The sequence below is a fragment of the Oryzias latipes genome, chromosome 3 (assembly GCF_053564925.1).
Source record: "Oryzias latipes strain Hd-rR chromosome 3, Olatipes_Hd-rR_3.1".
Lineage (NCBI taxonomy): Eukaryota > Metazoa > Chordata > Actinopteri > Beloniformes > Adrianichthyidae > Oryzias > Oryzias latipes.
Window position 1 is genome coordinate 39,870,409 of NC_136239.1, and position 144,179 is coordinate 40,014,587.

Genomic DNA, 144,179 nt, shown 5'->3' on the forward strand with positions numbered 1-144,179 from the left:
ACATTTAGGCACTATATTGCCATTGAGCAAACACTCTCAGTGCGTCGTCACGTATGTGTGCTGGACCTGGTGGGGGTCGTGGCGGTTGGGGAGGGGGGTGTAGCCGCTGATATACACGGTGTGCCCTTAAGGAGATGACGGTTCTTGTCACTAGCAAGAGGGCCCCGCGACACTGCAGGATATAAATCTACACCAGAGATAAAGAAAGTACATGATAAATGGAGGCGGCGCATATAAATTCTTAAGAGCCTCCTTTTTAATGCCGGTCATTATTCAACAAATTTTTTTAAGAAATGCCACATGGGCAGGAACAAGTAATTAGTGGGAGAAAAGTGAAACTGTCACCCGTAATGGTTTACTCTGCCGCCCTACCTTATCAGGGAGGGGAGCGACGGAGTGAATGAGGGACGGAGGGGAGACCTCTGCGGGGTCCTGCCACAGCCTCCAAACTGCCAATTCTGGAGACAGAGTGTTACAAAGCTGCAAATCTGCACACCGTCCACATCTCGCCTTCCAAAGCACACTTCAGGGGCCGGTTGTTTTCCTTTATCAGTTATTCTTCCTCCCTCTTGCCTTTTTTCTCTCTCCCTCAAATCAGCCAAGACCTCAATAAATCTGTGGTCACTGGGGATATTGTTAGTGTTGGCTAAAGAACTATTAAAATGAAGGGAAATATATGGATGACAGTTTGTAACAATTAATCAGGATATGTTGATTAATAAAGTTGGTCAGTTATTCTCCAGAAACCCAGGGAGGCTTCACCACCGTGTCAGGCTGATCATTTTATTCATTATTTTTGATTAATGTACCCAGATATCCTGACTCTAAGAGAAGAAGGAAACAGCTTTTGTGTATATATATATATATATATGGAGGGGGGGGGGCACTTTTTCTCTGCTTCTGCTCCATGCAAAATCATAAATAGTGAATGAGTGTGTGTACGGCCGCAACCTTGGCCACGGCAGAGGGGTTTGAGGGGATGGTGGGTGGGATGTAAGAGGAACGGAGCGAGTGAATGTGCACATTCAGCAAGTAAACCATGAGAGGGGATTAGGTGGACAAAATGGGGGGGAGTGAACATCACCTCTTTGGACCTGTCTGTCTTCGCTGGACACCCATGATTAATTAGTTTGTTTAGACACTCAATTAGCCCAGCCATGCAAAGAAATGCACAACGGAGGCGCACGTGTATGTGTGGAGAGATGAAAGGTCAAGGGGGTGGGGGTGGGGGGGTGGGGGTTAATGGAACGGAGAAGAAAATAAAACGCAGCGGAGGTGACTGAAAGAAGGAGAAGGAATTTCTACAAAAAGTTCATCCATGGGACTCAAAGGTGACGGACGAAGACCTTTTAGTACATCAAACGAGGCATTTGACACGTTCTACCACAAAATAAGTGAGACCAAAGAAATAAGTTTTGAAAACTAAAAATGGATTAAAAAATACTGTACTAAACTAGTTTAACCCTCAGTTTTGATGACAGATTGTAAATTCCTTTGCTGGGTTCATAAAGCAGACAAAAATTAACGGCAGGTTCTTCAAGGCTTGTGGGTCTAAAATGCTAAATATTTTCAAGACCCACTTCAATCATCTTGATTTTCAAAGCAATCCCAGTGCGCCTTTAATTATGATTGTGCCATTTTTAGTCAAAATCAAAAAGCGTAGTTTTCTTGAACATAGTTTTTCTGCAGAGCAGCAGGAGTTCATTAGAAAATCACCTCTGAGTTGTGGGCGGGACCATTGGCACAGAGCACCCCTCCCCATTGCTGAGAGCTCTTTGTTTACACGCTCTAGTTTACAGCCCCGACTTAACATTAGCGGCACCACACTTATGCATCCCAGTGAACCGTCTGCACATCCTATGTGAACACAGATATGGGGTAACCCATGCTAACTGATGCTACAAATCAATTTTCTCTCATTTTTTCACAAATGCTTCATATTTAGAGCTTTTCAATCACAGCCCAACAAGTTTTTTGGGGGGTATTTCTCAGTTATTGCCCTTTGTTTTGTTGTATTGGACACATTTTTCCTCCTCTTCAGTGGAAGCCGTATGACCAAAGGGGAGGTTCCCCTTCCTTTGATGCTGAGTTTGGGTTCCTGTCCTTCGTTATGCTGAGACTGCTACACCTTGGCGTTTGTAGACAGTCTGATCTTCATCCCATTTTGTGTGGGAAGCTTTCCCTTTATGACAGCCCGGATAATGAATTTGGACTTGGAAAAAGTGGTTCAAGAGGTTCTCCGGGGGCTTTGGTAAGGAAAGGGGTTGTTTCAAATCTCCAAATAGCTTATTTCTTTTTATTTAGGATCCTGATGTCCGAATCAGTCCAAGAGTTCCTGATGCTGAATCCATTTTATTAAAAAGAAAAAAATGCTGATTTCTAATTAGATAGCATTTTAAATGATTACCTATTACATCAATTTATTTTACGTCCTTTTTCCCCCAAACCCTAACACAGTCTTGATTTTCCTAACCCATTTTACCAGATAATTGAGCTTCCATGGCGCTCAGTCAGAGGCAGGGTTGTTCCAAGAAGCCTTCTCTTCATGTTGTCACATCAGATTTGCTAAAACAACTATAAAAACACAACTGTTCTCTCTGTCTGTCTCTTTCCCTTTGTTCTCACTGCTCCCCCCCCCCCCCCACACACACTTTATGGGACTAACGGCTGCTCTGGGACAGTGTGTGTGTGTGTGTGTGTTTTTGCAGGATGGCATCAGGTTGTGTTACGTGTGATAAACTGCTGTGACAGCAGAAATGTTTGTGTGACAAGCACTCCGCAGTTGGAATCCATTAGCCGCCTCTTTTGAGGCCCCTTGGCATGTTCTCACTCTGATGCACAGACAGGCATACACACTCACACAAAACCAACAGACGCGCACACAAATTCATATACATTGACATCCTCACACACTTTTGATTCCTGTGTCCTAGCAACTACAGCATATGTCCTAGATCTGTGTGTGTGTGTGTGTGTGTGTGTGTGTGTGTGTGTGTGTGTGCGTGGGGGTGGGGCATGTTGAGCAATTTAAAGTGTATTTAAAGGACATACTGTGTTATGTACTAACGTGGGAAATGCAATTGTTGGTAACATGTTATCCAGGTCCTAAAAGAGCTCCATACCATCATACTGCCATTACCGTGTTTGACAGTTGCTTAATTACTTTATTTTTTAGAAGGTTCCTGTTCTGTCTGGTCATAATATTTGTTCAGGGATGATCCTGATGTTCCTTTGTATTCCTGTTCCTCAGCAGTGTCTTACTTCCCTAATTCTCTCTTGGATTCATTTTCATCTAAAAGTCTCTTTCTAGCTGTTGAATCAAGGACCAGTCAGGAGAAGGTTTTCCAATGCCTCGTTTCCACTGAGCGGCACAGTATGGTCCGGTTCAGTACGGTATTTTAAGTGTTTCCATTGTAAAATGGACCTTTTTAACTGTACAGAATCGTACAACTTTGAACTCCTGTTGGTTGTAGGTCCATAGTAAACTAGAACAGACTGGTTAGGGCAGAGCTACAGCTGAAACCCAGTGATCGGTCCAACTTTGAGTGGAAACTCTCACCTGAATTGACTGGACCATTCTAAACTGGACGGTACCAGATCAGTCCAGACCGCATGGGTATGGACTGTCCTGCTCACTATAGTTCTCAGGAGACCTGAAGCATTTTGGCTCAGGCAAACTGGGATGAACAGATTTGGTTTCATTAACTGGTAAAATGGTAAAACGGCCTCGTTAATTGGTTTGCTTCAGCATTGCATGTGCACCATTTTCTCAGTGATGTATCATTGAGAAAATAATGACAGATAAAAAAGTTCCTCGACAATTTCTGTTTTTTACTGCAGAGTATTTACATCACTTTGTTCTCTGCTAGTCTTTGGTCCACTGGACGACCTCAACTCCCCTGTTTGGTCCACATGGAAGCCCCCACAACCTTTCAATATTTGCCAAAAGACCCAGACTGAGGTAAAAGTCAAATCAGCCTCGATTCCTGTCTGACTTTTCTTTTTTAGGCTTTTTGGTTTTAACACTTATAGAAAAATATTAGGTTTTTGAAATAATTTTCAATTTTTCTTTATTTTTTTTATTTATATAGCCCAATATTACAACAACACTCGTCTCAATTGGCTTCAAACTGGTAGTTTGTGTAATAAAAATTCATCATAAATAACATAAAGTCATAAAGTTCAATAATTAATGGCTAAACTAAACTAAACAGACTATTTTAATTCAGTTTTATTCATATAACCCAAATTCACAACAACAGTCGTCTCAATGGGCTTCGTACCAGTACTTGTAAAGTGAACATCCAATCAAAAGGATCATAAATGCATAGAATTTAATGGAAGAAGACTAAACTTTAACTAAACAGACTAAAGTAAACTTAAACCCTCCTTCGCAGTAAAGAAAAAACAAAGAAAAACAAAAAACAAAAGAAGAAACCTCAGGGGTGCCCACATGAAGGAGGGATCCTCCCCCAGGACGGACAGGCGATGGACCAGAACTTTGAGAGAGAAATAGCAAATGTAACTCTGCAACTACATGTTTTAATTTTTGGATTGAGCAACTGATAAACTTTTCTGCAACTCATTGGACGTAACCCTTCTGTCACTTCTACTTCTAATGTGACGGCCTGCTCACAAAAGTTTAAGGGTTTCCAGAGAAAAGCATATCTTCTGTGGAGCTGATGTAGTTTTCATGGTAGCTTTTGATGCATTGGCAGCAGCATCATGGATTTTCAAAGATAAAAGATAATAAGAGTCTTCATCCCGTATGCTTTAAAAAAAAAAATAAAAATCCCACAATGCATTAGCATACGAAATGTATTTTTAAACATCACCACATGCAATTAAATTTCCATTGTCTGGATACATAGCATCTGTGTAAAAATAGCTCTGGAAATGTGCTGGATTTGTCTTTCATGTGCTCCCATGGTGCAGGATTGGGAATAAGCCTCTGCAACTGTGCCCCCCCCCTGGTAAATTTGGTGAAAATCGCTTCATTCCTTTAGTCCTTATTCCCCTCAGACCACTGCTGCACTTGTTTAGCGGCTACCTAGCGTTTAGCCCAACTTACTTTCCAAATGGGGCTAACCTTGAGGGACTTGTTTGACCCTCCCTTTGTGTGTGCACAAACACACAAAACACACTTTTCCAAACGGGCTGGATTGAATAATTGATGTCCATCTTTTCTGATGCATTTGTTAGGCCGCACAAGTGAGACAGGCACTGACAGCATGTGTGTCTCTGCTGGCCCTTTGTGTGTGCATGTGTCATCTTCAGTATGTCTCCAAATTCCTGCCCTCCCTCCCCCCCTTCTATCAACACAAAAACATGCACTGTCCCCGCTGACATTCATCATAAATGTTGTCTTTCCCTTTTTGTCCTTCTTCACCGTCTTTGTGTCTCTGGCTTGGCTCTCTGCCGCAGACGCAGACCTGACAAACACACAAGCCAACCCCGATGCAAAAGTGCAACCAACAAGCTTTTAGACTGCTAGACCTGACAGATGAGGGAATTGACTGAAGTCAGAGTGTGTGTGCGTGTGTGTGATGCAAGTTTAAACACAGGCTGTAATGAAAGTGCGGCGAGGACTGGAGGGAGGGGTTTGTTTCTAAAGAAGGATACAGAGAAAGTGACAGAAACAACAGGAAAAGAAACAAAAATAGAAGCTGAGATGGCAAAAAAAATACACTTTTTCCATGTCAAACATCTTCAGTATTTTTTACCTCTGTGGTTGCGAAGGTGTTACGATGTCTTTTAGAATAAAGTCTGCAGCAGAAAAGTGATGTCTTGGTTCCTAAAAGTCTCGTCCACTTTAAAGAAAACGGCAGAAAGTCATTGAAAATGTGCTTTCCCCCCCTCCTCCTGAACTAAAGTCTAATTTAAACTGATGTCCAGTTAGGCAGCCTGATCAGTGATTATATTCCATCAGTTGTGTTATTGCTTTTGTGAAGCGCCCTCTGAGCGAGCAGCTGGTGAAAATGACAAAAGAAAGACAACAAGAGAGGAAGGCAACAACAAACATTCATCAAAACTACAGATAGGATGAGGCCATTCATCCTGGGGGCAGGGAAGAGAAATATCGTCAATATTTGACATTGTTTTATGGAGAAGCCACTTGATTTCGTCCGGGGTCCTGTGCGGGTGACCAGCAGTGATCAATTACCATCGACAAGATTTGTGTCCACGGAAGGGCCTGGTACTTTGTTTCGCCCGGCCCTGCCTCTCTGAAGTTGCCTCCTCAGAGATCACAGCCGCGTCCTCGGCGAGTACTCCATCTTCCTCCTGACGTCCCCGCGTTGTTGCCGCGAGCCCGCCTGCATATAGATAATACGTACTAATTACTTGGTTTGTTAGTGTAATCCAGACCAACGGTGAGCTTTCAGGAGCCTTTTGTGATGTTGGAGTCAATCCTCTGGACAAACATTTGCTTTTGTGAACAGGAAAAAGGATTCGTCGACTGCAGCCGTCAAAGAAGCTTGAACACTTCCAGATCAATCCTTAATTCTGATTGATTAAAAAGTAATAATGGACAACTTTAAGTCATTCCTGTCAAATAGCCTGAATGTTCAATGATATGGCGCTGGCCTGAACTCAATTAAATAAGGAAAAAACACTAACTCAGAAAGTCAACGTGTACCCCTTCCCTTTACCTTATTGCTAGATACAAAGAGAATGTTTGTTTATAAATAATTGTATTTCTAATTCATAAAAGGAACTTGATTATTAATCCACATGTATTGATTTAGGAAACAACTTGTAAACTTTGTTTCATTGAAAACAAGCACTAAGAGGTGAACTTTGCCTCTGAAATGATGCTTCTGGATCACTTAACGTGACATTTAGTGTATGCCGTGTTCCCCCCCACATTCGCGTTTCACTCTGCGTGAAGTTTTTCTGAAGTGTCCTGTTTCCAAAAGGCGAATCTTTCATCACAAATACAATTTGTCCCATTTCATAGCCAATGGAAATGCAGCTATTGTCACTGGTCAAATAAAATGTAAACAGTGTTCTTTGTTCAGTGTATCATTCATGCATTAAAACAGATATTTACTGTGACAAATTTTACAAAAAAAAAATATAAAAAGTGCAGCATTGAGTGAAAACGAGGAATTATAACTAATTTGTCACTAAATATAAACGACCATCGGTCATTAAAAATAAAAATACACAAATAGGAGGATTAGTGTTGATAATGATTTATTGAATAAAAACAAACTTGTGACATTCAGACATAGAATTAACAGACCTTACAGATCACATAAACGACAACTAGAATAACAAACCTACATTTTCCCCCAAAAAGCTGAGGAGCCAATTCAATTCAATTCAATTCAATTCAATTTTATTTGTATAGCCCAAAATCACAACAACAGTTGTCTCGATGGGCTTCGAAGTAAAACATGAACTCAAAAGGATCGTGAATACAAAGAGTTCAATAGGAAAATACTAAAATGAACTAACAAACTGACTAAGCTATACTGGCATCCCTGCCCTTAGACCCCCCTTCGCGGTAAGGAAAAACTCCCAAAAAAAACGGATTCCGGAAAAAACGAAGAAACCTCAGGGGTGCCCACATGAAGGAGGGATCCTCCCCCAGGACGGACAGGCGATTTACCAGAACTCTTAGAGAAGAATTAACTTATCTAAATCTACAACTACATATATAAAAGTCCAGCAGACGAGCTTCATCCAGCCGTGGTTGTGGGGACAGTCAAAGGCGCGAGTCGAGCCGGAGACAGGATCCACAGCCAGGTGTAGGAGCAGGAGCAGAGGCGAGGTAAACGGTCAGGAACTGGAGCACGGATGAGCCAACTGGAGTCTGGAAGCACTCCCACTCCCCAGGAGAGGAGAGGGAAAGAGGGACAATACATGAATCGCACTGCACCAAACAGAGGCATGGAGAACTAAATGATAAATTATGATCAAGAATAGAGGAGAGGAAGGGTAGAAGTAAAAAAGGAAAGAGGACAGAACCCCAGTGCACCATAGTTACCCCAGCTTCAACTTCTAGCATCCTTTTAAAAGAAATAGTTATTAAGTTTAATTTAAACAAATTAACATTAAGTTAAATAATCTCTGAATACTAACTAGTCTGACAATAAGCCTGTCCAAAGAGGAATGTTTTCAGTCTAGCTTTGAATGTAGAAACTGAGTCGGCCTCTCTTACATGAGCTGGGAGTTTATTCCATAAGACAGGGGCTTGGTGGCTAAACGCTCTACCTCCAACCGGACTTTTACTAATTCTAGGAACCACAAGCAGTCCTGCATTTTGCGAGCGAAGTGTTCTCATTGGATGGTAAGGGACTATGAGGTCCTTAATATAGGACGGGGCCAGTCCATGTAAGGCCTTATAGGTTAACAGGAGGATCTTGAACTTGATTCTGGAATCAACTGGGAGCCAATGGAGCGAAACTAACACAGGAGTGATGTGATCTCTTCTGCTAGTTCCTGCTAACAATCTAGCTGCTGCGTTCTGAACAAGCTGGAGACTTCTTAAGGAACTCTTAGGACATGCTGCTAACAAGGAGTTACAGTAATCCAGCCTCGACGTAACAAATGCATGGATGAGTTTTTCAGCATCACTCTTAGAAAGTATATTTCTGATCTTAGCAATATTCCGCAAGTGAAAAAAGGCAGTTCTACACGCCTGAGATATGTGAGCCTTAAATGATAAATCCTGGTCAAGTAAGTAAAACCCCAAGGTTTCTAACTGTGGAATTGGGGGCTATACTTATGCCATCCAGGGAGACTATCTGAGCAGACAGAGTATCTCTGATTCCAAAAGACTTCCAGAACAAACCTGACAAATGTCTGCCAGAGACAACAATGAGAGGCTTCTGCATCCCGCCCCATTGTTACCTTTATATACAACACTTGAAATGTCTGTGGTTGAGTTAAACGTATCACCATCATGAGCCAAAGTAATAAACAAAGTACTTTTAGGGAATATTCAACAACTAACAAAAGACCACACATCTGTGTGGGGTAAAATGAAAGGCGGTATGAAACAAATTACTTTTTCCGTTACCACAATCCCCGATAATCCAGATTAAAAAAATATTCAGAGCCGTTTTCTGTTTCTTCTGTGTGAGCAGGAAAGGCCTGTGAGGACATTTGAGAGCCTTTTAGGTTTCCTCTAATGCAGCACCTCTGACCCACATTAACTAATCAGGCAATGACTTTCCTCTTTGAAAGCTTAAGTGCTTGTTTTCGTTCATCTTGGAATAAAACTCCGTCTGGTGTTTGTTCGGCTGACCCAGGTGTTGCCGCTGAACTGTGGTGCTGCCGCATTCTGACTGAATACACTTGTTTGTTGGCTTTTTATCACGCCAGCTGTGATGGAGCTTTTTATTTACCAAACTGCTGCAGAATGCTAATTATGGGATGAGGAATCTGTCAATAGGAAACATATTTATAAAGACAAAGTTGTGGGCAAATTAAAAATTTGTTAGAGTCACAGGCATAAAGACGGAGTCCCGAAACATTGATTGTTAAAATTTGACGTTCATTGATTAAACTAAAAGTAAAATGGAACTTCTTAGAAAGTTATTGACGTAGGCATCAACAGCTGATCGTGTAAACAATGCAGCAGAGGATAATGTCAGACCCGCAAGTTGTGGAAAACAGTCCAGAAAGGAGCAACAGATATTCCACTCTGTTCATTGGGTGTAAAAAAATAAAAAGAAATAGGTGCATGTCTGTCAAAATTGGTTGATAATAAGAGTTGATAATAAGAGGACAACGAAACAAAAACAGTTAAGCTAAATCTGAGCTAAAGTAGGCTAACTGGCAGCTGACTGTTGCTGCAATTAAAAAGAATGTATTAAAAGAAAACAGAAAAATTCCATTTTTTCACTATGGCGCCAGTTAGCCTTCCATAGGTCAGAGTTATCTTTCTGATTGTTATTTTCCATCCATTTTCTCAAGCCACTGTATCCCTTTGAGGGGCACGGTGCTGCCTTAGCCTCCCGGCTATGACCCTCCGCTGCCTGCACTGCTGTTTTTTTATTTTGTTTAAGCATTCTCTTATCTTCTCTTTTTTTCCACCGAAGATGGAAAAATGTTTAATTTGTGCCCAATGTTTTCTTTCAAATACCTTACTTTTCGATAGATTCCTCACCCCATCCTTACGTTGACCTCGTCTTGATATACTCCTGTCTGTACAGCAGTTTTAACTCTAAGAAAGGATTCTCAAACTAGAAATACATCTATTTGAGCATGATGTGCTTTTTTTGATAGTTTTCTGGGATTTAGGCGATCAGTAGTGATGTGACGCGCCGTGTCAAGGTTTTAAAGCATGTTGGGGCGTTTCCATGATAGATGTATCAAAGAATGCTTCCTTTAGGGGAGGAGCTAAAAATTTTGACATCTAAAGCTTTGCTGTCCAGCTGGAACAGACAACAACTTAGTACTAGTTACAAGTTGTACAACTAGTACAACTTAGATACCAACAAAGTATCAACTCTTATTGGGCATGAAGACGCAGGGATAGGGGCACAGACAACGATCTATCAAGAAGCAACTGAGCCAAAGCTGAAAATAAACCTTGAGAGTGATTGACTGACTGGAAGCAGCTGCAGTAATTAACTCAAAGCAGGTGAGAGAAGATAGACAGGAAGAGAATCTACCGAGACCACACAGGTTTAAGACACTCAATGTAAGAAAGCCGAACAGATTTCATGGACAAAAGAGAACTTTGTAGACTTCAGAGAAACATGAACAAAGGAAGAGCAGCGTGTCTGTGGGTTTGTGGGAGAAGGCGTTTGTTTGGCAGCTGGAAACATGCAGACCGCTTGTCATACATGAATTAAAAAAGAAACGGAATCCCTCTGCTAAAACAAATCCAAAAACAAGTTTTCCCTCTCGAGTTTTGTTGAAACCTTTACAGCCTACAGTATAATTTATACCGGTAAATTTGATGATTGGCTGAGCGGTCGGCATTTGCTGGCAAATATACCAACCAAAACAATCTGGAATTCGGAGAATATTGTTAAAAAACGGTAAATAGAACCAGAATTTACAAGTTTAGACATGAACATTAATACACAGTCACACAAATGTTGTTCCTTTGTTTAAAATTTGTATAAAAAGGTTCAAATAAAATGCATTAACTGCTACCTCACTCTTTATGACTCAGAAAAACAAAATATACGAGTGACTGTATATTTTAACCCACATCTTTGTCTAAAAGAGAGACATCTGCTCATTCTGTATGTCCATTTCAAAGCCAGAAGGACTTCCTCCTCTCCATCTGTGGTTTGGTCACAACAGCCACTGCGGATGTGAGGGTCCAGGCAGGTATCCGGGGTCTTCAGGTGGGACTCTTCTCCACATCAGGCTTCATTGACATGAACCAGAAGAATCAGCAGTGTGATTCAGTGCACCCAATACCGGACTTTTATATCCCCAACACAAAGCATTTGACACAACTCCAAGTACATGTCCCTAAACGACAAATCTTTAAAAACACAAACATTTGGGAGAAGAAACAGAGAGAAAAAATATAAGGAAGAAAGACGGACCAACGAAAGGCATCTGAGTGGACTAAACAGCTAATAGTTAGCTTTCAGCACAACTGTCTACAATACTTAACCAAAGCCCAACAAGAGGAAACAGTGGGATGATACGCAAACTCCTCAGTGATGCAGGCAGAAAAAAGAAACTTTGAGCGGTCGGTGGTCCTCAAAGTTTCTAAAGGCTACTAGACACCTTTCTAGTTTTCATTAATGGGTCACTGAAAGGAAATGCAACAACAGTGTAAGTGTGATGCTGCGTTCACACCGGGCTCCTCAGAAACGCATGAACAATGTGCATGTATACATATATGTATGTATGTATGTATGTGGTATGTATGTATGTGTTATGTATGTATGTATGTATGTATGTATGTATGTATATATGTATATATATATATATATATATATATATATGTATGTACACTGACCAAAAATATGAACGCAACACTTTTGTTATTGCTCCCATTTTTTATGGTATGAACTCAAAGATGTGAAACATTTTCCACATACACAAAATAACCAGTTCTCTGAAATATTGTTCACAAATCTGTCTAAATCTGTGATAGTGAGCACTACTCCTTTGCCAAGACAATCCATCCCACCTCACAGGTGTGCCATATCAAGATGCTGATTAGACAGCATGATTATTGCACAGGTGTGCCTTTTGACTGGCCACAAGAAAAGGCCACTCTGAAATCTTCAGTTGTTTCACACAGCACAATGCCACAGATGTCCCAAGTTTTGAGGGAGCGTGCAATTGGCATGCTGATATCAGGAATGTCCACCAGAGCTGTTGCTAGAGAATTGAATGTCCATTTCTCCACCATAAGCCGTCTCCAAAGGCGTTTCAGAGAATTTGGCAGCACATCCAACCGGCCTCACAACCGCAGACCACATGTAACCACACCAGCCCAAGACCTCCACATCCAGCATGTCCACCTCCAAGATCGTCTGAGACCAGCCACTCGGACAATTGCTGAAACAATCGGTTTGCACAACCACAGAATTTCTGCACAAACTGTCAGAAACCGTCTCAGGGAAGCTCATCTGCATGCTCGTCCTCCTCATTGAGGTCTCGATCTCACTCCAGTTTGTCGTCGTAACCGACTTGAGTGGGCAAATGCTCACATGCGATGGCGTCTGGCACGTTGGAGAGGTGTTCTCTTCACGGATGAATCCCGGTTTACACTGTTCAGGGCAGATGGCAGACAGCGTGTTTGGCGTCGTGTGGGTGAGCGGTTTTCTGCTGTCAATGTTGTGGATCGAGTCGCCCATGGTGGTGGTGGGGTTATGGTATGGGCAGGCATATGTTATGGGCGAAGAACACAGGTGCATTTCATTGATGGCATTTTGAATGCACAGAGATACCGTGACGAGATCCTGGGGCCCATTGTTGTGCCGTACATCCAACAACATCACCTCATGTTGCAGCATGATGATGCACGGCCCCATGTTGCAAGGATCTGTACACAATTCTTGGAAGCTGAAAACATCCCAGTTCTTGCATGGCCAGCATACTCACCGGACATGTCACCCATTGAGCATGTTTGGGATGCTCTGGATCGGCGAATACGACAGCGTGTTCCAGTTCCTGCCAATATCCAGCAACTTTGCACAGCCATTGAAGAAGAGTGGACCAACATTCCACAGGCCGAAATAGACAACCTGATCAACTCTATGCCAAGGAGATGTGTCGCACTTCATGAGGCAAATGGTGGTCACACTAGATACTGACTGGTTGTCTGAGTCCCCTGACCCCCTCAATAAAACAAAACTGAAGATTTCAGAGTGGCCTTTTCTTGTGGCCAGTCTAAGGCACACCTGTGCAATAATCATGCTGTCTAATCAGCATCTTGATATGGCACACCTGTGAGGTGGGATGGATTGTCTTGGCAAAGGAGAAGTGCTCACTATCACAAATTTAGAAAGATTTGTGAACAATATTTCAGAGAACTGGTTATTTTGTGTGTGTGGAAAATGTTTCACATCTTTGAGTTCATACCATAAAAAATGGGAGCAATAACAAAAGTGTTGCGTTTATATTTTTGGTCAGTGCATGTATGTATGTATTATATATATGTTTATATATATATATATATATATATATATATATATATATATATATATATATATATATATATTTGATGGAATGTGGATGATTTTCGCCTCGGTGCTGGTGCCTGCGGGAGAGGCTGAAGCCTCCAATTGTGTCGCAAAAGCTGCTAAAATTGTTAATTTTCTGAATTTTTATTTTACTGTAAGATCTGAGAAGTTTTTAAATTAGCATAAAGTTGTCAAGAGAATGAATCCTAACTGTAACCACTCAGTTAGGAAATCAGTTAAAATCACAGAGTTGGTTCCTCAGCTGGTTATCTGGTTGGTTAAAGGCAAACCAACAAACCATAAAATGGCCAACCTGCCCAAATAATTTCTACTACTTTCACAAAATCTAGTAACACTCCCTTTTTTTGGGGGGCTATTTAAATAATAAAATCCAACCCAAATCCTTTATTTTAGCAGAGAAATACTCCATCCCTGACTGCAAAAATGAATACAATTTAATTTTCTTGAGCATCCTCGTCCGAGTTGCGTAACCCGACAGAGCAAACGGGCTTTCTGTTGAAGTTTCCATCAGGCAGCTGTGACCCACCGATGTGCTTTTCCATGGCTGCATAACTCACTCATAATGGCGGCCTGAATGGCCGGTCACTTCAGGCCGCCGAGGTTGTAGAGCGGTAATACGGTGTGGTAACAGCGGCCCCTGTGAGTGCTGCAGCGCCGGCCTGTGATTTGTAGCTCGGAGAGACTAATGAAGTGGTCGCTCTGCCATCCTGCTTCTTTTGCAAGATCAATTCGGCGTCAGAGCGCGTACAGCCGCCGTGCTTTATGAATGATGGAAACCTCCTTAGGCCATCCATATACCTGGATTCACTATGCAGCCCCTGCTCCCCCCCACCCCACCCCATGCTCCAGGAGGCAGGGACTCAGCAATCTTTCTTGTTTGGAGAAAAATGCATTACCATGGGCCTCCTCTGCACACAGACACACCTATAAACTGTACACACTCCTCCACAGCGCTCGGCTCCCAGGCTGTGTTAAAAAAGTAATAGCCCCCCGTGTTTGGTTTGTGCTCACGTGTAACACCTTTTTTTTTTTTTAGCTGCCATGCTGAGTGCAGATGAACTGATGGAGTTGATACGAGGCTTTTTGCCGCTTCGACCACGATGACATGCTCTTTTTCACAGGAAGGGCGAGGAAAAGAGCAGCTTTTAAAGTGGTAATGCATAATGTGCTGAGCGTTTTAGTCAGTGGTGATCATGAAAATGAGCTGCCGGTGGTTCTCCGCCTCGGTGGCCTCTGATCCCGTCCAGTCTGGCTTTTAAAGCATCAGCAAATGCAGATTCAGGGAAGAAATTCCAAATTCAACCTTTCCTTCTTTTTTTTTTTAGGTGAAACTAAAAAAGCTTAAAAAAAAACAATTAAAATCTATCTTAATTGCTCTGTATTCATGTTGTCTTTGTTAAACTCAACTAATGCAATGTAAATATTCTTTGCAGATGGCAGGTTTTGCATTGTGGCCGTCGCTATGACTTCTCAAAACACTTCAGTCAAAAATGGAAATTCAGGTTCAAAATTAAACAAAAAAAGACAAAAAAATATTGCTTTATAAGAGTTTTATAGGAGCATTGAAATCTCACTATCTGATATTTTTATTTTTATTGAAGGCGCAGAGCGAGACTCGTGGACGGCAAAACAAAGCGGGGCGGCAGCTCAGAGTCTTTCATCTCAACTTTTGAGATTGATGAGTTCAGGCTTCCTCTACATCAGCATCTGCACGGCCATCATCCTATTTCATAACAACACGTGTGTCAGCACACAAAGTGCAGCAGCACAATAGGTGGTGGAGTCATTCAGTCGAACCTGATAGCCCTCCACCCATCTTCCCGGGAGATCTTTCATCCGTCCGCCATTCTTCACGTTGTGTAGACAGAAGAGGAGCAGCCACAGTGTGACGGAGAGAAAAAGCTTAAAGCCCCCCCCCCCTGTTAAAATCACGTTGTTTTTTTATGTTTTTGACAGGTACGTTTGGCATTTTTCTTATGAAAGAGAACAAATAAAATCGTTTCATTTTTGCATTTCTGAGTATTTCTCCTTTTAAATCACAGTAAATCAAATTGTTTTGAATTATTGAGCCGTTGTGTTGTCACAGTAGCGCATGAGCGTTGCACAAGCTCCCTGGTCTGCCCCGCCCCGCCCCGCGAGCACATATTTCTAATGACCTGCCGCTCTGCAGCAACTATGTCCCAGAAAACAAGACAGGTTTTGTTTTCTTTATATTTTGGCCACAAACTGCATCATCATCATTAAAAGACCATTTGGAACTCTTTGAAAATAGATCAAAAGATGATCAGAGCGGGACTTTAACGTTCTGGAGACCAGCCGTCACTGATTGGTTGTTTTTCGTTGCTGTCAGAATAAACCTTTTGATGAAATCAAGGTATTCCCGCGCTTGAACACAACGCAGAGCAATAGGTGAGGCATGAACAGGCTGGTTAACAGGACATGCCTGTTAAATTTATATTTAAAAAAAACAACAAATTTGTTCAGAGTTTCTTAATTTAATTGCACTTACACTACGTTTCTGTTTAGCGTCGGTTGTAAAATTCCAGGTTTTTTTTGGTCGAATTTGCTTTGAAGGCTCATTTAGGACTAAAATCCAGTCGTCAGTCACGAATAAAAACACAATTCTGGAGCTTTTTTAGCATCACTAAAAATCCCATCATAATGAGAAACGTGAGACAACCAATCCTAGCTGCACCTCGCCCTGTTTCCTGAGAACTGATGACATCAGAGGAACCGAACCGCCTCCAGGAAGAAACATGACAACCAAGACAAGAACAAACCCGAGAAGAGTCTGGGTTCAACTTTTAATGTTTGAATCTGGTTTAATGTCCAATATTAAAATATTGAAATCAAAATTTGAGCCGGCAACTTTCAGCCTCTTATCCATGAACCGTCTGTTTCACCACGTTTTTTTTCCTGCCCTCACTGCTCTCTGTAGATTTTGGACAAAGACTCTTTAAAGACAGATATACATGTATATGCTGCAAACTCTCACTGTGTTTAACCTATACAGAGTTATTAGTTAGAGTTTTTAATTTGGTTCATCCTCAACTCCATGAGGAAAGTTGACATAATCTGGTTTATTTTGGCTTTTAAACTGCGCTTTGCTAACAGATGAAACAGCATTGACAAAATATTTTAAATAGAGCATCTTTTTATCAAAAAACAAGGAAATACAGATACTTACTTACATACTCACTTCATAAATTCTTGACTTCTTTTCTTTCTGCAGCCTGAATACCAGAACGCCGTGGGTTCTATTGGTGAAAAGGTCTTGTTTTTTGTGTTTTTTGGAGGAAATGCGTGTGAAAAGAAAAGTTGTGTGTGTGTTTTTTTTGTTGTTGTTGACAGACACATGGGTTCACCTCAGATGTTGCAGCACAGCCAGCTCTCACCAGACCTGCTCACATTCCTCCAGAGTAATTGGGGATAAGATGGAGCAGGAGATGCAGCGTTTACTGGGCAGCTGCAGCACCGAAGGGCTCCCCTCCTTTCCCCCTGAGTGTTCTGCATTTATTTTTCCTTTATATATTATTCATCTTCAAGTAATTAATTCAGGATATCAAATCAAGATGTAGGAAATCAATCAAGAGCCTCTTTGAGTCTGCCTTTCATTACGCAGAACCCCGGGTCTTGGCCGAGCCCGCAGCGGCGCTGGCCCGGACTTCTATGAGGACAGACTGAAACACTTACGTGGCATCCCGTCTGCTGGAGACGACGGCCGCTCTGCCTCTCAGGGCCATGTTGAAGCAGTTAGGCTGCATCCGATTAGGCGGTTGGAATTATTTTTGTTGTTTAGGGCTGATATAAAAATGAACCACATGGCAGGATCTCGTGGTGTGGTGCGATCCTGACACTTCATCGTGCGTCTGCTAGGCGGTAAGTCAACGTTTTTGATTTTTTTTTTCTACAATCTGCTGCAGGACACGAGAACGTGCGACACGGTTTGGGTTACGGGACAACCGTCTGGGGTGCGAGGGAAGTGGATTTGTCTGAGTCGCTCAAACTGCAACCTGGAAAAAATGAGGGGGAAAACGAGTATGGCCCACTACCCACCACCGCCCTCGCTGCCCCCAACCCCGTTACCCCCATTTTACCTGCTGCTTCGGTCAGAGCCGCACAAGACAAATTCATGAAGAAGAAGAAAACACGTTTTGCAAACTGGATGCTTTTTGGTTGGTTTTATCTCCATAGCAACCATCTTAGTCTTTGGTCGCCTGGTGGTGATGCAGACGTCTACGAAATTTTAGGAAGAATCTGCTAAAGTCAACTCTTGGACTGAGGTTTTCTGTTAGCCACGCCCACATTCCAAATATGTTCATACTGTATGTCACATCGTTTTCTTCAGGATGAGCTGGTATCATCAGCTGGTACCAAACATGGGGGAAAATTGAAGGTCAAAGGTCAACTTAACTTCAGTTGTGGTAGTAGATTTGGTGGCATGTTGGCAAAATTTCGTGAACAAAAGTTTTTGTTTCCAAAATTGCGGGAAAATGGGAAAACTGCAAAATGTCACTTTGCCACAAAATGGCTGTAGGTCATGTGGCCATCCCATAATAATGTACTTTGGATATCTACAATATGTGTGTTTTGGTTTTTTTAGTAAGGTTTGGATTTTTTTTCTTTGTTTGTTTCTTGCCCCTTAAGACGTTTTTGCCTCATTCCTTTTTTTTGATGTTTTCGCCCGCTGTGATGTCATCCGTTTTTTTCGGGGGGAGGGGTCGTTCACTACGCTCAAAATTCAATTTAATCGGATATTTTGATGCGTTTTTTGGTTATGTGGCTGGGGTGAAATCATCGCTCAAAGTCCAGGACGGCTAAATGCAGGATTTTAGTTTCTACCGTCAGCACAACTTTTCCCGCCTTTTCTTCCACGACTGGTCCGGCGATACAAAGGGTTACATCCACCTCACCCTCTTTCAGGCAGACGCTCCTTCATCCTCGGAAAGACCCAATAATGTTGTGGTAAAAGCGTCAGTCAAAGCCGAGAGAGGAGGGCAGCGGACAGGTAATGAGTGTGTGTGTCGCTGTAATTTATGGAGGGAAATGTATCTATATTCTGGCTGAGCCACAGTGAAGCCCGAGATCCCCATGGCGGTGATAATTTGCGGTTGTTAAAGTGACACAGTGTTGGTCGGCTGTTCGGGGCGAAGAATGTGGGGGCCAGACCTGACAATTAGAGCTCTGTATATCACAGCGACTCTCACAGGAGGGGTGGCAGAGAGGGGCCGGCAGAGGTCAGGACATGTGCGGGGCCCGAATGCACACACACCAGCACACACTTCCAGTGGCAGGCGCACTGTAAATACGCTGCTTTATGGGATGAGGTCAGCGCTCACGCACAAAAACACCGCAACGACCGACCAGAACATGCTGGACCCGAAATCAGAAGATAAAGGGAAATTCAGCCCAGAGAAGAAAAACTAAAAATAAAGTCAATGAAAAAAATCCAGGAGGCGAATTTTTTTTTTTAAATAAAGCGAATTAAAAAAAATCCTGAGGAGAAAAAACAAACAAAAATAAAGTGAATAAAAAAAATACAAAGGATAAAAACAAAACAAAAAATAAAGTCAATAAAAAAATCCAAAGGAGAAAAAAAAACAAAAAATAAAGTCAATAAAAAGCCTTGACCTTTTTCAAACACGCAACAGTGCGTCTTAATCTGGAGCACTTCAATTCTGGATTAATCTTGGTTGTCCTTACTGATGTCGAAGCGATTTTGAGAGGTACTCTCTTTCGACACATCAGTCTGTTTTTTTGTACCAGTTGCACACAAGGTTGTGTGTTATTGTGAATATGCTAAAGTGACTAACATGTAACGTGTCAGACTATAGTTTTTACATGTAACTAACAACTTTAGGAGTTAGCGTAGCCACAGGGATGTTTGTTTTAGCAATAAGAGTCATTGTTTTTGCATATTGGGTGTTAAAGATATTGTAAATATGCTAACACGACTAATGTGGATGGATGGATGGATGGATGGATGGATGGATAAAATGTATTCCAATCAATAAAATAGAGGTACGCAAACCCACTACATTAAAAATGCACAATTTCAAGAATACTCAAGTTAAGATTACAATAGTTAAAAATAAATGAATTATAAAAAATAAAAAAAAACAATGACTCAACATGTGGTAGGAATATTGGAAGTAGGCATGACGCCTGATTTTCACTGCCTCCTTTTGATCCCAGTGACATCAGACCCTGGTCTCCAGGAGGCCCCTGCTTCAGTTCATTTCCTTTAAAAAAAGTCATTCCGTGTTGGAAAATGTTGTGTAACATGTATGTGTAACATGTTATGAACCAGTCCTACAAAGTCTTTCTGAACGCAGTTAGTCATAGTCCGACTGACTGATCGAGTTATATTTGACTCTGTTGTCTTGTTTATCCCTTGTGCTATCCTATGGGGTCCAGATGACCCGATCCTTCCATTGACGTGTTCTCCTACCATGACAAAGGTGGACAAAGGTGGAAAGATTTCATGTAATCCATGGACACCAGTGAAGATCACAAATCATTGAAGAACTCTGTCTAGTGGGTCTAGATGACCCCACTCCCAACCTTAAAGTGCCTAGGATAGCACAAGGGTTACAGCGCTTTAGAGTTCGTCACGCCTCATCTACAACATCATTTTAAAGATGGACCATTCATTGAAAGTCTGTCTTATAATCCGGAGTCATTATTGTGCACTATAAGCGTTCCCAGAGGACTTTCAATGATGACTCTGCTGTTCTAAGACAACGTTGAAAATTCACCTCTGAGATGTCAGCGGGCCCCTTTTCCTGTGCCTGTTGTTGAGGGCTCTCTGTTAACACATTCTCCTGCTGGCTTACAGCCCCTCCCACCCCCAACCTATCACTGCCGATGCAACAAAAAGGGTGGGGCAATCCCAGAGCTGTCCAGCCACACAGTTCTGATCCAGATTCCAGCTCGGACGAGGAAAACAAAGGCGTTTATGGATCTATTTGTCTGCAGGTGGATCTATCAGAATGGAGCAGAACAGGCCGCCCAGAGTACTTTCTGTCACAACTGCTCCTGATTCACATCCATTTAAGTAGAGAAATGCTCAGAAAGGCAAGTTTAAGCTTAAATTTACATTTTTTGTTTCATTACATCACATGAAAAATGCCACAAGAGCGTGTTAAAAACACCCAAAACACATTTTTGTCATCAGAGGGGGTCTTTAGGTAAAAAAGCATCAAGGTTTCAAACAATACAAGCAGCATTGTAGAGGAACAAATTCATTTGGATCCATTTAGCCCAACGCAACACCTTCAAGATATCAAATGGCTTCACAATAAAAGAAAGACAGAAGAAAGTTTAAAATGAGCAAAATTTAAAAAATCAACATAAAAATACAAAGAGCGATAAGATTAATAATAATGTAATTGAATAAAAGATTATTAAAATGCCACCTACAGCATTAAAAGCCATTCTAAAAAGGTTTTTGGTTGACATTTAAAACTAAAGGAAGTGGATTTTGAACCTCTGAAAGGATGCAGATGATTTTAAAACCAAAAATAAAAAATAAAAAAATGCACAAATGAAACTTATTTATACCAAACCTGATTTTTATCATTACCATTAAAATTCAACCCTCCAGAACCCTCCAGCTACTCTGCAATAGATGATTAATGAACTTAAAAAAGCAATAAATGATAAAACTTGATTCTGTTTATGGTCAAATTTTTCCAAAAATTTGTCCCTGCATTTGTTAATTTCTTCCTCTTTTTTATTAAATGAGCGTGTTTTTAAATTCAAGTCATGTTTGTGACTTGCAGCCTGACAGAGAAGCTTCACCTCTGTGTGTGTTTGCGTCAGGCTGATGAGTGACATCCCACATAATTAGCCGTCACTTTGCCCGACGCAGCTTCATAGTAATGGGATCTAATTGGACAACAGAGGGACGGCCGCTGTGCACGGTCGCCTGCGTACTGTAATAAACAGCTTATGATTCAAATGCAGAGAAAAATCCATTTCCATTCCCCAGTCCAGTCACAGGAGCGCACACATGCTTAACATACACACTTCCTATTAGGCCTTAAGGGGCTTCATCAGAAAAGTAGAAGCCCAAAGAAAAAAGAAAAATAGAAACAGAAGTCAATACGTGTCTGTGATATGAGTTTGAATAATTGTTGTAATTAATGACCTGTGGGTATTAACTACACCGTCTGATGGACCTCTGAGGCTAATTTTGCCGCCGAATCTTTCTGCTATTGAGCCCCTCCATCACTGTCTGAAAGCGTCAAATTAAAAGCGTTTTGTTGGTGCAGAATGCAGCGGTTTTTACACGCTCGTGTACGTTTTTGCACGCTCACCAGCCCGGCTGAGGAGAGGAAGAGCCGTTGGCTCCCGGTGACCTTTACCACTCCTGCAAAAAAACAAAAAAAAAACTGCATTCTGATACTCCAGATATTACAGCCAAACACGGGCGTCCATACACAATCATTTTCCTTTTGTTTGCCCTTAATTGGAAAATAATTCAGGCGACGTCGGGGAAAAAAATCGATAAAGAATTAATGAAAAGAGAGAAGGAGTCATTAAAGGCAATAAAAAGGGAGAGGTTATGATGAAGATGGCATCATGGAGAGACTCCGAGGAGACAGGCGCTGGAGGCGAAGGGGGAGCGCGGGCTGGGACGTTTACCCGTGTCGCCAAATATTCCGCCATATTTCCGGTGTTCAGTGTCAAAACGTGACGCGGGCTAAAGGAAGGTGTTCATGTGAGGCTTCCAAAGCAGGAACATCCTTTAGCTCCAAAGTACACAAGAGAAACTCGATTATTTTACTTTCCTGCCCATTGGAGAGCACGCCGAGTGTCCCAGTCAATCACTCGGAGGGGCGATTACGTGACAGCGCCAAGCTCAAATACCTGCAGTCCCTTAATAGGATGGCAGCCATCAAGATCTGGGCTTAGGCTCCTCACCGGCCTACCACTCATCGGAGCGCCATAAAGCTGCCAGAGGAAACAATACTGCCTCTCTCCTCGCCACAGAGGTTAATGGCGAATGGGGCTGTGGCTGCCGGGGATACTGTTGGATAAATGATTATTGATTAGGTAAAGGTTGAGCTAATCATTAGGCTTCATCCATTTTACGGACTCTCTGCGTGACCTTTCTGCCGGAATCGGATCCGCAGGATTTCTCCGTACGATGATTTGATCGCAGACGGGCACTGGGGAGGAGGAGGAAGGAGCAGGAGAAAGGGGGAGGCTGGAGGATGAGGTCAGTGTCTCCACCTTCCTTCTACGTCCTGCAAACTTCTGAAATGAGATAATAAATTAGGTGGCATTCTTCTGGTTTTTCCCTTCACCCAAAAAAGTGAGACTTCCTCGGCAAACGCCTGGCGTGCTGACGGGGGAAACGCCTGGCTCCTAACGGCTCTATTTATTGAATTGCGGCAAATATTCGGAGCAGTGGGACATTAACCGAAGCCAGACATCTGCACCCAATCACGGCCGAAAGCCCCCCCCCCCCCCCCCCCCTTCCCGCCTCGTTCGCTCACGCAGAGCGCCACCAGGAAACTCCATGTTTATTTGGAGTAATACTTTCCTCTCAACTACTGGGAGGAAAACAAACGACGACCCACAAATATGACCCTGAAAGTGTTAATTTGGATGTAAGCATCTTTTTTCTGCGCCCTGCTTCTGTAAAGGTCGCTCAAACGAGAACCGGAGTCGTTCCTCCAAACCAAAATGTTGGTTCAACAAATTCAGTAAAAGAGAGGAAAGCTCAGCTGAAAAACCGTAACATGGAATGATACAGACGACATCACGCTAGCTAGCCTATTCAGTCTTACTTTTTATTCATCATCATGTAATGAAGAACTGATAGGAAGCCTTTTTCTCACACATGAACAGACTGTCAGCAGAAAACAGAAAGTGCTATTCTCCTCCTTTACTCCTAAAATAATGACCAGAGAAAAATAAAACAGAGAATTTTTTCCCCTCAGTTTATGAAGTTTCCTGCAAACAAAACAAAAGTGGGAACCATGACGACATCCTTCATAGCTTCGCTAATTTTAAGCGATAAAATTCCAAATATAAAACACATTCTGCACATTTTTAGTTTTTATAAATTTGGAAATTATTTGTGCAAAATAACGAAATAACCTAAATTAATTTATTTAATTCTGAGTAAGATTTACGAAAAATGAACCCGGATTTTTACTTTTCTTTTTTCCCTTTAAAATGTCTTTTTTTTTTTTTTACATTTTGTAAAGATCGTTATTTATAAATATATATAAATATATATATATATATATAGATAGATATAGATATAGATTTTTTTTTTTTTACAAAACTAAATATTTTAAAGAAAAATGTGTAAATTGTAATGTTATGATGTTAACCCCTTGACGCCTGAATTTATTTCCAGGAAAGAAAAAAACTGTTTTCATGAATTATAAATTAAGGCAATTTTGGAGCCAAAGTGGTTGGATGCATATTTGCATCAATAGGCATAGAGGGGTTAAATTAATAAATAAAAATTTATAAAGAAACATTTTTTTCCTGATCTGCTGAGAGGAGAAAAGACATTTTTATTTCTAATCATCAGATGATGTGTAAGAACCCAAAAGGTCCTATTAGTCTGATTTTATTATCATAGAGTCATAAATAAAACCTTTATTTTGTTGCATTTTTTTTTCAAAATATTTCCAAGCATTCCAACTATCCTTGAAGAAAAGTGGCATCGCAGGAACGATAAAAGGCAAACTAAAATCTTATTGCTGTTGGTTGAAATAGCAGAAAAGTGAGCTGCCATGAGGTAAATGTCGTTTTTGTCTTCACGAACCCGTGAAGTGCTGTGAGTGTCGCTCTGGGCTGAACTTTGGTGCTTTCATTGCCTCGTCTGAACACTGTCACTCCTCTGGTGCTCCTCCACGCTGCCACTTTTCATTTAAATATTTCATCTGGCAGCGTCTCCATCCCTGGCGCTGTGTGTTCGGAGCATCGTCCGGGCTCTGACATGAGGAGGTGGTGAAGACTCAGGAGTGAAATCTAATGTAGTTCCTGTGTAGTCGCCCTGCTCTCCTGTCAAGGCTTTCACGCCAGCAGGATCCCCCCTTCGGCTTCAAAGGTGTAACGGATGCGCAGCGACCACCTGCGCCTTTGTGTGTGAATCTGGGTTAATCTGATGTGAGACCTGAAGGTTCAGTCAGAGAACCAAGAGGTGCATTTCGGTGTTCGTCAGACAAAGCCTCGGCTGATGTGGCGGGGGGGGGCAAACGCGCACTGGGTGGGCCGCTTCCAGTCGAGGTCGAGCGTTCCGGGTCGCCGGTTCCCCGCCCTTCTTCAGGTGAACCTGGAAGAAGCAGGAGATGAAGGTGTGACCCAAACTGAGACCAAAGAAACGCCGACCGTGTTTCCATGGAGATGGCAAAATCAGGTACACACACACACAAACACACACACACATACATGTATTTAACTGGATTAACCATGACGGATATCGGGTCCAAAAAGGTTGTTCTGGCCAACAATCTTCCAGGTTGTTTTAGTTTTTAGGTTCTCATCTATACATGAGTTTAACGCTTTAAGCGTTGTATTATGCAACACTTACAGTATTGGCTCCATTCCTTGCTATACTGTTTGATATCGCAACACTTTACAGTAGTAAAATACTTTACTATGCTGTAGTAAAGTCTTGCGATACCATCATCACGTTTATTTATAAGGCGCTTTAACACAAATAAGAAAGCGCTGTACGTTAAAAGCTCAACATAATAAAAACAAATGCAACTGCTGTAAACCTTTTTCAACTTTTTACTACTGTAAAGTGTAGTATTTTACTAGTGCTGCAATATAAAACACTTTACTAATCCGAAGTGAAGTAATTTACAATTGTAAAGTGTTGCAATTCACAAAGCTTTTGCTAATTTTAAGTGACGTGTTTATATTGCAGCACTTTACACTAGTAAAATACTACACTTTACAGTAGTAAAAAGTTCATTATCGCACACTATACCATAATAAATTACTGCGGTAATTATTATTGCATTTATAACACTTTACAATAGTAAAACACTTCACTAATGTGCAGTGTTGTACATTACTATTGTAAAGTGTTGCATTATGGATTGCCTTACTGCCATACTGTGGTACTTCACTAGTGGAATTTGAAACAATTTACTACCGTAAAGTGTTGAACAATACAACATTTTTACTATAGCAAATTGTAGTAATTTCTTATGGTAAAGTGTGCAACACTTTACTACCCTGAAGTGTTGTATAATATCTCCAAGCTGCTTTTCCTAGAATCCGTTGGAGTTTCATTAATTGTGTAAAAGGTTTTAGTAATTTAAAGGACATCAGCAGCAAAATCTCTGGGGTGAAAGGTCAAAGAGTGTCACAAATCTAAAATGTAGGTCAGATCGGGTTGGACGGGTTCTGCTTCAGCAGGACCGGGATCTACTTTGGATCTCAGCTGTCAGAGACTGTCCTGCCGCTCCGTAACGCGTGACTGGTGTGGATTTTGAAACCCACCTGAGCTGAGGCGTGCGCCTTGATTTCTAAGTAGTGGATAACCAAAATGAGAATGGGCACTTCAGAGAAGATAACACAGGTGGAAGGTTTGAACCCCTTCACTAGCCCCCACATGTGCAGGCTCGCTCAGACATACACAAACGCACACAGACAGTGTGTTTCTTTGTGGATGTTCCGCTTGCAAGGCTGCTCACTGAACCCCCTCCCCTGGTGTATTTGACCTTTCAACTCTTTGCTCACACCTCTGGACGTCTCAGCACACACTAACGCCCCCCCCTCTCCCCTCCAGAGTGTGGATTTAGCTCCGGTCAGGCTCGTGGTCGTCCCCAGCAACAGATAAAAGGAAGCATCACTTCCCCGTCCCTGCACCACCACACGGCAGACGCTGAGCCTCTGATTCCCGGCTTAGCACTTGATCCTCTCTCTGGGAGGCTGACGCTTCAGAGGGAAAGCCTCTACAAACTCCCTCGGACTTCACACACATAAACCCGGTGTGAGTCCGAGACCTCGGGGCGTGATCAAGCTGATCCGCTGGTCAGCATCTGCTAGCTGTCAGGAAAACCGCTTCCAATTTCCTGCAGCATCACTCATCTCCAGCTCACAGGAGACACCTCAAAGATTTGAGGAGCAGCAGACATATTGAGAAAATCGCGCAGGCAAACCGTCATTTGTGTCACTAAACATCCTAAAGCTACAAGCGCCCGGCGCTCTGCAGAAGTGGAAAATCATGTGAGCATATTGACCCCCCCCCCCCCTCTGCCAGGCAGGGCCGGCTGTTGGCCGCTGCAGCCCGGCAGCGGAGCGCTAATTCAGACAGGCGTGGAGCAGACATGATTCCAGCGAGGATGTCAGCTCGCTTAGCGTCTGAGCACGGCTTAAGGGCGCCGAGCTGCCAGTCGGTAAGGGAGATACTCGGGCCGCTGCGTTTAACAGGCGTCTCATCCGTTCTGAGCGCAGAGGCATATGGAGATCGGTTCAGCGTCGAGTCAGAATAAATATACGTTAGGCTTTATGCACGACTTATATGTTTGAGAGTGAGATCCCTCAAGAGGAAATCAATCCTGATCAAATGTAGTTTAACAGATTAAAAATCTGTAGATTACGTCAAAAGTTCACGTCAAACGCAAAGGAACACATATGGAGACTAAAGATTTGAGAATGTCCACAAAGTTCTCTCACAGTTGCCCTAACTGAAAAATGTTGCAGCCATGCATCAAATATGGGTAAAAAAGATGATTATTTTTTATATTCAGAGTTTGAGTGGGTGTATATTTCCAAAGTTTTCTCCATGCCCATCCTTACTGGTGGCGTTAAATCATCCTGTCGTTCCTAAACTCAACTAGCTCCAGTCATGTGATCACAACCCGAAGAACCGATTCTGTTGGCTGCAAACCCCAGCAGAACCCTTTTTTCACTTTGTCCATCATCGATGCAGACGTGCAGAGGCTCTGAGGATCTGTTGGTGTTTGGGGACGATCCGTTTCAAATAAGATCGCGGACCCACTTGACTGAGAGGCACAAACAGAGTGCGACAGAGCTAAAATTAGATCCTGAGCAGCTGAAATCTGTCTCTGCAGACTAATGCTGGAAGAAAAGACTGACAGACGGGAAACGAACGATTCCGTTTAGTTTCTCGGTGGGACCTGGTGCCGAAAAGCTGCGTCTTGAGGCGAAGACAGCGGCGCCTCGTTTCATGTGGAGCAGCTCAGCGGGACAAACGGAGGCGGAGCAGAGAGGCTGACGGAAAGAGGCTGGTTTCACCGAGCCTGAGGTGAAGCGTGGCAGCTTCTGGAGCCTCTCCACCTGATCTGGAACAAAGGAGGGGTCTCTTTATGTTTGGATCGCTTTACAACTGGGTTTTAACAAAAATACGAATAGGATTTACACACGAAAAAGTGAAGCAACCCAAAATATGCTGAATTTCCCACCTTCTGTCTGTGAAAACGCATGAGGGGAAGGGAGACAATTTGATTTCAATTAAAAAAAAACATTTCAAAGAGGATGTGGCGACATAAAACGCCAACACAAAGGTGAGACTTCATGTGATTCAGCTTTCATGTTCAGTTTTTTTACCTTAAAAGTCAAATATCAAGTTTTTGGGGATTCTTAATGCAGAATATTTGTTTCCCAAACATTTCCACATGCACACAGTGATGTTTTTGGAACATTTTTATGTGCGTCCTTCTAACTAAGCTTTTTAGTAATCAAGACTTTAAAGATATATATATATATATTCTATATTTTGTAATGAAATTTGACCAAATAACGGGTTTTCAGAGGAGAAAGCAGCTTCAGACGCTGCAGAAAGAAGAAGTGACCGAATAATCTGGAAGCCGAGGCGCAGAACCAGAACCAGACCAAAGCTGAGAACCGTGGAGAACACAGAAAAGGTGGAGAAGACGGACTCATGTTCGGACAGCAGAGACAGAAACAGCTGTGAGCGTCAGAAAAAGGAAATGAGGAGAATCCAGACCAAATAGGATGCAGAAAAGACGGACTCTGAGAAGTTTAGAGGAGGAGGAAGACGATGAGGAAGCAGAAAAACACACACAAACATCTCGTCTGTGTGTGGTTTTTTTTCTATGTCTTGTCATGTCACGCGTGTTGCGCGTCTGAGTTTTATGCAGGAACCTGCAGAAAAACAGCTTTTTAAAAAATATATATATTTACCTGTTTCATAAATCAAATCAAATCAAACTCTTTTTTTTTTATATCCTGGTATGTCCAGCCGGGATTTTGGCTTTGCTTAATATTTTCTTATGTTCTCTAATTGGCACAGTTGCCATGGCAACTTTGTACTAGAACCGGAACCTTAACTTTTGGTCATTAGGGAGGGGGAGAAAAAGAAAAGATTAAAATAGTTGTGACCTAAATGGATCTAAATAAATTAACTGAAATGTAAATGATAAAGAATAAAGCCAGACGTGAATACAAAGAAGTTGTTTTTCAGATTGGCATTGCTGTCAAAAGTCTGCAGTCTGACGGCTGAAATGAAATATTTTTCACTTGCCGTTAAAGCCCCCGGTGGTCTCTTAACTTTGACGAACTTCTATTTTGGGAAGTGAAGTCAGGGCGGTGCAGCCATGGAGTCCTCTCTAATGACTCCAGCACATGTGCGTCTGCTCCCCGCCGGACACTGTGCGGCTGTGTGAAGGTGTGTGTCTGCAGCAGAGCTCCCACTGCTCCGGTGATCTCATCTCCTGTGAAGAGCGCTCCCCCCGTGGCTGTGCTCACAACCCCCCCGCAGGACCTTTGTGAAAGAACACACAGGGGAAGCTTCCCCTTTTCCCAGCAGGGCTCCTCAGCGCCTGAACTGCCCCCCTCCAGGCCTCTCACCTGCACAGAGGGTGCGGGACCAACGTTCGCTCCCCCTTTGCTTTGTTTCAGGTGCCGATGTGGCGACGGTGCGTTTGTGTGGCGTAAACAGGATGGTTCTCTCTGAGGAAGAAGGAATTTCCCCCAGCACTCCACATCAGTAATCGTGCTTGTAATGAGCTGCAGCTGTCAGTGTGGTTTCCACACACACACACACACACACACACACACACACACAGCCATGGAGGAAGCAGTGACTCACTCTGCAGAGTGCCGTCATACTGTACGCAGATAAACACAGCCACTCGTCAGGCTCTTCATCAGCGCTTCCTCAGAAAGAGCCGCTCCAAAACATGTCTGTGAGGTTAGTTTAGGGGGTTTGTGGTCGAGGAAAACTTCAGCCGAGTTTACGCCTCTTTCTCACCTTCCTCCTCGTCTTCCTCCTCCTCTAAATCTCTCAGACTCCATCTTTGCTTAAGCCACCATCTTTAAAATCGTTGCTGTCCTGCAGAAGGCTCGGACCGCTGAACAGGACTTAAAACCATCTGCTAACCATCAGAAATTTGAATTTCTACTTGTTTGGACATGAAATCTGCTTAAATCTGAGACTTGTCGGCTAAAACGGTTTGTCACTGCTCATTTAGAGAAGAAGTCCTTCTTTTTCACAAACGTTTGGTTATTCTGACCAATTTTTAGATTCGTTTGTCACTCAGATCTGCTCAGAAAAACAAGATCAGATATTAATATCATAATGCATTTCAGGCTCACTGATCAAAAAGTCCAGAAAACTCCCAGCGATCGATCTGTGGTTTCCAAATACAGACCACCTTTACCTGCAGTTTACAGAGACAGTATGTTCTGCAGAATCTGGAAACTGGATTTAAAAGATCGGAACCAGTTTAGTTTAAGTTAATCTGAAAGGAAAAGAGGAAGTTTATTTATTGCAAACTGTTAGGTAGGGAAATCCTCTATTTTATTGGTAAAACTCAAAGTCCTGACTGACCGTTTATTTAGATTTAACAGACTAATTTGTGACCCATTTATGACTACACCGTCAGAAAAACAGTCCCCTACAGGAAAGTAATGAACCTTTTCTTGTAAAAAAGCAGCAGAACATCACACCACTGAGGTGTCCGGTCCTCTGGGTACCGAAGCTGCAGGTTTGTCAGGTTCAGAACCGCTCCTCAAAGGAAAGACCTGCTGATCATTTAAGCTGGGATTCATTTTCTGCAGAAACGCAAACATTTGCTGAACTTAAAAAAACCTACAGCGGATCCCACATGTTTGATGGATTTGCACCTTTTAAACTCTGAGTTTTAAATTCCAGGTTAAAACTGAAATCATCATTTCTTCTTAGATATTACTTGTCATGAAAATGAGCAAACATTTGATGCCTTTCAGAGCCTCACCTACCCTTCTTTTGGCTTTCAAATCAGGAAAACTGTTAGTTTGTGAGTTCAGATAGTTTTTTAAAGTTTATTAATAATGTGTGAAAGATTCCTGAGAAAATATCTGAGAAAGCATTTGTATTTTCACGGTTTTTTCAGCTGTTTAGTGAGGAGGAGTCTGGCTGGCAGCTGCATTTCTCTATGATGCAGCGTCTCCCCAAGACCTCTGACAAACAGGGGGAGGAGTTGGGAGAGCGCCGCTGCAGGCGCAGACAGAAGTGGGACAGCAAAGACGAAGAGCGTGCAGCCGCTGACGCTCACCTGTGTTCGCTGCAGCCGCTGGGGCGAGTGTGGCTCCTTTTCGCCAGAAAACCAAACAAAAACGTTCCAAACGGATTAAAACGTATCCCGTTTCTGGGAGCCTTTTTGCTTCTTTTTTTACAGGATTTTTGATTTTTGTTGTCACAGTCATCCTCGTAGAGTTGTTAGGATATTTTATTGCAGAGCAGAGGAAGGGCTTGTTCCTTAAAAACTCGAAACAAGTACACTTTTAATGATAGCACTTGGAAATCTGCATCAGTTTCAGTAAATCTCAAACCAAAGTTCGGCTCACTGTTGAGCTCCACATCTGTCCGAGTTCTGTGTCACTGATCCTTCTACTCCTTAAAGAATGTCAAATTCAAAGCAATAATGCGAAAAATGTAAACAGAAATCAACCCCCCCACCACCACCACCCCTCACCGTGACCCAGCTGTGTGTTTTTGAGTGGGCCGGCCCTCGGTGACCTCTGCCAATTTTTATCTCATTTCAGTCCAACTTTGTAGATCGCACTTTAATTTTGAAGCGCGGCGGCGGGACAGTGATGAATAGGCTACATCAAGGAGGGCTTAAATTACCCCTGTCCCTGGTGGCCACGCTGACCACAAGGAGAAGTGCGTGCACGAGTAGTGTGTGTGTGTGCATGTGTGTGTGTGTGCTGTGACCTAGTAACAGCAGACAAGGGAAGAAAGAGGGCTGGTCAGCACTTGGCCTCTCAACCCTGCTTGCTCCGCAGCACATCCAGCCAGGGAGGACAGTGGGGAGGGATGGAGGCTGCTGGTGGAGGGGTGTGTGTGTGTGTGTGTGTGTGGGGGGGGGGGGGGGGTCTGTCCTCTGTCTGTTTCATGCCTCTTATGCCAGCGCCTTGTTTTGGGTGGAAGTTGCACTGATTTCTTATGAGTCTTGCTGCATCCCTTTATCATTTGTGCTGAAATAATCCGTTTGGGGGGGGGGGGGGGGGGGGCGGTCAGACCTGAGCCGCACTTTAACAGCAACACCTTTTTTCAGGTAAAACAGAAGTAGATGTGCCAAGCAGCCAAAGGAGGCCTTCGCAAAGGCAGAAAGGCAGTCAGGATTAAAGGGGTTTGGAGTCTTTTTTTCATTCAGGATAATCCCACTCCTCTATAACTTGCTAAATTGTTAAATGTTTACTTATTTGACACTTTTAAACTCCAGATGAATGCATCTGCTTTATTTATTCTATTTTAATTTTAGCCATGGAAGAATTTGCATTAACTACGTAATCTTTTGCAGCAAATATAACTAATAATTTTAACATTTTACGTTTATAATCTGCTCGTTGTTTTTCTCTTAATTTCTATTTTTTGTTTTATTTCTGGCCTTTTTTCTGCGCCTCATTCCTGGTGTTCAGCAAGTTTTGGCGCAAACATCTTCGGGATCCAGTCACGCGCCTCTTAGAAGTCATTACGATTAAAAAATAAAAAGTAAAATATTAAAAAAACGAAAGTGATGCATCAGAAGACAACGACGGAGAATCTTTCCATCCTCCGCTAAATCTAAGTAAAGGTGGTTAGTTTCGTTCATGTGAGACAATGGGGATTCTTTGTGGCGCACAGTTGCTCTTGTGTGTTTGCGCACGCCGCACCTGTGCGTCATTTTGCGCTTTTGCTTCAGCAGAACTGCGTGTCCGCAGATGCGCCGCTCGTGCGTAAAGCAGCAGCGGGAGGAAGAGGAGGCGAGGCTCCCCTGCTGCAGGCTTCCTCTGTGCACACGCAGACGCGCACCCCTACGGAGTGTGGGTGCGCGTGCGTGTTGTCTGATGTGTTCAAGCTCTGTTCGCGCTAACTTTTACAGCGTTCCTACTGCTTTCATGAAACAAATCTTCGTGCGCGCGCGGACTCGCCTCTCAGAAAAGAGAGAAACAAACACAGGAATCTCTCGCGAAACGAACACATTTAAAGGAAACAAGAAAGTTCAAAAGGAGACTCTCATTCACTCTCGCTACGTTTGTCAATTTGTTATGTTATTGCAAGAGAAGAAAACCTGAAATGGAACAAAAGTGACCACAAAACAATCCCGGAAAAACAAAAGACGAGACGTTTCGCAGGGAAACATTTCCAAACTTGAGCTTTTTTCAAAACTCAAAATTTTGGAACATGAATCAATTGTTTTAACTGTTTTTTTTCTTTTTTTGTCTCTCGAAAAAAAAATTTGAGCTGAAGAATTTCTAAAAGAGAAAAGTTTAAGGCATGATAGAGTCTAAATAAATCTCATCTCCTTCATCACGCGCGCGCGCGCTGCACTGTTTCAATAAACACTGCGGCTTTCTGTGAATCATACAAAATGGGAAGAGGATTTTCTTGTAAATGCTGCCAACTTCTCCAGACTGACGCTTCTGCAGGGAATCCGCGGCGCACAGATGCGCAAACATCTGCTGCACATTTTACCTGCTACTCACGCACGCGCAAGAGGATTCTTAGCCACTTCAGCAGATAAAACATTAGTTTGTTTTAGTTTCTAACCTTTGTGGATAAGAATCCCCACACACCTCCTTCTACTGGGAACTCCTCACTGACCAACGCACGCGGGTTTGTGAACAAAGTCATAAAATGTTTTCTGAAAAGCTGCAGAAATGTCAGTGTGGTGCGTTTTTGCCACAATTGATGACAAAAATCTGGTATTTCACTTCTTTAAATTGTGTTTTTGATGGTATATAAGTTGTCATAATTTATAAATTTTCTTTCCGCGAGAGCGGATAAAACAATGAAATAGTTTGAATGAAAAGTTGGGCGCGCGCCTTCCTTCTGCTTTGTGGCTCAGGAGCGCAACCGTTTGATGTGAAGGATTCGAACCTGAGGGAGGTGTGCGTCAGTCACACGCGGAGTGGGTGAGAAACCTGTACGGCCAGCGTGCACGCGCGTGTGGCTGAACACTGTGTGGGAGGGGTGCTGTAGTAGCGCGCGCGTTTGTGTGTGTGACACTGATGGATGCACCAATGGAAAGACGGACAGATGTTTGGGCGGATCTAACGGCGGCGCGGCGGAGCGGCGCGCACAGACGCGGCGAGTTTCGGGCGAAAACACCCGCAGAGGAGCCACGCACGGAGACACGCGGCGAGCGGCGGACACGAAACCCGGTGCGTCCGGGACGAACGGAAACCCGGTCAGATCCGAGTCCAAAGTGACAGACGCGCCTCCACGGCGGCACATCTGGCTCAGAGCAGAGAACGGAGGAGAGCCTCTGATGACTTACCCCGCCATCCTCTGATCCTTCACCGGAAGAGCTCATCCACCGTTTCCACGCTGCGAGGATTTCCTGAAAAAACGCGAGACACGAGGCTTTTTTTTTTCAAACTCAACTCAAAGTTTGGTCCTAGCAGAGGAGCTCCTCCACATCCAGCTGAAGTCTCCAAATCTGGCCCGAGGAGGTTTTGGGGCTTACCTCGAAAGAAACCAGAACTTGGTTGAGTTCAAAGTCGAGCAGGGAGGGCGCGCCTGCATGTGCGCGGAGCTGGGAGTTCTGTTAGCTGCACGCGCGAGTTAAATAGCTCCGCGTTAAGAAGAGAAAAAAGGAAAAGAAAAAGAGGAGTTGGTGTTTTCGGTGGTCTGCTCTGGGTTTGGAAGCGGGAAGGAACTGTGCCGATCCGCGCGCTCCTGCAGCCCGCTCCAGCACCTCCTCCTCCTCCTCCGCCTCCTCCTCCTAGTCTGCATTATTACAACAAGGGGGACCCAATCAAGCGCGCATCTCATCGATTTGCGCACGCACAGAGATGATATAGCACTGCGTGCACGCGCTTGCGCGCATACACCCTGAACGAAGGACTTGCGGATCTTTCAAGGCTTTCGGAGGAAAACCCGCCGCCGCCTGCAGGGCAGCGCAATCAGTCACCTCCTCGTCTTCCTCCTTCTCCTCCTCCCAAGAAAGAAAGTGTTTTTATTTTTTCATGTCTGACTCCACAATGGCTTTTCTCCTGCTTGGCTGCTGGCTCTGAAGTGCGCGTGAGCACCGGGAGGAAGAGGCAAGGATCCCTCGGATGTGGACGATCAGCGCGTGAAGTGAGTGCGTGTTTGTCTCTGCGTGTTTTTGTTTTGGAGGGGGGGGGGGGGGGGGGTTATGCCTTGTTGCCAGACCCGCATGTTTGCGCGTGTTTCCCGGAGCTGCGCGCGACATTACGCACGCGCTTGAAGCGGTCGAGGCTGGAGGAAGCGCGTGGATGTCAGGAAGAGAGTGAGAGGGGCACTAAAGACAGGAGGGGGCGGCGGAGGGAGTGAGAGGGGGAGCTACGTGACGCCTATCAGCGGCGGAGAGGTTGAGCCGTAGAAGAGGCGCAGGCTTCAGTCGTGTCAGCTCTGATGTGTGTCCCTCGTTTGCGGGCTTTTGACTGACGCAATCATTTGCTCTGATCCCGCAGCTCGCCTGTTGCCGCCTCCGACACCAAGAAGTAGCCCCGAGGAACACGAGAAGACGCGCGGTGGCTTTTCTCCAGACCGGTTTTCCGCCTCGGATCCTCCTCCTCCCGCCTGGTCCAGCTCCCATCCGAGCCGAGGCGACCGCGGGAGGCGCACCGCTCCGAGCCGCGCGCCGCTGGCTTCCCTCTGATTTTTCTGTCTTTATTTTCATTTTTCTCCGTTCTAACGGCGTGCCCCCTCCTCACACACTCCCACGTCGATCTATGTGGGAGCCCTGAGAGCGCACCCAGGGGGGGGAAACTGTATCAAAGCCCCGCGGATCCCCCACGCAGCCTCGGATCACCGTGGCCACAGACAAACTCCCTGCCGGGCCCCAGAAGCCGTCATGCCGCGGAGGAAGCAGCAAGCGCCGCGGCGCGCCGCAGGTACTCTTCCTTTTTTACCCCCGACTCCCCCTCCTCTCTTCCACTGTTTGCCCCCCTCCCACTCCCGTCACTCACTTACTTTTAATTCCTATTTTTCCGACCCGAAAGCAAATTTTGTGGATCCGGTTCTGCTGGAGCAGAACTGCGTCGCAGCTTCTTTCAGGCAGCAGAACATTCCTCTCAGCTGCAACTCTTTTCATCCACATTTAGGAAAAACCTTTATTTGTATCGTTTTATTTCTGTAGGAAGTTGTCAGAAATTCAAAGTGAGTGGCTTTCACTTTGGGGGGGTTGTTGTTTGCTGGGACCTGGATCAGATTTCCTCAAACCAGTGCAGATGTCAGACCGGATCTGGAAACAAGCCACCAACATTTTCAATAATAAAAAAAAACATATGTTTTAAACAATAGAGCTTTTGTTTTTTAAGGATCTTTAAGGTCGCCCTGCTCCTCTGTAAGGTCAAAGGTCAGACACGAGCTGAGTGTTTCTGGGTTTTTTTTGTCTTTTCATACTTTCCTCCTGCGTCGCTTTTCTTCTGCCGGTAAATTTGGTTGAAGTGGGACATCAGTTCATCCGACTCTCTCCATTCCTTGAGGATTTGTTGTTTCCGGGAAAAACAGATTTTTCTCTCCGCTTTACCAGGCTGCCCTGGAAGGGAGGGCTTTAATGTACTATTGCCATCTTTGATTTGACGCCTGATTGATCGCCTGTCATCCGGCCGAGCCTTTGATCTGTTCTATTCCCAATGAGCGCCAATAAATCAAGGCTCCCGCCCGCCTGCCCTCCACGGCGGACTGGCCTGACCCTGAGCCTGTTCAGACGCATCTTTGTGGCACATTTCAGTCCTCTGTGCCGAGAGGATCCTGCACCTCGGCGGTAGAAAATGTAACTATTAGCTTTGTTGGGAGGCCGGTCGGGTCCGTCAGAGAGACTTTGTTTCAGATCTGATTTAATTGTCTGCCCTCTGACAGCCACATTCATCAGTGGCTCTAATGGCCGGTCAGAGGCTGGCAGGGAGACACTCACAGCCCGACTGAACGTTTTAGCTCTAATGGACACGATGGATGGATGGATGGATGGATGGATGGATGGATGGATGGATGGATGGATGGATGGATGGGTGGATGGATGGATTCTCATCCAGCTGAAATGAGCAGAGTGATGTGCGCAGAGGAAGAGGATCTTCACCTTCTTCTCCCTCGCTGCAGTTCTTAGAGAATGCTTGAAGATGATTGGTCAAGATGAGGAATCAGAGGTGGAGATGAAGAGCTTTGGGGGTGGGGGTGGGGGTAACTACACCCATGTCTTCATGCAGCACTGATCAGGTTTCTGGCCACACGTCGGTCCTCTCGATCTGATGGAAAATTCTGGAATTTCCTTTTACCAAAAAAAAACCTCCACCTTTCCAAGGTGGCTTCCTCGTTCTCCATCTCCTCCTCCCCCTTCTCCTCCTTGTCTCCTCCCACTCTGGTGTCAGCACGCACTCAGCCAACTGGAAAAAAGGACTTGTTTTGCCAGCTTCATTAGCGTTCTGCTAATTAGCCGAGCATCTGATGGATCTCTGACAGGGTTAATGATTGGAGATGACAAGCTCCGCACACTGCCACGCTCGCCAATTAGGCCTGGAGCGCCGCTCCATGTAATCAACCTGATCTAACATCGTCCTCATTTGGCCCTTGCAACCCCCCCCTCGTACAGGTGAGGGTTGGGCCCAGCAGGGAAGTGCAGGAAGGAAACCAGTGTTGGTGCGTAGTTTTCAGGGTTTGATCTGCATGGGTTAAATAAGCAGTCAGTGTTTATGATGGGGGGGTTATTTGCTCAGTGGTCCTGACAGAAAGAGACAAAGACTGGGGCAGCTGCTGGGCTTTTGTCTGAGTTCTTCAAAGCTGAAGTCCTGAGCAAACACGATTGTTTCTGGACAGGAAGGTGGAACTTCTGACAACCAGGACGTTTGCTTTCACCTGTGCAAAGTTTTTCTAAAGCCCCCAGCCGCACTGTTACCCCCGTAACCCCCGTAGAGATGTTCCCCCCGTCGGTCAAAGGGGCCGTCTTTTGATCAGGTCGTCCTGCACGACCTCTTCATCTGGACGTTCTGGGTTGTTGTTTTTTTGTCCGACCTGGATCAGCTTCACACCTCTAAAAGGTGAGGTCACATGACGGAGTCCTGCTTTTATGACAGAATTATTTCGTCAACCTGCCGTCTCAAACCATACACTGATGGGGGGGTGGGGGGGGGGGGTCATCTCTTGCTGTTCCTCTCTCTCACTACAGTAAACCTTCTGCATTTATTGTCTGAATGCTTCCATCATAACATGTTTTCACCAAGAAAAGCTAAATGTCTTGAACTGCATCTGTAATTTAATGCTCTGCAGTACTGCCCCCCCCCCACTTTATTCTTCTCATTATTACGTCATTAGTTTAGTTTTCCTTCATATTTTAAGAAAAAGTTTGTAGTTTCGACATTTTTAGTTTAAAACAAACATAACAAGACAAATAATTGTGATTCCTCGTGGAAAAACTCATTGAGACATTTTGGTGGAGCTGCAGTTTGTTTACATTGTTTTGACTTGATCGTTGCTTTTTTTTTTAGATTTATACATTTTTGTCTGCCTCTACATGTTTTGCCTTTCTTTATAAAATAGAAAAACTGTTTGAGCTCTTTTTTATGATTTGTTGTAGACATTCTTTTTTTTCAAATGATCAGAGCAAATTATGAAAATGCTCCCAAAAAAAAGCCCGGACTTTGTAGAACAAACGATTAGCTTTATTTTGAAATCAGGCTGAGACGAGCGTTCAGGTGTGGCATTAAAGGTGGAGGTGGAGCTCAGGTAGACGTTCCGGGTCTGGGCCGTCCTGCAGTCGGAAGGAGTTTTTTCTGAGGAGCGCCTTTCAGGAGCTCGCCGTCCAGAGAGGCTAAGCAGGATGTATGTAAATATTAACATCAGGACGGATCTGCTTCTGTCCAGCAGGAGATGGATGGCCGCAGGGGGGGGGGGGGGGGGGGGGCAGTAGCTGATTTCTGGGATTCCTCTGCATCTGTGTGCATGTGCATGCGCATGTAAGTGTGCGCATGTGAGATGGATTGCAGACGAGAGTGGGAGATTAATCACACTTGATGTGTGTTAACGTTGCTCTCGCGGTGGATCTAAGTGGAGATGCAGTGTCCCATTTAAATGAACCGGCTCTCAGATTCAGAGGAGGTGGGGGTGCATGTCCTGCACACATGTTGGTGGTGGTGGGGGGGTATAATTTCACCTAGTTAGACTCTCAGTAGGACAAAGTCCCGACCTGCTGGAGGACACTTTCATCTGTCAGAAGTTTGTGCAGGAACTCAAAAACGAACATTTTCACGTTGAGTGTTTTTGTTTTTTTTTTAGATATAAAATGAAAAATGTTTGTTTTGGCTTTCTCTGTGTTTTTTTTTTAATATCATGGGTCTCAGAGGCCGTTTGTGGTGCGTTTTTGCTCCACAAGCGGCCGTTCGGAAAAAGAGGAGGACGCCGAGGATGCTGGTCATCTTCTGCGGCGACATTTGACGGGCCTCAACAGAAAAGCTGCAGCGGAACCAGACAGACAAAGGTCACTTTCTGTGTTCAGTCCAGCTGCAGGAGAACGTTTAGACGTTTGTTTAGACGCTTTTTTTTATCTATTTTCACGCCGTTTTCTGAAAATAGCAACTGTCAATAGAAATTCGTTGTTATTTTTTAGCGTCTTTTGCATCTTTAGTCTTTTTGCACCTTGCATCACCCAGGTGGGGGACATTTGTTCTTCACATCTGACCCCTCCCCTGGGGGAGCGTTGAGCTGTGGTTTAAACCCCCCAATCCAACCCCTTAATGCTGAGTGCCTTCCAGTCACAGGTCGGACACTCTACCACAATGCCACTGAGCTGCTAAGATCCTGAACAGGAAGGATGTGAGCGCTCTTCACGCAGCTCCAAACCTCCAGCTCCCACTTTTATCTAGTCCAGTTTTACTCTTTTTAAAAAAATATTACAGTCATTCAAATTGTTAACGTTCTGTTTTTTGGAAGCAAAGAACTTCAGCAGAGCTTCTCACTGCTCAGCAGAACCTTCATGGAAACAGAACATTTACATGTTTGACAAAACATTTTACTCGTCTTTTTGTACTTGTAATGTGGACATTTTCACCTTTTTGCTCACTTCTGATCTTTTAAAACAACATTGTCGTGTTTTCATCACATTTTGCGTTTCTCTGATCATTTCTTGTGGGATTGTTGCTAATTATCCCATCTAGTTTGGACATAACCTTTACTTTGGAGCAAAGTCCTCTCCTCATTGTTTTAGTTTAGCATCTTTAGCTCGTGTAGCATGAAGAAAAGAGTTGACTGATTTTCCTTCTTAACCTGTCAGCATTCAAACACACGTTATCTGCTCGTTTGAGTTTTTCTGCAGCATCACAGAGTCAAAGTGCATCAAGACTTTAGACGTAAACACACGTTTTAAGCTCAGCTTGAGCCCATCTTTTGCTCGTTTTCTTCGTTTTTGTGTTTTGGCCTCCATGAGCAGAGAGCATGTCTTCTGCTCAGGTGTTTGGCTCATATTTACGGTTTGCAAGGACTTTCCGTCATTTATAGGATGCGAGACACAGATAAAACCTTTTATTTTTCAGGGATGTAACCAGTTCTGCAGGTAAACGGCGTGTGCTTCTATAGCGCTTTACTACCTTCCTTGAAAGCGTCATCCTATACTCACCATGTGGTTCAGCGTCTTGCTCTAGGACACTTTGACACATGGGGGTGCAGAGTGGGACTTAAACCTGTGATCGGTCAACCAGAGGCCGGCGGCTCTACCGCCGTCCGTGGTCTTTTTCCGCTCGTGTGGCGGTGAGCAGTTGGAATTTAAAGTCACCGTCGTCACTTTAGAGCCTGCGTGGCCAGTAAATGTGGAAGCAGATCCAACCCCCCCCTCTTTAGGAGCCTCCTCCCCCGCCCGGAGAGGTGCCACATTTGACACGACCTCTGCAGACGGCCAGCCTCCAAACTCCTGGCTCTCCCTCCTCCAGGGTCCTCCTTCCTTCCTCCCTACCGCCTCCTCGCTGAGCGGAGTGAGTTTTTTCCCAGGCAGCCAACTGACATCATGATTTGTTATGGCCCTCCTCTGCCTGTTCTGGCCCACTGTGCCACAATGAAACCTGGTGGGGGGGTGGATGGGGGGGGGGCACTGGCATGGTTAAATATTCTATCATAGGAAAAGACAGAAAGGGAATGAGATTGTAAAAAAGATTATGTGCACGGCTAAGAGGAGTGAATGAAAAAGCAAGCAAGTAGACAAACGGCAATCATGGAGGAGGAGGAGGAGGAGGCAGCCCCCCCCACCCCCTCCATTCCTGGAGGATAAGTGGCTGATGCTTTCTAAACAGTGTTTCTTTTCCTCCCTCTCCCAGAATCTTCCGTCATGGCTCCCATTAGGTTGACAGCTGTCAATTAGGGCTCCCTTGGTCTGGCGCGCTGCACTTTATTGCAGGCAGTTGATGCTGTCATTTCGCTCCCAGTTTCGCCTTGAGCGTTATCACGAGCGCTCAAACAGTCAATAGCTGATGCATCAGCAGTTATTTCTTAAATTGGCTCACAAGGCTGCCCCCCCCCCCCCCCCACACACACACACACACTCTTCCCTCTCCTCTGTCTGTCTCCTCACTTTCCTCCCAAAGATAATTTTTTGATTTTTTTTCTTCCTTTTTTTGAAGACAGAGCCACGCATGTGCCTGTGGAGGTGGAGGGGGGGGGGGGGGAGCACGTGTGCCGTACGTTGGGAAAAACATGGAAGCAACAGACTGTCTGAATGGCTGAAGAACCGTCATCACGCGGGAGGTTGTGGGTTTGAAGACGGTGCTTCCTGCCCGACTTTAACGACCCCCTACGATTAAAAAAAAAAGGTGTTTTTTATGTTCTTGTGGCATTTTTCTGATGATGGAGGACAATTTTTTCAGAAATTGAAGCCTACAAAATAACTTGTGATCCGTTGTGAATCTGAAGCAGAAAAAAAACAAAACCATTTTGAGTATTTCTGACAAAAATTCAAAAAACACTAGCTCCCTGCTCCTGGCTCTCAATGGCCCACGGCCCCGCCCACAACTCAGAGGCGAATTTCTAATGAACTCCTGCCGCTCTGCAGAAACTATGTCCAAAAAGGCGGGACACGTCTTGTTTCATTTTTGGCTAAAACAGCCAAATCGTAATGTAAAGACCACTGGGAATGCTATGAAATGGATCAAAAGTTGATTGGACTGGGTCTCTAACCATCACAGCTTCGATTGGAGGGGTAATGTTTGACACCCAGGTGTGTGGAAGTGGGTGGAGTTTGACGTTTCAGGTGGTGTTGCATGCGAGAAGGTTGGACTTTGCCTGACGAAAGTTGGATCTGTGACTGACAGCGGCGTCAGACTCTGATTAGCGGCAAAGAAAGCAGGAGGTTGAAATGTCAGACTTGGTGTCACACTCACAGGCTCTAGGCATTATGGGAATTTGACAGTGACAACATCAAACAGACTTTTTCTGTCTTTTTTTATGGTTGGAGTGTTCTTCAGACTGATATTTTTTCTACATCATTTAAGCTACGAACCAATCAGTGGACACAACCAGAGACAGGAAGTGACATCAGCTGTCGCTGTGCAGTAAGTGGTCACTCTTCCAGTGGAGCGTGGACCTGCCGTCAGCCTCAGTGTTGTCCTCCCACGGATCTCCATCCTGAGTGTCTCCCGTGCACGCCTCCACACGGAGAAGCTCCATAGTCTCTGTTCTGATAAAGAAAGAAGGACTAAACTCACTGTTTTTCTGATCTTATTCTAAAGGAAGTTTTATTTTGGAAAACCCTCCACCACCTCCAAGCGTGGCTCCCTTGTCGCCTCGATCACGTGTCGTAAAAACATTTGCTACTTTCTTGAAGCAGCCGCTCCCATAGCAACTCTAAAATGCCACGTTGCTAATAAAGATGCATGTTTAATGGAAAATGTTGATTATTTTACTTAGAGAAAACAGTTTTTGTGATGGTTTCATCTGTTTTTTTCTGGATTTATCCGCCACAGCGGAAGTCGGCGACCGATTATTAGCTTACGCTTTAACCATTAAAGGAAAATCTAATTCATATTTCAATCTAGAGTTCAAATAAAGTTGATGTTTTATAGAAAATGAACAAAACAAATTTTCTGATTGGTGAAAATTGGTGAAAGTTAAGAATTAATAAAACAGAAAAGCTAAATTCTAAAACATTCGCACAGAAAATTCTCCTCTGGCTTAAAGATAAAAAACAAACAAAAAAAACAAACTATGAATAATTCTTTTACCCTGAACGTTAGTCTAAACCTGAATTAAGGTGTCAAAATGCTGGAATGACACTAAATGACAACAACAAACAAACACATTTTCACAAATCCAAAAACAACTTTTGCAAATCAACAACTTTGCTTAATTAAATCAGCATTTTCTATAAAATATCTTATGACACTCGACTTCATGTTGGAGCATGAAAAACAGATTTCCTGGAATCTGGAAGCCAAAAAAAATGGTTAGGGAAAATATTGGTTGATATTTAACCGGTCAGTCGCCAATAAAAGGTTAGGGACCGCCGCTTTAGAACATTTCCCTCCGTCAGCTTTAAATGTAGGTTATAAATGGGCAGGTTCTCCAGCTACAGTCTGGATGCCTGGTGCAGTTAGAATCTGCCCGTATTTTAGTTTTTACTGTAAAAGCAAAACAAGAGTTTAACGGAAAAGCTAAAAATATCTTTGATGAAGACCTAAATGTGGAGATGCATGTGTCAAAGCTCTGCACTGAATCCATGTCTGCAACTCTGGCATCTGATTGGGCGATGGGTTCACCCAGGGGCACCCTGGGAAAGAAGCAGGACCAGGAAAAACACAGGCACTGCAGACGTGCAGGTGTTTGTGACCTTCGGGAGTCCTGTGGTGCAGCGGGACGCCTTTTTCTCAGTTAGTTTCCAGCGTTCGTGCAGCTGCGCCTGCACGTCTGAGTTCTGCACGTCTGCGTTCAGCACGTCTGCGTTCTGCACGTCTGCGTTCAGCACGTCTGCGTTCTGCACGTCTGCGTTCTGCACGTCTGCGTTCTGCACGTCTGTGTTCAGCACGTCTGCGTTCTGCATGTCCGAGTGCTGAAGGAGCGCACTGTGACGCTGCACACCAGTGTGCGTCGAGCGCTCGAGCGCGTGCATCTCTGAGTGTCATCTGGGCTGGGCCCCAGATCCGGGTCTCTTCTTACCCTCCCGGTGGGGGTTTCCTTTGTGTGTGCAGAGAAATGCGCATTTGGGAGGTTTGTGCACGCGCTCAGACAATCAGACGAGCCTCCGCCCGCCATTCCCACGGCGGCTTTGGCTGAGCCCAGACCAGACTGGCAGCCATCAGTCCTGTGTGTGTGTGTGTGTGTGTGTGTGTGTGTGGGTGTGGGTGTGGGTGTGTGTGTGTGTGTGCGTGTGCGTGTGTGTGTGTGTGTGTGTGTGTGCAGCTGTGATGAAAGGCAGGGGACCTGGCTGAGGTCCTGGTAATCAGGGCAGGCCTCGACTGACATCCTTCTCAAGCTGACAGATTCAACATTAACACACATGCGCATGCTTGTACACACACACACACACACACACATGTTTGTGTAGATTCACACAAATGGACATAAGCTGCAGTAAATGGATCTTCCAGCCTCTCTCTGCTCTCGGAGAGTCCCGGTTCCGGTCCGGTTGTGGCAGAATTAGTGCGTTTGAACCAGCAAACGTTCCCTTTCCGTCTGGTTTGTGTTCTCAAAGAGCTTTAGGAGCGAGGAGGCAGGTGACGGGGAGGGGGAGTCGCCCGTGCTGAAAAGCAGGAGGAGGGAAAGAAAAAAAAGATGTGAGAGATGAGAGGAGAGGGGAAGAAGGCTGTTTTATTTTATACTGTGAGGGCCTGTTGCTAATTAATGTTTCTTGGTCGGTTTCTGTCGGAGCTGAGTAATGTTTTTGATCTTTATGCCTGATAACTGCATACCTAATGAGATTTCAAAGCTGGTGGAGATGGGAGTTGCTGCTCCCTGCAATTATTGACAGATGCCTTTTCTCCGCCACTGGCTGCCGCGCCATAAATCCTTCCTCGGTAATGAGCTTGAGAAGTGCCACCCTGCCAGTGAGCTAATGAAACCGAGCAAGGGGGGGTGCGTGTGTGTGTGTGTGTGGGGGGGGGGGGTGTTTGTGTGTGCATGCGTGCAAAAGAGTGCATCACACTCCTCTGACACATTTTTTTCCCCCCGTAAATGCACTCTGCAGATGTCAGCCACCTCGCCTGGTAGCGACAAAGAGAGAAAAAGAGGCAGATGGGAGGAAAAAAGAAAAAAAAGGAGGAAATAGAAAGGCGGCTTCACTCCGTCTCTCCACCGTATGAGAAGTTTGAGTGGTGGTGGTGGTGGTGGGGAGGGGAGGGGCTCAAGTTACAGCCCCATGCTAAAGCTATTTGTCTAGGTTTGGCTGTTTTATTTGAAATACTAGCATCAGTGTTGCCAAACGGGACTGTGATGGATACCGCCGCACTCCCCTCGCCGATTGCCTGCCTGCCCACACCGAGCAGCAGCAGCAGCAGAAGCTTCTGCCTTTTTTTTTTTCTTCTCATCAGTGAACTTTATGAAACCAGGAGCTTCACAGCTCCCCACACAAACAATTGTTTTTGCACCAAAAGGGTTTTATTGTCGGAGAATCAAACCATCTGCGGCACGATGAATGTTTGGATCTTTACTCCACCAGGTTTCTGGGTCGTAACCGTTAAGGACGGTAACGATTCTTTGGTTTTAGCAACGAGGAAGTTTAACTGAAAGAAAGTTTTATTCCATTTTTATAACCCTGAACTAACAGTCGACTAAAGACCTCACAATTCTGGGTTCAAATCCGCACCGTACGTTACCAAATTGTGGGTAAAGTGTGTGCATGTGTCTGCATATGTCTTCTTAAGTGTTTTTAAATATATTTCATTGTTTTTAGTTGTTTTTTTTTACGTTACACGAGCCTTAGTAAGCCAGCCGAAAGTTTTTTTTTCATTGTTAATTTGAAAACAAAGAATCTTCTCCCTTTTTACTCCTTTGTTGTTTTGTTTTTGTCAAACACAAATCAAATATCGAACCGAAAGAAAACTGCATGGAGGGGAAAGTGTATCGTTGCGTCGTCGCTACTGTCGGCTGTACCCGAAAAATTTCCAGCCTTTGCTGTTTCCAAGCATGGACAGCAGGGGGAGCAGTCGAGCCTCTCAAGGTGTCAGAAAGTGATTTCTACCAATGTTTCAGTGTTTTCTGGCACGGCTCATGTGTGCCAAATCCAGAGGGACCTGGATGCGGAAAAGAAGGCCAACCAATGAAAATTATACAATTTATCCTAAGCCTAAATAGGGAAAAAAGTAACTGTTAGAGTTGCTACTTAAAATACACGTTTTTCCGAGCAACTTGAGGAAATTCCAGTTCCGGTCGAGGACTTCTGGTTCCGCACAGCCGGGTCCTCGTGGACAAATCGCTCAGAACTGCTCTGCAGATTCCTTTTCAAATATTCGCCTTTCTGGACTGGGCTGAACCAGAACCTGATTGGCTGCTTTAATCATGGGACGGTCCTGTTTTCCTGCAGAAGCGTAAAAGTGTTGCCCAGTGGGGGTCAAGGTATCTAGCCCCCTCCCCCGTCCCCAAATAAATAAATGTTTATTAAGGAAAGGGATGTTGCATAATAATGAACATTTAAAATATAAAGATGCCAGATTTGAACCACAGGCTGATTTCCGTCTGCATTCCCCTGATAGGTCAGTTTTTTAAAAAATAAATTAATAAGTTATTAAATAAATCAAATAAAAACAGTCAAAAACACAACGTTCAACTGCATCAGACCAGGCTGAGGACTGCGTGGTAACTGGATTTTTTTGAATTTGCCATTTAGGAAGATCTATTTTTGGGAAATTCTGGAATTTTCTTTCACGGCCTTCTGCTCTTTTGGGCTTCCGTTGCCCGTAAGGTTAGCCCCGCCCGTCTCTCGCATCCCACCCACGTTAAGATGGCGACGGGCAGAGAGGAACTGGATCCCAAACAGGAACAGTTTCTTCAGTAACTTGGAGGTGGTTCGGTTTCGTGACTTCAGACGTGGAGCAACAAACCACTTCCTGCAAAGTCAGGATCAGTTACAGTCAAGTGAAGGGATGCAAAAACAAAAAAAATTGAATATGTTGTGAAACAATCTGGATCTTTCCCGTCCAGCCCCGGCCCGGGGCGTTCGCGGACGCTGGGATCTTTGCAGTGGAGCAGACTCTCTGCCAAACAGTCGATTTCCTTCTCCTCGCCGTCCTGACCATCCATCACGCCGCCGCCCTTCTCCTCTGACGCCGGGACGCCTGTCATTTATCAAACAGGGCCTTGCCAGGGCCTCACATGTGCACGTGCTGGCGTGCACATATGTGCGCTTCTTCCTCCCCTCTCGGGGGACGAAGGCGGCAGGAAGAGGAGGATGATGATGGTTTGGGTGAGCGAGCGATCAGCTGCCCCGATTCAGCTGAAAAAAACACACAAAGACTGCAGAAGACGAGAAGCCTTCACCCCTCGGATCAGCCGTCAATAACGACCCCCTCGGAGCCGGTTTCTGTTGGGGAGGGGGGGCGTTCACAGGCGTGTATCCGTCATGATGTCTTATCTAACACGCACAAACTCAGGCCGGGGCTCTGGGACTCTCCTCACTTTCCCGTCTTTCAGAGGAAGGCTTTATGGAAGATGGATGCTCCTCAAAAAAAAAAAAGAGGCCGTTGATGGATACAAATCCGGCCCCCCCATTCATCACTGCTATTTTATTTAGACTGCATGGCTACAGAGCTGTAACCTGAGCCACAGCTGTGTGTGTGCGGATGGGGGGGGGGCATGGCAGGTGGAGGGAGGAAGCGTTGGAGAATGGAGTTTCAAAGAGGGGAAAAGCAGGAGTTTGCATGGAAGTTATGCATTACATAAATATCTTTTATGCATCACTTTTTCGTTCATATCAGTAAATATTCATAGTTCTTAGCTTTGTACATTTAAGACAATGACTTTTGGGGGAAGGTTGAACTGGAACGACCTTTTACCGAAGAGGAATACTTAATAAACACAACTTTATTAGTCAAACAAAGAACTCGTAGTAAATCTGCAAAAAGAAACATCAGAAGATGAAGCTTAAAGGTTTCTCAGCTTTTCTTACTGCATTAGAAATGCACTTTAGGATAAACGTCCACTTTTTTAGTGATGCTGATGCAGGTTTCCACACAGACCAACCCTAAACCCTTTCTGTCCTTTCTTCTGACTATTCATCTGTGATGTTTTTTAGTTTTTCTTTTATATTTCTGCTTTTGGATGGAGGCGTTCGTTGATGTTGTTCAGCCGAGGAGAAGTTTTTGTCGCTATAGTAACCTGGATGTGGATTCAGGTTGATCATCTTTCCTCCTGGAGGAAAGGAGCTGCATGAAGGTTGGGCTCTTCGGGGATGGAGGCTGCATTTCCTGCAGCTTCCATGACCCAAAGGGTTCCAGTCACCAAAAGTACAGGTCGACGTCGGCAGGACGACCACGTTTGCGATGGCTGACGAGTTTGTTGTCGGAAGCAGAAGAAATCAGAGTGATCAGAGGACAGACAGCGCAGAACCGGGTCGGCTCCAGAGGACGTGCCGCTGCAGAAAGACATGAACCGTGGCGTCCTGCAGATGCATTTTTGGACTCCAAGTCTCATTCAAACCTGACGCAGTTTTCCTTCTCGGTGAAACAGAGCCGCTCTTTCAGGAACGTCACGAGTTGATCGAGTTCAGTCAAAGTTCCCACGAATTTAAAGCAAAAGGTTCTCTGTGATAATATTTCAAGTCTTTGTCAGAACTTTCCGTTTCCTTTTAAAGTGTCTACCAACACTCCACCAGGGAGCGCTCGTTTTTCCCATCATCCTCTCTGCTGCTCCTCAAATCAGAGCTGTGGTCATCTCATCTCTTTTTCTTGAGCACAGTCTAACTTTTTAATTCTTTTAGCTCCAATGTTGTTTGCTCGCTTATTTGGTCGACCCGCGACAAGAGGAAGAAACTTTGCTGCGTTGAAATGAGAAATGAAGATCCTTGAAACATCTGAATGAGAAAACATCTGCCAGAAAGATCAGCATCATCAGAAGATGATCAGGATCATAACTGACCTTTTCACAGATGTGTAGATATACATCCGTCTGGAGAGGATCATTTGGTCCGATTTTAGGAAACCGAAATGTTGAAGATGATGGCAGAAGAGGATCGTTTGGAGCTGAAGAGTCAGATTAGAGGAAAACAGAAGGGTTTTCTCATCTTTCTTGTTTTTCTTCTTTGTCTTGAAGGAAAACAAGTTATGGGATGTTCTGTAAGGCAGAATAATTGCAGAAGTTTGGGTTTACAGCTCCTCCTGCTTCAGAAAAACACACTAAAGTAATCTGTTGGTTTAGGAAAACTTGACCTTTAACTCTGTAAATACAGTCCAGGTTTATGCCAACATAAACAGAAAGACGTCTGATATCTGCGGGCTCCGTTTGTAAAAGGTGAGAGAGAACAACAGGACTTCCTGAGATCAGAATTATGAAAAAATCTGTTTATGTGAGTCCAAAGATGTTCTGCTCTTTCTGTTGGCATGACGTCCTTCAGACCAGATCTCCTGAAAGGGAAACTCCTTTCAAACGTCACATAAATCTCTGGGAAGTCCTGATGAGTCCGGTTTGTCGAACTTTATCCGAACTCGCCTGTGAAACTCAAGTCCCTCTCCTCCGCCCGCCTCCCGGATCGGCGTGGCTCGTGCTGCCGCGGTGATTTATTGCGGCCATCCATCTCTCTCGCTCATCCATCACCGGCCGGTTGCTAGGCAGCAGCTGTTTGCTTTGGAGCTGGACAGAGGGGCCGTCAGTCAGTGGCGGCAGGTGAGAGGCATTACCAACAAGTCGTTGTCATGCCGATGAATTCATCAAAGATAATTAAAAAGATACGACCCCCACGCTGATACTGACCCACAGAGCAGGGGCTGAGGAGGGAAAAGGGATGAAGGTGCAATAAAATCACCCGGTCTCCATTATTATGGGATGTTTGGGTTTCTTTGACAGCATCGCTGTCCATCAACGGGCCGCATCGGAGATTCACTTTGTTTTTTTATCCTCCAAACTCTGAAATTGGAAACTTTTTTGGATAAACAGGCTGTCATTTCTCAACAGATCTTTAGTCTGTCATGTTCTTCTGTTTTCAATTTACTCACATTTTTACTAAAATATTATAAATCTGAAACATAATCGTCTTGTGGTTCCACTTTAAAAATGTGGAATAGTTTATGTTCCATCAGTTAAAGGTTAAAAAGACATCACTGAGCAGGATTTCCTCTCATGGGTCATTTTCCTGAATTACAAAATGCTGCCGCAGATTTTTTTCTCAATGATCATTTTTATACAACTATATATTTATAGTTATATAACTGTTTTTAGCTGGACTTTAATAAACAACAACATGATTATTTTGAGGCTGTTTTAATCTAAAACTGTTCCAACTTGACCAATAGTGTCAGATTCGTTTTTTAGAAGTTGTACATTTAAGTTTATCCAAAATACTGGTGCAAATGTGAATAACAGCCTCCAAAAATTATAACAAAATAGGTCCATTATTGTAAAAATAAGGACTTTTTAAAGTTTTTATAAAAATACCACCATAAAAACGTCTGAAAATCAGACACTAAGCTGCTTACCGGTAAGATTTCCCACAATGCATCATTTTAAAACAATGCAGCACTTTTCCCAAATCAACAAGTCTTTGAATAAATGATTTTTTCTGAGCTTTTTGTTTTAAGAAAGTTGCTTTTCCGTGATAAAACACGACACGGTCTGATGTAAAGCTGGACTGCAGCTTTGTGTCATTAAAACGCTTTTTTTTTCTTTACAGTTTTACGACTTTTGAGCAAACCATTAAAGTTTGAGAAGTAATTTTAAGTAAACAATCCAAATGTTCAAATGAAAACATTTACATGAGCACAAATCAGAATTTCAACACTTCATTGAATGAAGTTCTTTTTCTACGATTCTCTTTGTGTTTCTGTTTGTTTTCTGACTCGGTTGGTGGGAGTTGGAGGCTCCTCCTCCTCCCTGCTCCTCGCCAGTTTCCCGGCGTCACACTTCTCCCTTATCTGGACTTTCTGCAAAGTTGCAGAAGCTCATGATCCAAAGCAGATCGTTTAGAGCAGTGTTTTTCAACCTTTCTTGAGCCACGGCACACTTTATCCCTGACAAAAATCCCGCGGCACACCAGCATCCCAAAAAAAAAAAAAAAAAGCAAAAATTCATGGTCTGTATTGATCGACAGCTCCCCCCCCTCCCCCCCCCCCCCCGCAATCTCACGTGGATTTTTGTGATAATTGTGGCAGAAAAAGCAGGAAATTGCGGCTGTTTTTTTCTAAGAGATGAACCACCAGCTAAAGACGAGCTCTAGCTGGTATTTTTGTTAGAACTGAGCATCTTTATCAGCAGAGTTAAGAACAAGGAAGTGAAGACTTTAACCACTTCTGATTGGTCAGACTGATGACATGTGATTAAGATTACAAGAATGATTGGCGGAGACAGTTAAAAGGGGGGGGACTTTTCCTTACACAGTTATAGCTGCAGCTAAATCGCGGCACCATGATTCTTATCAAAATGTCTTTAATAGAATTAAATAAACACAAAGAAAAAGTAATTTTAAGATCTTTTATATTCCTAACTACTCAGTGTTTTATCAGGGCTTTTTGGGATACACAGAGAGCTGATTTCTTGGAGATGGAAAATGTTTTTAGATCAGTGAATGAGGGCAATTTCCCACGGCGCACTTGACCATCTCCCACGGCACACTATTGTGCCGCGGCACACTGGTTGAAAAACACTGGTTTAGAGAGACGCAGCAGCTGCATGGGAGGCAGCCAGATGAAGAGGACGATTTTTTTTGTTTTGTTTGGATTGGGAGCAGCAAAGGTCGCGTTCGCTGAAGGTCACACGCCGTTTCCTGCAGCTGCAGAGAGCCTGGAAGCTCAGCAGCTGAGGGTCCCTCTGATGTTTTAGGAGAACATCACCAGCCTCAGCTCTGTGGAGCAAAGTGATGGGCCTGAATGCTCAAGCTGGAGGGGAAAACCGATGATCATTTTGACGCTAAATTAGAATCATTTGGTCGAACTTTAAAAAAATTCTGGACGATTCGGCGTCAGATTCTCAACTTTTGTCTGATCAGTCACAGGCTTACAGATCAGCTGACGTTTCTGGAAAACCAGACTTTATATTTAATGAAACTCTGAAAAAATGAGGTAAACTTTCCTGCTGATCGTGTCTGGAAGAGCCCGGCACAGCAGATCCAGCAGATGGTAGAGGCATCTACATCTATCTGAACCTAGAAGAATCTAAAACAAGGAGAAACAGAACGGATCAAAACGACACAGCTGACAAGTGAACCCTGGTGTGAAGTTTACCAGCAGAGCAGTGAATCCGCTGAAACTCTCAGATTTTCACATTATGTTGCTTGTTTTCATGTAAGATTTTCCATGAACACCTGCAGAACATCAAACCGCTTTTGCCTTTTCTCCTGACCTCTTTGCTGGTTTTTCCGATCAGGTGCTGCATCTCCACGGTTCCTTTTGTGTGATGTGAGGACACAAGCCTCTGAAGTTCTCTCATCTTTTTTTCTGACATTTATGACACAGAAGATGGACCTGAACTCCCGTTTTTTCATTGAGCGGTGGATTTATTTCATTTTGAGCTGCGTCTGCTTTGATTTGACATTCAGGAAGTGCATAAAAAAACAGCTTTGAAGGATTCTTTATTTAGCTGCAGATGAACGCTAAAGAATAAGAGGGACTTCTAAAAAGATGCTTTTATCCGTTTCCCTGAGCTGAACCTCAGCGGCTGGTGTTCAGGTCCTCAAAGATGAGTCGGAACATCAAAGTTCTGGTCCACGCTGAGCTCTGCAGCTTTACCGTTCGCTCGCCGCGGCAACAGGCCGAGGCCGCACGGCCAGGCGCCAGCGCTCAACGCTGCGAGACGCCGTCACGTGTGCGGCTGCGATAAAGATGCAGGGAGGGAGACGGATGAGTGGCAGGTGTTTCCTCAGGAAGGTAGACAGAAAAAAAAAGGAGAAAACAGAGACGGAGGAGATGGATGCAGCAGACACAGCATCAGTCAGCATTTAACATTTTGCTTTCTACATTTTCTGTCACTCCTCCAGGAGTGATTTAGCCTCCGGGCTGTCTCCAGGTTATAGTCAGTCTCACTCAGCAACTACTGCTGCCTGACACACGCACACACGTGCACACACACACACAATCCAGCAACTTGGAAGTGAAGCAAACGGCAGAAGACATGCTGCAGCGTCGGTTTCCGTGACGATCTAATCGATGATCTGTTGTCAGGTTAACATGGAATTGATTGACTATTGAAAGGATTTTCTGAGTCTGAAACGTTTTTAAACGTGTAAGTCAGACATAAGAGACCGTTTTATCAGTTCTAATAATTAAATTAAAAGTTTAACCCCACCCCCTCCCCCCATGTCATCTGACCCACATTTGACATGACCCCCCCTGCAGGAACCATTTCGCCGCTTTGGTCATGACGCCGCGGGTGAAGAATGTCAGCTGTTGCGGGTTGATGGATTCTGGCGAGAGAGGCCTCCCCCCCCCCCCCCCCTCGACAAAAGCAATATGGGGAACGGAGGGGGGGGGGGGGGGGGGGGTGCTGGACACAGAGTGAAAGCGTTTGTGAAATTACAGCTGCGAGGTGACTTCTCCCAGGAAGTAAACATTTGTATATTAAAATTAATGAGCGTCGCCTGTGAGAGCGTTTGTTTGCTCGTGCACAAAGCATAAAATTGAAAATACTTCTAGAAGTCTTTAAAAGGTAGAGAGCATGTCAGTATATGAAGTTCAGCTGTCTGGGGGGGGGGGGGCACAAAGTGAATCAGATTCTTTATCTATTTATTTTACAAACATCCTGGTTTTGCTGCATCGCTGCTGCAGTTTCTCTGGTGCAACCAGACGTGTTGTATGTGTGTGTGTGTGTGTGGGGGGGGGGGGGGGGGGCACATGTGTGCAGCTGTCACATGGTGGGGTGCTCACAGCTGTTCCAGATCACAGAAGTCTGGTTACGACACGGTTACTCCATGTATCATGTTAGTGCTAAACTTTTTTTTTTTTTCTAAGGGGGGGGGGTATTATATGTAACTGAGCAGAGTTTCTCTCTCAGAGCAAAGTTCTGCATTAATGCAGAGTTTCTGTAGTGAAAAGCAGCGTCTATGTGGAAACTTTTAACCTGTGTGTGTGTGGGGGGGGGGGGGTCCTGGGGGCGGAGCTAGTTTCTGCTCCACCTGCTGAGCCAGATGGAAGGAGATGGGGGGGGGGGGGGTCAGGATAGTTCCAAGACGGGGGCTGAACACCCCCGTTCTAAACCGTTTGATCTCTACATTTGATGAATATAAATTTTCACAATAAAAGCCCTTTTAACAAGGAAAGTTTTTATTTTAATATATTTTTAAACTCAACCTAAATTTTTATGCCATAAATCGATTATATTTGATTTCATTTACTGACTTTTTACAAAAATATTTTGGCGTCATTATTTTAGTTTTTCCTGAAAAAATATAAAAAATTCAAATTTCATCGTGAAAACTGAAAATCTTTTGTGTCACTTTTTAAAATGTTCTGTTCACTACAAATAATTCCATTCCACCAATGAAAAGCTATTCATGTTATTTGAAAGTATTCAAATGAATCCAAAGAGACATTTATGCCTGGTTTTGGAGAATTCCCCTGGGAATGAAGGGATGCGGTTTACACCAACACACCGCTGTTCTGGTTCTGTTCTGCTGGTGCCGCTTTTGACGCAGTAGATCACCAGAACCTTTTGGATAGACTTAGGTCTGGGCCTCCCTGGAACTGTTCTGAAGTGAGAGAGGTGGTGCTTTGAAAAAAAGATTAAAAATAAAAAAAACTGACAGGCTGCTAAACCAGCCGACTAAGTCAACTCAATATAAGAACCAAAAAATCAGCATGAATGTGTTTTTTTTTGCTTTGTGTTTCATTTAAAATAGTCTTACTTGACTATTTTGTTTTTATCTGGAAGCAAAAACCTTACCCCTGTGCTATCCTAGGGTCTAGATGACCCAATTCCTTGTGAGTTGGGTCATCTAGACCCACTAGACAGTGCTCTGAACCTTTTTTCTTCAATGATTTGTGATCTTCACTGGTGTACATGGATTATATGAAATCTTTCCACCTTTATCCACCTTTGTCATGGTAGGGAGAACACGTCAATGGAAGGGGGGGTCATCTTGACCCCATAGGATAGCACAAGGGTTAAACAAGCAACGGAACCGATTCACATGCAAACATATTTGCACACGGTTGAAGGAATGTGTGTGTTTAAGCAGATATACACGCGTGTGTTTCTTGTACTTGATGAACATGAATGTGTGTGTGTGTGTATTTGTATACAATGTGTGTAAATGTACACACATCAACACATTGGTTGGGACAGAAGCATTTTGATAGTTTTTCTGTGTGAAGTTTTCAACCATCAAAAGGAATTTCCCCTTTATGACCTTATTTTTTATTTATTTTTTTATATATCTGGAAGTAACAGATTTTTTCTTTTTTATCTATTTTTTTAAAGTAGAGAAAATACTTCTTGGAGTACTAAAAAACACTCGTATTTTTTCACAGAGCGTGACTTTGAAAAGCTTTTCCAAACCTTCGAATCCGGTCCCTTTATTCCCAACAGCAGAACCGATTGAGTCCGGATGGAACCGCACAGGCCCGGTTTCACTCAAACATGTGAAGCTCTCCTGTTATATTTCCAAAATACTGCAGATGATCCATAATAGGGTTTTATTAAAACTAATGTTTGTATACACCCTTTTTTTCTCACTTCTTTAAATCTTTTTTTTATCCTGTTTTTTATCTTGTGTGCAATTTCATTAAAAAAACAACCCCCCCCTCCCCCTTCTCCAATTTGGAGATTCAGTTTTTTATTTATTGTTTCTCACAGCAGGTAAAAAAATTTTCTGCCTTTACATTAAAAACATTGTTTATTCTCAGTAAGTTATAAGAAACCATGAAAGTACAGAAAAACCCCAAACATGTTTGATATTTGAATGAAAATGATCTAAAAAATGATAATAATAATAAACGCCTCCTCGCTGCTTTATTTTCACTTCTATCCCTAAAGTTTGTGTTCATGAAGAGGTGTATTGTTTAACCTTTGACCTCTTAACCATTCGCTTCCTCTCGTTTGCGAGCGCATCTGTTTCCGATCAGGACTTACGCTGCAACTGTCCAAAAGATCGGCCTTCCTGCATGCAGCTCGTGTTCACGCGCGCGCCGTGCACGGGCGGCGTGAAAGCCTCATTACACGAGCCTCAAACACGGCTCGCTGCTGTAAACATGCTAATATTTCTTAATGGCGCACTCCTGCATTGATATGCGTGTGAACTGTGGGTTCCACCCGCCCAGCTGCTCATCCGCTCAGTCGTCGGCGGCGCCGCCACCGTTCCCGAGCCCGCCAGCTCCCTGGTTTTTCATTAATATCAAGTGATTGAGCGGAACATTAGCAGATAAAGCTGAGACTAAGACGACACAGAAGCCGTACATGCAGGAATAAAAGCCTAATGCCATCACTCAGCCCGCTCCAGAAAGAAGCCATGGCGGCACCGCCGGGCCGACCGTCCAGGAAGGGCCGGGTGGAGCCCCCCTCCTCCTCCTCCTCCAAAGAGTTACACCTACAAAAATTAGAGCTAAAAATGCATTCGGAGCATCGACCTGCCCCCTCTCGGGGTGAAGCGTGTCTTCATGCTCGCCCGGCTGGTTATTTTCAGAGCAAAAGAAGAGCACATCAGTTTTTATTAGCTTAATAAATCACCTTTGTTGTCAATCAAGCCGCAGAGAATAATTGGATATGGTTGAAGCCTTGCGTGATGGATTATAAATCATTCAAGATTAAATTAAAAGATAATGCACAAACTTAATGGTTTGTGTTTTGCAGTCTAAATTGCCTGGGAGCAGTGCTATTTTCCGGCTTTATTACAAGCCGTTTTTCTTTCCTCCCAAAAGCCCTCACATTTTACACCTTTTACTGCCTGGATGGAGCTCTGCCACGGCTCTTTTACATCCACACCCCCCTTCTGCTTTTAACCCCCCCCCCCAATTCAGGCTTTTCTTTTGTCAAAATGTTGGCGTTAATGCAGCGAGGACAAGCTCTCTTTTTGTACGTCTGAAATTGTTTTTGGCCTGTCTAGCCCCCCCCCCAGCTCAGGAGATGGGGGTAGAGAATAAAGCAAAAGGAGGATGAGGCAGGCAGGAAGACACAGGGAAAAAAGCTATATCATGTATATTATCCTCCGGCCAGTAAATTTAAGGGTGTCCGTTTGCGTTGGAACAGACCGGGCGTTATCATAATCGCCTGCTGCCTACTTGACAGGACCTTAAAGTGATCCTGTCGTTTTATTTACACCCAGACCAGTGTGTGATTTACTCTGAAATGCACTGGCATGCACACACAAACACGTCCTAACTTCCCCAGCGAGCCTGCTCGGGTAGGTTGGATGACATCTTTTGATCAGAGCTGTCCAAAGAGATCAAAGCAGACTGGCAAGTAATAGATACCCGGCAACTAACCAGACTGCGGTGCTGAGTCTGTGTGTGTGTTTCCGTGCACGCTCACGCGCGTGTGTGTGTGTGTGTGTGTGTGTGGGAACCCGAAAACATTCCTGCCCTCACTTTTTCATGTTTTATGCATCCCAGTTTTCTGGTTGTTGTGCGGCGATGAACTCCATTTGTGTTCCGCCTTTTAGCGAGTCGCATCTGTGGACCGATGTGGAAAATATCAAGGAAATGAGGAAAAAAATAAAGGGCTGGTATTGGAGAGGCCGCTCATGTGAAGCGTGAGGAGCAGGTCTGAGGAGGAGGAGGAGCGAGGAGACGAAGGGTTTGGAAGGCAGGAGGCAGAGCTGTTGGAGAGAGGAGGAACAAATGGGAGACAGTGGGAGTGATGGATCTTGTTCGGCCCTGCTCGGCTAACCCCCCACACCTGAGCGTCCTGGCGTCTCCGGAGAGCGGCGCTCATGACTCCAGGCTGCCCTCTGGGCGTGCGCCAGTGTCAGCCATCTGAATAACAAAGAACGGCCAGAGGACAGTTTACTGACACTGCAGAGATGTGAGTGGATGTGGACATTCTCACACCAACACTAGCTTAAGATGCAACAAGCTCATACGTTTGACACAGACCAGCAGCTTCACATTTACCAAACTCATCCAACGTCTATAACCAAACGATACCAGGAGGTGACCGATGTGGATGACTACGGTTTAGATTTCATCCCTCCTGTTTTTGTTCATTAACCTTTTTTTTGTGTGTGAAATTTTGTAAAGGAAGAAGTAAATTATCTAAAAACTTGGTGCCAAGATCTTACAAAGTGACTTAAAAGTCAGGTTTAGTGGGGGGAAAAATATTCATATATATATATTTTTTTTAAGTCTGCAAACTTAGTTTCTGCAAGATTTCTGATAAACATGAACATTTGGGATGCTTTTTTCTTATTATTACTTTTTTAAATTGTAAACATTCTCGATTCTCTGAATGCAGCTTGAATTTTGACTCATTTTTCCTGTAACTCATGTTTGCACGCTGTAGTTTGTTCACATGGTTTCAGAATCTCATCTAATCTGTTAATCAGAGTCAGGCAGGCATGATCAGTTCCTGAGGTTAACGCTGTGATCCAAAGCGATCAACAGGAAGCATGAAAGGCAAATGTAGACGAGCAGCTCTTCTTGTTCCCTCCAAATTCTGAAGGATTTCTATAAAATGTAACACAAATGACAGCAGAAACAAACGCATTCGTGGTCTCTGTTGGCCTGTGGGAGAAATGAACAGACTCTGGTGAGGATCTCCAGGTGTGACCTTGTTCTTTGTCACGCAGGTCAGGATGAGTTTTAATGTGAAAATAACCTTCAAGAAGAAAAAATAATTAACAGGAAACAAGAATGGAAATATGTGCAGGAAAGAAAGGATTAAGACTTCATGTTTAGTAGTCCGTCAAAGTGGCTAAATGTCCAAAATGTTACGAGAAACCCCCCCAAAACAAATGGAGTTAATACAACAAAGAGCAGTTATTGACAGATGATTTTGGTTCCATCAGAAACCTTTCTCCTGGCGGACGTCGGAGAATCCCGCCAGTTGCTCAGGCAGACATTAGCGCACATAGAACCGATTTTACCGCACATAGAACCCACTGGATCCAGTGATCCTCCAGGAGAAGCGGCTTCGCTTTTAGCCCTATATTCTACATTTATCGTTACTTTAACTGAACTTTTATGTAATTTAAACACACTTCCTGCAGACACTTTGGAACTTCTGGATGAAGATGTTCCAGTTTTACTATTTTGTGGACCAAAGCAAAAAGCCAGTAAATAAATAAATGGACTTATTTTCCTTTGTAGGTTTTAACTTTGAGAATTTAAGCAAGAGAGAAAAGGGTGAAAATATTCATGTCTGTCTGAGAAAAGTACAGTATAGGAAGTATGTAGTGAGGAGTTTTAATGCCTGAAAACATCTATAACTATTGTAAAGCAAACTACTTTGCAGATTTTTCCTACCACAAGTTAGTTTTAGAACAAAATTCTTGCGATAAACAATCGCTGTACATTAATGACGTAAACGGTTGAACTAATTCATAAGACACCAAGTTTCACCTTTGTTCAGGTATGGTAGTCATTTCACTATCTATGTATATATTTGTCATTATTTTCAGAGAGGAGCAGTTTCCAGCTGACTCCCACATTATAAAGTCCAACTTTGAATTAAAAAAAATGTTTGTGTTTTATATCTTTATTGAGAAGCATGTGTGGGGAGGGGTTAACGGTCATCTGCTGTCCTTGGAGTTCAAATTTGTGCCATAGAAGTGGCGTGTTTTTTTTTAAATGGCAGGTGGGGGTGGGACTTAACAATACTCTCTCGTTATGTTTATGACGCCACTCCCCAGATTAACGAGGCAACACTAGCTGCAAAAGTACAAAAGTCTAAAGCTGAGTAAACCTGTAGTGAATCAACCACTTGTTAGCAGTTAATGCTGGAAATATCAGGAAAGAGGAGAAGGAATGACTTTAATAGTGTTATTACACTTTATAGTTTTTATGAACAACATTGGTTTCTGGCCTCTTTATACTCATTGTTGCCATCATCACATGACAGAACTCAATCAAAATGATCTCGCCCGTGCAAAATGAAACTTTTTCTTGTGTTAAGTTAGAGGAACTTCTCTTTCCTTTTCCCTGAAATCTTACCGACGTATAAAGCAGAAAATAAACGTTTGAGCGGCGGAGAAACTCAGCCAAACATCCCGCTCAGACATGAGGGTCGTTTGTGACATCACGGTTCCCCAAAGCAGGAGGAAGAGGCGTCATCTTCTGCATGTTTGGCGAAGCCTTCCAGATCAATCCAACATCTTCTGGGATGAATGACACGCCTCCTGACTCACTGCGCTCGATGGATTCACGCCAAACGCGCACACACACACACAGGTGATCCAACCAATTTGTCTGTGCATGTCAGATCACAATAATTAAGCAGCATCGATCTAAGATTCAATTAAGTTCATTAAATGCAGGTTTCACCCTTGATTGGAAAAAGACGGCAAACGGTGGCGAGGAGCGAGCGTGGAGATTATCCCCCCTCAGCTCAGGCTGCCTTCAAGGACCGCACAAAAAACCTGGAGAAGGAAGTTTTCTTTTCGTGTCAGATGAGTCTCAGGGAAAAAAGGCCTGCAGAGTCTGGAGTGGACAGAGCACCCCCCCCCCCCACACACACACAGTCTGAGGCAGAGTGTAAACAGACGGCGCTGGCGTGCCTGCCTGTCTGTAAAGTGGTTATATAAGCGTAATAGACTGTTTCCTCACATCAGAACATCTGCAGGTTGCAGGAGGATTTCCTCACTTTCTCTGTAGAGATGCTTCAGCTTCCTTTTCTTCTCAGGTATTTGACTAACTCTGTGTTTGCACTTCTGCATCGCTGCTGCTGCTGCTGCTGCTGCTGCTGCTGCTGCTGCTGCTGCTGCTGCTGCTGCTGCTGCTGCAGTCATCCTTGGTTGATTTCACGTCAAGGAATTTTGTTTAAAAAAAAACTTCCTGGTTTGCATCCCCCATCTCTGATCATTCCAATCAGATTCAGGCTCCGCCTCCTCTCACCTGCTGACACGTCATCTCAGTCTCACCTGGAACCTCCGCCGTCTCTCTCCTCAGTAATTAAAGGCGCACCTGCATCACCGCTGTGTTTGGCGCCGGCGCCGCTCCTGCAGTTTTGTTGTTTCTCCGGTTCATGTCAGAGTTTCTGCGTCTCCGCTGTGAACCCCCGAGTCTGGGCCAAAGCCAGCAGCACGTGTGCACGTGTGCACGTGTGCGTGTTGGTCTGCGTGTGGCCTCAGTGTTAAATTCTTTCCAGAATCCCCCCCCCCACTATAACACATCAATCCGTGTCTCTTTAGTCCTCCTTGGCTCTCCTAACATCGTGGATTCTGCCGCAGCTTCACTGCAGTTTCTGCTGTAATAAATGCAGAATAAATGATGAATGAACTCAGACGCCGGTTCTTCGGGTCACAACGGTTCCACCGGCTGGAAAACTGAGCTCACACAAAAAAGGCAACAATAATAATGATTATATTTCTCGTAGACAAACTCCAGGATGGCCATGAACGCATCAGCACCCCGGAAACCAACGCCAACATGTCTGCCCCCCCCCCCCGTTAAGGGCAGCTTTCCATGTGTGCGAAGCTGCAGTCTTGTGTTTAATTATTGACAGTTTTATATACTGATCAACATCAGCATTGCTGAATAAAACCATTTGTTCATTTTGTTTTTGTTTACATAAACATAATTCTAAACCAGTACTCAACATTTTCTCTTCACGTCACTTTAAGTCATCTGGCAAAAGGGAAGAATTGACTCTTAAATAAATTGTAAAAATAAAGAGTTACATTGCAAAAAAAATGTTACCTTTACAACAAATATTATTAAGCAGAAGTTTAAGATTTGAGTTCAGAAAGTTTTCCTATTTTTTAATCAAATGTTTACATTTCTGAACGTTTCTTGATCCATTTCATTAGTTTCTTAAATTCAGATGCTGGAAAGATTAATAAGGAGGTGTGTGTGTGTGTGGGGGGGGGGGGCTGTTTGGTGGGTTACAGACCAAAACATTTGATGAATGCTTCTAAAAAAAAAAAAAAAAACTACACATATGGTGGCATGAATGAATTTTTCAATCAGTTTGTAAATGAATAAATTTATCACCTGGTAAAGACCCACTCAGATGAAAATGGTGTGTTGGTTGTTTTTAACATTTTCTTGTTGCATTTTTCTGATGATGGAGGACATATATTAAGAAAATTAAGCCTAAAATGTCATATGATAGTATTATTTTTATTCAAATCATTGTTGATCAGAAGCAGATGAGAAAAATGCTGTTTGAAAAAAGTTTGTTTTTGCGACAGCTCCCTGCTCCGAGCTCTCGGCAATTTTAAAGGGAAGGGGGGCGGGGTTGCTTTGTGCTGCCCACAACTCTAGAGGGGAAATTCTAATGAACTCCTGCCGCTCTGCAGAAACTATGTCCTCGAAAAAAAGGCACGATCATAATCAAAAGACCACTGGGAACGCTTTGAAAATAGATCAGAAGATAATCAGAGAGCATTGTTTGATAAGATTCAAAGCATGTTTTCTAAAACCAGACAATACTGTAACATTTAGGCTTCAGATTTCTCCATCATCTTACTGAAAAAGCGCACGTGCTTCCTGCTGCATGTAGGTGGACGTCTGCCTGCCTGCCGGGCTCCTCTGCATTTCAGACGCCGATGCTGTCACCCAAACTCAGCTAAAGGTGATTTCCCGCCGATGGTCGGCCATGATGGAGCGCCTCGCCCACAGCATTGTTCTCTTAAACAGCTGTTGCTTTGGCATGATGCAGAACAGATGGCGTGTACATACGGGGCTACTCAGCTGCACGTATGTGCAGGCAGTAGATGCGTCTGAGACAGCAGGGGAGGGGGTGGCGAGGAAGCTCTGGGGTGCAGCGTGGTGATAAATCTCCAGTTAGAACCAACAGCAGAAACGGATCCAGCCAGCTTTTGAGTCTGTTACAGAAAAAAAACGCTTTGTTTTTTTTCTTTCCTGGCGTGTTCGCAGCGTTTCAGCAGTAACCCTGTCGGTGGACTGATAGCAGGAACAGATTGCACTTTCAGCAGAGGAACTCCAGTGGCAAACAGTTTCTGCACAACACCACTTTGATTCCATGTGTGTGTCTGTGTGTGTGTGTGCGATACAGAGCGACGTGCAAAGTGCTCTGGGATATCTGCGTCTCTCTGCATCTGTTTATCCTGCGGCGGTGTTGTATCGTCACCGGTGGCAACGAACGGCCTGACATTGACAAAGACTCCTCTCTGTTCTGCTGCTGATGCTCTGCACACGCGTGCATGTGCGTGCACACGCGTGCATGTGCGTGCACACGCGTGCATGTGTCTGCACACACCCGGCTGGCAGGTTCCTGCAGGATTATCACAAAATGGAACATAAAAAAAATGTTTTTAGTGAACAGGAACAGGGGAATTGTGTTGCCTCATCAAAGCCACTGATGTTAGCCGTGGATTTGTCGGTTTAGATGACTCTTTTTCTGCAGCAGATTCATTCTCGCACTTTTTTGGCTCACAGTGCTTTTTGTTCAAATCGAGGATGTTCCAATTCTTAAAAACGTTGTGCACTTCCAGAGCAAAGGTCTCAAATCAGGCAATTCAGCAGTGATTTTCAGATTTATGATTTGGAATCAAGCATTTCCCCTTGTGGGCTGCACTGTGGCGTAATGGTTAGCACTCTCAGGGACAGGAACCTGGTTTGAATCCCAGCTGGGTCATTTCTGTGTAGAGTTTTCTCCAGAGAGTCCAAAACATACTTCACGCGTTAATTAGTGATTTTAGAGTGCATGTGGTTGTGTGGACCTGTGTCCCAACTGTAGGTTTGATAGGCTCCGGCAACTCCATGACTCCAGAAAAACTATTTTAGACATCATCTAACCTTTGTTGTTGTTGTTTTACAATATGTCTAGGTTTTTTAACCCTTGTGCTATCCTAGGCACTTTAACATTGGGAGTTGGGTCATTTAGACCCACTAGACAGTGCTCTGAACCTTTTTTCTACAATGATTTGTGATCTTCACTGGTGTCTATGGATTACATGAAATCTTTCCACCTTCATCCACCTTTGTCATGATAGGGAGAACATGTCAATGTAAGGGGGGGGTCATCTAAGATAGCACAAGGGTTAATAAATCTCCTCACTGCACACTTTCTACGCTTTTATCGGACAGACACAAACATTTTCTCTCTTGTATAAACTATCAAAGTTCAAACTTTATAGAATGAAAACAAAGCTCTGATTGCGATCAAAGATTTCTGTAGATTTGTTGAACGTCACTCATTCTCTACACAACCAACAAGGAGATTCATTTACAAGATCTACAGCTAATCAGGATGCAGAACACAGTCGACTGTAAAAAAAAACAAAAAAAAAGTGCAGTATCGCACTAAGAAAAGTCAAACCAATAGTTTACAAAGCTATTATGCACTATTTTCAGTAGTGCAATAGTAGTTGTAGCTCATTTCACCATAAATTTGGTGATGGAGCTCCTTGATTTTTTTCCGTTAGTGTTAGGATTTGCTTACACATCTTGTTCTACTGCTTTTGCTTGTTTAGTGTTTATGAAGTTACTTTAAAGTAACTATAAAGTCTTCATCCCTCATTTCAGACTTTTTTTTTATTTCTGTCAGTGTTTGTAGCTCGTCATAGCTTTAGCATGAGTGCATTTTTTCAGGACATACAATGTTCAGGTGACACAAAACACCATGGTTGTGTAGGAATTCCCTCAATACTCACCACACTATATCTAAAAAAAACTTTAAGTGTGTCCGAAGCTACAATTCCAAAATCCAGTACCCTGGAAATTTCCAGAGAATTCTCTGCGAAAAACCAGTGAATCGATGCTTAGTAGATTGACAAAAATAGACCACAATGCATTGCATTCGAACTAATTCTTATTTGAAAAAATGTTTTTTAAAGTGAATTCATAAATAGTCTTTGTAAAATGTTCAGAATGAATAGTCTTTCTTAGCCTATGCATCTTTAATAACTTTAATAAAGGTATTTTAAAAAGTACTTTAACTAAGCCTATGACTACATTTCTGCAAGATAGCATATAAGTATGTTTGTGGTTTACATCAAAGTATTTTGCTTGAAATTTCCCAGACTAAGAATTTCGTACCTGGAATAAGGCAACACAGTTCTTTGATTTTATTTTTGAATACGTTGTTTGAAGGTAATTTGGTTTCTTTCATTGAGTGTCTTGGATGCCTTTTTTTTAGTTTTTGCTCTGAAAGTTGGTAGAGGAAACCTCAACTTCCTTCAAAACAACTTTTCCTTTGTTTTAAATCTTCTTTGTATGTTGTGTGGCAGACATTTCTACGCATTAATTTTAGAATACTTTGATAAATCCATGAATTTCAGTATCTTTTTACTGATTGCATCAGATGGAAATCTGTAATGACTGTCACAGATAATTCCTATTTCCTATTTTGTAGTGTATAAAAAATGGATTTAAGTCTGTTTTACAAGTGTTTCCCCAAATTTCAATACAGAACCAGCAGAATATGATAAATGTTCTGTGAAATATGACATGTTGATGATGTTTTCTTTTTCAGTCAATAGAATTTTACAAACAGATGCAGATAAACACTAAAAAAGCAGAATTGTATAATTTTACTCATTTGTTCAGCCGTGGTGCGTGCAATCCAAATCACAAAGTGAGCGGAAATCATTTCAAGTGAAACAGCTTTTTAACAAAAGAAAACATTTAGATTTAGAAGTCAGGCTTGCAATTCGTCTTGATGCGTCTCTTCTGTATGATTTCCAGTGTTATTTTTCTTAAACTAGACGGATTTGAATATAAATTAAAAGTTGCAAGCCTTCTCCCTGCAGCTAAAGTGTAAATAATAACTTTAAATTTTTTTTCTAATCTTTGGTAATTGAAGCAAATGGGTTTTGCAGAGAGAGATTCGTGGCATGCAAACGTACACGCGTTTTTTCGTGTTTTTATTTATGCGGAGGCGAGGGCTGAGCAGTGTAATGAGTGAAAATGCATGCTTGATTTAAATGGTGAGTGTGTCTGTTAGTGAATGCATTAGAGTCTGCAGAAGAAGCGTAAGACATATTAATTGACAGACAGGAACCGCTGTCTCCGAGGTTGATACAAGTAATTTATTACTTCAGAAACGAATGCCACCGCCAGAATGTGCTTCATTAATTTCAAATTTAGCTTTAATTTCAAGCTGTTGCCCCTTGAGAAGAATAAGGTGGCAAGTTCTCTTTGAGGAGACTTTTTTTTTCCTCTTTCACTTCATCCTTCTGTTTTCATCCCTCCGTTTCCCTCTCGTTGCCTGACGTTTTGCAGTATTGAACAAATGGCAGGCGGGGGGGGGGGGGGGGGGGGTCCTTTCAGGAGTAAAAAAAATGCTTCTGTAAAAGATCAAAGTAAGAACGGATGATAAAGATCTTGTGGATGAATTAATAACTAATATGTGCTTTTCTGTTTCCGTCTGGGCAGCTTACGTCCCCGAGGATGAGAAAGAGGCAGCCCTGTTGGATGAAGAACGCGACGGAGAAGACTCGGCCCAAGAAGGCGAGGAAGCGACAGTCAAGAACTTCCTCTTCAAGGACAGACCAGGATCCACCGGCATCCACGACTCCCCCAACGCTGCAGATTTCTCCGGTCAGGAGATGGACAGCGAGTCTCACCTGAGTGAGTCCAGCGACAGAATGTCCGACTTTGACAGCTCCTCTATCAAAAATGAGGAAGATGTCCTCTCTAAAGAACCTTCCAACGGGCTGTCACCGTCCGCTTCTGCCATGATGGCCACGGCTCCTACCTCGCTGAGTGGTGACGAGGCCATGATACCTGCGACCGGGTCTGTGGCCGACAGCCTCGAGAAGATGAAGGCCATTTACACCTCCTTCCTGACCAATTCCTATTGGTCGACTCTGAACTTGAACATGAGTCAGCCGCCTGCAGAGAAGCTGCCTCGCAGTCACAGCAGCAGCAGCAGTAGCAGCAGCAGCAGCAGCTGTGGGAGTGGAGGTTATGACTGGCATCAAACCGCTATGGCTAAAACTCTGCAGCAGGCCTCCCAGAACCACCACAACAGACTGAGCATGGCTCAACACCCCACGGTGGCCGTCTCCACGGCGTCCACGGAGCCCAACCTCTTTAGTACTGTTCAGCTCTACCGGCAGAGCTCCAAGCTGTACGGCTCCATATTTACCGGTGCCAGCAAGTTTCGCTGCAAGGACTGCAGCGCCGCATATGACACTCTCGTGGAGCTCACGGTACACATGAATGAGACCGGACACTACCGCGACGATAACCATGAGACAGACAGTGAGGGCACCAAACGCTGGTCCAAGCCCAGGAAGCGTTCCTTGCTGGAGATGGAGGGCAAGGAGGATGCACAAAAAGTTCTGAAGTGCATGTACTGCGGACACTCCTTCGAGTCTCTCCAGGACCTGAGCGTCCACATGATCAAGACAAAACACTATCAGAAAGTGCCTCTGAAGGAACCCGTGACGCCGGTGGCAGCTAAGATCATCTCCTCCGCCCGAAAAAGAGTCCCCATCGACCTGGACATCCCAAGCTCGCCTGACTCCACAGGAGGCACCACCCCCAAGCCCATTTCCCTCAATGATGACATCCTTCAGAAGATCAACAACCCCTACATCACCCCTAACAACCGCTACGGACACCAGAATGGCGCCAGCTACGCCTGGCAGTTTGAATCCAGGAAGTCGCAAATCCTGAAGTGCATGGAGTGTGGCAGCTCCCATGACACGCTGCAGGAGCTCACTGCACACATGATGGTGACGGGACACTTTATCAAAGTCACAAACTCTGCTATAAAGAAAGGTAAACCCGTCATCGAGTCGTCGCCCCAGGCCCCCATGTCCAACTCAACAACTGAGGAGAAGGTGCAGTCTGTTCCCCTGGCTGCCACTACTTTCTCCCCTCCCCCTGCCCCAGTGCCTCCTCCAACCAGCTTGTCTCCCACTGCAATGGTTGTGGAGATAAAGAAGGAAGAGAAGGAAGAGGGGTGCACTGAGGAACCCATCATCAACAACACACTCAAAGACAAGAGGGAAGGAGGGGAGGAGGACACTGAGGAAAAGTTTGATATTTCTTCAAAGTACACCTATCTAACAGAGGAGGACCTGGACGAAAGTCCAAAAGGGGGTCTAGATATTCTTAAGTCTTTGGAGAACACAGTGACGTCAGCCATCAATAAAGCTCAGAATGGAGCTCCAAGTTGGGGTGGGTATCCCAGCATTCATGCCGCCTACCAGCTCCCAAACATAATGAAACTCTCTCTGGGGAACTCCGGGAAGAGCTCCCCCCTCAAATACATGTTCCCCGGAGCTGAAATTCTCTCCCCCACTGGGAAGAGTCAAGCCCTGCTTTCACCTCCCAGCCGCCAGACGTCTCCACTTCCTAAAAATAACTTCCATGCCATGGAGGAGCTGGTAAAAAAGGTGACGGAGAAAGCGGTCAAGGTGGAAGAGAAAACTAGAGAAGCCAGTGCTGCCGTGAAGGATCTTCCTCAGAGACACGCTACGCCTTCGCCCTGCAACAGTGAGACGGAGAACGCAGCCCAAGGCGAGTCGCCCAAAGAAAACAGAGCAAACTGTGAAACCCCCAACAAGGGAAGCGGTGGGGGTCAAGGAAAAGACGGAAACGATGGAACCGACCACAGAGATTCAAATGGTAGCATAACCATGAAGGAACCAGTAGAGAACGGAGTGGAATCCCCGGCCATAACATCCCCCCTTCCTGCCACTCTGGGTAGCAGTACAACCATCATCACCGACCATCCGCCTCCAGAACAGCCCTTCGTCAACCCTCTGAGTGCTCTACAGTCAGTGATGAACGTACACTTGGGGAAGGCTGCCAAGCCTGCCTTGCCTTCCCTTGACCCAATGAGCATGCTGTTCAAGATGAGCAACAGCCTAGCAGAGAAAGCCGCCGTGGCTTCTTCCACCCCACCAGCGCACGCCAAAAAGACTAACAATGACCACTTGGACCACTACTTTTACCAGCAGCACATAAGCAACGACCAACCCATTGATCTCACCAAGGGAAAAGTAGCCGATAAAAGCAGCAACGGAGGCTCTTTGGGCTCCACTGCGCTATCTTCTACCACCTCCACACCGTCTGTGTCCCCCTCCTCTGCTGTAGCAATGACGAAAGCCTCAGCCGCTGTCGCTTCCTTCATGTCCACCTCCCCTTTGAGAGAAAATGCCCTGTCCGATATCTCTGACATGCTCAGAAACCTGACCGAGAGCCAGGCCACGTCCAAATCCTCCACGCCCACCAGTCAGTGCGAGCGCTCCGACATTGAAGGGGCCACACAGGAGGAGACTGAAGACATCTCTCCTGCCCAAAAACGAAAAGGTCGCCAGTCTAACTGGAACCCCCAGCATCTCCTTATATTACAAGCACAGTTTGCTTCTAGTTTAAGACAAACCAATGATGGCAAGTACATGATGTCCGACTTGAGCCCACAGGAAAGAATGCACATCTCCCGCTTCACTGGCCTTTCAATGACTACTATTTCACACTGGTTGGCCAATGTGAAGTACCAGCTGAGAAGAACCGGTGGCACCAAGTTCCTGAAGAACCTGGATTCTGGTCACCCGGTGTTCTTCTGCAGCGACTGCGCCTCACAGATTCGCTCCCCTTCCACTTACGTCAGCCACCTGGAGTCCCATCTAGGCTTTCGTCTGCGGGACCTGGCCAAGCTTTCGGGGGAGCAGCTGCTCACCCAGATATCCCAGCATCACCACCACCAACGTCACACAAAAGGACTCACTGAGAAACTTTTTGCAAACCTTCACCCAACCAGCCACCCTTTACCGTCCTCTTTGGCCACGTCCCTGCCCTCCTCTTTACCCATCTCCATGACCTCGTCCTTGACCACGTCTTTGGCCTCGACCAAGTCCCCGCCGCCGTCCCCCGAGGACGACGACAGCGGGGCCATCTACCAGTGCAAGCTCTGCAACCGGACTTTTGCGAGCAAGCACGCGGTGAAGCTTCACCTAAGCAAGACTCACGGAAAATCCCCCGAAGACCACCTCATGTACGTGTGTGAACTGGATAAACAGTAGCACTTTTCAGCGCGACTCTTCTAGCGCTCCGACATTTAAAACAAAAGAGAGGATTACGATGGAACCGCACAATAATTCCACAAAACTACGGCTAAGGGTGTGGGCACATGGTTTCACATTCAGTCTTGTAGCAGTTTTATTTTAAAGGTGAGGCGGTCTCACTCCACCCTCAAGTCTTTTGACTGAAACTGGACGTTTTCCTCAAAAGGAACAAAACTTCTGAGACATTCTGACATTTTCTGTGTTAAAAGGATTTACGCTGTTTTCTATTTTGGCATCTCTAAGGTGTGATAAGCTGCATGCATTAATAAAAAAACAGTTTAGTTAAACATTTTATAACTAAATCTGGTGCACTTTCCATGGTTTACATTGTTTTCTTCTGATTGTTCTATATTCTTTGTTTGTTTGTTTTGTTTAAGATAAAGTATTTTTATGCTGGAATCGGCATTGGAAGGTTTAACCCTCTGGGTACCTCGAGGCATTTCTACATCCGAGCAGCCCTGAACCTCCAGGTTTACCATTGGGAGGCTGAACTGCTTGTTTCCACACACATTTTATAGAGGAGAATCTCCATCACATTATTTGGAAAAATTGTTGACAAAATAAAAGCGTGGAAACAAAGCAGGATTTAAAAAAGGACACAATATTGGACTTTGGTTGATCAGGGGCCTATATTAATTCAGGTCTGTGTAAAATATGTAAATAGAACTAATTGCTGTCTAAATTATGCATCATTTTTATATTTTTAATTTAAAAAATGTCCTGACTATATGCTGGTTAAACAGTATATGAAAACAAATAAACTTGTTTTGCACAAAAGTTTTATAAATGTGTTATCAACAGGATGTGAAACAAAAAGACTAAACTCCATGTATTTCCAAGTCGTGCTCAAAGGGTTAAAGAGTTTTTTTTTTCCTTCAATCAGCAACTACTATACCTGTGCCCCTGTATGAACACTAAAATATTAAAAAGATATTAAAAGTTGTACAAAAAGATGCTACTTTATGAAATTATTCACCTGTAAACTGTTATTTATAAGTTGTTTTTAAAGATGCTGAATCTTTTTCCTTTTTTTTTTGTTCTCGGTCTGTTTAATTACTCTGCCATGACTCCACACTGCAGCTTTATCTTTTTGGGATATGAAAGGTAACCATGGTTACAGTGGCTTCTTGACTGACAAGTTCAGCTACGTTTCTGGCAGTTAATTTGCTGAAGTAACTGACATCTGCCAGTGTAGAGAAATAGCATTAAAAGAGAAAAAATAAAAGTTATGTGTAAAATAACGGCATGTAAACAGCACAGATCCGGTTATGTGTTCTGTGCTGTTAGTGTTTTTTTTTGTTTGTTTGTTTTTTTTGGGTTCTTTGGTTTTCTGTTGTTGTTCTTGACAATGAATCCCCATTATATGACTTGGTATAACCTTTTTTTTCTACTGCAGCATTAAAGAGACGGAAACGGTTTGGTTTTTCGCAGCAACGTATATGTGTGCGTTTTCTGTGCATCACGGCCATCAATTACCCGAGCGCTGTGCAGTCGCTAACGAGCACATTAGGAGCAGAGGAGAGTGTCAGCGGCTGGCGGTGACGAGCTGCAGACCAGCTTCCAGTGAGTGGCAGCGGCACGGCTGCCTGGAACACAAACACACACCTGCTGGCAGGTGCTCAGACATGCAAACGCTCACGGGGCCAAAAGCGCAGCCTCCCTGCAGCTTCAGGCCGAAGAAGATTCCAGGCTGTGCTGAATCATTCTGCCTCAGAAGCAGCAACAACACAAACCAATCCAGTTTGTTTTGCTTTAACAAGGTGTTTGAAGATGACAGGCTGGGCTGGGCCGTACCGTTGGCTGATGACGCAGGTACGGTTTGCTTCTACAGAAAAAAGGCTGTTTCTCCTGCAGAATCTGTGATGAGAAATGCAGCAGTTCAATCAAACAGGAGCAGCTTTTTTGGGACACAGTGTTCACTCTGGACTGGAAGAGGCTTGGTGCATATCTGGTGAATGTTCCTCCCAATCCGAGTCCCTGATTGGTCAAAGTTCAACTGCTTCTACCTTCAGCGCCTGTTTACTGGCTGTGCGTTTTGTACAGCCAAAGACCGGCGCATGGATGCTAAAGTTTTGGACGCAGACGCCCAAAACACGCGTATACGCACATCTGCATAGATTTTTAATTGAAAATGGTTGCTTGAACCTTTCAGTCAGTGTGAACATGGCATAAGTCGCAGGTGAGCAGGAAGCTGCAGGTGAGGCTCAGAGAAGATATTGCCTGCAGTATCAGAGGCGCAACTTTGCATCAAGGAAGTTGCATGAAAAAGGTTTTCCTGACTTTTTCTGCTGAGTCGTGCAAATAGCAACCAGACCAAGAGGTGCTGCACGTCCATCTGTGCAGGTTTCTGTCTGATTAGCTGGTGGACTGTGGAACATCAGAAGCTGCAGCTTTAACCTCTTAAGGTAAAATGGAAGCTAAACACCTAGTCACAGGGCTCCAGCTGAGCAGAATTAACTACTGTGGTAACAAAACACACATGTGGACGCCAGGTCTGAAGAAGTTAAGACTCCTTGATGCTCCACATCAGACAGGTAAAACGGTGTGCTTGCTGTGCAGGTGTGCAATTGACTTGGACTTGCTAAAAGGGACTTGTGAGCATCTGCGCTCACTTTAATCTTCAACTCTCAAAGAAGTTTAACCCTGGATGTTTTTGAGTGAGACATCTGCAAAACAATCCCACATCATGAACCCTCCACCACCGTGCTCAACAGTTGGCATTCGTCCAAATGTCCGCTCTGACTCTCTTCTCTGAGCTTTTGTAAATAAAAAAGGTTGTAGTGATTTTTTTTTTATTTGGGGTGGATTGTTTGCTTCAGGCATAAATTATTCACCTGAAACTCAAGCGCCGCCTCTTCAAATTATATTTAAAGGAGTCTAAAATAAATGCAGAGAAAAGAGACTTCAATAACAAAACATTTGATCCTTACTTTTTGTAAAAGTTTCTTCTTTATTTTACAGAAAAATAATTCACGAGAAATAATTAGATTCTAGAAAATTTTGTGGTTTCCTGCACCAAATGTTAATTTCTCCTCATTTTTTTTCTCTCGACACTTTTCTTTGCTTTGACAAGATCGGAGGAGAAAAATTATTGCCAGAGAAGCTGAGCAGGTCTTTGTTCATGACTGAACACACAAAGCATTCAAGAAGCAGCAGACAGGTAGACGGACTTCCGCCTGTCTACCACATGCAGTGACAAGGTGCCGCTGTCTGTGAAAATGTCAGCCTTCAGCTGTGAAGCCTCCCGTCTGGCGCTGTGTTTAAGACTCTCATTAGCCTCCAAGAAAATATGCATGGAGCTGAAGTGTAAAAAAAGCCATTTTCTGTCTTCCTGTCCTCTCATCAGGTGAGCAAAATTCTGGAAACCTTTGAGTTCTGGAGCTGGAGGTAACAGCAGTTCTGATTACCTGATCTGCTCCAGATAAAAGACAGCTAATAATCTAATGAAAGAGATGTTACCAGTTCTTGAATCAAACAATAAGAATATAGGTTTCCTGGAAAAAATTTAAAGCAAACACTGTAGAGCAAACAGGGAAGAAAATTGCATTTTTTAAACAATTTGCTAGCAAATTGCATCAATTAAAACAAATTAAAGAAATAAAAAAAAATTACTTTAAACTCCCTTTTGTCATATATCTGTCAATAACTTAGCAATAATAGTGCTCTGAGTTAGTAATGTGGAACAAAAACATCTACTCTTAAAGACCCACTCTGATCCAAATGGTGTTTTCTGTATTTTTAACAGTTTCTTTTGGCATTTTTCTGATGATGAAGCGCAGACATTAGGAAAATTAAACTTAAATTTGCTTTAAGGACTATTTCCTTCTTCAAATCGTCGTATTTGTGACGTAGAAAATACTCTGGGCGACCCACAAGCTTCCTGCTCCGCTCCATTCCGACGCATCGACCTGTAGAGAAATAGTTTTTGTTTTCCTCGTCTGAGCTGGAATCAGAACTCTTCGGCTGGACGGCTCCAATATTGCTGCCATTTTTGCTGCACCGGTAATGGTAGGTTGGGGTTGTGAGGGGCTGTAAGCTGGTGGGATTGTATGTAAAGATATGGGTGAGGGAAAGGAGGGAGGAGTTGCTCCGCACCAACCCTGCAGGACAACTAAGGAACTCTTGCTGCTCTGTAGAAACTCTTTTTTTGTTTTGGTAAAAACAACATCATCATGATTAAAAGACCACGACGGACGCTATGAAAATAGATGAAAAGAGGATCGGAGAAGGACTTTAACATTACAAGTTAGTCAGAAAACTTCCAGGATTTGACACAAAACCAAATCATAAATGAACAAACACTAAAATAATTCTCAGAGCATCATTACAGATCAGAACAATTTTATAGAGTTGTAGGTCAACACCCGTAAAAACAGATACAGCTACTTTGACCTGCAGTTAAAACAAAATCTCATTTTAAGCTCTCCATTTTGTCATCTTGACATTTTCTAAAATAAAAAGAATGATCGCGCCTTTCAGCATCATTGTGGGCCTCTATAATTGCTAAAAACTGAATCTGCAAAATTCTCATGTGAACTGAAACTGATCAAACTCCTGTGATCTCAAGGCAAAACTTCTGCAAAAACATGTCAGACATCAGGAATCGTCTTCCAAGTTTTTGTTTTAAAGATCTCAGTCCAGCCGATGTTTTATAAATGTCATCAAATATCCTGTTAGCAGGTTCAAAAACAATTTTCACCTCAAAATAAAGTCAGAAGTTGATCAAAAGGGACACACTTCACAGAGTGGGTCTGACGGAACCAAACAGAACCAAAAACTGGGCTGAATTTAAATGCTGAGCAATAACAAAACAGCTGCAGGTGTGCAGGCTGCCAACAGGTGAGAGGAAAGAACCTGCAGAAAGATGAAAACTTTCAACAAAGATTTCCCTTTTGGAGGGATTTATAGATGACAATCTAATAAGAAACTGAATGGGAGTGCCATAAAAAATGTTAAATTAAAATCAAAATGTAAACATTATGAAAAGATTTTAAATATAAAACAATAAATCCACAGAAAATCTAAGCCTAAAGTAATAAAGGTTTTTTTTTTTAAAGTGTCTGCTGCGATGAAGCTGAAGCTTGGCTTTGTGGATTTTAATTCACTTCCTGAAATGAAAAGGGACGACAGCGTGAACCCGACTTTAGCGGGAAGCTGTAACATCTCAACACTCCTCCAGGAGCGGCTGCGCTGTCGACACACCACACCCTCATTGTAGCCCACACAATGCAGCCGTCAGAGTCCCGGAGGAGCGCGGCGAGAGCCTCCGGCGCCGTAAGCCGCTCACAGGCGTTTGTGGAAGGTGTGCTGCTGATTCAGATAGCTTTATCTAAAATAGGAGACTGGTGGGAGGGTGGGAATACAGGCTCAGAGGATCCACTCCTCACAATGGAATCACAAAGCAGAACACGAATGGAGCCAAAGTACAAGCAAACCCGTTTTTCACACACACGTCGTGCTGTCCACCACCTCGGCTTCTCTTTATTTCTCTCTGTTCCTGTTCCCATTCTGCTTTTCCATGCAGGAACACAAAGCCTGCGTCACACAGACATTACAGTCTTTTCTCTGCCAGGCGGCTGCCTCCGACCTGCATTTATTTACTGCTCCTCTGCCTCTGACCGTAGTCTGAGCTGCAGCTCCACGTGCAGCTGGACGCGTCTGAAAGCTGCAGAGATGCAGATGGACCATCAGATCCGGTAAAACGTCAGAGCCGTCTTCATTCTGAGGATCTGAAGAACCAGGAATCATGGGATTGGGAAGCAAATCACTACATTTGGTCATGGAATGGAACCGGTTTGGTGCTTTGCTAACGTCCTTGCAATGGCAAACATGAAATACTTGATTCATCTTTACCTTGACAAGCAAATAGACGCCGTCAGGTGCGTCGCCGTGTCTGGGTTCACCAGATAAACCAGCTACACTTTAAGTTTGGTTAGATCTACTGCATCACTACCAATTCCTGATCGGTCAAAGCCGGCAACGCACATTCAAATTTTACCGTCAAAAAAACGTGCATAGCTATGAGTGAACATGAGAGTTTTGAGCTCTAGCCTAAGCGGCCACCTGGAAGTGGCTGCTTGAAGGTGCGTTGCCGAGGGCGGTGTGACTTTAGTTTGACACAAGCTGCTTTTCCATAATATGCATTTAAATTTACCGAAATTCTAGAGAAGTTAAAAAAAAACACTTTGGTAATTACATTCTTTCTATTAAATCCTAACTGTGTGAATAAACACAAACCAACTCACGCGAGAAGCTGTTCAAAAACATGGTGACGGATGTGAACAATACTTTAATTTACAGCAGATACATTCAAATTTCTGCCGTGGCGGTAGCGTCTTTCAAAGGAGACGTTGGCGTCTTCTTCAGGCCGTGGAGCGGCGTGGTCCTTACACATGAGAGCAGCTACAGATGAAACCATTTCAGGAAATGGTGGTTTTCCAGAGGAGCAGTGGATCCAACAATTCCACACGACACGGTCAACTTTTGATGAGCTGTGTGACGCCGTCGTAAAGCACCCGAGACAACCAGTTCCCACCAAGAAGTGAATTGCCATCCAAATGTTGGTCACATGGCTTAAGCGAAAAAATTGTTTTTTTCAATAAATCCAAGTTTTTTCGTAATTATCCTGTTTCTATAAATGTATTATCGCAAATACAATTTGTTCAATTTCATAGCCAACGGAAACGCAGCAACATATGATGTGCAGAACCAGGCATTCAAGCAACCGCTTCCAATGAAAAGTCTAGACAAACGCGCAGAAATACGTCCTTCAGGCTTCTGCGTTCAAACCTTTCCCATTTACATGCCGCTACGCAAGTTTCTACGTTTTCAGGCTCTACCTACAAAACCACTGAAAGTTAGATCGGGTCGACCTTTGACCAATCGGGCGCTCTGATTTGGTGGTGACAAACGGATGGCGTCCACTTTAATCCTTGGAAGTGCAAACTGTTTGAAAATTTGACGGGATGATGACACCAAGTCTTCCATACCGTATATCGGAAGAGGCCGTAGAGCAAGATTCCCCAGATTAGCACCGCTTGGCATTTCACACCATAAGCATCTTCAAACTGCATGTGGCGAACGTTAAACTGTAGAGAAAAAAGGAGAAGAAGACACTGATTTGCAACACTTTAGTAACGTTAAAAAATGTCGGAATGAGTTAATTGCATAAACAGTCAAAGAGGAATTCTGCTGTCGCCGGTGACATCTCTGGTGTCAGAGTTAAATCCCATCTAAAATGGTCCACATCTGAGGTGAAAACTGGGGAAGAGTTTCAGTTCAGCTTCTCTGTTAAATTGTGACACGTGGAAATACTTTAATGGTCAGTGATTCATTTTAATTTCGGAGCGACGGGATTCCTCAAAGCAAGGCTGTTGGCAGAAAATCCGACTCCAGTCCCACAGAAACAAATCTGCTTGTGTTCGTTTGAGGTTGGTTTAAAAGTGGAATAACAACCTCCTGATCAGTATCTTTACCTGCAGCAACAAAATACAGTTTTCACTGAACACAGCATTAGCATTTGCTCTACAGTGAAGAACTAAACTGAACTTCTTTGGATGTAAAACATCAAAGCGGTGCTGCTAAAGATGGCTCTCTCTCTGGGTTTCTCTGTCTTCGAGCCTCTTAGTCATTAATTCACCACAGAAAGTCTTCTGGTAACATTACCGCGGCATTGATTTGCTAATATCTTGATTTACAGAGAGTTATTCATTGGTACAGCCACTGATGTCTCAGATCATAGGAATGACATATGTAAATTCTGTTTGGGTCGGCTTCTTAGGCTTCACTCCTCAAGACGGCGATGAGGAGTGCGAGTGCGGAGAGACCAGGAAGTTTCACATCAAAGTCGTACATCAGAAGCAGCTCGGAGGTAGAACGGTGACATTTATTTGCTTTTTTTAATAAAATATTTAAGGAATTCTTACAAGGGATAACTTTCATATTCTAGTTGTGCTCGGAGTCTTATTTTTGGTGCCTGTGGGAGGAAGACAGACACTTATCTATTTAAACAGTCAGGGGTTCACTTATTATACATAACCCAGAGTCATGCACAGAGTAGCACTGCACAGAAGGGTCAGGACGGTCTGATGTTGGCTGAAAAGATGCTTCTTTAAAACTAACGTGCAGGTATTCGCAGTTAAAAAGTTATTGCACCTTTGATGTTAAGCCCCGCCCACAGAGCTGGCTCCAAAAGTAAGCTAACAGGAGCGAGATGAACAAGCATTTCGTTAACATCAACACAGTAATGGTGATCTGCAGGTCAAAACTGGGCTGTGGATTGTTACTTAGTTGGTGATTTGATTCACAAATTAAAAGACAACAATTCACAGATCAAACCACGATTCTTAATGTTCAATATATTGTTTTAATGGTTGTTATAAGTATCTCTTTTTACTGGATGTCTAGAAATTGAAATACTATGTATTTAAACCCTTATTTGCATCAGAAGATCAGAACCAATCATATCAAACCAAATCAAATCAAGCTTTATTTATAAAAAAAGCTCTTTTCATGCCATGCAGGCCAAAGCGCTTTACAGTTCAAAATAATTAAACATCACAGACAAAAGCACAAGACAGGAAAGACCATCGAGTCCTGAAGCTTGCATGCTGTCTGTCTGTATTCAGACTGCCGTCACGCGGACTTCCCTGTTTCACACCAAAGTGTGTAACTAAAACCACATGACTGAAGATCTCTGTGGTCATTGGCCAAGACCTACGAGGATGGGGCAAAGCATCTAGAGGCAGAAATGTATCTGCAGTCCATGTCAGGATAATTCCCTGATTCCAACTTTATATTTCACTGATCAATTGATCACGTGACAACGTCAGGCTCAACACTTTTTGTTGATGCGGGGCAGTTACTGAGGAGACGACGGCTGTGAAGGTTTACGACAAATAGATTGTCGGGAAAACAGTGGGAAGCAATGTGTGTCACGTTGACAGATGTTTTGATCAGCCTGAAATCATCCGACCACATTTCAAAGAGTTGCCGTGTCTCATCCTTGGGGTGTTTTGGCGTTGTCTTTAAGAGAATTCTGTTAAGGAACTGCAAGGTAGCTTTTAGGATGACATCACAGCAATCGTTGCTTTACTTTTGTCCAGGGCTCCTCAGTTGCTTTATTCCTCAGCCATTTGCATCACGTGACCACCGGCTACGGTGGCCCTGTTGCTCCAGTAGACCAAAACTTAGGTTGTTGTGGATCATTTCACAACAAATCCGGAAAAATCCTAGATAAAAACGTCTCTGTAACGACTAGAAAACACTCACAGTCTTTTATCTTTTCATCTCCAAAAATGTCCCGACACTTCGGGTAAACATTGTAAAGTCGCGTTCCGGAACGACTTCACCACCAGACAGTCACGCCACGTCATTAGAGATCACCTAACTTTTGTATATTCATCATTTTATTTCCATAACATTTTTTATTCGAATTGTCGACTATTTTTAAAATGAAATCATTTGATCAGAATTTATTCATTCAAACTGACCTTCCGTCTCATTTTTTAATCTACGAAAAACACGTGATGATTTTACTTTAAAATGTGCTTCTGCTGATAGTAGTGTAGGTTTAGTTCAAATAAACTTGAAGTCTAACGTTGTTTTTATGAAGATCGGATAGCAGCGATCTCATTGTCCCAAATATTTGTGCTGGAATTGACGGAACCATCCATCCATTCCTTCTCTTAACCCGCTCTACATTCCTTGGGGGGGTAGCCTGTCCCGGCTGCTGTTGGGGGACACCCTGGACAGGTTGCCAGTTTGTCACAGAACTTTTCGGGAACTGATCTGAGACTGGAGTTTTGTAAGGAATAAGCATTCCTAAGCCGCAAATATTTTTGTTTTTGTTTTACAAGTTCTAAAATACCAGCCGTAAATCTGTTATTATATTATGTGTCTTAAATCTGCAACCAAATAATATCATTTGAAGATTGCTGACATGCGCCAACTCCTTTATTTTTCTTCAGTGTCTCTATAGTTCCGTTCCACATCCCCCTAGATTAAAAATATGGAAATATTTCTGGCTTTTCTGTGTGACTCTGTCCTGTTCTAGGTCATAGTTGGCGTCTCAAACGTCCATCTATAAATGAAAATGAGGCTAACCAAGAAGCCATGTGATGTTTTCATTCTTTTAGATATGAGGTTTTTCAGCTACAAGGGTAAAAATAAAAAGTTAGCAACCCATCAATTACAGAACTCCAGTTCTGCTCATCAGCCGTGTTTGTTAGCTGGACCTCTGTAGTTTCACTTTGACACCACACATTTATAAAGTATCTTAAAATAACGCATGTGATGAATGTGCAATTTCCCTAATTTACGGCTGGCTGCCGCGCTCAGGGCTGTGGGCTGGATGGAAATCGTAAATGGGGCTTGAACAGCACTTCTCACAACAAGAAATCAATATGCCATGCAGCCTGGAGAGTCGACTCGCTATCTGCTGCGGCCGCGGCTTCGCTTGTGGGGTAATTTCCTCTAAACACTACAAACACAGCTCAGCCACCGCACTGACACAAATGGGATGGCGGTCCCCCGCACAAAGGCGTGCAATCTGAATGCTGGCGTGTGCACGTGTGTGCAGAGCTGAAATCAAAAAGACGAATGGGAGTGAAAGCATTCGATCAACGGCTTTATTTGACAAACAAGCGTCTGTCATTTTGTCACAACAACATTTTGTGGAAGAAACCGGTTCTTTGTCTGGAGAAAATGCTCCCATCAGAGGGAAACGAGCCGAGACAGCTGAGAGAGGCGAGTCAAACCAAGAGGGACCATCATGGTCGGGGAACTCTGAGGCTGATCCGGTCCGGCAATGAGCAAAAAAATCTGGAGGGGGGGATTTAACTACATTCATTTGGTCTGTTTTTTGAGTTCAGTCTGACGGTCAGGCGACTTTGTTAGGGGTAAAAGGTCAGCTGACCCTGTTCCTCTTCTGTGAAAGGGTCTTTCTTCACCTGCAAATGAACATTGGTGCGGTTCCCTTCAGTGTGAATGCAGAGTAGCAATTCAGTGAATCCTAAAAAGTAAAAACCAAATTGTGTCAGCACTAAAAATGGAAGAAAAGAAAAAAAGAGCCCACGGCATGAATCTGAGCAGACTTGAAGATCAACATGAAAAGCTAGTGGACGAGGAAGAGCTTGTGCCTTTTGGTCCAAGGCCTTTTTGTTTTAAATAAATGGCAGTCGATTTAAAAGGCCTGTACTGTGCTCTTCTTAAGCCTTTTATAGTAAACAATCTCTACATTTATGATAATATATTATTGTTAGCACACAAAACAAAGGTTTTTTTATGAAATCTTAGTTATTTTCCTGAGTTCTTTTCCAACCCGGAGGTAAAACGACTCGCTCTCTGAGGCTCCGCCTTTCGCTCGGTGTGGGCGCCGCCCATTTCATGACTTCAACCCAGAGTCTGCCTCAGCAGCGTGTTTCCCCCATGAAAACAAACAATCTGAACTTTTGCAAAGATGAATGTGCATTTTGTGGACATAAAACTAAAGTGCAAACAAAAAGACATTTCTGCCAAACATCGCTAGCTCCACAGAAAAAGTGGGCGTGTGCGTTGGCCTGGGGGCGGGGCTGGCAGCACAGACTTTCCCTGGAGGAGGCGATTCCTCATGGATCTGTGTCGTTTTTGTGGATGGGAAGGGGCTGGTGCTCAGAGCAGGCTTTTAGGAAAATATAGAAATGCGTGGATGGATCAAAATACCACTTAAGGTTTTGGTTTTTTTTCATGAGAAATGGACATTATGATCCACTCAAAACCTCAAAAAAAGATTTTGCATGACATGTGCCCTTTAAAAAAAGTCCACTCAAGCATCTTCAAGGCCCATTCCATAAAAGTCTTGAAACGATCGAAATCTAGTCTTTAAATGAAAAAGCTGTTTGCAATCATAAAGAGCTTGTTTACATATTATTATCTGAATTATTGTCTTTAGGGATAAAGTTGTTTGCTAACTTCAGTTCTCTGCAACTAAAATGGATCGCTTGAACAGATTTAGTGGAATTGCTGTACTGAATCCAATGGTTTGGGGTTAGTTTGTGTCATTGTTAGGATTTACTTGCTTAGTTTTATTTCAAACTTTTGTCTTTTCTTGAGTTTCCGTGCAGGCTGGCTGTGACTCCGCCCACTCACCTGTGGAACCTGTGGAGCTGTCACAGCTGCCTGCACTTTGCTAATCAGCCACACTGCATTTAAGGACCTCTCTCTGAGTCTTCAGTGTTTGCTTGTTTCATGCCTGGTTCCTTGTGTCATTCTACTTTATCTGTTTTGTTTTTGTTTTTTTCCTTAAGTTCTTGGGACTTTTTTAGATATTTTTTGAGGTTCTTCCCTGTAACTGGGTTCTCAGCTGCTTACCTAACTATGAGATACATTTCTTCAAAATAAAAGTATGAAACCTAAATGGGATGTCTTAAAAACAAAACTTTAGAACGTAGATGCTTTTTTTAAAACTAAATACAAGCAACAAAAGTTTTCTTAAGCAGTTTACCTCTGAACAGGGTAACTCTTCTCCATCCTAAATCAGTACAGATCCATTCCTTTGTTCGTCTCAGCTTCACCATCAGAGGAAATATGCAGGAGGAGGGCGAGGTGTGCTGATATTTCGGAGATCACACCCTTCTCGCTGCTTCTCTTCAAGCTCATTATCAGAGTTAAATTATTTCCTCCCACAAGAACGTTAATTAACACACACGTCCAGACAACGTCTGGCCACACAAATTGATTACAACTGCAGTGTGTGTGTGTGCACGTAAGTGCGCCTGTGTGTGTAGTGGGCCTGCAGGCTTGTGGAGACGAAGAGCAAATTTTACATTTTTCTAGCAATGCTGAAAATGTTTAACTTGAAGAGAAAAGAATTGAGTTCAGCGCGTCTGTGAGGGGAAGCAAATGTGAGCGACATGAGGTGCTGAGTACAAACACAGGAAAGAAAGATAAGTGTCTGCATGGCTGAACACACACATGCACACGTGCACACACACAACATCCAAATTGGGGATTAAAAATCTTTTCAGTGTGACAGAGCACAAAGGCTAATTTTAGGCTCAGCATCAATAACCATCCTGAGACATGAATCCAGTCCTGAAGGGGTTAATTAACGGCGGTGAAGAGAGACCTGCATTAATTGGCTCCTGCCTTAAGATGCAGAGAAAGTCACTGAAGAGGAGAGAATTGCTGTGATGTTTGAATTTCCTGACAATGTTGACAAACCCGTTCAAAGGATAAAACACATTTAAAGAGGAAAGCTGATAATGCGCTCGGCGCATAAAAATATAAAAGACATAAATAAAACACTTGGTGCAAAGAAATTCAAACTCTTTTTCCCACTTGTGCAAAGTTTGAGCTCTTATTTTGAAACTCTGAGTCGTCTTACTGTGAAGGATTAGAGTCCAAATGTTTTTCTCGAGTCTTTGGACCAATTCAAAGTCAAATAGATCAACATTTGAATTTTGAATGCATCATTAGCCAATTCAGCCGACATTAGTTTGACGTTAACTTTAGGAAAATACACAACTTTCTTCACTGTTTGCCCTCAAATATTCTCTGCAACTATTACATTTTTTTCTCTTCTTTAGTTATTTTCTAGTATTTCACTTCTTGATCAAAAATGACCTTATTGCAGAATCTCTCAATCTCACCAAATATATTTTCTAAAACACATTGATGTTTCAATTAGATGCAGGAACTTGCAAATACAAAAGGGGTTTATACAAATAAACTCCTTGTGTCTAAAGACGCATAAACCCCTGTTGTAGCGCTAATATCTGCTCTTCAGCTTTTCTTTGTTGGCTCAGCTGCTGAACAAAACAAGTAAAAAAAACAATTTGATTTATTTGTATTTATTCAAAGGTCCCCTCTTCCCCAAACAGACCCTGTCGGTTAAAAAGGAAGTCAAATGCAGATTTAAACGCGTATGATGTGCAGTGGAAGCTTGTATGAACCTAGAATGGCACCTCCAGCCTGAAACTTATATTTGACTGGATTTAAATGAACAAAAATTGCAGCTTTTTTGTCACATTTCATCTGTTAAATTCAGTACAGAGAAAAAATGTTAATGTTGGCAAAGTAAAAATGCATGAAAATGTTTTAAAGTAAGGCAAAGACTGCAGGTAAACCTTTAACAGGTAGTACTTAAGGTATCCAGACTCATCTGAGCGGTGCTGATTTGAACCTTTGTGACTTCCATCTGAATATGAAGACTTCCAGAACTTCTTTTTTTCCACGACGGGACGTGCTGATGGGCTTTCGGCCCGAGCGCCCGTGAAACAGAGTCGCGAGGAACGGATTCCTCCGTCTCTCACTCTCCTTCTGCGGCACTGAAAGGCTCATCAGGACTTGTCATAGCTCTAATGAATATCATTTAAATTGCCTTGTGTATGGGAGTGAGTTTGGATGTCGATTTAATTCGCGCATGTGTTGGAGCTCTTGTGCTCGGCGGGGCGGACGGACGGAGAGCGGCAGCCCTAATGAAACGCTGGCCTGCCTGACAGGCTGACGAGGCTCGACCCGATCAGGCGGCTTCGAGGGGAAATTCTGACAGGACGGCGGAGGTAGGGAATCACTCCCCCACACACACTCATGGACCTTCAGAGTGGAGATCCAAAAGTGCAGTAAAACACACCCGCATGCGTATATGCAATCAGCCAGGAGATTAGGACACATGATACATACCTGTGCATGAATTTTAATGTCTACCAATTTGCATAGAGACCCAACTCGACCTGTTTGTTGATAAATATCATCAAAATCTGCATTTAGGGAAATAAAGTATCTACAGTCCAGATTTGTGTTATCACGGCCTTCCAGCACCTTTCATTAGCCCAGCTAGCTGAGCAGCCGTCCTAATTTGCAGATCCTATCCACTTTTAGTGCGGCTTTGCTAATGATTGCACTTCAGTGTCACTGAGCTGGGGGAATATGTAAAATAACACTGCCTCACTCTGCTCTAGATGGGCCATACCGGGCTATAAGCATGTCCTTATCAAAATGAAATTACAATATATGCTGATACCATATTTCCAGCAACCCTTCCTCTTCCCCCACTCCGAATCCTCCCGTGTGCACTTCCTCAGTGAAATATTACAACCTTTCCCAATGCAAAAGATATAAATCCACATTGAGGAAGTGCAAAAACAGCACAAAGCATTCCCAGGCCGGCCTCTATCTACTGAAGCACTTATGATTTAGCATTGCAGGTGTATCTCCCTCGCTCTTTCTGCCTGTGGCACCGAGTGCCGCCACCCGCTCAGCCGCTGTACCATTTCTATCACCCAGAGGTTTTTTTTAATTGAGTCAGATCCAATTATAAGCCAGCAATTAGCTATTAATGTAATCAATTACTCCTCCACGCCTGTCACATCAGAATGTGATGCCGATGTGGAAATGTGTATGGTACATTCAGCAAATTACCAGGTTTATTGCCAGTTTTTTTCCTCACAAACACATCAACCAACAGCTAGCAGTTGATGTGTTTGCAAATTGGCCTCCAAAGAGCCCATGTGATCGCGTCCTGAATGCTGTTTCTCTGTATCGTCACTGCGCCATAGCAGGGAAACGCACAGTCAAACGAGACGAGCACCACAGAGGATGATCACCACTGAAGCATCCAGTCACAAAAGAGCTCCAGCTGGGATTTGAACCTAAAACCTCTTAGGTGTGGGGAGATGGTTAATCACAAAAGCACTGATCTGCCTGGCTGGTGCCATTCTGTCGCTGAAGCCACACCTGAAACAGTTTCAGGCAGCAGGAAAGACAGTTGTTATCAGGATGTTCTTCTGAGGCAGACACCATGGCATGTTTGGTTGAGTTATGAAGATAAAACAAGAAAGTTCAAGTCAGCAAAGTTGTGTGAAGATATAAAGACAACTCTTCTTGAATTTGGAAGCAACTACGTGGAACCAGTTAGTTTGGTTCACAATGCACAAACAATATCCGTACAGCTGCTGGAAAGAAAGCCAACTGTATCCACTGCTGACAACTAGAAACATCCTTTTTCATGACTGCTGTTCCTCAATGATTAAAATACCTTTTTTTAATTCATTAGTGAATCTAAAGCCTTAGTCTTATGCACCTGCACAGGGGGCTGATTCGTAGGGGTACTGTGGGTTTTTGGGTTGTCTGGGTCCGTGGAGGGTCGTAAATTGGAGCAGCAATGCAGGTGTGTCTTGTTGCTCCCTGGAAGCTCATACACCCACCCCAAAGGGATGTCACGAACACGTTTGTGCATGTGGTAAATGTACAGTAAATTATAGCTAAAGCTACGTTCACGCTGGCCTCTTGCAAAGCACGTTCAAGCAGCCACTTTCAACGAAAAGTCTTTGGAACCACGCATAAATGCACGTTACGGGTTTCTGCGTTCAACACTCTCTGGAAACGGGTTACGTGCCACAGTCTTTTAAATATGCAGTTGTTAAACCTCTTCTGAAAAAGCCCAGTTTGGATCCTAGCATCTTGGCCAACTATAGACCGATATCAAACCTGCCCTTTATTTCTAAAATCCTAGAAAGAGTTGTAGTTAAGCAGCTTTACTGCGACCTACAGGACAACAGCCATTTTGAAGACTTTCAGTCGGGGTTTAGACCTCACCACAGCACAGAAACTGCACTAGTTAGAGTCTCTAATGACTTGTTATTGGCCTCAGAAAAGGGACTACTTTCTATTCTGGTCCTGTTGGACCTCAGTGCAGCCTTTGACACTATCGACCACGGTATTTTACTCCATAGATTAGAGCAGGACATAGGGATCAGAGGATCTGCTCTCCAGTGGTTTAAATCCTATCTGTCCCATAGGTATCAGTTCGTTAATGTAAATGGCCATTCCTCTCAGTGCACTCGAGTCAACTATGGAGTCCCACAGGGCTCAGTCTTGGGACCGATCCTGTTTACCCTTTATATGTTACCCCTAGGAAACATAATCAGGAAACACAGCATTAATTTTCATTGTTATGCCGACGATACGCAGTTGTATTTATCCATGAAGCCTGACCAGAATGACCAGATAGAGAAACTGAACGCCTGCATCAGTGACATCAAGACCTGGATGACAATTAATTACCTCCTCTTGAACCCAGAAAAAACTGAGGTCATTATACTTGGTCCTAAAAACCTCAGAGATGCTCTGTCTGCTCAGATAGTCTCCCTGGATGGTATAAGTATAGCCCCCAATTCCACAGTTAGAAACCTTGGGGTTTTACTTGACCAGGATTTATCATTTAAGGCTCACATATCTCAGGCATGTAGAACTGCCTTTTTTCACCTGCGGAATATTGCTAAGATCAGAAATATACTTTCTAAGAGTGATGCTGAAAAACTCCTCCATGCATTTGTTACGTCGAGGCTGGATTACTGTAACTCCTTGTTAGCAGCGTGTCCTAAGAGTTCCTTAAGAAGTCTCCAGCTTGTTCAGAACGCAGCAGCTAGATTGTTAGCTGGAACTAGCAGAAGAGATCACATCACTCCTGTGTTAGTTTCGCTCCATTGGCTCCCAGTTGATTCTAGAATTAAGTTCAAGATCCTCCTGCTAACCTATAAGGCCTTACATGGAATGGCCCCGTCCTATATTAAGGACCTCATAGTCCCTTACCAACCAATCAGAACACTTCGCTCGCAAAATGCAGGACTGCTTGTGGTTCCTAGAATTAGTAAAAGTATGGTTGGAGGTAGAGCGTTTAGCCACCAAGCCCCTGTCTTATGGAATAAACTCCCAGCTCATGTAAGAGAGGCCGACTCAGTTTCTACATTCAAAGTTAGACTTAAAACATTCCTCTTTGGACAGGCTTATTGTCAGACTAGTTAGTATTCAGAGATTATTTAACTTAATGTTAGTTTGTTTAAATTAAACTTAATAATAACTATTTCTTTTAAAAGGCTGCTAGAAGTTGAAGCTGGGGTAACTATGGTGCACTGGGGTTCTGTCCTCTTTCCTTTTTTACTTCTACCCTTCCTCTCCTCTATTCTTGATCATAATTTATCATTTAGTTCTCCATGCCTCTGTTTGGTGCAGTGCGATTCATGTATTGTCCCTCTTTTCCTCTCCCCTCCTGGGGAGTGGGAGTGCTTCCAGACTCCAGTTGGCTCATCCGTGCTCCTGTTCCTGACCGTTTACCTCGCCTTTGCTCCTGCTCCTACACCTGGCTGTGGATCCTGCCTCTGGCTCATCTCTGGCTCGTCTCTGCTCTGTGCCTGACCGAGTACCTCGTCTCTGCTCCTGCTCCTACACCTGGCTGTGGTTCCTGTCTCCGGCTCGACTCGCGCCTTTGACTGTCCCCACAACCACGGCTGGATGAAGCTCGTCTGCTGGACTTTTATATATGTAGTTGTAGATTTAGATAAGTTAATTCTTCTCTAAGAGTTCTGGTAAATCGCCTGTCCGTCCTGGGGGAGGATCCCTCCTTCATGTGGACACCCCTGAGGTTTCTTCGTTTTTTCCGGAATCCGGTTTTTTTGGGAGTTTTTCCTTACCGCGAAGGGGGGTCTAAGGGCAGGGATGCCAGTATAGCTTAGTCAGTTTGTTAGTTCATTTTAGTATTTTTCTATTGAACTCTTTGTATTCGTGATCCTTCTGATTTCATGTTTTACTTCGAAGCCCATCGAGACGACTGTTGTTGTGATTTTGGGCTATACAAATAAAATTGAAATTGAATTGAACACTCTTGTTACACTCGTAGCTGCGCACACTAGAGGGTTTTTGGACTCTGCGTACAAAACATGCGGCCATTGAACATGTGTTGAAAGTGAAACAGAACCAACTTTGACAAATCAGGAACTGAGATTTAGTGCTGACGTTTAGATGAAACAGATAATCGTAGTGCCAACCAATGAAAATAAAATCATAAAGGGGATCCATAATTGCGGTTTGTGCCCGGCCGGATCTAAATGACACCAGGTTTTCCAAAGATTGGAATAGAGTGCTGAAAGAAAAAGTCTGGAGCAAGAGTCACGAGATTTGCACGGCTTCAACATTTCTTACTAAGCCTCTTCCAACTGTAAGTGGTGGACATGCACTAGTATCAGGTGGCAACCGTCCAGAACACCTTGTGCTAAATGCCCATTCAAGAATGCATGTTCAAGAACAGCACATGCCTGGGGTGAACGTACCTTCCAGCTAATGGTACCCATGACGTACAGATGATGCTGTCATCCCTACGCCACATTCTAGTCGGTAGGTGTGAGCACTGGCTCCTTACTGACGGGGTGTGTTCGTGATACGTAGGTGGCAATTGGACGCTCGTAGGATGTCCACACAAACTACACTCTGTGTAATTTTTTGATTTCTAAAAGTCAGGCAAGGAGCGTGCACTTATGTTAACAGCACTAGCGATCTCCTTACACAGTACGCAAGATTTAGGGGGATTGAAAAAAATGAGAAATCCTAACAAACCTGTGTTTTAGTAGTTTTAAAGCTGAAATAAAGAGTTTACAGAGCAGTATGTGACCTTGATACTTTGTGCGGGCCACCAGCGTTCCCCGTACAGGTTTGACCATTTTTACCCTCAGTTGGGACCAAGACTTTGGAAGTCATGTTTGTATTTGAATTGAACTGTGACCATCGTTTCAGTCAACTGTACAATCTTACACTTTGCTATAACATCAACTCAGACAGTTCAAGGGTATGCAGGGATGTTGGGAAGTGTGTGTGGGGGAGGGGAGGATCAACACTCCCTGCAGTTTTAATTTATTTTGCTTCTGAAATCGTCAGACAGATAAAAGTGTCTCTGTCTTGTCGTTTTTGTAATGCGGCTTGTCACTTACCATGTAATATTTTTCAATTAAAAGCTTGACTGGAGTTGCGCATTTGAGTCGGTTTACGCTGCACTTCTGTGAAGCACATCATGCGGCACAGACTCAGCCTCGCTAAACGGCACAAATCGTCCCCCTGAGGCACAACACGTCAAATGAAAAAGAGTATTTGAGCGGTAACAAACGCTCATAAGCACTGGAAACTATTGAAAAATTAAACAGAATGAGAGACAGAGAGAAACCAAGAGTCCAGGCAACCAGGCAAGTTAAACACACACGCACACATAATAGGAAATTAAACTTTTATTACCCTGTATTCATCCAAGGAACAGCCATAACTGCCGGCTCCAAATTTTCCTTGTCTCGCTGGAAAGGCTGAATTTATGAGGCCTTTCGTTAACCGAGAGGTATGTGCTGGATTGTGCTTTTAGTGACATATGTCTTCATTTGTGAAGGCTCGGCTCGTGCCAGGGTGGAACTTTCGCTGGCACGAGCCACGTTTCCCCCAGGAGGGCAGTTAGGCCGTGCACAGGAAATCGTAGGGAATGCCAAGTTACTTCCTAATTCCGTGAGTGGTTTCATTACCTCAGACACGGGATGAGTTCTGGCCAAACGACGGACCAGGGAACGGCGATTTGCACCGGCTTCAGCTCAGATTAGCATGTGATGAGCAGAGAACTCGTCAGGACGTGGACGTTGTCGCGAAGATCTCCTCCTAGCCAACGTGCACCTCGACAGGGCAATCGAACCCTCTTCTTCCAAGCGTAATTAAATGATAACTTCATATTTGATGGCACAATAGTGCGGCGGTCGGTCATGGCGTGCTGTCGTGACAAATACCCTTATTAGAGGCCGCGCTGCACCCTGTCAAGAACAGGGCTAACCGGAGAGTAGAGGTCCCATCCTGGATCACACTCTGGTCCAAATGCGTTGTCACAGAATCGACACGGCCGCCGCTGATGCTGTAAGATACGGCGGCGGAGGGCAGATGGAGGTAAAGGGGACGTGCTCTCCGGAGTGTCAGTGCAACATGCATCTCTCTGTAAATCAGTGAGAGATGATGCGCGCTGCGCATCGCAGCTGCTTGATATGCAAACGGCCTTTCTATGTAAATCTGTCCTGACACCGAGTGGGAGAGAGGCTTTAAGGCCCAGGTGTGCTCACGGATGGGGGATAAAAGAGGGAAATAAAAATCACCACCGGATGACAAACACATGATTTAGACTGGAGGTTTGCTTCCCCCCCCCCCTCCCTTCCACCGCCCACCCACCCACCAAGTCTCTTTTATTTAGAGTGAAGCTGGGATCATCTTTCAAAATGGCAAAAAGGTACTTTGCAGGCGTGATGCACCAACAGCTGTTCTGACGGGCCGAGCAAACATTTCCACTAAATGTTTTCATCAAATAATAAAACAGAGCGCACCTAAAAGCATTCTGTGCACACAGCAGCCCCTCCTTTTCCTGGCATGGGGGGGGGGGGGGTATTTAAGTGTTTGGCTTTAATCTGGTATGGGGGGGGCTCGGTGTAGTGCAGGCCGGCTCTCAGCAGGACTCCCATTGTGCTTTTGGCTCATTGTGTCTGTGGAAGAAAGCTGCCTCTGTTGTCTCGCCAGCTTCCTGCTTCAAACACCACTGGCTGCTGTGTGAAGATCTCCCTCCTCCCTCCCATCCTGCCGCGTTCTCCATCTTTGTCTCCCCTCGCTCTGTCATTCAACCTCTAATCTCGGTTGTTTACCTTCAAGTTTCTGGTCTGTCTGGACGGCTCCGGCTCCGACTCTGGGCCTGCTCCTCCCATTTCCCTGTCAGAGGGGAGCGAACCGTCTCCTTTGAACCGAGGCTGCACAGAGAGGAGCGCTGAGAGAGGCGAGAGGTTGAAATGACACCAGAAAGAAAACAAAATGCCCAAGAAGGGACAAAAAAGGTGACAAGGAACGCTCACGAAGAACGAGTCTCTGCTCAGAGAGGATTTTGAAAGAAAAGTGTCAGCGGCTCAAAATCTGAGACAAACCAGAGAAACATGATGTTTTTCCCCTATATACCATCATGTTTACAAGTCCCATCAAAACAACACTGAATGGTATTTATGACAACCATATAATAATAAATACAAGTTATATCCTCTAAATATAAATTAATTTCTGAACAGCAATCAGGTAAAGTTTCACAGACTTCTTCGTTTGGCCGCTCCCTTTTGACGATTGAGTGCGTGTGACGTCACTCACAGGAAGTCAGTGCAGTCGCCTTTTGTTTTTTGTTTTTTTTGCCCCATGTTGGAGCCAGACTTCATCAGTAAGCAGTCCAGGTCGGTCTGAGTCGACATTTCTATGGCAACCACTCTCACCAATCCGCAGTGAGCTGGTTGGAAGTCCTGCCCTACCAACTGCACACAGGCTACAGGAAATCTGTCAGATATTTTGGACATGGGGGCCAGCAGGCCCCCTACTACTTTTATGGAGGATTGGTCAGTTTATAACTTGAATAACTTAAAACACAGAAGAAATATAATGAACAAAATAAGGATCATCAAGAACAGGTTTAAAAAAATGTGCCAGATCAAGAACGGTTCTTCTGACCAATAGAATGACTAACAGCTGTTTGTTTCTCCATGGAAGTCTATGGGGTTTTGGCTTCTTGGAGCCAGCGGGTACTTCCTGTTTGGTACAACAGGGGTAGGGGGTCACTCAGTCCAATTCTCACAGTACTTCCCTGTTTAACACTGAGCATGAAGGCTTGGGTTGGGGGCGTCAGACCGCCATGACTGCAGCTCAGCGCTCATTGGAGGGATGGATGAGGGACAGATGTGACCCCTGATGGCACGTTCAGGTTTGGTGTGTGGTCAATCGGCTGCTGGTGCGACTCTCTGGGTGCAGATACGACGATGACATCTAGTTTTGGTGTAACTTTTCGCTCTTCCCCCATGTGCACACGAGGGTTAATCTCCACGGATGCTAAACTTTTTCTGCGCTAAAGCAGGACTGAGCTTGGGGGTGGTGGGACCGCCTCCCTGATGGATGGATGGCTTCTAGATGACTAAAATGAGCGCAGTGTCCATCAAAGTAATACTTTAAAAAAGCCCCCCCTTCCACCTCTCCTCCCTGCCCTCTCCCTTCACTTAGAAAGGCCTGTCAGATGCACTTTGCGCTGATGGCTGACGGATCGGGCCAAGACATTCGTCTCAGGGCACTCCTCTATATATTGTTAATTTAATGCATGATGACGTGGCCAATTACAGCCGGGCTGCAAGCTCAAATGGCATGTCAAAACCTGTGTATCAATCTATTAGGTCCTGTCTCCTCACACATTACAAGGTAGCTTAAAGGCCCTCTGTGGCGCTACAAGAAAACGCTGACCTCATGGAAACGGGCCTCTGATCCCCTCTTCAGCCTTTTAACATCCATAAAAACACAACAGGATTTACGCCGGGATGAAAGCGCCATCGGAGCAGAGAGGAAGGAATATACGAGCGCACATCTGCATGGATTTGTTCCTCTAATACCTGAGCTGCTGTGGTCCACGGTAATGGAGGGGTTGGGCGTTGCTCTCTTCAAATCCAACTATGGATCATAAATCTTCCCTTCAAACCCTTTCCTTTATCTTCATCATTCTCCCTCCTCTTCCCCGTCTAAGTGGGATTTTCTCCCTGACAGGAGGGGCTGTGAAGTTTGACTGCTTCAGCTCACGCTTTGATGCTGTCACTTCCCATCCTCTCAGAGAGATCAAGGCCATCAACTCCTTCAAATGAGCCGACTTCGGCACCGGGAGATTAGCTGAGTGGAGAGGCCAGGGGCATTTCGTCTGTCCCCACGCCCAGAGCACATTTTCTCCACCATCGCAGGTCTCTGCAGACTGTGACGGCTGGGTTTGCTCAGGCAAGGCTTTCTTCTGTTACAGATGTTGGATTTAAAACACGTTCTGCCTTATTGTTCATAAACAGGTTTTATTGAAATCCATACTTGGTTTTTCTCTGTACAATATTTTAGATGACATCCATGAAAACTGCAGTGCGGTAATTTCATGGGATTCTTGTCTGGTGTTGTCAGAAGAAGCTGGATGTCTTTATCTTGAACCTTTGTCTCCCAACTATGGATCATAAATCTTCTTTTTATTTTCTTGTCCACAGAACAAAGTTGCTACATTTGGGTATTTTATCTGGTATATGATACAAATATAAATTAAAGCCGCAAGCGGCATTGTATGACCCGCCGGCGCAACTCGCGCCCGCCTGCCTCTCTGACCACTTCTCCTATCGCTGCCCACCTCTACGCAGCACCGCCGCCCTCACCGGCTGCATATGCTAAAAATCCTAACTATCCTAGTTATGCTAATGTGGCTAAAAGTGCAAACATCGTGATCAGCATCATCAACTTACTCAGAAAAACATATTGCTTAAGATGCTATTTATGTTAACTATGCTAGTTATGCTAATGTAGATAAAAGTGCTAGCATCGCGATCAGCATCATCAACTCACTCAGAAAAACGAATTGCTCCATTGGTAAGAATTGGGGGCTTTTCTGTTGATTTTATCTCCATATCAACCACTTTATATTTCCATCTCCTCGGGATGATGAACAGATCGATGTCAGTCTCAGATGAATCGGAAAAAGTAAACTTTTGGCCTTGGATGCATGCATTCAATTTTCACAGTATTCCATTTAAGGACATCGGAGTTATAAGAGTGCGCCACTTTTGCTAGCTCGCCACACGCACACCATTCCAAATCTACAACTTCTAATTCCAACATTTTTTCCACAGTAGCTTGCCATTGATGCCCAAGACGTTTCAAGACGATTGATAAAAATCCCAACTACACCTTTAAGGCCTGTTCACACCGGGACGAATTTCGCCGGCGATTTTCGCCGACGTTTAACGCCTCGTGACTAAACAAAGGGCACCAACGAGAGTGTGCACACCGACGCGAAAAAACGCCAGGCGTTAAAGCGTCAAAAAAATAAAACGCCTCGGGTTCGTTTTTTTTTTTCGACGCGTCGCGTCGAAATCTACTCGACCAATGAGAATGGCGCTTTTGCTCACGTGTCTGGAGCTTCTGAAGTTACAGTAAAACACAACTTGGGGGCGCTCAAACACAAAACTGCCTTGCTGAGCACACATACCAGCGAAGAAGATAGACGCCAAGTAGCGTCTACACAGCCGCGAAGCAATAATGACGGACATTCTAAAATATCCCCGAACCAAGCACCAGTTGGAGCTACTGGTGCTTGAAATATTCATGTTTTCTTTGTATGATTCTGACAAGCACGTAAATACTTGCTCTCTTCTTCTGAGTGAAAAGCGACTTTAAGAAGCGTAAAGTTGCGCAGCGCCACCTTGTGTACAGGAGTATTTCTGTTTTACATTAAGCGCCATCTAATGTCAGGGAAGGAAATTGCATGTTCACTCCACTCATCGTCAGCGAAAATCGCCTGGGTGTGAACACAACAGACGTGGCGAAAAACGCTGGCGAATAACGCCTGGCGAATATTCGTCCCGGTGTGTACGGACCTTTACGCTTGTATCCGGTAATAAAGGTGCTTTTCATGAAAAATTCAAGATGGCGGCCTTTTTCCCGAAGTTAAAAGTCAACAGACTTTAGACTTAAGTTAGCAACATGTGTGTGAAATTCGTGAAAATAGCTTTTTTCATATTATGTAAAAACGCAATAATTGTGAAATTGCAGATTTTGGCAGCTACTGGACGCCGAACCGTGGGTCATGTAGCCATCTCGTAATGATTTCAAAACTTTGTTTGGACAACCCCGACAACATTATATCAGTTTCTTTAGACGATTGTTAAAAAAAAAGAAAAAAAAATCTGATTTTTTTTTTTTTTTTTTTTTTTTTTAACGAGTCAGCACTTTTTTATTGTGACCGTTTTTGCTTACCACGCCCACATTCCTTTATTGGTATTGTCGTATCTTACGTTGTTTTGTTCAGCGTGGACCAGGGAATCGAAAATTTAATTTTCACGACATTCCCATAAAAAATGTGCAAGCTAGCTAGAATCGCAACAGTTGCGAATTGTTTTAGTTTCGTAACTGTATTTAGAAATATTTTTTTTCCGGCCCATAAGCAATATTCGGCCCATTTGTGTTTTTTTTTACAGGATTGCTCGTGGAGTGACATTGACTTTGTGGAAAATTCATTGTCAGTTTATCCCAGGGTTGTGCACATTTTGGTGACTTTTTGAGAATGCGGCGGGGGTCACATTTTTGCTGAAAGGCGCCGAAATCATTCCAACTGTGAAAACAATATGGTCCTTGTAGTCAGTGACTGCTGACCATAATAAGGTATGAGGAAAAGCGGTGCACGACTTTGCGAGCTCGCCGGGGCGCGGGCGCCATTCAAAACCTACAACTTCTAATTGCAACATTTTTTCCAGAGTAGCTTGCTATAGATGCTCGAAAAGTTACGAGACGATCAATGAAAATTCCAACGACAGATTTGTGCATCATTTATTTATTTAAAAAAAAAAAAGAATTAACGGCTGGGTAATATAAACAGTTTTTATTTAGTCATGATAAACAGGAATTTATATTTAAAAGAGTTAACATTGTTTTTTTAAAGGTAATAATAATAAATGTACTTAAATTCCCACTCAGAATATTTTTTAATCTATTTTTAAAGTGTTCCCAGTGGTTCTTTGAATCATACTTAGGCAGTTTGTAACCAAAATATAAAAAAAAAAAAAAACCCTGTGTGGTTTTTTTAGGACACGGTTTCTGCAGAGCGGCAGGATTTTGTTAGACATTCAGATCTGAGTTGTTGGCACGGAGTAAGCCCTTTCCTACTTCTTATCATCCTTCCATTTACTCTCTACCACTAGCTTAGAACCCCCCCCCCCCCCCCCCCCAACCTGACATTAGCAGTGCAACAAAAATGGCAGCAATATCATAGTTCTCCAGCTGTACAGTTTGGATCAGGATTCCAGCTCAGACCAGGAAAACAAAGACATCCATGGATCTGTTTGTCTGCAGGTGGATGATCAGAATGGAGCGGAGCAGGAAGCCTGTGGCCTGCTGATTGTTGCTCCTTTTACCTCACACCATTTTCAAATGCCAATTGTTCGTCTGCTCCTAATTCTCAACAATTTGAGTGAAGAAATATTCAGAAATGCATATTTCTTTACATGTCCTCCATCATGAGAAAAATGCCACGAGAACATGTTAAAAACACCAAAAATACTCAATTCATTGGATTTTTCAAGATATCCCTCTACCATGGTTGTTTGTTCCCTCGTTGTTTGTAGCTTTGATTCTGTAAAGTTTGGATTAGAAGCTAAGTAAGTCTTTTGGAAAAGGCTGTTTTGGTTTAAATGTTTACATTTTGTTTCAGTAAAGGTTCGTGCCAATTCAGTTTGATTCCACGTCAAAGTTTTAGTATTTTCCTTAAGCTTTGCATTTGTTGCATCTGTTTTCCTTTAGAGTTTTTGATTTGCTGCAGGCTGAGATTTCTGCATTTAGAAAAAACCTTAGCTTTAAAGATTAGAGAGTTTGAGGAATAAAAGCAGTGACCCATAGATCCAAGGATGGAAGGTTAAATAAAGATAAAACAAGATGCAACAGCAGCATAAACGTGCGTGTCTGTGTGAGTCTGTGTTGGACGGGGCCTGAGCACTGATGGGCACTGATCTCTGGAGTGACAGGCCTAATCTCCCAGCTCCTGTCCCGCTCTCCTCGTCCCGTCGAGCTCCCAGCAGCTCACTGATCATCTCGCGTTTAGGCGAAACTCTTTGACTGATTTGGAGGGAAATCAAAATCAATTTGCAGTGGGGCCTGGATTCAGAGACGTCTCCCCCCGGGGCCTCGAGGTTGTCACATCGCCTCGGTGTGGAATTGACATTTTGACGCACATGATTAAAAATGAGACTGGACGGAGTTGAGTTTTCCTCTTGTTCACTTCTCTGAATCTGGCCCCGAGGTCCAGGTGGGCGGGACGCGTCAGCAGTGACAGCTGTCAGTCACGCGGCGCCGCTTGGCCCTGAGCTAACAGACGCCTTTGTCGTCCTGCTACGTGAGCGGGATCGAACTGTCGGCACGCGCTCGGGAGACGAGCGGAGTGACAGGTCTGATGGAAAGCAGGGCCACGGAGGACTAACAGACGGACGTTCAGATGCGGTGTGACAAGAAAAAGCCGCCGTGACGCCTAACAGCATCAGACGCACGGCGACAGCTCCGGCATGCTGACGGACGGAGGGCTGTCACAGCCGGTCACACCGGGAACGGCTGATCGCCACGCCGACTTTTCCTCTGCCTCAGCGTTTGGGCCTATGAAGCCAGCAGACATGGGGAGGGGGAGGGGGGGGGGGGGGGGGTCAATCTGTGTTTATCAAAACAGCAATTTCATGTGTTTGACAACATGGATCAGCCCAGACGACCCCCTCCCCTTAATTAGCCTGATTACACTGTTAGTTTTTCCCAACACAACCAAAGCTGCTCATTTAATTAAAATTAATTGCAGTCTAAATGGAGGTCTTTCAAAGAACATTAATATAAATTGTTAACTAATTAATCATCTGGTTGCTGACTCTTCCACCGCGCATTAAAGCCTGTCCTGACCTGGGGAGGCCCAGGAAATTTCCCCCCAAAGGGGAGCTGTCGCCTTGGATCCCCGAGCCGTCCCGTTTTCGGTTTGTCCGGGGTCACCCCTTGACCTTCTGACTGATATGATACCACGGCAAGCGGATGAGTCGGCCGCGCTCGCTGACATTAAAGGCAAGCCGTGCTCGCTAATGGGCGACGGCTCTGACGTCCAGTGACACGATGTGGTTCAAGCCTGCGATGTCATAGAGCTGACAGGCCTATTAGCCGGGATGGGGGGGTGCTGACACTGATAGCCCCTGACAGGGGGAGACGGGGAAGCAACTTGTCGGTGCTCAGACAGGAAGCCCGGAGAGCAGCAGAACGCTCACATGAGGAGGAATCTACTGGAAGTTTGATGACCCTTTTCTTGCCACAGCACAATAAAAACCATTAAATGCTTAAGAATCCACAGAAAGCCCATCCTAACCCCCCCCCCCCAACAGCATCTCATCGAGCTGTCAGGACCTGCTGAAGACCAAACTGCTGAAAAACACTCACATCAGTGACAGTTTTCAGTTGGAACCAGACATCACAGGAATCAACGCTACTGAAACGCATGGTAGGTGAAGATGATCCAATCGTCTGGCTGCAGCTGGTCCAGGAAACCCAGGAGCAGGAAGGACTCAACAAATCCAGAAGGTCAACAAAAAGTCACCACAAGTGTGGGAAAAAGGGAAGATGCAAAGACGAATAAATACTGGATGTATAAGACCTTGATGATGTGCTGTGTGTTTTTGGAGTGCACGGCCCCGTGGAGCGTCGTAGACGGGAGCAGCTGCATCCTAACGGTGTGTTTTGTAGGACGTCATGTAAATGGAACGTACCATTGTTCTCACCCTTAGGTGTGGTATAAATGGTCACTAAGACCTGTCGCCCGCAGCATGGCTCTAGGAAAAAATGTTTTCTTTCTACGGGTTCACCGAGCGGTCTACGACCTTGATATTCCACGAGGGTCACCTGTGCGCTCCATACAGATTTGAGCATTTTTCACCCTCAGACACCTGTCAGGATGGACGTGTAGATGAAGAGGATAGAGCAGACAACCCCATAAAGAAAAGTCCCAATGAAATAATTCCAGGAAGCTTCAACCATCTCCGGGAGAATCCCAGAGGGGGCGGGGCTTCCAGGAGAAGGCACAGCTGACCTTCACCGAACAAATCAAATCAAAAACTCAGAAACAAAAACAGAGGAAATCTATGGCAGTAGCTTATAAAGTTTGTCACATGTAAAGTAATAATAAAAAAATGTAAAAACTGCAGCTTAATTAACCATCCATTTTCCAAACCCGTTGATTCCCTTTTGGGGTCACAGGGTCGCCAGAGCCTATCCCAGCTACTGTTCAGCCTGGACAGGTCGCGTGTCTGTACCATGGCAACACAGTCACACTCACATGCACACCTAGGCACAATTTAGAATCACCACAAGCAGATCGAAAGACTTGTAAAAACAAAGTTTTTTCAAAAACTGACAAACTTTTCAAAGTCAGGCTTAGGCTGCTGGTGTCGACCTGCAGTCACAGGACTGACACGTCACGCGACCGTCACGTCACAAAACAGACACAAAGAAGCACAGTTGTGGTGAAGTCTGGTAAACAGTAAAAAGCTGAGATCAACCTTTTTTTTGTGGTGAAGAACTTATCAATCAGTCACTCATTATTTATATCCCACTGTTCATACGAGATAATAAAGAGTGCTGTAGACAAACAATCAATGGCACATAAAAATAATAATAATCAAATAATATAATATAAATATAATATACTAGATTTTAGCTAGTGGGAAATAATATTTTCATCCAATTATCCATACATTCTCTTCTACCGCTGACTTCCTGTTGGGGTAATGGGGTAGCTGGAAATGATCCCAGCCATCACAGTTCATAACGGGGGCAGCACAACGGCACAAGCAAACCAAGGGACGCTGATGCAGCGTTCACGCTCAAGTGACCACTTTCACTGAATCTATGTAAACACGCGTTTCTGCGCATTTCGGGCTTCTGCATTCAAAGCTCTCGCCTTCACACGTCGCCGTGCTAATTTTTCAGTCCGTCTTTGGGCTGCACGTACAAACCGCGTGATAAAGTCAGACCAGTTGAACTTTGTCCAATCAGGGACTCTAATTTGGTAGTGACATGCGGATAGCGTCCTTTTCAAAACATGGAAGTTCCAACCGTATGAAAATCAATCATGGGGCGAAACTAATACGTTTGTGTCCGTCCGGAATTCTATAAGACGAAGTTGATACAAGCTTTTCTGCTAAGACCCGTAAGAAGAAGGTTTGCTTTGGTAAAAGCCCGTTTTTAGGATCTCTTCCGTCTGTAACCTTAGGTCCCTCCGGTGTCTGAACCGCCGTCGTCAGCTTCCCCCCTCAGAGCTCAGCAGACTCCCTGCACTCACCAGGGTGTAATCTCTCTTTGTTTACACTGCCAAGGGGTTATTTGGCTGTCTGTTAGAGTGTGACACAGACACTGTCAGAGACAGCCGCGGCGTGCTGCAGACAAACACGTTCAGGGCTCGCATCAGCCCACACTGACACTGTGTGAGGGGCTGCAATCACACAATATGCTGAGGAACACAAACATGACAAACCGGGGGGGGGGGGTCGGACGCTGCTTCACGAATATCTCACGTCAGGGATGTTGGGTTGGGATTCTGTTTTAGTTGCATTGCAGTGATTTCTTTTACTGGGCATATTTATCAGTTAATGATAACACATGTCTGCAATAATTTGGAATATAAAAACACAAAAAAAAATGTTTAGTTTCCTACAAACCTGTCAGTGACTCTTCTGGAGGCTCCAGAAGAGTCCCAAAATGAAAAAAGATCAAGTTTTAACACTTTATCACCTGGCAAAGTGTTTCATGAGCAAAGGTGTTAAATTCTAAAATATGTCTGAATTATTGCTGTTTATATAAGTGCTTCTCCTATTTGTTCTGAATTTTGACAAAACATGCAAAAGTTCCCTTTGCTATGTTAGTAATGGATATTAATAAAAACTCAATTATCTTTAAATCTCAGCGCAAATCAGCTGATAATCATCCTTATGGCTAACAGAGATTCATACTTGAGTTCTTCTTTTTCTTTTAGTCACCAACTGAATTGAAGGATTTTCAAAGGTGAGCAGCTTCATCCAGAGTCTTCATCAGTTTTTGAAGGAGGCTGCAGGTTGTGTGAAACAAAAAGATTCTGTAATCCTCGTTAGTGACCGGAGCAATAACATTTGCTTTTTTTTTTTTTTTTTTAGATGCATTTTCTGAGAAAGGAAATCATTTTGTCTCAATGGGTTTGAAGATTCACAGAATAAATGGTTTCTCGGCTGAAACCATCAGGCAAAGGATGGAGTTTGGTCAAACGTTCGGTCAAACTGGATCCAGCAACTCAGTGAAAAGGCTTAAAACTAAACATCTTACAGCATCAGAACTAAAGAAACGCCGTCTTTTTGGCACAGGTGGTGATGATGGTCAATTTAAAGCTCCGTGAAGCATGAAAGAATATTTATTATTATTACAGACTCAATGTCCATTTGCCACAATACATACAAAACCAATAAAAGACATAAGTATCCAAATAAAAATGAAAAATGTTCATAATAGTACAAGTATAGAAGCAGTGACATAAAATGACCAGGTATCATGAACTTCAAAAAACCTCAAACTATTGCAGACTAAAAAACGTAAAAGTGTAAAAGAGGCGACCATACCAAAACCTCCATATAGGGGACTGGTATCTAAAACTGCTGTACCTTGTCTTTGTGAGAATTAAGATGATTTTGCTATTTCAAGTAGTAAGACAATAAATGAAACCAGAGATAAAACCATTTGTGCATCACATGGTTTCTGTCAATCAACTGGTGCAATCTTCATTTGAATCGTGAGAAGCAGCAGATCTTGTGTTGTGGAGGACATTCTCTCTCTCTCTCTCTGCATGGTGGATCTTTGCTCTTCATTGGGGCTTCAGGTTCGCGACGCATCTTTTCTTCGTCCACACAAAGACGAGCGTCCACCGGTCAAACTGGAGCGTGTTTGCGTGCGCCTGAAAACGCCCAGAGACACGTTTCATCAATTACGCCAATTATGAAGTGGCACCTCTCTCTCGGCTCTACCTTTCTCCTTCTGTCGGCTGCTGTCTTCGTTAGCCAGACACGGGACATCGTCTCATTCTTCTAGCTGCCCACGCTCATCAGCAGACACACACACACACATATATGCATGCAGACGCACCAAGAAACTAGACGACACACGGAGACGAGACGCCCATCCACAGGATAACTGGAGAGCTGAAACCAGATCTAGTACATGCATCAGATACAGCAGGATTCACATTTATGATGAACTAATATAAACGCAGCAACAGACAAAGAGTTAAAGTATTAACAGCTGCACATTTTTAAGTAAATCAGGGTCGTGTTTGATCATTTTTCTGTTTCTACTGATTACTTATGAAGGAACTTGGTTGGCCAGCCGAGCTGTGGTGCAGTGGGTGTTCCTGACCTCCAGTTTATAAGTTACAGTTCAGTTAAGTTCAAGCAAAAAAAAAGAACAAAACCCAAACACATGATGAGAATAAACCATGTGCAACAGGGTGAAAAAAATTCAAAAATATATAAATCCTAGTTGTCTTTCCTTGTTTTAAAAACAAATTTGAAAGAAAAAAAAAACAAACTTCGTTCTGCAAAAACTGCACAGATGAACAGGCCCATGAAAAGTATCTGATTATTTGGATATTCGCGATCTGTTAAAGAAAAGCTGAGTACAATATCTGTGATGTCTGAGATCGCTGATTAATGCTCTTTATAAATATGCTAGAGAGTGGTAAAAATCCACCTCAGAGAGTTTAGTCATCTTTCTAAAATTGCATAATAATGTTGGATTTTGGGTATTCATCAAACCAAATGCACTACTGTCACTGGCAGTGAAAAAAAACGTGTTGGTTCATTTTTAAATTCAATTCAATTCAATTTTATTTGTATAGCCCAAATTCACAACAGCAGTCGTCTCGATGGGCTTTCGTATAGGTTAAAGTAAAAGTATCAAATGTTTTTGGTAAATACAAAAAATAGGATTGAAGTTCAGTTTGTTCTGAAAAAACCCTTTGTTCCAAATGTACTGGACAATTTGAATGAGAGAAACTGAATGTGAAACCTCGTAAACGGTTAAGCGACGTCACATGGTTCGTCCATGCTAGCATGGTGGAGAAGCCGTGCAGGAAGGCAACAGTCAAATGTTCATCTACTGTTTGGGAGATGAGAAGAAATAACTTTGGAGAGCATTTTCAGGATTTATTGCTAAAGGATCCAACACAACAGTGATGTTTATGAAGTTGACAGAAAAAAATTTGAGTGTGATAAATACCTTTTTTCTCCCCCTTCAAAATAAAGGTATAAACGAAGGTGATCCGATACACTTTATTTTGATTTTCATGTATCCAGTAGAACCAACACATCACAACCATTTAGACATAAAATATGAGATGGTAAAAACTGTAGTTTGATCTGTGAATAATTGATCTTGATTTATGAATCAAATCAGAACGTTCGTAACGATCCACAGCCCTTCAAATGAAGCCCCGCCCACTACTTTCTTAGCTAGATTTGTACTTTAGTTTTGTATTTAAAAAAATGCGCAGCTGTCTGAAAATAACTTTTTTTCAAACCAATGTATCTTCACAAGCTTTATTTTATTCTTTTGTATTTCATTTCAATCCACTGTAAAGACCAACAATTGCTTGAACACTTCAGTGCTGATTTCTAGTTTCTACTGAAAAAAAACAAAGTCTTGTGGCGGCTCAGTTTCTTATCCAGCATCAAACAGGCTTTTTTTTTTTACACCGAGCTAACCAAGTTAAAACTGGGCTGCTGGCTCTGTAATAAAGCGTTTAATGGACACCCGGCTCCCCCCTGCCTTGTGGGAGCAAACACTAAATCCCTCTTTACTGTCTCTGGCCCAGATGTTACCGAGTTATCTGTCTCTCTCATCACCCCCAGAGGCTGGAGGCTCAGATTCACAAAAACTTGCTTGTTTCCAGAACACAGCTCATGAAAGTGCAACCGGAGGCGTCCTCTGCTGCACAGCACTGGAGCGGCTCCTCTGGAACCAGGACCAAGCAGCTGGACGAGTCGCCCAGGATCCCAGGTTTCACGATGGGATCTTGGAAAGAATTAACATCGTTTTTTAAGGAAATTTGAAAAATCTCTATACATTTACAGGTTTTAGAAATAAAATAATGAAAAATAGATTCTTAAAAATATGTTTTTATGGCTGACACAGAATTATTTCTTTAGATCATAGCATTATTTATTAGTTCAGTTCATGTAACACCTTTTATCTATGCAAAGTAACACTTAAAAACTCAAGAATTTCATAAACGTTAAACAAACTACTGTTTTCACACATAATGCTAAATCATCTGCACGTGACTAAAATTTAGGTTGTTCATTATGAAAATATTTTTAAATTTTTTTCAAATTTAACATGTGATTATAATTATAGACGATTAGAGTCTCTTGTGGAAGCGTCTTTGCGATTTTCACGTCATCAGTGAAAAATAACGCAAACCCAGTCATTAAAAAAGGTACAAAGGAGATAGTGATAGTCAAATAAATTTTTAGGTTTCTTGATTAAGAAAAAATCATTTTTGTTGCTTTTAACGGAAAGTTTGGATAGATCAGAAAAATAGGGATTCAAGTCAAATTCTTAACACATTTGAAATTAATGATCTTTGACCCTTTAGCGCTCTTGGATGCTGTTGGTTTTTCAAAAAGCTGACAGTTAATCTGTTTTTTAAATGTTTATACCAGACTAAACCAGAAAAAACTACATTCATCATTTTCACAGTAAATGTCAGCCGATATGCAGATGATGTGTGACTTTGCTTTTAAGCCACAACCTGCTTAGATGGTTACAAACGAAAGGTTATATTGATCTCTATCCTGATGTCCACAATCTCTTAATAAATGCAGGTTAAATGTAATCTGATGTTTTTTGAAGCTCAAAATAATCTGAGATAAAAAGATTTTTTTAAATCTGCCACACGTAGAACATTTGATTCTGAAACAGAAGGGAGTTTTTAGGTCAGAAACAATTTAAATTAAGGTCAAACTTAAAATTTAAGTTTTAGACAAAAATAACAGCAGTGGTTTTTAAAAATATTTTAAATTCCTCTGAATTATGTATTAAAAACGGCTGAAAAGTCACCTTAAAAAAATCTGACATATTTGACCATCAAGTCCATGTCAGGAGGTTCAGAAGTGAACCTGCAGGATTCCTGGGACAGCTCCTCAGATCCTAAGCAGACCCTCATGGTTTGCATCTCTTTGTATCTCTGGATCCGTCAACAATTGAAATAATCTGTATACTGCAGATTAACTGGGATTAGTACGAATCCGTTTAGGCCTTTATGAGGAAAGCTACCTCAGGAAAATAAACTGACGGTGATGTGTCCCATTTCTAACCTGGGGGAGGACAGACTGAAAGGAGCAGGGGAGGGGGGACAGCAGCGAAAAATTCAAAAAATGCTCATATCTGGAAGCGTGACAAAAGCAACTCTGCTGGAGGCTCCTCCCCCTACGTTTGTCAACGGGTGTCATACTCCAGACTCCTCTGTCCTCTCTGGTGCTCCACCACCTGGACAACCCCCCCCCCCCCCCCCCCCCCCACATTCACCTGCATTAATCGAATGTCAAACAGCAAAACCAGAAGCTTAGATGATGTTCGGAGGATCTCCACCTGCAGGGCGGCGCTGCGTGGACGCTCCACAGAGGGGTCATTCAGAGTTCAAAGACGGCGGCGCATGAGTGATGGCAGTGAAGTGGTGGGGGTGGGGGGGCCTGTTTTCCCGGGCCTTGTTCTTTTCTGTGCTGCCTGTCGACCCGCACAGCGGTACACCGGGCCTTGATGGATTGGCAGCCATTGAAAGGAAACTAACCCCCCCCCCCCCAGTTTCTTCTCCCTCCTAACCAGAATGCTTCAAGACCCCCCCCCCCCCCCACACACACACACACACACACATTCTTCATGCATGCAGCTGATGTTATGGACGTGAAACAGAAACACACAGATGAAGCAGAAGTGGTGAGTGTTTGTAGGCCTTAAGTACAGGACATCCCATGACCTGGGTCAAGCTCACCCCAACCCCCCACCCCCAAAAGAGGTTTGCTTTTCCTGCAGCGGGGATTCTGTTGTACCTGGGCGAACACAAAAGCAGGCCAGGCGGGGGGGCTGGCAAAAATAAACATCAAAGCCTGCAGGCCCTGTCCTGCTTTTGTTGTTTGGAAATGGCGGCCCTGCTCCCGGGAGGAGGCGGGGGAGACGAGGTGAGAGGGATGGCACATGCTCCATCTTCAGCCGGACAAACTTCCTTTGGAATTCCCGTTTTTTTCTCCGTCTTCTGATGAATGAATCGGGCGACCTTTGTGATCCGTTCCTTCATTCTTCATTCTTCTGGATTTCATCTATTCTGGTCACAAAGAAGTCTAATAAAGGAGATGAGGACTGACCCTAGACTAAGAATATGAAGTCATCCCTGAAATACTGACTAGTCTTTGTGGTCAGATCAACTGACAATGGAAAATTCCACTGCTTCACCAGGATCATCAGAAAGTGTCAGGAACTGGTGGTGAAGAACCCAAGAAGCAGGAACTTCAAGCCTCCAATAAATAAAACCTCATAAGGGAGAAACAAAACATGTGGCCCGAGGGATAACCGGACAAAGATGAACTAAAAAAGTACACAGAGGACGATGAACTGAAATGAAGACAGTTGTGGATCCCTATCCTATCAAATGAAAGCAGGTGAGAAACAACCCTGAACGGAACAAGAGCCAAGAAAACACAACCAAAATAAAGGAACGTTTACCTGAACTCTGGTTCAGACCAAACAAGAGAACCCTGGTCCTCTGGTCCAGTTCAGTCTCAAAGGAGACAGAAGTTCTGGTCATATAGCCTGAATGTTCTGTACTACTGCCCCAGTTGGTGAATGATCTTGCAATAACAGATAGATAGATAGATAGATAGATAGATAGATAGATAGATAGATAGATAGATAGATAGATAGATAGATAGATAGATAGATAGATAGATAGATAGATAGATAGATAGATAGATAGATAGATAGATAGATAGATAGATAGATAGATAGATTTGCTTTTATTGTCATTGTCCATTGTTCAATGAAATCGAAGCATCACCATTTCAGTGCAAGAATGACAAAATAACGAAATATAATATTGAATAAATCTGTATGTGCAACATATACAAGTGTGCAAATATAAACTGTAATGCAGAATGTCCAAGGTTTGTGTGCAAAATTGAGTACAAAATTGTGTCCAAACATGTCAGATGTGCAAGAGCTAGCTAGCAAAGAGGTAGAGTGGTGAAGTTAGGTGGACTATTAAGTGGACAGAGGTATGGATGAGCATATATAGATATACAGATATATATATAAGCATGTACAAATGAGTGTGCTATTGCAGATTTTACCTGTGCATTCTGGAATTGAGGATGGTTATTGCCTTGGAAAGTCTGTTCGTTTTGCTTCTGATGCCTCTGTAGCGCCTCCCAGAGGGCAGCAGGTGGGACAGGTCTGAGCCGGGGCATGAACTGTCCTTGATGATGTTCTGGGCCCTAGTGATGCAGCGTGCGGAGTAGATGTCCGTCAGGGTGGGAAGAGGGCACCCAATGATCTTACATAACAGCGATGTAGGAAACTACTTGTGGACTTTGTTTCTTTGAAAACAGAATTTCTCTTCGGTATCTGGACGATAACAAGCGATCAAAGGTGAACTTTCCCTCTGAAATGACGCTTTGGATCACCTAAGATGACGTTTGGCATATATACCACTTTCTTTTGGAAGCGAACATGGTTTAGGCGGGATCATATCTGACAAGGTTTCCATGAACAAGGTCGTCCATTCATTTCAAACAGTGGCCACCTTGTCGGGATTATGCCCTTTCTTTTAATGTTCTTTTATTTTGGAGTTTTAGGAGTAATGGTACTCTGTTTTACTCTTTACAATACTTGGTAAGTTTTTTGAGGGAATACACAAAATAGAACATTAAAATCGTTTTTTGTTTTTTTTTCTTGGTAGTTTGGACAATTTTACACATGAAGTTTACTTAAAAACAAACCTAAAAGAGACAAAAGACATCAACACTTTAACTATACAGTCACATTCCAATATAGTGCTCATAAACTGAACCAAAGATGTGATTGTCTCTGAAAGTCTGCTTCCAGTCGTCTCCTCTTATCAGTTTTGGTTTCATCCTTTCTCCAGTAAAATTAGTTTGTCTTGATTGTGTACTGATATGAAAATGTGTTTTTATTTAAAGTTTATGTGAAATTTTTACTCAATCAAAGCCAAATTAAAGTGTCTTTCTGTGATGATAAAGCTTTTGTCAGCTGGACCAATTCGGATAATTCAACACTGCTGTGATTGCTGCTCAAATCAGAGCGTATGAGTGGACTCATTTTGCTCTGTGCATAGGAGTATTCGTGTGTGTGCGTACGTGTGCACGTGTGAGTGCGCCTCCCGGGAAGGATGATGTGGCGGGGTGGTGGAGGGTGGAAAGGAATGGGGGTACTAGGGAGATGATTATGCCCATCTGTGGTGGATGCCAGGTGTGCACCGCCACCATCTTTCCCTGGTGTGCATCTTTGCAGAACACCCCGCCTCCTCCATGCACACGCACACACACACACACATTTGTAATGCACTCAGTCTTCACTTGCATACAATTACGGTCCTCCGGCGGTCTCCAGCTGGCAGGAAAAGCAACAGTCACTGTCACTCTAACTGGTATCACGGGGCAGCAGTCTGTGCATATGTGCACGTACAGATTGTATGTAAATGTTGGTGCAGATGTTTGCGTGCATACCTTTACATGTCACTGTGTGTCAGCACACCCGCGCCTCTGCGGTTGTTAAAAACACCTCAGGTGTGCATCAACGCCTCACTGGCGTTTTGGACCTGCAGCAGCATCATACTCGGCTTGATGCATGAATTCCTGCAAAGTCGGATGTCACTGGATGCAAAGATTTAGCCCACTGCTGTCGGAACTGTGTTCAAACTTCACCATCTTCCCTCCGAATGGCTGAGTTTTGAAATAAATCCTATCCTAAAACCACACCGTACAAAGCGTTTCTTTATTTGTGTGTGAAAGACAAATGATTGGTTGCTGTTTCTTTCAACAACAAAAAACAATACAAATTGAATAGTCTATGCTACATTAAATATTCATGATTTTTTTTCTTTTTTTTTCTATTTCACCTTGATTTAATAAGTTTAAACCATTGACTGTATATCTGAGAACCGGAGCGAGTGAGTGGAACCGCCATGTCGGAACCAGAAATAACCAATAACCAGTGATCGGTCCGATCCGCTTATAGTCATCGTTTCTATGGCAACCACTCTGGCCAATCAGGAGTGAGCTTGTTGGAAGACTACACCCCTACCACTGGAAGGCAGGCGACAAAATCTGTCAATCAAACGTTCGACGTGAGACCACCTCCTTTTATTTAGGCATCTGTTTGTTCAGTTTATAACTTGAATAACGTCCCATAAAGAAAAATAACATTTAAAAACAATAAGGAGGATGATCCAGAACAGGTTAAACAATGGAATCTGATCAAGATTGATTGTTCTGACAAACAGAATGACTGAGCGCTTTCATTAGTCTATGGGTCTATATACTGCATGTATGGGATTTTGGCTTCTTCCTGTTTGGCTGTTACAAGAACAGGACTGGCTTTCCAATGACCTGACTTTGAAGTTTATTTTCTATGTTATAAAGTAAATGTTTAAAATGCACTTTGTACATTCATATACAATGTTGAACTTTACTTTTTGCATTTTTAATTTAAAAAAACACAGCAGGAATAGATGGGTCCCTGAAGCCCCTTTAGCTCTTCTTTTGTAAAATGGAAACTGTTTTGATGTGTTTCTCAAATTTATAATGCATTTGACCAGGAATAGAATCATCAAGGAGTTGTATGTTAAATACAAGGCGTTGGTATTCGAATAAACATTCAAGGTGTTCAAGGTGAAGCCTGGTTAAAAAATAAAATAAAAAAGGTTTACAGACTTTACTGGTATACAGACAAGAGGCAGAGCAGACTTTTATTTTGAAAGCTGTTTTACTTAAGTAGAGATTGTAGTTTCTGAGATCTTCATTGTGTTTCGGCTGATCCGTTCATCCACCTCTAACTCTGCTGTCTGCATCCTCATCCTCATCTTCGCCACATCCATAAACCTCCTCCGCGCCTCCAACTTTCAGAGTAAATTTGTTTTTGTTTTAGCGCGTCATTTTCAAATAGCAAGGACTGAATCTTTGTCGTGTAGGAATTAGACAACTGAAAGAGGCTGAAAACGGCTCCTGGCCTTGTTTTTGGGTATATTTCTTTGGTCCTGGAAGCTGAGAGTCATGCTTGAAGTGCCTGCAGATCGATGCTGTCGCTTGTCAGGATGTTGGAAGTTACAGATCTGTGGACAAAGGAGGACTCAGGGGAGAAACAGAGGAGAACTCTGGACCGGAACCGCTGGAGATCAATCTGGTTTGAAAAGCCTGACTTTCACAATAAAAGCCATGCAGTCATATTTCACATAAAAACTTTATTAGAAAAAGCCACACGCAAGAATAAAAGAAGAAGAAAATAAATACATTTTAAAAAAAAGCAAAGCAACCATTCTGGTTTACTGTAAGTAAATCTGATGAGGTTTGACGTTTTTAGCTGAAAACAAAGTTACAACGGCTCCACAGTGAGGCCATGAGGAAAATATTACAGAGAAGTTTTCAACTTTAGTAGAAACTTTGAGTTTGTGCTCCAATATGTTCATAGAAACTACAAATATCCATATAAAACTTTACAGAACAAATCTAAAAATGAGTTTTTCCACAAATTCTCCTCTGGGGTTTGTTTCTATATGAAAGTGGATCTATTCATCTTTGATTTTATTGTTTTTTTGTCATTTTGTGAGAGGAAATAGTTTTGGTTACCAAGGTAACCTGATGGAAAAAATGTTTTCACAAATAGTACCTTAACTATAATAAATAAAGGATGTAAAGATTTGGGTTCAAAGCCACTGTTCAGAAACGTAAATAAATAAAAAGGATGCAAACCGTCCGCCTTCTAAAGAGGACACGCTCACGTGCACGGAGGCTGTGAAGCAAGGGGTGACGAGCTGATTGATCCCTAAGTGAAAATAGGCGATATTCCCCCAACATCGATATCAATAAGGTCTCTTTGGCTTCAGGCTCTCTGGCTCCTCTTTTGTTTCTCCTCTGAAGAGAGCAAAGAAAATCCATAGACAATTGATGGTGTCTGGTAAAAAAAGGCGCCATTGAAGTATATCAAATCAAGATATTGGAGAAAGGAAAGTTGTGCGAATGAAACCATTTTGTTTTTTTCTCCACGATGAACAGCACTGAAGAGAGCAGATAGAGCCGAGGTTTAGAGCTGAGGAAAACGGGGGTTTGTGTTTGTCAAAGAGACGCACGCCAAAGAAAACTGGATTTTGGCTCCGAAAAAGTCCCTCTGGGTTGATGCAGAACTGGAATGGAAAAGTTGCCGTTGCATGGAGCAATGGTTGTACAGTGAGAAGCAAATGTCTCAGGTAAAACAGGTGATGCATGAAGCTTTGAAGACAAATAATTACACCTTTGTCAAATAAAAACCCTTAAAATAGAGGACAATAAAGACATTTAAAAGATCATAAAAACAAAGGTATGGAATGTTTGTCCGATAGTCAAACCTCGGATTCAGGAACAACAGTGCGGTTTCCGTCCTGGTCGTGGAACAGTGGACCAGCTCCACACCCTATCTAGGGTGCTGGAGGGATTGTGGGAGTTCGCTCATCCAGTCCATATGTGTTTTCGACCGCGTCCCCCGTGGTATCCTGTGGGGGGTGCTCTGGGAGTATGGGGTCCGGGGAGCCTTACTGAGGACTGTCCGGTCTCTGTATGACCGGAGTAGGAGCTTGGTTCGCATAGCCGGCAGTAAGTCAGACCTGTTCCCGGTCCACGTTGGACTCCGGCAGGGCTGCCCTTTATCACCGGTTCTGTTCATAGTTTTTATGGACAGAATTTCTAGGCGCAGCCAGGGGCCGGAGGGGATCTGGTTTGGGGACCACAGGATTTCCTCCCTGCTTTTTGCAGATGATGTCCTGTTGGCTTCATCGAGCCAGGACCTCCAGCGTGCATTGGGGCGGTTTGCGGCCGAGTGTGAAGCGGCTGGGATGAGGGTCAGCACCGCGAAATCCGAGGCCATGGTTCTTGACCGGAGAAAGGTAGCTTGCCATCTCTCGGTGGGTGGAGTATCCTTACCCCAGGTGGAGGAGTTTAAATATCTGGGGGTCTTGTTCACGAGTGAGGGAAGACCGGAGCGTGAGATTGACAGGCGGATCGGAACGGTGTCCGTAGTCATGCCGTCGCTGTATCGGTCTGTCGTGGTGAAGAGAGAGCTGAGCCGAAAAGCAAAGCTCTCAATTTACCGGTCAATCTTCGTTCCAATACTCACCTATGGCCATGAGCTATGATAGGGTGAGAAGCTCGGCCACCTGCGGAGAGCTCGGAGTAGAACCGCTTCTCCTCCACATCGAAAGGAGCCAGTTGAGGTGGCTCGGGCATCTAGTCCGGATGCCTCCTGGACCCCTCCCTGGAGAGGTGTTCCGGGCATGTCCCACTGGGCGGAGGCCCCGGGGAAGACCCGGGACACACTGGAGAGACTACGTCTCTCGGCTGGCCTGGGAACGCCTCGGGGTTCCCCCAGAGGAGCTGGAGGACGTGGCTGGGGCGAGGGAAGTCTGGGCATCTCTGCTTAGACTGCTGCCCCCGCGACCCGGTCCCGGATAAGCGGAGGAAGATGGATGGATGGATGGAATGTTTGATCTATTCTCTCCATACACTTTAGTTAAAAGGTTTTCCGGAAACATATTTAGGTATTATCGGACAGAATTATCAGATATGAATGAATTAGAATCAACTTTCATGTGGATTCACAGTCAACAACCGATTTCCAGACTTTAGGCTCAAATCAGTCGGGAGAATCATCCACATTACACAAATACAAAAGAAATGCTTTAGGTTTTATGCACCGCCTCTGTTCTCTCTTTGTGCCTCCTACAGGCCCCTCCCACCCTGAGAAGGTTTCCAGCAACGTCTAGTGGTCTTTCCCTTCAGGTTTGGTTTTTCTCTCTTGCATTTGAACATTTTGATTTACCTTCTGTTCTCTTGAGGTCAGGATGAAGACCGGTTTATACTTCACAGTAGGATTGGGCGATGTCCCTTAAATTGGCCGTTGACGATGTTTGCTGTCAACCATCGGGATGGACGATGATATCGTCGTGGGGGGGGGGGGGGGGTATTTTTAATATTTCGGTCTTATATAATTGCTATTCGTTGTTTTACTTTATTAGTTTATTTATTTTATTTCCCAACTAATGACTCATCCGCGATTATCCAGTATAAACTGAGGGAAGTGACTTTAACAAAAAAAGTAACAAACAAACTAGAAAAGAAATGGTCCGCTCCCACACTTAACTAGTCAAGTGGACCGGTGGAGCGCAGACTTACAGCTTTGTGTTTGAGGGGAAGGGTGCTTTGTCACATGAGCGCTAGTATGTGGGAGATTTAGAACTGCGATCCGTTCCGCAGCTCTAGGGGAACGGGCTACCGAACTCAGACCTGGGTCTAAAAGTGTGTGTCTGAGCAGAGGATCATGAGCACACACACAGCGCTTTGGGGCGGTGTGAGCTTCAAAGCAGAAAGGCCGCTCAGTCCTTAGAATTCATTCAAACAATCACGTGGATTTGTGTTTCGAGTCGTGTCCCGACTAAATAAAGGCTGATGTTATTCCCACATGTTTACATGCAGCCAAGATGCAGATTGCAGCACCACCCAAAGCTAATGTTGTTCATCGCGTCAATCCTATCCACAATCGTGCGGTCTAACTCACACTACTGATGGCTGGTTTTGCTTGCGACCGTCCCCGATAACTGTGATGAACTTCAGAGTGGCATTTCTAATTTCTAGTTTTCTAATTTCTAATTTTTTCTCCGTTCATTGCAAGGAATTGCATTCTCTAGTGCTGCAAGAGTCATAGACATATCTTTCCAGTAAGTCGCTCTATTTTCTCTCTGATTGTCCGCTCTCTCTGTGTCTGTGTGTGAACTAACTTCTTCAATTACGTTTTTATCATTTGAAGTGTAAAAATATTGAAAGACATTTTTCTGGACACAGTTGCTCCGTCACTCAAATCGCTTAAAATCAAATCAAGATAAATGAGGCGAATTGCCCACGATTTTACTACGGGCGTACAATCCCAGTCATGGATGATGTCATCACACTTCCCATCAATCGGGGTGGATCCGCTCCAATGGCCCTGCGACCAATGCGACCCGACTGTCCTCCATGACTTGAACCCTGCCTTCATTACACTGGTTCTCGCTCTCTCTCGTCTTTGAGTTTTATGTTTTGGCCACATTTGATTTGATTTGGTGCCACATGGTGGGTTAGTGGTCGGCGCTCTCGCCTTAAAGCATGAAGTCCCTGGTTTAAATCCCAGCTTGGTCATTTTTGGTGTAAAATTGTGTTCTCCTCCGAAATGCATTGGTTTTCTCTGGACCCTCCGGTTTCCTCCCGCGGTCCAAAAACCCGCTTCATAGGTTTACTGTTGATTCTAAATCACGGATGAGCGCTGAGGGCAGCATTCATGCTCTTTTTCCAACATATACTTGTTCTGAACGCCTGGACACACCTGATCCAGATAATCCACTGTGAGTGAGGCAATGTTTTCCGGGAAAGCAAGGTACACTGCCCCCTAGAAGCCTCGACTTGTCCAGCCCTGTTCTGATTCGGCCCTAAGTGTGAACATGAGTAAGTAGTTGTTTGTCTTTGTGTTGCCTTGTGATGAACGGGCAAATCATCCAGGGTGAACACCACCTGGGGTATTTTATTAGCCACGCCCACATTCCTACTAGGTTCATAACGTATGTCATATCTTTTCGTTCAGCTTGAACCAACAACTCAAGGATTACATTTTCATATTGCAGGTAAGGGTACGGAGGGTACGCCACTTTTGCACGCTCGCCACGCTAACATCGTTAAAAATCTACAAACCAACTTTTTTTTCAAAATTCTCTATAATGCTCACAGAGTTAGGAGGCGATAGATGGAAATCCCTGGGAGGAGTCTAAATTTGTGAAAAGCAAAAAGGTGATTTATTAAGAAAATTCAAGATGGCAGCCTTTTCTCGAGGTCAAAGGTCAATAAAACTTTGTTTGTGGTTGTAGACACAACCTGGTGGTGTGTGTGTAAAGTTATTTCATGATTGCTAGAAGATAATGTCATGAAAAAAAATGTAAAATTTGCCAAGTTTCACATTTTCCCAATAAGGGGTTGGGAAATTTATACTCTCCGTAATTTGTGAGCTTCTCCTCTTCTCTGCAATTTTTACTTTTTCCGCTCCTGGATCAATGTTGTCAAGTCTTCCGGGAGGTCATGTGGGTTGTTCATCTTTGTTTGGTCAGGTGGAGGGGGTTTAATTGAAGGTCACCTTACCTGTTTGGTCTCGAGGGTCTTTGAACTGTGTTCTGTCCCAAAACCGCATCCGTCTCAGGAATGATTATTTTTAGCCCAGCAAGTTTTAAAGTGCTTTTTTTTTTTACAGTTGTGCTGAAGATGAGAAGGTCCTAACCAGGACAAATCCTTGCTTGTTTTCTTTTAAAGTCACTGTGATTCAAATTTATGTACGTCTTTGTTTTCTTCTGAAAAATCACATGGAAAAACACACATCAAACGAGTTTTGATATGTAAAGAATTGAGCTAAGAAGGCAGCTTGAGTAGAAAGTCCTTGTTATTTTCACAACAAGTCAGAAAATGAGGGAATCGAAAGTCAGATAATGATGTATGGGTCCAAATGTGGAGCCAAATGCATTTTTTTTTTTGCTCCACTTGAATACATTAGCATATGTTCTATGTTTATCTGCCTTAAGCCCGAGTTATGTGGGGCAGACTGCTGACCGTCATTTCCACGCTGTTTCTGCTCAGAATGAGGATCTCACGCCGCCAATGTTTGGATTGGAAGGAAGAAAGCTGTGATGTGGTTGGCGCTGAATGAATGCGCATAAGCAGCTGAGCCCCCCCCCCTCCGTTCACACGTGCTGACACCAGCGCAGATGGGAACGGCTGTGTCTGCTTTATGCATGAGGACAGGTAAAAAACACAGGAATCCACAGTGGACACAGACTGTAATTGAATGTGACTCCCTCTGTACACTATCCATAGCTCGGGGATCCGGCCCAGTAATTGGAATATACAGCTTCCCAAACCAACTCCATGGAGAGGCCGGCTGTCAGGTGCTGATGGCCCACCTCTGGTACAGGCGTGTTGCGGTGGCGTCGTATGTCATGCTAACATTCAAGGTGAGCTCCTGGATTAAAGATGCATGGAAAACCTCACTTTATAATTTCTACAATCAGTTTGCCGGAGAAAAAAAAAGGTTTGTGCCGCAGGTGTGACCAGAAACATAAAACCAACCGCCTTCACTTCTGACTGTACCACATGCAGCAAGTGGATGTCACAGCATTGAAGTGATGGCGATGGTGGTCCTGGCATCAGCATCCTGGAATATCCTTTTCCTGGAACGCTTCTCAGGTTAGCTCCATCATGTCCGTTGTCTTTCACACAAATGTGAAATGGCAAGAAAATATGCAGATTTTACCTTAAAAATGATCTGGAGTGGAGGAACCCAATCCAGTTACAAATCCAGTTCTAAGTCAGATTTTCTGACTTCAGACACATGTGGATCCTTATTTTCCCCAAAGATTTTTATAGATTTCTTTTTCTGACTTCAGGAATCATCCGGGGTGACTGGTTTGTCTCAAATTAAGGAAACCAGCTCCCCCATAAACATGAAGATATTTGAGGAACTACAGCTCACAGTTATTGGCCAATAGTTGGAGCCCCCTACATATTTGCCCCTTTCCCCCTGCAGACTGTCAGGATCGGTGTGGACACAATATGTGGGAAGCAGAAGGATCAAAATCAAAGGGTTCCTTTTTCTCAAAATACTGCTAGATGCTTGTATTTCTGAAAACACACAAAACAATCCGGCAACGAATGTAGGGAAGATTCAGATTATAAAACAGGAGGAGTGATTGACCAACGACTAACAGGTGCGCACACAGGGAGAACAGGTGATGACACTGAGGGAGAAGTCAAGACCCCTGGAATGAGAGGACAACAGGAAGTAACAAACACACAAAATAAAAGCAGAAAAACCCACCCTGGCGCCAATACCTTACACAGACGGCCCGTATCCACCTGTAAGGGCAGTTGAAAGGGACTTCTACACCGGACGTCATTGGCTCATCAGATTTCTGCTCGACGTCTGTCTGAGATGGGTCTTCTAACCAAAAAAGCATCTACATTTTGGGTTCAACGCAGAGAATTTTTTCTGTAAAGCTCATTTTTTTGCTGCTGTAGTGAGAATCCTTCTTTCACAGAACGAAGGTTATTCTGTTTAAACTCTTAAAAAAAAAAAGAGTTTTGTTCTTTTCAAATTTCTTCCACACAGCAGCTCTATAAACTCAAGGTTTGAAACCTTTTGATATAATTCTTTCTCTGCCATCTATTAAAGACTGCAGCAGGAATAAAACATTTGCATGTTCAGAGAAGTGTAACGGCGTCTGGAGCGTTCTGCCCCTTTGCTGCTTTCATTTCTCTAATCTCAGCATCGCTCATCTGTCCAGCCTGAACTCCTCTCTCTTCTGACCATCCTCTGCTGGTTTGAGCAAGTAGTAAGCCTTGAATCTTTTTCACATCAATAGTGAAACACATAATTATCATATCATAATTGCAGTCAAGATGGCTTTGACAGAAACCATTTCCCGTATCTAATACAGCGCTAATCAAATCTGTTCCCCCACTCGCTAATGCGACCTCTGGTGATTGAGTTCTGGACATTTGTCTGCGCGCTTTGGCGGCATCCACAACCCAAGGGTTCATCAGACAGTCAAAGCCAAGCAATCAGCAGCTGAACTGAGGATCAGTGAAGAAGAGGATGAAGAGCAGGGAGCTTCATAGCAAAGTGGTCCTCACAGGTTCTGGGAAAAGTTCTTATCAGCACAAAACTGTGGCGGTCTGAAGCTACGGACACACCCAGGGTGTTCACACCGGACAAGCGTGGAGGGCTTTTCTTCTTCTTCTTTTACTGTTCTGCTGCGCATGTTGGCCACCTACAGTTGGACAGGCTTGGTGTGAAATGTCAACCCGATGCAAATTTGGTCTGTCTTGCTCCAGGGTTTTCTGTCATCCATCCTGATGAATCAAAGACTTGGAATCATTTCCATCAATTAAAATGGACGTCATCCATAAGTCACTACCAAACCCTGTTTGGGCAAAGTTCAACTGGTTAAACTTTCAACATACATTTTGTACGTAGAGGCGGAAAACTGATGTGAAAATCGGTGTAGCTTCCTGAACACAAGAGATTTGAACGCAGAAGCCCTAAATATAAAAACAAACAAAGTACACCCATACATATCCAAATATATTTCAAAGTATTTCCATAGACTTTTCACTGGAAGTGGCTGCTTGAACGCGTTTTGCCAAGGCTGGTGTCACGCAGTTTGAGACGAGATCCTGTTAAACTCGACGTGCATCGACAAAAAGTGAGAAAAATGGTTGGAACTGACATCTGAGTATGTTTCTGCTTCTGCTGCGATGCTGAGCAGTTTCACATTCAAGTGAATAGGAACTGGCTTATTTTGTGGGAAGTCACAGTCAGTTTAAGGTAATGTGCGATGGCTCCACTTTTGGCCGCAGACAAAGCCTTACGGTAGGAATGTTGCTCCTCTTGCAAAGCTGCCTTTGCTCTCCATACATCTCCCCATATAATACTTTATTTATCTTTTAAGCAGTTTTTATCTGTCTCCCACACAAAATAAAACCAGAAAGTCGTCGGGTTACTGTGTCTAGATCTGCTGAAGGCTTTGCTGAACCTTTTTAAATTTAGTTTCTTTATTTCTTTTCATTTCCACAAGAAAAATAAAAGATCGAGTTCAAGTTGTTTTACAGAGGAAACAAAAGGGAACAGAATAAAGGAAGCTTGTTTTTCGTACATCTTTACATTATCTGAATAGGAGAAATACGTTTAAAGGATAAAAAGGTAAATATATAGATAATATATTAATGCACAAATGTACATATACATGCACGTTCATAAAAACAAAAAAGACATTAAAATAACAATATTACTAATAAAAATAAATGAACTGTATCTAAACATGCATTTCTGCAATATAGCCTTTAGGTTATGTAACTAAAGTTACTTCTAACTACAACTAAAAAACCTTAGTTACTACTACTACTACTACCGTATCAATTCCAGATTTCAAAGATTAAAACTTCAAATCTTCAGACATAAAGTCCTCTGCTTCTTCTTTTGTCTATCATCAGGATTTACCTGCCCGTGCACAGCTGATCCACCCTGGACTCACCTGATCTTCTCCTTAGACAGGAGACCGCCTGGGACAACCAGGTGTGAAGCTTTTAAACCCACATGGGACACTTTCTTGTGTTCTTGCTTGGTGGTCCCAAGCTGGGTAAATTAAGAGTATGTTGGGTCACAAAGGTCATCGATGACAACATTGACGGGGGGAAGCAAAGTTGGATTTGCCTGCTTTTTGTCTCTGAAAACGTTCAACACAGTCAAAATGTGACAAGAATCCACAGTTTTACTTCATAAGTACTAATTGGTTTGGAAAAGGAGGTGAAAGCATGTTATTTGCATGTGCTCATCAGTCAAACATCTGGCCTGGTGTTCAGGAGATGCAAAGACGCCCCAGAAGGCCTCAGCCTGTCAGTCCTAATCACAGAACTCAGGGCTTGCTAACCCTCCACCTCTGTTTGCACGGATGAATGAGTCCTGGTGAGAACTTTATTGCTTTTTGCCAAGTTAATTGCCGGATGAAAAGCTTTTTTGAGTGGTGTGCATACGTACCAGCTGATTAATGATCATGCAGTAAGTGCAGATTTAATAAACACAGCTTGTTCTTTTGTTTCTGGGCTTCGTCGACTGACAGCCTGTCAGAGGAAGCGCAGCCCGCCCTGATTCGACCACAAAGATGGCTCAGGAGTCAGCTGCAAATAATTGATCAAGCCTGAAAGAGGCAGAAATATTTATAAATGGTAAAAAGTTCATATTGGAATGGATAAGAACAGCTGGATGGATGGATGTGTGGATGGATGAATGGATGAGTAAAAAGCTAGACAGTCTTAGAGGGTAGATTGAGGTGTGCCTGAGGACAGCTCTCCAACAATAAGTGATTATTGCTCTAACAAGGCTGGTGGCTGGAGGGGATGTTTGTAATGTGATTGATGCTGGCTGCTATTTGTCACGACCAACTGACATGTGACCAGGCCGTTCCCCCAGTCCGGGTCAGCCAGAGTTCAACGAGAACCAATGATTAATCCAGATGTCGGTTCTTCACAGTCAGACATGGAAAAACTTGAGATTTGACTCTTTATATTCGCCATTTTGGTGCAATTCTGTCAGAAATGGGACTTTGCAGAGAAGTTTACGTTGGTATTTGCTGTACCCAAGAGTTCGGAGTCTTCCAAAACTGTAATCTAATGTTTATTTCCGCCTCTGTTAGCCAATTATTGCCGATTTCCTTTTTTCAGTCCCAGTTCCTTTTGATTTCATTCCTTTAAACAGTGAGAGTTACAAAGAAAGAGTGGAAACTAAAGCCAGATAAAGAGAAAGTCCAATAGGAAACGAGCAATGGAAGGAGAGAGGTTTGCATGTAGCGAGAAAAGGCGAGGCATGTTGAGTAATGAGGGCTGCTGCTCCCAGAACAATCAGGGTCTCCATTTTGCCGCGTGTTTCTACCTGATGTATAGCATGAGCTGTGGGAGCTGCTGTAATAAGACCATTTGGGCCTCTCATTGGAGAGCATTAGCAGCAAATATCTCCTGCAGGTCCAAAGAAAAGCTGCAGGGCTAAGAAAGAGCAATGTTATCTGTGCTGCTCATTTGGTCCAGTGGTGATGTAATCTGCAGCGAAACGCTGCTGTCAGCGTCTGCCTACAAGATCCGCCTTTCAGGATGGATTCACACATCGCTTCTTGTGTTTTCTTTTATATGGAAAAATGTTCATTATGGTCTAAGAGGCATTTTAGCAACATTTAGTTCCATTAACTGTTACTGTTGCCCACTGATCTGTGCTTTGCCTCACCAAAACAAGCAAATGAGGAAAAGGCTTTTAGACATCCAATAATGAACCTGCAATGCCGTTTGGCGCCACAAGGAATTAGGACGTTTAACTTCCGAGGGTAACAGGATGTTTCCCCGTTTACTGGGAGACTAGGGGTCAGAAATGAACGAAAACCAAACATGAACCAAGACTAGAAGAGTGGGGAGGATCTCACCAGAGGAAGGGATGGCAATGTGACCAACAGCTGATCTGACGATTGGCCCAAAGTAGGCGGAGCATTTGATCATCTTAAAATAGTTGTTAGAATTAAAGGCGTTGAGTCCAAAACTAAAGCCTTAGTCTCAACTGTCCTTAACCCTTGTGCTATCTTGTGGGGTCCAGATGACCCCACTCCCAACGCAAACGTTAACATTGGCAGTTGGGTCATCTAGACCCACTAGACAGTGCTCTGAACCTTTTATCTTCAATGATTTGTGATCTTCACTGGTGTCCATGGATTACATTAAATCCTCTTCACCTTTATCCACCTTTGTCATGGTAGGGAGAACACGTCAATGTAAGGGTGGGGTCATGTGGACCCCACAAGACAGCACAAGGGTCATAGGTGGATACGGGCTGTCTTCGGGGTGGGGCAAGCAGGTGACCCGCGTGAAATATTAAGGTGGTAGAACGCTCAGTGACCCATAGAGAGAAAATGCTCATGCACATTATTTTCTATCCTGCAGGTCACAGGTTGTAGTGAATACTTTTGCAATACAGAAGGGTGAAGGGCGCACAGATTTTTCCTTTAACAGTCGTTTGTGTGGATATCCTAAGGGCGCCTACGAGCAACTACCTGCACACCCCGTGCGTGCAGCATTTGGTTGCGGTCAGTAAAGGGCCATATGCACTCGTACCAGTAAAACCCCAAATGAGTACATGTGACTAAGGCCTTAGTCATGCTGAGCATGAAACAGAGGTGAGGCAGCTCTGAATTCTGTCCATTTAGCAGAACATCTGATGCCACAAATTTACCAGTCCTGACATGGCAAATTTTTTCCATGTGGATGAGAGATAGCGTGTCAGTGAGCCACACTTTAAAGAATGGATAAGCCGTAGATTTCCACTCTCGCAAAATTTGTCTTTTTGCAGTCATCAACCCAAGTTCTAGTGGTTCTAGTTCTAGTACGTATGCAGCCAAAAATGGCAAGCTCTGCATCGGGTGTAATATAGCAACCATAGGCTTTGGAATACCAGTCAAATACTCTGTTCCAAAAGCCAGCCAATGAGGGAAAAGACCAAAAAACATGAGCCAATGTGCCTTCAGATATTTTACATCTATCACAAATGGGAGTAATTACAGGATATATTTTGTGCAACCGTACTTTGGAGTATTGGAGCCGATGGATGATTTTAAATTGTATGAGTTGGTGTCTGCTGTTAACAGAACACGAGTGAATCTTGGATAAACACTTTTCCCACATTGATTCTGATATTTCTATGCCCAACTCCTCACTCCAAGCATCTTTCATTTTTGTTGATGTCACCCTGGTGCTGTCATCAAATAAATGCACTATTCTAGAAACCAAATGTCTGGAGCCAAGGGGACTTTTGAAAATGTCATAAATATCATGTTCAGCTGGAAGATCTTGAAATGGTTAAATTTTGGACTGCAAGTAATGTCTAATTTGTAGGTAATTGGTAATGTTAAAGTTTTGTTTAAGTTGATTAAATGATGCAAATTTGTTATCTATGTATAAATCTTCAAGCTTTGACAAACCCCTCTCATTCCATTCTTGATACAATTTGTCTTCCCAAGGAGCCAAGAAAGAGTGATTATGGCATATTGATGACTGAAAAGAAATGTCCGGCAAAGAAAGAAAGCTTCTAAGTTGATTTAAAATGCACACTGATTGCTTTAGGACAAAACCCAGTTTCCGGAGAGACTCCCCCCTCTCCAGTTTGGAGAAGAGCAAAGCCTGTAAACATGACAAAATCTCCCACTCCGCCGGTCTCCATTTTAACCCACAGCGGAGTGGTGGGACCAAAGGTGTCCGGCGATCCCTGCTGCCAAAACATCAATGCTCTGGTATTAGCAGCCCAGTAATAGTGTTTGAATTCCGGTAGGCCAAGACCTCCTTCCAACTTGGATTTTTGCAAATGTGACTTTGAGATTGAAGCATTTTTATTATTCCAGATATAAGAAGTGATTATTGTTATTGTTATTATTATTATTGTGTACCCTGAAATTTTTCCGAAGGATGTTATCAAATCAATAAGAAGGGGCACAGACTCCCCAGCATTGGGCAAGTATAACAATACATTGTCTGCATACAAGCTAATAACAGTTTCTAACCAGAAGGCCCTGGATATGTGCATGTGCTCTTATTTTAAATGCAAGAGGTTCCAAAGCCAAGGCGAACAGGGCAGGAGAAAGAGGGCAGCCCTGCTGGACTGAACGCTGTAACGGAAATGGCATTGATCTTTTCCCATTAGTCAGGATTGAACACAACGGACCTGCATATATTAGTTTCACCCAAGATATAAACATTTCACCAAACCCAAACCTTCGCAGTGATTCAAACAGGTAAACCTGTCAAAGGCTTTATGCGCATCAAGACTCAAAACTGCAGCTTCGTCAGAGCCATTGTGATCGGTATAGATGGTGTTTAGAAGACGCCTAACATTGGAAAAGGAAAGTCTGCCTGGGATGAATCCTGTCTGGTCAGGGTGGATAATAAAAGTCAAATACGTGTTTAATCTGGTTGCTAAAATTTTGGATATTACCTTCGGATCAAAGTTTTAGAGAGCAATGGGTCTGTAATTAGCTGGATCGGCCTCGTCTCTGCCTTTTTCAAATGAAGTTTAAGTAAAAATTTTGCATTGAGTAAAAGTTCAACACTGTTTACATATTAAAAACTTTCATCCGTTTGTGTCAAATAGATGCCCAAAGACTGAGAAAATTAGAAATTCTTTTTTTCCTTCAATTTATTCTTTTATAAAAATGTGTTAAAATAATGGTCCACTTGCCCACACATCGATGACTTTGTGCTCCTCAGTGGTCTGTGGGTGCTGTTGTCATGGCAACTGCATAATTGGTGTTTTTTTTTTCAAAGTCTAAAAAGTGTGTAACCCTTTATTAAACATATAAAGACATGAAAAACACTCTGTCTACATACAACCTCACACCCTTCTAGATCAGTGTTTTTCCACCTTTTTTGAGCCAAGGCACACTTTCTCCTTGACAAATATCCTGCGGCACACCAGCATTTAAAAATGGAAAAAAAAGGAGAAACTTGGACCAAACTCTGTTAATAAACACAAACCTTGAAGGAGAACTAAACTGTTGAACCTCTGATTTCATCAAGAAGATTTAAAATTGTGATGTGTGTTCGTCGTGGTTTCATGACGTTTAACAGGGAAGACTCATTGTACACTGAGACGCTGTCATTTTAACCCAATGCATCATGGGAGATGTAGTGATGGCAGACAGACTAGCGTCTCTGAGCTTCATTGTTTTGTTCACTTGTTCCATGGTCTGATACCGGATTCTGTGGAAAGCTACAGCGCTAAAGACGAGCTTTAGCTGGTATTTTTGTTAGAAGTGAACGACTTTATGAGCATAATCAGAACAAGGAAGTGAAGAGTTGAACCACTTCTGATTGGTCGGACTGATGACGAAGGATGAAGCCTCCAAGAATGATTGGTGGACACAGTTAAAGGGTGTCTCGGTATTCCAAAAACAGAGCTAAAGCTGCAGCTAAATCGTGTTACCGTCATTCTTATCAAAATTTCTTTAATAGAATCAAATAAACACAAAGAAAAAAGTCTTTTATGAGTTTATAAAACACATGAGTGTTTTATCAGGGCCTGTTTGGATGAACAAAGAGCTGAAATCCTGGAGATGGTCAATGTTTTTAGATCAGAGAAAATGGGTAATTTCCCACGACACACTGGTTGAAAAACACTCTTCTAGAGATAACATCTCTGGACAAAGGGACCCATCAGAGCTCCGCCTTAAGCTTTCACAAACTGTCTTGAATTTTGCCTCTGAGTTGTGGGTGTGACTGTTGTCACAGAGGGAGCCCTCCTTCCTTTCCCCATTGCTGAGAGGTCTCTGTTTACACTCACTCCCGCTAGTTTACAGCCCCTCACACCTCCAAGATAACATTAATACAGCAATAAAAATGGCAAGCAGGATTGGAGCTGGTAAAAAGGAGCAGCGAGCCTTTTGGCCCTGCGGTTGTAGTTTCTACTACAGTTTTTTTCCTCTGCTTTTAATTCACAAAAAGAAATCCTCAGAAATATAATTTTAATCTTAAATTTCTGCACCATAAACACAATTTCCATTAAAGTGGGTCTTCAAAAATCCACTTATGTCTTTGTTTAAATAAGTTTTTTCCGTAAATTAACTTTTTATTTCTTTAAACCTCTCAGCTGATCTACATATAAAGAATAAATATCCATTACCATCATTGGAATTGTAAAAAATATCAAACCCTCCTTTACATTCATCGCCTTTTTTTTTTTAAATTTTAAGCAAAGAGTTTGAAGTTAGATATTCTGGATAAAGACGTTGTTGTTTGATTGCTGAACATCTGTTGTCCTTACCCTATCCATCCATTAGATGCAAATGAGAAGCAACTTCTTTTGTACTCAGGTTTGTTTCATTACCCAAAGCAAAGACGAGAGGAAAAATGAGGTAAAGTCAAAACGGGAGATTTTTTGTAAAAAAAACACCAAAAAAAACAGCAAAATTGATTTTCAAAGAAAAGCCAAAGTGACAGCCTGTTTATACACCCATCAAACCAAACCCATCGGAATACATTTGGAGAGATGGGATGCATTTGACTCATGTGACAAGTGATGGGGCTTTATTGGAAGCTATCTTAAGTGTCAAAGCGAATAATTCAAGCAAAGGTTTTGAAAACATATGTAAATACACAGCATATGCTGGCCAAGCTAAGGGCAATCAGCGCCTCAAAGCCCGCTAAAATTGCAGGAAACAGACGAGGCAAAGCGATGCTCAAACGCTGAAGGGAAAGAATGAGAGCTCCAGGCGGCGGTGACAGCTTTTATATGAAAGACAATTGCAGAGACAGACCTTATCCTAAACTGTATACAGAAGCAATCAGTCAGAATGTTCAGGGATTATGCTGATTGCAGAAAAAGTGGTACTATCAAGAGCATCATCATAAACATGCATGGCAGCGAGTCGAGCACAAAAATGCTTCCCATCCCGGTCTTTCAATGACACTTTCATTGTCTGAATATTTGTTGGAGAAAGCAGAAAATGAGAGCGTGCATGCGCGCAGGCAGGGGGCGGTTTGCTGCAGAGGGAGAGTAGAAGGCGATAAAGACTCTGTGAGTGGCAAGTGAACATGGATAGCCTCACATCAACTGCCAATATGTTGTGAGGCGGTGGTAACAGGCAGAGGTCTCCGGGGAGGGCTGCGGCAGAGCAGGCCGGCAGCAGACGGAGAGGAAAACAATTTCTGGTGCCAATAACCCCGAGCGGTGCAGATGAAAAATGTTTTAATATTTGCAGCTGCTTTATGGCAGCCGGGGTGACAGTGATGGAGTCGATGTCAGCTTTTTCCTTTTAAATGTCATGCTCCGTCTTGAGCTGTCGCCGCGCCTGCGTGTGCAGGAGTGTGTGCACAATTGGTCTTTTCCTCTTGTAAAGTGTTCAAATCCCTCCCCCCTTCACCAGCACCCCCCCCCCCCCTTGCGCCTCCGCTCCTCCTCCCTCCATCCTTTAGACGTTCAGCTGTCAGATGAAACTCCCCAAAGCCAGCAGCCATCATTTAGATAATCACTTCCTCCTCTTTGCATTTTATTTGGATTTGATTATTTTTCATCTGCAGCAACATGGAAACCATAAATTACATCGCGTCCCAGATGTCTCTGCAGAAATCAAACATGCAGAAAAATCAGCGAGTGGAAAGGCGTTTGCGAGTTCTTCAACTTTCCCCACAGCTCAGAAACATGGCGGTGTGCTGCTCACGCTGCAGCAAAGGTCACACGTTTCCCAATCCTGATCCATCATCCCCAGGCTTTTGTTCTGAAAAACCGGGATTCTTATTCTTCTTCCTGACCTGCTGCAGAGCCTCCTGACCCAGACTTGCCCCCACTTAGCGGGGTCAGAGGTCAAACCAGTTACCATAAGGAAGACCCCTTCAGCACTGAAAGTCAATGGAGGCTTTTCATTTGGCTGATGGCATCATCTGTAATGTGTGAGCAGAGGGAAAGAAAAGACATTCTGGTACTTCCTTTAAAAAGTGAACACTGCTGCTGTCTGATGGGCCTGTCAATCATCCTGTTAGAAGAAGATTTAACATATTCTTCCGAAAGTGTTCATACAAACTGTTTGGCTCTGAGAGACAGAAGTAATGTCCTGATGCAGAGCAAAGAGTCTAGTTTACAGTCGCAAACAAGGCAACACTGAGCAATGAAATTCTTACTGGAGTTCCCAAAGCTTAAAAAACAGAAATAGGCAGCAAAGATAAAGCTTTAGTCCCAATGGTTCCTTCGGGGGGATACGGGCTGGAAAATGGTCAAACACGCAGGCGGCCCGCAGGAAAGATTAAGGTTGTGGACCACTCGGTGAACCCGTAGAGCAGGGGTGTCCACACTTTTGGCAAACAGGGCCAGATTAGCTGAGGTGGAAGTGGAGGTGCAGTGGCCTACTTTTCATTTTCACCTATAGAACAAATACATCTAATGCATTTTTACCAAAATCACAGTTAATGTGTCAAGATTTTGTGTTCATTCCCAGTTAGCTTTTAATAGAAAGCATGTCTTGTTTGGTAAATATAAAAATGGGGTTTAGCCAACCACAATCAAGAAATAGTACTCACAGTTTTTAGAAAGTGCTGGGGGCTGCGTATTATTGATTTTTTAACAGGAGCCAGGGGGCCGTTGGAAATTTGAAAGCGGATCGCATGTGGCCCACAGGCCGGACTTTGAACGTTTGGACTAGGGACGACAGGTTGTAGTGAACACTTTTACAACACGTAAGGGTGAGGGAGGGGACACATGCGCATCCTTATGGATTTTACTTTTTTTTTTTAACCCCCCAAGTCCTGCAGACATGTTAGTGCCATTCACATGATACGTGCGCGCTCCTTGCTGCAGCCTGACTGATAGAAATAGGAGAAATAGACAATCAGTGTATTTTGCGTGGACATCCTACGGGCATTGGTGCATGGTCAGTAAGGAGTCAGTACCCACACCTTACTAACGACTAGAGTGTGGTGTAAGAACGCCGTACAAGTGCGTGTAACTTCCATGATCCTTACAAATACTTACTTACCCCCTCATGACAATGGTACAATCCATTTTATGACGTCCCCTTAAGCTCCGCTCCTGTTTACGAGCCTCCACAAACCCGGACAACCCAAAAACCTTAAACCCCTTATGGGTTAACCCCCCAAAAGTGTTTTCATGAGACTACTGCTTTTTTTGTTGTTGTTTTTAATTGAAAAATTTAGTTTCTGGTTCCAAAATAAAGACAGAGAAGGGGTGCACCTCCTGGGTGGTAAGAGGTTAAAAAAAATCATAGAAAGATTTTATTGTATGGAAAGAAAATCCAGGAAAGACTGAGTAAATTGTCTTGCTTCCTCATGTTCACACTGTGATCTTTTCAGAGAGCAGAAGACAACATGAATCATGTCCACATACATTCATTGTGATCCAGCAGGGTTTGAATATATGAGAAACTGTTTGGAAATTCACACAGGTGGGGGCCATGAAATAAAAAAATAAAAATGAAAAAAAGGAGCAGTAACTAAAGCACATGCCGGTTGCCCAGCATAGCCGCATTGAAGTATTTTCTCAGATGATATTAAAAAAAACTATTTTAACAATGTTAAAAATGCAATATTTCAAAAGTTTTTAATGAAAAAAAATGTTAGTTATTTTGTCTTTAAATCCACGATTGTTGGTGTTTATTATCTGTTTCATTTTTTTGTCTTTTTGTTTATTGTTTCGAGGAAAAAAAGTGTACCAATGGCTTTCTTAATAAAGTAAAAAGGGCAGAAATAAAATACATTTTCATCTGTCTGTTTCTTTTTGTTGTCACAAAAATAAAACAAGTCTGTGCTGTATTGATTTGTTTTAGTAATTGTTTTGTGGGAATGAAATAAATAAATAAAACAGATAAAAATAAAGAGTTTAGGCTTGGTGTGTTTTGGTAGAAACTCATTTTTCAACAATCTATGGATGTGATAAATACAATTTAATTTGCAAGCGGAAAAAGCACAAGTTTTGTTAAGAACTTTCCATCAAAAAACCTTCTTCTCTCTGTCCATCTGTGCTTCTTTTGAAGAGTCCTGTCAGCTGCTTTATATTTGTTAGTTCTGCCCAGAGAACCAATATACAAGTTTCTATCATCTAAGCATTAATAACTATTTTTGTTTGTTCTGTTTTATTTGTTAGAAATGCATTTTTGTTGTAATAAGTGTCCAGAAATGACAGTCCTCGGATGGTACATATTTATAAAGGTCCCAAAGAGACAAAATAACAGGAATGTGTGTGTGTGCATGTGTGGATCTCTTCTGTGAGCAGACGCTTTCTTTAAAAAAAAAAAAAAAAAAAAACATTTTTCAATTAAAAGAATTCTTCTGCAGCAGCGCAGCAGGACAGGGCTGGCTGCACACCGTCTGGAAGTAGCTCACTGGGCTCATGCATTCACCTGCTGTTCCCATCAATGGGATACTGAAGTGTAATCCAGGGCAAGACTGCTGGACCCACACAGGATATTTCACCACTAATAGAAGTCTTCTCCCTGAGGCTGGACCCCCCCACAAAGGTGTTAGAGTGCAAGAAGTCACAGACTTCCCTTTGTATGCTGTTTTCTTTTTACCAGACTTTCTTTTACATCCAAGAGGTCACTGACAAAAACCTTTCTCATTGATTTATTAATATACTGTTTATTAAACAATTGTTATTTTCAAATTACTATTCTGGAAGTGAGCAAAGCAGACAGTTAGACAACAGTCGGACAGGTGCGGAGCTTCTTAGGAGTCTTTAGTTCATGTTTACCTGTGATGGTCAGGAAGGATCTGCTGAAGCACAGTCACACCTGTTTCACAGAGATTTAAGCTCCTTGCTATGTAGACCAAGAAATGCGTCATGAGGGGCTGTAGAAGGGGGTGGGATCATCAGTTCAGAAGTAGGGTTAGGCGTTCATCATAAATCAGAGGGGATCCATGTCATAAGGCGTTCCTCAGAGTTTGCTTCCCGGCCTTCTCCTTTTCGCCTGGAATATACTCCCCCCTAGGTCACATCATTCACTTTTAGGGTGTATTCAGACTGGGGAAGTCAGTCGGTCCAGAGGGAGTCCGCCTTATTTGGTCCGCATTGTGTCCTGAAGCCTGCGTCTGTATTCAGACTGCCGTCTAGCGGACATTTCTGATTCAAACCAAAGAAAGAATGATAGAAGACCTCCGCTTTGTGGTCCTTGTCGGGATAGTTCACTTATTCCAACTTTATCTTTGACCAATTTTAAAAGTCTGTATTGTCAGGTGCAACACTTTTTACATGTTTACCAGGAAGTCTCTTTTTTCGAGAGACACCTGGCCAAGAGGCATTATCGCACACACACAAACAAACATAAAACATCAAAATAAAACAAATTTTAAGTCAGCTTAAGAATAACATGTACAGTCTTTACTTTAAAACAACTTAGAGAGATTTGTTCCTGCAGTCGCAGAGAGTTTTGAGCGCAATAAAGCCCCATCGGTTGTTCTGAGCAGCAAAGGAAAAGGCAGTTTCCCAAGCTCTGTGTGAAGCTTGAGTGAGGTGCAGGAATTGTATCCGGTGTTAGCAATGCTTTACTTCCTCCTTTGGTACAGCAGAGGCATGCTGCAGGTGACTGAGAAGACATCAGTTAAGAGGGTACGCCAAGAAGTGTTTATGGTATACGTACTGTTGAGAAAACTGTGTGAGAAGCAATGTGTATCCTCTTAAAAGTTGTTTTAATGAGCCTGCATTCATCCGACCACATCTTAATAAATTGCTGGGTAACACTAGCTGCGTTTGTATGGACAAAAGTAATCGGAATAAAACAGCTGATCAGAATAAAAGTCCGTCATGTAAACACAGCGTTTGGAATACGGCGTGTTTACATCAATTTATGGATTTGGTTTATTGACAACAATTTCCAAAATGGGAGATTGATTCAATACAGACTGATTAAAAATTTGAACCCAGCTCTATTTAGAGATGTTTTACTTATTCATTGTTTAGCCCTAAAGATAAGCTTTGCGGCAACATCTTTTGGAATTGAGTTCAATAAACCGGAAAAGGAAACAAAAACTGGAAAACAACATAAGGTCCATAGTGGGTGGGGGCTGCATACGATGCAAAGCTTTGTCTGGCTACAGCTGACGTTCAGGTCACCCAGAAATGTTAGAGTTAAAAATTACAAAAGTTAAAATATAAATGTTAAAGAAAAAAATTTACTCATGTACTCATCATAAATGCATGTGATGCATTCAAGCCTCCTTAAAAACTCAAAACCAAACCAGCATCATCCATCTGTTTTATCCCAAAGACGGTTTGATTTGAGCTTATCTGAGATCAGATGGAAATATTTGTCTCTCAGAACCAAACTGTGGAAATCTAAAGAGCTAAAGCAAGTAAAGCTCTAACAGTTTAGGACATATAAGAGTGTGTTAGTAGTTAATGACATCTGACACAGAACGAAAAGAACAAAACATGTAAGGGGCTGAAATGAAGGCAAATATCTCCTGTTCTCATCGTCACGTTTCTGTCCACTGGAACTAAAGGCCGGCCCCTCGCTCTGCGATGCGTGTCCTTATTAAACTGCTTAATCAGTAAACGACTCAGGGGAACACAGTTAAAAGAGAATTAGCCTGAAAAAATGAATGAAAGGAGCCGTGGAAATGCTGAGGAGACTCTTCGTCCGTCTCCAGTGAGAAATAAAAGCAGAAAAGAAGCTGAGGTTGAGGCCATAAAGAGGGGAAGAGAGGACTCTGAACTATTTTCTGTCATTTTGAAGAGATCATTTAAATCTGTTGAGATGTTTGTTTCACTGTTTTTAGAGAAGGCAAATTAAAAGTACCTTCGATGGAAGGGTTGAAGCATGTGGAAGCTCCAAATCCTCCAGCGACTTCAGGAAAACTGGACTTAGAGGAGCTTAATAGGAGATTTGTTTAACTCCGATTTTGGCAAAAATGCAAAGCTGTTGATGTTCTAACAAACCTCTCAATAGACTAGAGGGAGGTTGGTTCGGTCATCGCTCAGCTTTTCTGTCCATTCAGTAAAAAGCAGCCAAACTGCCACTGAAACAGAGCAATCACTGCAGGATGTTTAACCTTTATGTCTGTTTGGACCATAAAAAAGTCAAATGTTTCAGAATATATATAGACATATGTGTTGGTAGATTGTCAATATGAATAGTATACAAGAGTAATTATCCTATTATTAAACCTAATATTAAGACAATAGGACATTAGTACAGAAGTTAGGACACCTTGAGAAATGTTATTTCTGCACAGCTGAAGTAAAAACTAGCATGGTCTGAATATCTTGGTTTTTCAAGAAAAGTTTCCATCAAGAAAATGGACTTAACTGCCACCTCATTCAAGAATAATTACTTGTAACATTGTGGTTTGAAATTGAAAACCATCAGGTTTGCTATGAATGTTTTTGTCAGAACATTTACTCTGAACCTCCAACAGTCAAGGCTGTTAACACTGAGGTGTCTGGAAAAATCCTGGCTCACGCCTGAACTTTTTGCATGGGGGGTTTAGAACTAATTAAAAGATGTCTTCTGTATTCCACCGCTCAGCTTCGTGCTGCTCTGTAGGTCCCTGGATTGAGCCCAGCACGATTTACACAGGACTAACAAACAAGAGGGACAAACACGAAAACAGATTAAAGGGTGAAAGATCTGACTATTTAGTGGTTTCCATGACACCAAACACATCACTCGGCTGTGCTACTACAGATTTTGCTTTATATATAGAAATTAAAGAATAGAACTCTTCTTATTCAGAGTATCTGTGTGTGTGTGCATAAAAATGGTGCACGTGGGATTTTACCTATCCGTTTTATCAAGCTTTTTTTTTTTCCAAGAGAGCTACCTCTACCCACAATTTTGTCCGGCTTTCTCACCTTATCGGTAAAACCTTGCTAATCTTTTTTATGTTTCAAAGCACAAGAACCACAAATCTGTTGCCAACTGCAAAATTGACGCCACTTTGGATTTTAGATCTTATCAACAAACCCATATTTGATGCAGTCGGATATTCTTGTTTCTTGTTTTATGTAGAAACATGCCTGCATGACAGTAATTTCATGTAAAAATCCTTTGAAAATTATGTAATTAAGAACAAAAGGCTTCCATATTCCTGCTCATTAGAGACCATCCCCATGTATACTAATGGAAAACCTAATTAGCTAGTACCCGACATGAATGCTAACAGTAAGAGCGGAGTTCTTGAGTGCCTAATGCCACACTTTCCTGTGCTGATTGGCTGCACAGTTCTTGAGGAAACCATCAAGACATAAATGATGAAAGTATAAAAACACGGCAGGATAATTGCAGAAAATGTACCTGTTTACGAAGATTGATAACCTGTCAACCAAACTGCTTTAGTTTAGGTTTCTAAAAAAACACAAGATGAAGCAAAAAAAAAAACAGAAAAGTTTACATCAACAAAGAAATTCCCTCCTTATATTAGAATACTAATGTATACTGTATACTAGAATACTAATGTATACTGTTTTCTAGAATACAAATGCATAGTGTACAAAAGCACTAATGTATACTGTATACTAGAATACTAATGTATACTGTAAACAAGAGCACTAATGTATACTGTATACTAGAGCACTAATGTATACTGTATACAAGAGCACTTACGTATACTGTATACTAGAGCACGGCTGTATACTGTATATTAAAGAACGGATGTATACTGTATACTAGAGCGCTGATGCATACTGTGTACTAGAGCAATAATGTATACTGTTTACTAGAGCAATAATTTACACTAAATACTAGTTCACAGATGTATAATGTGTACTATAATACTAATGTAAACTGTATACTAGAGCACTAATAAATACTGTTGAAGCACTAATGTATACTGTATACTAGAGCATGGATGTATACTGTATACCAGAATAATAATGTATACTGTATATAAAAGCACAAATGTGTACTGTATACTAGAGTACTAATGTGTATTGTATAATACAGCACTAATTTGTACTATATACTAGAGCACTAATGTATACTGTACACTAGAGCAGTGTTTTTCAACCAGTGTGCCACGGCACACTGGTGTGCCGTGGGAGATGGTCAAGTGTGCCGTGGGAGATTGCCCTCATTAACTGATTTAACAACATTTCCCATCTCCAGGATTTCAGCTCTCTGTTCATCCAAACAGGCCCTGATATAACACTGAGGAGTTAGGAATATAAAAGATCGCAAAATACTTTTTCTTTGCGTTTATTTTATTTTATTAAAGACATTTTGATAAGAATGACGTTACCACGATTTAGCTGCAGCTCCGGCTGTATTTTGGAAAAGTCCCGCAGCTTTTACTGTCTCCACCATTCATTATTGGGGGGCTTAATCACATGTCATCAGTCTGACCAATCAGAAGTGGTTAAAGTCTTCACTTCCTTGTCCCGATTTAGCTCGTAAAGTTGCTCAGTTCTAACAAAAATACCAGCTAAAGCTCGTCTTTAGCGGTGTAGCTTTCCACAGAGTCCGGCGTCAGACCGTGGAACAAGTGAACAAAACAATGAAGCTCCGAAAAGCGATCTTCGGCCGTTTTATGCACTACATCTCCCATGATGCATTGGGTTGTGAGCACAAGGAGATCTGTTGTTAAACGTCTTGAAACCAACGAACACACTTCAAACTGTTTTTAAATCTTCTAACTAAACTTTTATTGCATCTTTTAGAAAAAGAACAGCTGCAGTTTCCAGCTTTTTCTGCAACAATTATCTCAAAAATGCATGTGAAACTGTGAAGGGAGGGGCTGTAGATCAATACAGACTGAGTTTCTCCTTTTTTTAAATTTTTGAATGCTGGTGTGCCGCGGGATTTTTTTTAAGGTTAAAGTGTGCCGTGGATCAGAAAAGGTTGAAAAACACTGCACTAGAGCACGGATGTATACTGTTTACTACAGCAATAACTTATACTAAATACTAGTGTACGGATGTATAATGTATACTAGAGCACGGATGTATACTGTATACTGGAACACAGTGAAGGAATTTATTTTTGTGGTTCTTATTTCTCCTAGGTTTTTATCTTATCTTTATTTCTTTGAAGGTTTTCTTTCAGGTTTACTGTGTGTGGGTTTCAGTCATTTCAATTAAAAGGGACTTCCTGATAATTGCATATGTAAAGAGGTTTCAGGAATGCAGCTCCAACCTCCAACCCCCTTCAGGAGAAAATGGTCTTTGATCTTCTGGGGCCATTTGGTTGTAGGTCTGACTTGGATCATAAATCAATCATCTCAATCCCTGGGAACCGCCACAGGCATCTGCTCCCGTGTGGGGAACAAAGGTGTATTGTCTACTGTATGTTAAGAAGATCCGGCCACACGTGGGGGCCACCTAGGGAGCCATTTGGTTGCGGGACCATGTCAGTCTGGGAGGTGACTTCAGACGCGGGAAAACGGATGCTGACTCCTAACATGGACTGACAGAAGTGGGCAGGCTCCCTGCCAGCCAATCTCTAGCGACCAGAGGCGGAGATTCGGCGGCCATCTTGCTCCCGGGGGAGGATGTTCTGCCCACATGCTTAAAAGTCTGAACTCAAGGAATTTTCCTGTGTCTCCAGACAAGCTGCATGTGAATTCGGAATGTAACCTCTTGCGTATTGCAGGCCTTGATTTTGGACACCCAGATCGATCTGTTTTTATTTTGCTCTGTTTTTACTCTGTTTTTTAGAAATATTGTTAGGGATTAAATTTGTTAATCTTTAATCCGGCCGAATCCCGTGGTTTTCTTCTTCTCGACTTTATTGAACATGCAACAAAGGAAAGTAATCTCAAAGCGACAGATTATATTTTCCAACATTAATTGGTGACCCCTGAACGTGAAAAGTGGGGAAGAAACGCGGAAGCGCAACGCGGGTAAGAGGACCGATAGTGGTTTATTATGAGATGAGATATCTGGGACTTTCGGCGAAAAGTCGGTGACGCTCCCCCCACGTGCTTGACTTCCCTCGAGGCCTCACAAACAAAAGGTAAAGCAGGAACCTGTTCGTAAATTCTGCATATTGAGTACGTTATTCTTTTAGTGAATAACTCAAATTGTGGGGAAGTGAAGTATGTGGACGGCATAGCGCACCTGTATAAGTTTTGTGGTTCACCCTCCTGAAACAGCAAATTGGACTAAGGAAATTCATGAAAATTAATTAGAGCTGAGCAAATTGTGCAGGTGTTGTGTCTGTTTAGCCTGTCAAAATTGAATAAACACTAAATTGGGAGCGTGTGATATTTGGATTACGTTAAAATTTAGAAGGTTTTGCGTCTGTTTGAGCCTGTACGAAATCCCGTACGAAAACAACAGTGTTACTATAGGAACTAATTTTGCGCGTTTTAGGATTTTCGGAAAAACCAGGAAGGCAGCGAACCTTCACAAATTATTTTAATGCGTAGAGAAACCACAGAGAGATTCACAATAAAAATGAAAGGTGCACTAGGCAGAAGAAATGAGGAAACCGGTGAATTTTCTTTTGACGACAGACGACGCTGACGACTTGACTTGACAACAGCGGTGAAAATGGCTTGAATGAGAATGAATGTAATGAAATGTATGCGATTTTGGAAAGAATGGGATGAAAATGTTTGAAATCTGTGTATTTTAACTGTATTTTCCACATTTCCCTGTGTATTGTCTGCTCCATGGACGCAGCCATCTTGTTCATCATGTTTACATCGAACGAACCAATGACGGGACGTTTTACTTGTTTTCGAATGTGTAGACGACTGTGATTGGTTTTGTCTGTACCACGTGGTAAGCGTGACGGAGTCCTGGCCAAAATGGCAACGGTGGCTGTGATTTGCTTTGTTCGTACCACGTGGTTAGCGAGTCGGCGTTCCTAGCGACCAACATGGCGGACCGGCGCTGAACTTTCACAAACAAATCTGGAGAATTTGGGACCTAGTTTGCGGTACAATCATCACGGGGATTGTCTTATTGGGCTTAATCATGACCTCGGTTGTAAAACAGCGTTGAAAAACAAATTTCAGTGGGTTTTCGGTTCGCCGAAAAAGGTTTTTATGTTGCACAGCGCCTCCGACGGGAGCCTCTGCCGCAACGGTGAGATCAACGTGCATGGTTGCAGGGTCTAATACATTTGGGGTAAAATAATTTTGTAATTATTTCGGTTTTCTTGTGAATACATGTCTCTAATTTGTTTGTATGTCCTAATAACCGCGATTAAGTTAAGCTTTGTTTGAAGAAGTATTATTGACATTTTTAATTTGTTTAATTTCGTTTTTCTGTTTGTTTTGATCTTGTGCACTGCTGTTTGAATGAGAAGCGAATGAGTGGTGGTTTTGTTTGTTTGAATTATAATCAATAGTATTTGAAAATTGTTATCAGAATGGGGAAAAGGACGAGGTAAAGGAAAGGGAAACATGGTTTTTGAGGATTTGGAAGGATGTTGCAATGTAGAGACAAGAAATGTAAGGTGAAAAGCAGGAGAAATGAAAGGCATTGTAGGTGAAATAGAGGGTCTGTGGGCATGGAAAGTTGTGGTATGAAAGTGCAGGGTCTGGTAGAACAGGAGAAGAGGGAACATGAATGTTAAAACGCTAGTTATGAACGATTCATTTCAGTGAAATGGTTTATTTTTATTTATGTGTAAGGTACCTAATTTGTTGTGTTATGTCTTTTGCAAAAACGGTTAAAAGTTCTTGTCTTTGTATTGATTGTCTGTGTTTTAGAGTGTGAATTGTGTTTTTGGTTAAATAAGGAAAAGCTTAAATTGTGGGATTTTGTTGCTTTTAGCACTTCTCCAAATTCTTTTTGTAGGGCAACAACAGTCCTTAATGGTAAGTCAAAACAATTTGTCTCTATTTTTTGATTAAGAGTGAATGATTAGCGGTCGGAATGCATGTCAGACAATATATTTTCCAAAGACTTTGCTCCATGTCCGTCATATCGGACAAAGAAAATTTTAGGGATTTTTCCCTTTGCTGGTTTTCATTACTGATCAACTGACTGTGTTGGAGACGGTGAAGACTGAACATGACTAATCCATTCTAAATCTCTTTCCAAGCAGAAGAGCAGCCCCCCCGGGATCTCATAAAACTTTAGGCAGAAAACCCCCCTCTGTTTTGTGGGTGAGTGACAAAAGACGCATAAGTTTACCATCCTCCGCAGCTCACTACCTTCACAGGAGGGAGCCGAGTCAGCGGTGACTGACCCCAAGAGCACATTTGAAGAAACAGGACAGGAGAGAGGGGGAGGTTGAGCAGCTGAAGAAAAACAATTCTTTACCTTGCTGAAATAATTCACACAGGATAAAAGGTGTTTTGAAAAGGAAAAGGAAACTAACATGAATTTTGACTTTTGATGCCCTCAGAGACAGCAGTAATGACGTGTCATGCTCAGCCATTCGGAGACCAAAACAGGAGGACTGGTGGAAAAATCCTGGGAGAAGCAGGCCACCCAGGGGACCCCAGCAGCAGTTGGAAATGGCATCTATGGCGCTCTGACCCCTTACAGCCCACAACGAGGTGCCCAACAGCAGAATGTACAGACCAAGAGGCAGATGGTCTGGAGGAAAAATGAACAGTACCCATGACCACTCCAAGCCCTCCTCCACCGTGGCGAGGACCACAGGGCAAGTCGGACAACACCACTTGATGCAGGAGCCATTGTCTTTTTCAAGCTCAAAGGTAACCACTGATGAGTCTACTGGACACTCTACCTGCTCTGACAAATGAACAAATGACTCCTCAAAACCTGCAAAAGACCATCCGACTGACTTTTGACCAGATGGTGGAACATTCATGCGTGCATTCACCAAACACGCCTGTGAATCTGTTGGGATGGGACAGTCTTGTCAAAACAGGAGACAGCAGACTGGATGCCATGCCGGACACCACAGCCGACCCCCACTGCAGACATGTAAAGGGCCCTGAAACGCCAGGTGGTTTCGTTAATTTCAGGTTTGAAGCCTGGACTCCTGTGTTTGAAGCCTCCGAATGGTCTGACCTGTACCTCCATTATGACAGAGAGCATGATTAACAGTAAGAAGTATTTCAGCAGGTAGAAGACCACACGTGGCATTTGAACTACACTGACATATATTAACCCTGAGGGCGAGCGGCTTATTGTGCATTCATACACTCACAAATGCAATGATACTAGCTGTCAGACACAGCTGTATCTCACATAGGATTAGACTAAGCAGGACATTAACAACACATTGGTTAAATCGTGTTTTTTCAGGTGTTCACTTTCCTCCCTCGATAAAAATGTACAGGTTAATTTTGCCGTTCAACAACTGAGCAGAGAGGAGACGGCTCATGAAGATGCAGAGGTGATGTTAAAACGCTCTCTGATGCTTCATGGTCCACAGGTTCAGTTGATGTTGGTTCATTCTTCATCGTCCCCCCGGTGGTGATCCAGGTAACTACAGGAGCACAGATTTTAGATCTCAGTGCAGCTGAGTGACTGATGCAGATGAAGGGAGGAAGGAAACTCAGTCTGGGCTGTGGAACTATGGTGTCATTGAATATTCGTATTCTTCATGGTGTACTTCTTTGAAACCGGTTTTAAAAGTAGATGGATTGCATATGATTTAAGCTAATGTTAATTTGAGTTGATGACGTCACCATTATTATAAAACCTATACGTCCCTGATCCATATTGCATGCTGTCACCTTTAACCTCACAAGGTGTGTTGTTTGTTGCTATTGACTTAGCACACGTTTTCTTTTAATGGAATCATTACATAAAAATAGCAGACCATTGTTCGCATTATAGTACAGAGGGGTTCATAAAATCCTTCTTGCATTTTTGATCACTGTTTAAAGTCTCTCTGACAGAACATTATGCTATAAAAGGTTTGTGTTTTCATGATGTAGGCTGATGACCTCCTGCTGGCAGTACCAACTGCTGAACTCTGCCTGCAATTAATGAAAGATCTTCTGTTGCAGTTGTATTATTTCTTCTTGTGACCTTGCCTTTTACAGGAGCGTGGACAGGACGCTTGTTCACCTTATCGGTGCACCAAACAGTTTATTGTTTTTATGTTCTTGCTTTACATTTAATTCGTTTTATGTGTTTGTCCTGGAGCTTAGCCCCAGGCCAAGAGAGGGAGGTAGACAAAAGAGGTCTTAATGATTAAAAGAAGGACATTATTTTATCATTATCGTTTCAATGTATTTGTCTAGAAAGAATGTTTAAATAGTAACACAGATTGACCATTTTTAAAATTTTAAAGCTTTGTGTGTCTGTTCATTTGATTTTCTCTCATCCACAGCAAGGATGAGTAGGTTCTACGGCTGGGTCATTAGACAACAGCCCATAATAAACTTTTTTCTTTTTCTTGAATTTATATTTTCCCCACTTGTGTTCTTCATAAAACAGCACGAGGGGAAGCAGACCTTTGAGAAGAGAAATGTGGTGGACCTTTTCCATCATATTTTCTCTTACTGCGCATGCGTAAATTGATTCTTGTCTCATTGTCTTTTGTGTTTTATTGTTTTTTATTTTTTAATTTCCTGACCCTAACACTAACAAAAACTTAGACCCACAGCAGAATCATCTTGGCAGAACAGTACCACAGCAGTGGACACCCCAAGTCCTTTTGCAGCCGTTCTGTTGTATCAGATGTGTCACATCTCTAATAACAGGCTTATTGAGAAGTCCATAGGAGGCCAGGTCCAAGCTTGCCAGAGCTTGTGGGACATGCAGAAGGAGGACGCGAGTGTTCGAGGCCCGGAATGACCTTTTTTGGACTTTGTTGCATTTTATAAAATTGCTTACTGTTATGTTTGACAATTTTCTTTTCATCGTCTGTGTGTTTTTTGTTCTGCTCTAACATTTCTCAATTCCCCCCCCTTAATTCCAGGTGTTCCTTTTCCTTACAGGAAGTGCTATTTTATTGTCTTTATCTTTTACTTTTTAGAATAATTTGAATTTTTATTTGTGCATTTTCTTTATTTACTATTTCATGTATTGTTCTTTGTAAATGCCAATGTGCCAAATATCTAATGAAGCATAAGTATCCTTAGGGATGGTCGCTGATGGGGCACAGGACCGTAGCGAGAATTTTCCCTGTCCAACTGAACGTTTCTTAAAGATGGTTAATGCAAGCTCTGACAGGTTTTCGCTCCTACACTTATGAACAAATCATTCACACCTTTGAAGGGCACATTGGTTCTGATAAAGATTGTGAGGGCGAGAGACCACAGCTGTTTTGATTGCATGATGTGATGATGTGTTTTTATTTTTTGTGTGACCTCACTTCGTGAGGTCAAGAGAGGGAAACTGAAGGAATTTATTTTTGTGGTTCTTATTTCTCCTAGGTTTTTATCTTATCTTTATTTCTTTGAAGGTTTTCTTTCAGGTTTACTGTGTGTGGGTTTCAGTCATTTCAATTAAAAGGGACTTCCTGATAATTGCATATGTAAAGAGGTTTCAGGAATGCAGCTCCAACCTCCAACCCCCTTCAGGAGAAAATGGTCTTTGATCTTCTGGGGCCATTTGGTTGTAGGTCTGACTTGGATCATAAATCAATCATCTCAATCCCTGGGAACCGCCACAGGCATCTGCTCCCGTGTGGGGAACAAAGGTGTATTGTCTACTGTATGTTAAGAAGATCCGGCCACACGTGGGGGCCACCTAGGGAGCCATTTGGTTGCGGGACCATGTCAGTCTGGGAGGTGACTTCAGACGCGGGAAAACGGATGCTGACTCCTAACATGGACTGACAGAAGTGGGCAGGCTCCCTGCCAGCCAATCTCTAGCGACCAGAGGCGGAGATTCGGCGGCCATCTTGCTCCCGGGGGAGGATGTTCTGCCCACATGCTTAAAAGTCTGAACTCAAGGAATTTTCCTGTGTCTCCAGACAAGCTGCATGTGAATTCGGAATGTAACCTCTTGCGTATTGCAGGCCTTGATTTTGGACACCCAGATCGATCTGTTTTTATTTTGCTCTGTTTTTACTCTGTTTTTTAGAAATATTGTTAGGGATTAAATTTGTTAATCTTTAATCCGGCCGAATCCCGTGGTTTTCTTCTTCTCGACTTTATTGAACATGCAACAAAGGAAAGTAATCTCAAAGCGACAGATTATATTTTCCAACAACAGATAAATACTGTATGCTAGAGCACAAATGCATACTGTATGCCAGAGCACGGATTTGTACTGTATACTAGAATACTAATGTATACTGTATACAAAAGCACTAATGTGTACTGAATATTAGAGTACTAATTTGTACTTTATACCAAAGCACTAATTTATACTGTATACTAAAGCACAGATGTATACTGTATACTAGAGTGCTGATTTATACCGTTTACTTGAGCAATAATGTATACTGTTTACTAGAGCAATAATTTATACTAAATATTAGTGCACGGAGATATACTGTATACTAGAGCACTAATGTGTACTGTATACTAGAGTACTAATGGATACTGTACACTGGAACACAGCTATATACTGTGTGCTAGAGCACGAATGCATACTGTATACCAGAGCACAGATGTTTACTGTATACTAAAATACTAATGTATACTGTATACAAGAGCACTAATGTGTACTGTATACTAGGGTACTAATGTGTACTGTATACTAGAGTACTAATTTGTACTGTATACCAAAGCACTAATGCGCTGATGTATACTGTGTACTAGAGCAATAATGTATACTGTTTACTAGAGCAAAAATGTATACTAAATACTAGTGCACGGATGTATACTGTATATTAGACCACGGATGTATACTAGAATACTAATGTATACTGTATACAAGAGCACTAATAAATACTGTTAGAGCACTAATGTATACTGTATACCAGAGCATGAATGCATACTGTATACTAGAGCATGGATGTATATTGTATACTAGAATACTTATGTATACTGTATACTAGAGTACTAATGTATACTGTATACTAGAGCACTAATGTATAGTGTATACTAGAGCACTGATGTATAGTGTATACTAGAGCATGGATGTATACTGTATACTAGAGCACGGATGTACACTGTTTATTTGAGCAATACTGTATACTGTTTACTAGAGCAATAATTTATACTAAATACTAGTGCACGGATGTATACTGTATACTGGAGCAATAATGAGTACTTTTTACTAGAGCATGATTGTATACTGTATACTAAAGCACTGATGTGTACTTTATACTAGAGCACGAATGCATACTGTATACTAAAGCGGATGTGTACTGTATACTGGAATACTAATGTATACAGTATAC

The 144,179-nt window shown here is 43.2% G+C and overlaps 1 protein-coding gene and 2 long non-coding RNA genes across 4 annotated transcripts; 1 reads left to right on the top strand and 2 right to left on the bottom strand.

The window, feature by feature from the left end:
- Positions 1-21,140: 21,140 nt before the first annotated feature.
- Positions 21,141-22,904, bottom strand: LOC144991222 (uncharacterized). The gene is made up of 2 exons (XR_013655203.1): positions 22,756-22,904; positions 21,141-22,674 (listed from the first exon to the last, which is right to left on the bottom strand). It is a non-coding gene; the product is annotated as an uncharacterized LOC144991222 (long non-coding RNA).
- Positions 22,905-23,422: 518 nt separating this feature from the next.
- On the bottom strand, positions 23,423-34,726 carry LOC105358580 (uncharacterized). Its single transcript, XR_912176.4, has 3 exons — positions 34,550-34,726; positions 34,361-34,423; positions 23,423-24,945 (listed from the first exon to the last, which is right to left on the bottom strand). It is a non-coding gene; the product is annotated as an uncharacterized LOC105358580 (long non-coding RNA).
- A 64-nt stretch (positions 34,727-34,790) lies between these two features.
- tshz3b (teashirt zinc finger homeobox 3b) lies at positions 34,791-71,662 on the top strand. Of its 2 annotated transcripts, XM_011494251.4 has the most exons (3): positions 34,791-35,163; positions 35,520-35,942; positions 66,582-71,662. In XM_011494251.4, exons 2-3 carry the CDS (start codon positions 35,903-35,905, stop codon positions 70,184-70,186), a joined length of 3,645 nt encoding a protein of 1,214 aa, XP_011492553.1. In that variant the 5' UTR covers positions 34,791-35,163; positions 35,520-35,902; the 3' UTR covers positions 70,187-71,662. The 2 variants fall into 2 exon arrangements, with proteins under 2 accessions (XP_011492553.1, XP_023809493.1); XM_023953725.2 differs by lacking the exon at positions 34,791-35,163 and having other exon boundaries at positions 35,352-35,942.
- The last annotated feature ends 72,517 nt before the right edge of the window (positions 71,663-144,179 follow it).

Bases quoted from the DNA above. Each gene is read 5' to 3' on its own strand.
- tshz3b (XM_011494251.4), top strand. From the start codon at position 35,903: ATGCCGCGGAGGAAGCAGCAAGCGCCGCGGCGCGCCGCAG. The intron at 35,943-66,581 runs GTACTCTTCCTT...CCGTCTGGGCAG, and splicing joins AGCGCCGCGGCGCGCCGCAG to CTTACGTCCCCGAGGATGAG.